Source organism: Arvicanthis niloticus, chromosome 12 (genome assembly GCF_011762505.2).
Source record: "Arvicanthis niloticus isolate mArvNil1 chromosome 12, mArvNil1.pat.X, whole genome shotgun sequence".
Classification (NCBI taxonomy): domain Eukaryota; kingdom Metazoa; phylum Chordata; class Mammalia; order Rodentia; family Muridae; genus Arvicanthis; species Arvicanthis niloticus.
The window spans coordinates 3970965-4087688 of NC_047669.1; the positions used below are offsets into that span (position 1 = coordinate 3970965).

The following is a 116724-nucleotide window of genomic DNA, read 5'->3' on the forward strand; positions in this document are numbered from 1 at the left end:
GCTACACAATCCCTTTATCACCTATGGGGTGGTCAGGAAGAGAAAGGTCTCAGACCAGCTACAGCGGTCAGACATCAAACTTCTGCTTCAGACTGCTGGGCTTTCTGGGGACTTCCTGTGTTGCGGTGTGACATTGGGCCCAGGACTTCTGTAGCTTCAACCCCAGATGTACTGTGAGCCAATAATATCCTTCTCTGGCTACATCTGCCCAGCTGACAGGTGCCATCTCCAAGGCCAAGCATGGCAGTAAGCTGAAAAGAGTGATCGCCAGCCAGGCAATAGCTACAACCTCAGTTTCCCCAGGGATCACCCCAACATGGGCTCAACAAATGGAAGAATCTGTCTCTGCATAGAAGATGGGCAGAAAGGTAGCTGCAGTCAGCTGGTACCAATATGAAGGTGACCATCAGACTGGCTATAAGCATTTGGGTTAGAGGGTCGGCCTACTGCCCGGATGTCCAGAGAGCAAGCTAGGAGGCTGGGCTGCAGGAAAGCAGCAAACGGTGAGCTTGGGTTAGGAAAGGGCAAGGGATGGGGTAGGGCAATCGTGTGCCTCCGGCTGCACCAGTGGGCTCCAGATCCAGAGATGAAGACAGGAGTAACGCTGGGGCCAGCATCAAGACAAGAGTGTGCAGCTGAAGTTTAGGGATGGGCCAGCTGGGCAGTAGGAGCCCAGCCCTGCTCCCTGCCCATGGCTTCTGAGGGTTTTCAGTATTCAGTCCTAGCAGGTGGGGCATTTGGAATCAGCCCTACATGTGGGAGGAGCCCGGCCAGGAAGGCAGAACCTGGAATAGCTCTTGGAGACAGTCAGAGTCTGGGTAGATATCGGCAAGATATCAAAGGAGCTAGAGTGGTCCTAGCTTAGAATCCCATGCAGAACCAACTCCTAGATGGACCTAAAGTTTGAGGGTTGAACCTATGTTCAGAAGCATTTTGGGGGCTCTAACTGTGGTCATTAACTATTATTGTCACAGGTGAAGGTTTCCCAACAACACACATGGTCTTCTGGGCAGCCCCATAGTGGTGCAGTGCAGGCAGGACTCCAAGCTAGTTTCAGTGGCTTGGTACACCTCCTCCATGACCCCTGGAGTCCAGATAGTGGCACCAGGTGTCAGTCAGATCCTTGACTCAGATCCCATGCTTCCAGAGAGCACCCGTGGGTGCTGAAGCAGCTTGAACCTCAGCTAGCTAAAGTTTCCCACCAGCCCTGGCTGCCCTCAGTGCCACTGTCATCTGTGTGTGTACCTGTGTGTGCAGCTATACATGCATTCATGTGTGTATGTGAACACGTTAATGTTTGTTGTGTGTATTGCATATGGGTGTGTATGGAGCATGGTTGTGCACATGCAGTTCTGCCTGTAGGTACGGTTTCCCCAAAAATGATCGTAGAAGGACGTCATGCTTGAAGCGCTTGCATTATCTCATACTGAAGAACATCATGAGACCTGATTGCCAAGTGGGCAAGGCCAAGGCTAACCTTCCACTGAATCTGTGCCCAGAGCAGGTTTCAGGAAGACCAAAGCCAGGTAGTGGCCCAAGCCTCGGCACAAAGGATGTAGCCTTTGTTTCATGAGAGCCAAGGTCCCTTAGGACAGGACCTGGCTTTAGAGCTGCCAGCCCAGCAGGGAAGTGTAGTCAGAGAAGCATGTGTCTACTAAGGATGAAGACAGTGGATAAACCTGGGCCTGAAAAATGGATGGCATCTCCTGCCCCAGCTGGACGCTATACTCCAGTTCACAAGGAGAAACAGGTGCTGGACAAGACTTCAAGAATCTCAGCTTGTCTCTGGCCGATGAACATAGAGGCCACAGTGGGAAAGCTGGCTCTGACTCTCCAGTGAGGGCCTGGAGGACTCTATCCCACAGCAGCGTGTTGGCCATGAAGATGAGGTGGAGACATCGACAGGGGTTTTACAGGAAGCAATTCAAGTGTGGCGTGTGGTACGGCCCTGGCAGGGTCGTGTCTCCCCTTGCCCCTTTCATGTGAGACTTCAGCCACTCTGTGTGGGAGGTCCTGTTATGCTTGTCTCCATCTCTGTCCCTGCCTCTTCACACTCCTCTTGTGAATGAAGAGATGAGTTCCTGTCACGTAGGCCCACGTGGGAAAGGAAAAGCTGCCAGTCCCTTGATCCCTGTCATGTCTCTTGTTCACCTCGTACTGCTGAGGCTCTCTGGGGAAGAAAAATATCCTTCTGAAAGAAGGGTCAGGTGAGTAAGGAGGGGGGGCGGTCCATCCAAAGCAGAAGCCTCACACAGTAATAGAGGTTGCCATTGTGAGGAGCAAGGGTGCCCTGCCACATCTGGGCCCAGGGAGAACAGAAGACAGAGAGGGAACATGCATCAGGTGTATAGGGGCTGTGAGAAGACACAACTTGTGCCAAATTCCCAACATCCTGGTTTCATGAGAGGGTACCACAGCCCATCCAAGGCTCTAGGCCTCCTCTGTGCCTTATGTGTCAGAGTCCACAGGCCCTGCTATGGTCATGTCTACAGTACCCTAACCAGAAAAGACCTTAGGCCATTCACCCAGAGTCTGGGCCCAGGGATAGGTCATGGGAGAGTGTTAGGGCTCAAGTCAGATTATCCTCCATAGCTGAGCCCATAGTCCATGCCTACCCTAGGCACGCTGTGCCTCAGTTTACCTTCTCTTCCTCTTAGAGCCCATGAACAAATGGACAAGAGATGACCTAATCCAGAATTTGCTCCACTTTGCTGGGGCTGGAGGCACCCTTCTCATAAGGCTGTTGCTGTAGCATTGCCGCCCCCAACAGCAGTGCACCCCCTGGTGGCAACCAACAGCAGTGCACCCCTTGGTGGCAATGTGATGAGCCAAGCAGCATCCTGTTTCTTCAAGGTGTTTGATGGCAAGTCAAACTGAGTCTCAGTCTCGTTGCCCAGGCGTTCCTTTTGTGCTCTCTGCAGATCGCTGTGCGTGTTCTTGCCGTCTGTCCTGTTTGTTGAGATCTGGGAGCAGGGCTGCACACGTGCTGGTTTGTGAACCTGTTGGATGCCAAGCTCATGGGCCTGCACTGTACCCTGTATGGTATATCTTCCTTTCCAAGGAAGCCTGGCCCATGCATTCTGCAGACAATTCCTGAGAGCAAAGTTGGGTGACAATGGACACTGCCCTCTTCCCCAACCCTTGGGATGTCATTTGGATGCACTTGGCAGCAGAGTCACCATGAGCATACCCCAAGCCAGTGCAGACTATCTGTCCTCATTCCAGCCCTAGGGACAGGCTACCATTGGTAGACTACACAAGGAAGAGTGCTGGGATTCAGACTTACCTGGGCTAATGCCTGCCCTGTAGTCACAGAGCTGCCCAACTGGGCACCAAAGTGCTGCTTGCGTCTGGGACAGGCTATTAGGAGACACTGACAGAAGTTCTGATTCCCCTGGAGACCCTGCACTTGCCCATCCCAGGCTAGAGGTGGCTCTCTGAGTGACATCAATTAGTGCCATGGCTGGCAACAAGGAGCCTGCACACACACCCCACAAAGCACCTGACATTGCACAGCTCTGAGGGTTTGGGGGAGGGCACTGTGCTGAGGCGCCTGGAATCATCTTCTTTTTGCTGTAAAAATGGAAACATCCCCTATGTGAGACACAAGCTGGCGAGGAGAACGCCACTGTGAAATCACACCCACAGCAGGGCGGGAGGTGGCTGGGGTGCTGGGGCTGCCAGGAAAAGAGGACCTCATGCATGAGGCTAGGAGCCAAGAACCTGGGGAGGGGTGCAGGGGCGAGGTGCGTCCCTCAGCCAGACAACCCCACTAGAACACGGGCTAGGCCCTCCCTGCCTTGATCCCCTCTTTTCCCAAAACAGCAACAGAGCTGGCTGCATCCGGCTTCCCACTCCCACCCAGAGATGCTGGAATAGCTGTGAGGGAGGTGGACTGGGTTGCAGTGCCGGGGGGTATCTAAATCGGAGAGAGATAAGAGTTCTCCTCAATGGAAAGACGGCAGGGCCATGGCTAGGTGGGCCTAGACTTCTGCTGTCAGGGAGGGTAAGGTGTATCTCTAGAAGTTACCATCCTCCCCGCCCTCCATCACCCCCACCCCTGTGTTCTTCGAGGCTGCCATGGGAGATGCCTCAGAACCAAACATCCAAGCCACATGCACAGAGGACCCTGATATGTCATCCACCTCCCTCAACAATCAAACTAGTTCAGGACTGCCCGTGCCCGATGGAGATCATAGCTGCCCTGTTTTCCTGGCTGGGACCCTCCTCCTAAGCACTGCTCAGCCACAGCTCAGCGCATTGGATCTGAAATCTTCATGGAACCGCAAACAGCCCTGCACACCCACGGGTGTGAGGAACACACGCCATGCATGTGAAACCCCAGCATCCTGTGAGCTGTTCTCACCTCCAGGCTCACAAGGACACAGCACAGCACCCACGTGCTGTGGCTAGCAGTGGGCTTTGGCCAGCAGAAGTCAGGGTCTACAGAAGGAGATTGTGGTCGCAAGTTCTGTGGGGTGCGTTTCATAAGCAACATGCAAATTTCACCCTGGTTCCTGTCTCGGTAAAGTTGCAGGCTACCATGAGGTATCTTGTCCTCTACCCCCAGAGCCCCAGTCTAGCGCCTGAGCTAGTAATGACCTTTCTAGGATGTCCAGGATTCCAGTCTGAGGGCCTTGGCTGACTGCCCAGGCTGTGGGAGCAGGCTAGGACTCCTGCCTTAAGACTGCCCTGAATATAGGTGAAGACAGAGAGAGAGAGAGAGAGAGAGAGAGAGAGAGCATGAATTTGAGAAAGGTGGGATACATGGGGAAGCAGAAGGGAGGGGGAAATTATTTAATTATATCATAATTTCAAAACGAAATGCCCCGGGTTCAGCAAGCGTTTCCAGGCCGACCACCACTGAGCTGATGGCAGTGCACACATTACCTTCACAATGTGTACATTCAAATACCTGCACATATATGTGACACCCAGATACATGCACACACATGCGCACAAGCATTTAACACATGCTCATGCAGCTGTGTGATCATAAACACATGTGTGTCCATCGATGTATGTATCTCCTAACACACTCTCATAGACACACCTGTAATTTCACCCTGGGACACTCACAACACACTGACTCCTGCTCACTCATTTGCTCACTCACGGCTACTCATTTGTTCACGTGACTACCCCCACTTTCTCACACACTCACATATGTACCTGCACTAACATTCACACATATGCATACTCGTAATTCTCACACTCACACGTACTTGCATGTTCTGTTTTCTCACTTGCACAGATCCCTCACTGACACTCAGGCCCTTGCCGGTCGCTGCTGCCACATGCCTCCTCCTGCAGGTCAGGCCCTTGCTCTGGACCCTCCCCTGAACCTCATAATACAAATCTGCTTTATCATCTAAAGGATCCTTGAGCTGACCCAGGAACAGGAGGAAAATAACTGACCCGTGTTCTGCTCTGCTGCCTGTTTGTCCAATGCTGCAGAGACTGGGCCCCAGGGAGCTGCGCTTCTCCCGTCCTCCATTACTGAGGCCCCAGGTGGACATGGAGTGGGATCATGGAGGATAGCCACACCGCAATGGGAACCAGATCCTGGGGTCTGGCTTGTCCTGAACCCATTGCCAGTGTAGGAGAATGACAAGACACAAGCTAGAACGATTCCAAGGTGGGGTTCCACTGTGGGAGGAAAGAAATAAATCAGCAGTAGTTGGCAATGTCCCCTCCCACAGGAAACTCATCCCTGAGATTCCACAGGCCTGGAAAGTGTGCAGAGGTGACCTCATTAGGAGTGGCTTCATGGAGCAATCCAGGCCAGGCATTCAGATAGGCAGGGCCTAATACAGATGGAGGATACAGGCTGGGCCCTCTGAAAACTTCTTTCTGGAGATCCCTCTCCCAATCTCTGGCTCCCAGAACTATGACTGGTCCCTGGGACCCCAACACCAGAGCCAGACCAAGGAGCTCATCAGGCAGGCTTCCCTGGTCAACCGATGGAGGGACCTGCTGACTTTCACAGAGCTCAGGTATAATCAGAATGTCCAGTGAGCCCAGGCAGGGGGAGGCTGTCCATCCTCACCCTCTGCCCCATCGGCCTCACAGGCAGCTCAGGAGAATATGATGCATGCACAGGCCAAGAAGGGAAGGGAAGGAAGTTACTTGATCTACAGCCAGTGCACTCACAAGTGCCCACAAGCTTCAGTCACAGAACACTAGATGGTTGGCATTGCTGACTGCCAGCTTCATGCGACCTGGAGGGTTGCTGGACCCAGGCTCTCTCGAGGGAGGCATGAACCTGCTGGCTCTAAGCTGGCTGGTTTGCAGAAGGTCCTGACCAGGAGCAGAGGCCCAGCCTTAAGGTTTTTCTCCTTTGCCAGGGCAGCCCAGCCTCTCCTTGCACCAGGCCAAAGCCTTCTGGGCAGAGAGACCTTTAGTGGGCAGGGACAGGAAGACAGGGATAGATGGTCTGTGGAAAGCAAGCCGTGGAAGAGAGCAGCGGCAAGCCAAGAAGTTCCTAGTCCCTACCTCATCCTAGAACGATCATAGCTACAGCTGTGGGATTCAGCTGGGCCCAGGAACAAAGCATCTGGACAAGCCAGTTGCAGTGCTGGGGTCTCCTCAACCCATCCTCTACTGGATACACCCCTTTCTGGGTTAGCTGACTCTAGACCCAGGCCCAGGTTCTGCTGCTTCCAGGCCTGCAGATCCTTAGCTGGGCAGGAGAGGCCAAGATTGATTAGCAGAGCAAACAGGCATATTTACAAAGTTTATGCTATGTTTGCTCAGCCTCTGGATCTCCCAGCCCAGCCCACCTGCAAACTCAGCCCATCTCCCTGCACAGAACCCACCAGGCATGGCCATGGCCATCTCAGCCCAGAGGTTGTCAGGAAATAGCCAGTGCTGGGGGCCACCCTCCACCTAGACAGAAGCCCAGGGTCACACAAAGTTGAGAAACGCATCTCAGCTTTCAAGAACGGAGGATTTGGGGTTGTAGCACAGCACCCAGATACCACTCTCATCCTTACTCACAGAGCAATGAGGAGGGCAGGGGTGCAGCTCAGTTGGTAGAGTGATTGCACAGTTCATTCACAAAGCCCTGAGCTAAGTCCCCTCCATCACTAGGCATGTCTAGATGCCTAGCAATCAAGAAGTATGAGCATCCTGCGATATATAACAAATGGTAGATGTCATCCTCCAGCATAGGACAGGTTCAAGGCTAGTTTGGGACACATGATCACACACACCAACAGCAGGGGGCAGGAGAGGAGCCCATCTGCCCTGATGTCTAAGCCATGCTGGTTTTGTGGATGAAGATGTAAGAGAAAACAGACCATCAGTTGGCAGGCAGAAAGTGTGTCTCTCTCTCTCTCTCTCTCTCTCTCTCTCTCTCTCTCTCTCTCTCTCTCTTTCACACACACACACACACACACACACACACACACACACACACACACACACCACTGCTCATTCTGACTGCAGACATCAGTGCTCAGAGACCAGGTGGTACAGGAGGCTCATGCAGAGATGGGATATACCTGGACAACCCTCGGTTCCCACCTGACACTGTCTGGCCCTGTCTTGAGGACATGGGAGGTGAGTACTCTTTCCCAGTGCCCAAAGCTACAGCTCATAGCAGCTGCTTCAGGCCCCAGCCCTCTGGTGCCCTTTGCTTCTCCAGCTTAGTGTTTCCATGTCTAATCAAGAATGACTCGAGGCCTCCATGAACCTGAGAAAACCCTGCCACAGTAGAGACCACCACTGAATCAAGCTGAATGCATCTTTTGACAGAGACTAGGCTTGGTACTGGCTTACCTGCTCCTCCTTGCAAATCTCCTGCTAAAGCAAACTGTGACAGAGGCAGGCTAGAAGGTGAGCACAGTAGGACCACACCCTGGCTGCCTAGGAGCCATGTGCACAACGCACAGCCAGGGAACTGCAATGCCTATGGAACCTCTGGGCACATTCATGGACTAAGATGGAGCATGACCTCCCTGCTCCATGTAGCCCACACAAGGTTGGAGTTAGTTATGCCTCTGCAGAGCAGGGAACTGCAATGCCTATGGAACCTCTGGGCACATTCATGGACTAAGATGGAGCATGACCTCCCTGCTCCATGTAGCCCACACAAGGTTGGAGTTAGTTATGCCTCCGCAGAGCAGGGGCCACAATAAGATGGCAGGGCATAGCAGGGCAGACTGAGCAGGTACAGCCCTGCAGAATGGTTATGACTGTACAGGGGTGGATATCCTGCACACACTAACATCAGACCTCCTGTAGGAAGAAACAAGACTACCGCACTGCATATGAGTCTGGATGGCCGCTGTCCCTGCCTGTGCTGGGGCTGGCCGACTGTTACCTCCCTTTATTGCAATGTCTGCCACATGAAGGAAGGAATGGATGCACCACTAGGCTTCCCTTCTTCTAGGACTATATGAAGACTAGTGAGACATAGCAGGAGAAGGGTAGTCTGTTGTCCCACAGCTAGTGGGGATGGGGGGTAAGGGTCAGCCTTTGGCTCCAATCCAGAGAGGACAAAGCTTCTGTAGTCACAGTCCCTCTGCCAAAGGCTAAGAAGCTTTTGATTGTCCCCAACACCACCCAGCTCACCCTACCTTTCTCCATAGCCACCTCCTTGGCCTCAGCATTGTCACATAGCTGTCCTATCATACTCTACTTGTCCCCTCCTCCCTCACTGTGGAGTCCCTCTCCCTGTCTGTGCCACCCTGAGATCTGAAAAAGAACAGCATTTAAGTGTTCATGGGGAAAATCAATTCACCCAGTTCCACCTTAATCCATCAGTTCCATTTCTGATAAATGTCCTGGTCCCTGCTATAGGGTCACCATGTGGTAGCAATGTCCAACAGACGCTAATAGCTAGGCCAGTAAGGCAAATGACTGGCCACTGTCCTCTGGCCAGGGATGGTGCCAGGTCCTCAGCACAGGGTGCATGTCCTCATACCCCTCCCCATCCAGTGTCCTAGCCCACTCCAGGGTCACCCCAAGCCCCAGACCCTGTCTATTAGAGTTGTTGTCAGTCCAGCCTTGACCTGAGAACCAATGTCTAGGCCTTGGAGTCATGAAGACTCCCAAGCAAAGCCTTTAAGGTCAGAGTCAAGGGGTCAGATGAAGAAAGGGAGCCTCCTAAGCAGACGGGACAGAAGGAGCCTGGGACAAAGCACTCCTGCATCTTTCCTGCTGAACGGCTTTGTATCAGCCCCATCCCATCCCGACAACTACACTGAGGCTCACACACAAGCCAGCACCCCAGCCAGGCTGGGCTCTCCAGCTACATGAGCCTGCTGAACCAGTCTGGACACAGGCAAGATTTGGGTGCCACTCGGCTACCAGGCATGGTTGATGCTCAGATGGTAGAGGCACCCACCCCAGCTGGCCCATGGGCTCCTTACACCCCCATTGCCTTCCAATGAGGTCAGTGGCCAATCTGCCCCTTACTCCACGGCTGTAGTAAGCCTCAGTCCCTCACTGGGAATCAGGAACATAGGCTGGATTAAATGGAATGTGCGGCAGCTACACTGGGCCCACAGAGGAGTGAGCTTAGAGGACAAGTGGATTAGACTCAGGGTCAATATTTGTAGAACTGAATTGAATCCGTCAACTGGGAGCTGGGCGGGTTCAGGGCAGCTTTTTGGCTCCTACCTCAGACAGGCAGAACTCGGCACACAAGCCTCTCACAGGTCACAGAGAACAACTCTGGGATAAGCCCACTGGCTCTGTACCCTTGCAAACAAAGCAAGCTAGGCAGGGGGCAGGGCTATGAGTTGGCTATGGTTTTCTGAAATGGACATGAAGGCCCAACCCCTACCCCTGGAACCTGCCTGGTCCTGTAGAAAACAGAGTCCAAAGAGACTCTGTCTGGACCTCCAGAGTCAAATTACACACCATACTGGTTGTCACCCAAAGGTGTGAGATGGGAGGTCAGGGACACAACAGAGCAGATTGGGCTGGATCCAAGGGACAAAATACTCCATGACTGCCGCAGAATTCATCAAGATTCAGAAAGGATCCTGGCCACTCACTGCCTTCCCTCCACAGATGCTCTGGGCAAATAAGGAGGAGACACCATAGTGACATCCATTAGACCAAGTCTGGCTGCCTAGTACGTCAGCCCTTAGCCCCCAGAACCAGAGACATCGTCGCTTCCCCTGCCCAAGGCTGCCCTCCTCCCAGCCCTCAGCACAATTGGATTAGCTGTGTTTAGAGAGCAGCAAATCTGCTTATGTTTGAGCAAGAGCTCAGCAGATGACAGGGCCAAGAGGGGCCCTGCCTGCAAGCAGGGAGATTGGGGAAGAGAAACTTGCTAAACAAGTGTTAATTGAAAACAAACTCTATATGATCTGCCTGGCTACCCTGGCCAAGCAGATGCCTCTCCTCTTAGGGACAGAGGGGAAACAATCAGATCAGCCACCAAGCCCCAAGACTGAGGTCATGATGTGAGTCAGGGAGGACTGTGGGTAATGATCCCCCATGGGAATATGGGCCCAGCAGAACCCCTCCTCTGACTCAGATTCCTCCTGGTGGCCCCCTCAAAAACTCATGGCATGGGCAAGTTTTGTGCCTGAGTATTTTATTGTCTCACCTGTCCGGCAACTGGGGACACCTCAGAGGCTGCTGGCATGCAAGTCGGACCTTGCCCAGCAGTAGGTTAGTCCTGGAAGAGAGACTAAGGCAGGCTGAACTGAAATCTGCTGGGTCTCTTAGGGAAGGGTTGTGTGGTGAGCACTGCTTCCATCAGTGGTTGACAGGAAGGGCTCTATGTCCACTCTTGCCAGTCCTGTCCTGACCTCACCTGGTGATGCTCCCAAAGCCAGTGAGGGAGAATAGCCACATTTTTGTTCATAAAAAAAATGCAAGCAAATGGTGCCCTGTGCCAGAGAGAAACCCACTGGCTTGAGCAGGCCACACGGGCTTGTGAGGCGGACCTCCTCGGGGCATAGGGATTGAGTCCTTCAGGACAGGACAGACTCAGATCATCAAGGGCTCAGGAAGGGACTGCTCCCTCAGTGGAGCGGGCTCACCACCAGCTTTGTCCTAAAGGGCATCTCACTTGCCCCAGCTCATGGCAGCCCACCTTTCCCTGGGAAATCCATGTCCTGGACTGAGAGTGTCCTGCCTGGAGAGGGGAGGGAGAGATAGAGAAGAAAGAGCACAAAGGAAGAGGTCTGATACCCGTGTTGGGATCCTCCCGGGAAAGGGCTGAGGCAGGCAGGACCAGGTGGTGGAGTACCCCATCACTCCCTACCTTTTATTAATCTCTCAGCGCTCAGGAAGCAAAGTACAGAGGCTGCTGAGACTGCAGCAAGGTCCCTGTGATGGTGGGTGGTGGGGTGGATGGCGGGTGACCCTGGCTGACAGAGTTGTGAGGCTGGGAAAGTGGACATACATGCATGTGTGAGGCTGGGAAGGTGGACATACACGTGTGTGTGAGGCTGGGAAGGTGGACATACACGCATGTGTGAGGCTGGGAAGGTGGACATACACGTGTGTGTGAGGCTGGGAAGGTGGACATACACACACATGTGTGAGGCTGGGAGGGTGGACATACAGGAGTGTGTGAGGCTGGGAAGGTGGACATACACACGTGTGTGTGAGGCTGCTGGGAGGGTGGACATAAAGGCGTGTGTGAGGCTGGGAAGGTGGACATACACACATGTGTGTGAGGCTGCTGGGAGGGTGGACATACACCTGTGTGTGAGGCTGGGAATGTGGACATACATGCATGTGTGAGGCTGGGAAGATGGACATACACGCGTGTGTGAGGCTGCTGGGAAGGTGGACATACACGCGTGTGTGAGGCTGCTGGGAAGGTGGACATACACACACGTGTGTGAGGCTGCTGGGAAGGTGGACATACACATGGGTAAAGGGACTGGAGGGAACCAACAGTACAGTCCTTCGGACTCGTGGAATCCACGTGCATGATCCAGGGATCACAGCTTCTGACACTAACTCAAAGCTCTTGTGACCTTGCACCCACGTTTGGTTCACCAGTCCGGCTGTGACCACATCTTTTCTGTCTGGTTTCTGCACGGGTGGGGCCTCCACCTTCTCAATCCAGTCATCCCCCAGCAAGCCAGGACAATCAATTATTCAGCTTCTGATTCTCAGCCTTCTCCCGTTAGTGCCTTGTAAAGCTAGAGAGATAAATCTCTCTGCCTGCATTCTTGGCACCTGACTGGGAGCAAGATACCCCTAGGGCAATGATAGGCCTGCCCCAGACCCCTCCCAGATCCCTGAGCTTGTGAGGAGCATGTCTGGCACCCTGCCGCTCCTCAGCTATTAAACCAATAATTCATCGGAGACACTTTGGAGCAAACTGCACGGATTCCCACCCCGCACGACAGCAAGAGGCTGCCCCATGTGACAGCATGGTCCTGTCACACAGTCTAACCTCCAAAGGGACAGGGAGACACATGGGGACATATAGAGGGGAGCTGTCTGCATGTCTTCAATCGTATCCAACAGCTGCCGATTAAGACCTGGTCACCCTGTTGAAAGGCAGCTTCCAAGTACATCTTTCAAAAAACACTAATGCTATACCTAGGATCCCACATGAAGCCAAGAGAGGCCCCCTGCTTGCAAGGCCACCCTGGCAGGACACATACAAGCCTCCAGCAAGACATTTGCCCCCAGGAAAACTGACTTGATCCAAGGTCCTGGAGAATCTAGACTAGTTTCCCAGACCCACACAACCAGGGAAGCATTTGTTGAGTGACTGACTGACCTCACAACCCCCTTCCAAACTCTACAGACTCTGGCATGGCTCTGGCAAGAAGCGGAACAGAGACAAAAGGGACAAAAGTCACTAGGAAGCAAAATCATAGAGACTGGGGAAGGCAGAGGGAAACTGAGGTCTACTCCCAGAGACCCGTCATCTGAGGAGCAGTGGCCATCCCTGCAGTGTCTCCTGCTTCAACCTTGATGGACACAAGACAAGACCCGGGCTATGCCGGCAGCAGCTCAGCCGGCCCAACCTCCCACTCTGCTAGCCTCTACAGGGCAAGGCCAACATCCTGGTAATTACCATTAAGTTGAGAGGCGTCACCCTGAGTCCAAGTCTAGTGTGAACTGAGGCGGATCCTTTCTCCACTTGTCAACTAATCTGGATGCAGCCACCCTTCCTACAACTTGGTCTTGCTGCCTCCCTGGTTCAAGCACCCATGGCTGCCCCTATTCTGACTGGTCTCATCCCGATCTCAGCCCTGCCGGGAGCCTCTATCTTCCAGACCTCCCTAGGACTTGGACTGTGCCAGCGATGCACACGCTTACCCTGTGGAAATTTCTACTCCAGCTGTGGGCTTCTCCCTATCCAGACTTCCTGTGCACATAGCCCTGTCTTTCCTACCTCTAGGCCTCTGCCTCTATTGTACCATCAAACAGCCATTCGATGCTGGTGTCTGAGCCAGGGTCCAAGCATGTAGGAGAGGCACAGGCCAAGTTGGAATCGTGGGGTTTGTGGCCAAAAAACAAGGCCTGTGCTACGCCACGTTTATGGAAACTTTACTTGGTCCCCATCTGTTCCTGACTTGGAAAAGGTTCAGCAGTCTCCATAAAAATACTGGCTTGCCTGCCCCAGAACGGGAGGTCACCTGACTTTTCCTGGAAAACTGCTTTCTTTGGCCACTGATGAGTATGCCGAAGGGGTCCTTTCTCAGGCCCCTCCACCCTGCCTCCACTCGCCCCCCCTTCCCTATACCCTGCAAGGTTGGCTGAGACGAGAACACTGCCAGTGAGTGTTCATGGCCTGTGAGGCTGTCTGAGGATGAAGTTTCACTGTCCAGAAGCTCACAACAAAAAATACCACTACCTGGGGCACTCCTAGGGGACACAACAGGAAAGGCCTGTGTGAACACAGAGCCAACTCTGGGTAGAGCAGGTGCCCTTTCCATTCCCCAAAGATTTATAAGCTGGGGAGTGGGGGAGGGGAAGGACAGCCTCAGCAGAGAGTTGTGGGAGATCTTAAACACTGAGACCCACTTGGACAGCCCCCATACCCCCAGAGGGCCTGTGAAACTTGCTGAGATGCCATAGATGGAATTAGCCTATGAAAAAAAGGACCAGAAAGTCTTTGGAAGAAGACATTTCTAGAACATTCTAGGGAGACTGTGCTAAGCATTGCTCAAAACATGCCACACATATTATTTCAGTGACTGATCATCCCGTTTTACTGATCACCCCAGATGGGTACACTCAGTCTCTCCCAAATGTGGCAGGCCCAGTGTCCTACTGAGGACTGTCCAAACTGGAATTCAGAGATGCCAATGATTACACAAAAAGGTAGATCAGTGTCAGAGCACATGCGTAAGGACCTGGACTCAATTACAAGCAACACACATGCACATGCACACAGAGATAGGCAGACAGACAGAGACATACACACACATGTACATGCACAAACACACACACATAGAGAAAGTGAGACAGACACAGAGAGACACATGTACATGCACACACACACACATACACACACACATGCACGCATGTATGAATGAATAGTCAAGACCACCTCTCAACAAGTCAGCAGATAGGAGTGTCCTAGGGTGGAGTTATTCAGGGACACAGACAAAACTCTGGGGGTGGGACACTGTCTCTTTGTGTCCTGACATACTCTGCCACCGGAGCCCAGATTATTAAGTCTGGCTCTAGGCCCAATACTCATCCAAATTAAGACAAAACAGTATAACATATCAAGAGAAATGGAAAGATTGATTTACTTAAAGTTTTGGCCAAAAGTAGGGAGACAGAAACTTTAACTCTGTCCCCAACTTATGCATAGCTGCATCACAATATACAGAAGAGTGACACAGAAGCCAGGCGGTCTCTGTCTTTGTTCAGGAGTCAGATCTAGCCCTGGTCCTTCCTTCCTTCCCACACAGTTTCCTCGGAGAATCCTGACGCACGCTACCTGCATTCCTTATGAACATCCCTCACCCACTTTCTCCACCGCCTGAAGTGAAACTACTGAGAGATGGCAGACCTGTCACAATTTTGCTAATATTTGCCTGCGCAACAGGCCCACCCTTCCCTCCTGCCCCCATTCCCTTCTTTCCTTCCTTCCTTCCTTCCTTCCTTCCTTCCTTCCTTCCTTCCTTTCTTCCTTCCTTCTTTCCTATCTTGCTTTCCTTCTGTAGAATCTCATGTATTCCAGGCTGGCCCTGAACTTGCTATGTAATCAAGAATGGCCTTGAACTTCTGACCTTCTGCTTCTGGCTCACAAGTGCTGGAATTACAGATGTCTGCTGCCGTCCCTGTCTTATGCGGCTCTGAGGGTAAACCCAGCCCTCTGTGTGTGCTAGGCAAACACTGCCAAATGAGCTATGGAGCCCTGGGCACACATTTTCTGATGGTGACATAGAGTTGAAGACAGGATGTTGGGAGTGAGAGGAGGAGTGATGAGGGAAGCTGGTGATTCTACAACATCCTCAGAATGGTGGCTGGTGTATGACTGGGGTACCGTGAAGGCTGTTCTGTAGGAAGTACATTTTGGCACTGTGTCCAGTATTCAGGACAATGGAGGTAGGATGCTAGTAGAGGGGGAGCAGTAGAACTGAATGTGGGTTCATAGGGGCCTGGGCATGGGTCTCCTTCACCTACAAGGTGGCCACAGGTCTTGCTCATAACCCTCAGGGAAACAAGGATAAAACCTCTGTAATCACTGAGGAGGGCTGGGGCCACTCTTTGAGACAGAAGCCTAAATAAATGTCCTGAAGCCCCGGAGGCATGGACACACATGGTCAGGTGATGTGGATGCGAGGCAGGGAGCATGGAACCCAGGGCATCCTCTAGAGCAGAGTTTGGGCCTCACTGTGTGGGCTGCAGGTAAAACAGAGACGACAGGAAAAAAAAAAAAAAAAAGAGGAAAATAGATACCAAACCCCAGTGGGAAAGAACTTTCTAAGAAAAAAAGCCAAGATGAGTACACTTTGTGTGAAAGCTAACCTCTCGGGTGACACCAAAGGCGACATCAAGGTAAAGGGTGAGCAGCGTGTTGGGTAAGTGACACTGACACGACAAAAACTAATACCATTACCACAGCATGAGTTATTCTGAAGCAAAAATACTGGGAAAGATGTGCATGCACTGCAGATGAAGCAAAGCATATGGCCTACACACTCACATACCCGTGTGCACTCGCACATGCATGCACATGCACACACACGTGTACACACACATGCACACACACGTGTACACACACGTACACATGCCCATGCGCATCCACACAGGACTTGTGTACACAGAGAGCCAGATCAGGACTCATGGGCTGGAGTAGCTGTCCTCGATGATAGGGAAACCATAGCAGAAAGCAGCACCTAAAAAACATACTTGAACTTGGAAGAGTGTGCACAGGACAAGGCTGGGAAGCAATAAATAAATTACCATTAGCAGTGAGGACTTCCATCCTTTAAAATACACAGTGGGACTGGAGAGATGGCTCAGTGGTTAAGAGCACTGGCTGCTCTTCCAAAGGACCCAGGTTCAATTCCCAGCAATCACATGGCAACTCACAGCTGTCTATTAACTCCAGTTCCAGGAGATCTGACACCCTCACACAGGCACGTGTTCATGCAAAACACCAACGCACATAAAATAAGAATAAATCATTAATACACACACACACACACACACACACACACACACACACACACACACATATATATATATATATATATATATATATATATATATATATATATATATTATACACACATATACATGGAATGTAGACACAAGAATGAGATTCTGGAAAGTACCCTGGTTAAAATCAAACAACAATGCCAGGATCTTCTGGATGGTAGAATAAGATGTGGATTTCCCCGGCTCTGGTCATCTGGGACTGGAAGGACAACTCTGTTTTTGGGTAGGGTGAGAAGTTCTAAACTGGGAGGATGGACAGTCAAACAGGTGAGGCTAGGAGGTGAAGGAGTGGGTGGGCAGACACATGTGTCCACAGGTGGATGGGTAGGTGGATGGGTGGAAGGGTGGATGGACAACTAATAGGTGGATGATAAGTGAATGCGTAGATAGAAAGAGGGACAAATCTCAGATAAGGTGATGGTTAATCAGATGGACAGTATGCACACATGGGTGGATGCATGCACGCATGGATGGTTGGATAGGTTGGCAGGTGAATAGATAGTTGAAAGACAGCTGGATAGATGGAGGGGGGGATGGATGGAGATAGGCGAAGGCCTTGGGTGAGTAAGGGTTAACCACTGACCCCTCCCCAGCCTGTGCCTTCCTTCTCTCCAGGAGCTATGCTGGGCTCATTCTCTCCACTTGCTTTCCTTGCTGCAGGCATCCTTTGACCAGCCTCTCACCCTGGGTCCCAGACAACTCCCCTCCTTTTCCCTGTCCTTGGGTTGTTCAATATGCTGGAGTACCAACCCCACACAGCCGCCATAAATCCTCCCCTTGTCCTACAACCGATCAATCTCCAATCGGCTCCAAAGCCCCTGAATGTCCGTAGTTCAATCTGGCCATGGGAGCAGGGGCCGTAGCTGGTCTGAATGCTGCTGGCTACATATATTGAGCTTGAAGCATCGGATTACATGTTTGTTCAATAGCAATAAACTCCCAAAGTTTTATAGGGTCATAAAGCTGCTGCCTGGGCTCCCACTTAGGTGGTGTGTAATGTACACAGACCGGTTTCCCTGCTAATGGGGCAGTGCAAGTGATTTGGGGCTATTAGCTAGAAACAGTACATCTGCATGCGCCAAATTCTCATAAATAAAGTGGCCCCACCGGAGCAGAACACACAAGACCCAGTCTTGATGTTCAAGGGCAGGAAGTATGGCAGAATGCAACAGAGCAACGAGGAGTGATTATAAACAAGGGTGATGGGGGTGGGGAGAGAACAGAAGTGGGGAGCGGGGTTCAGTACACCCACCATCCATATGGCGTGCCGCAGCGTAGCACACTCATCCACCCCTGAGGAAGTCGGTGGGTGGCATCCTCCCAAGGTCCTGGTCCCCAACCTTGCCCTCTGGGAAGGATAGTTACAGGTGGGAGGGGAACTTGGAAGGGTGAGAAAGGGAGAGGAAACAGGCAGATATGGACTGAGAGATGAAGACAACAGTTCTAGGCAAAGACAGGCGTGTATACAAAAAGCCCCAGGGTAGAGGTTGATGAAGGCAGTGGGTTCCCTACAGATCCCAGCTGAGCTAGATCAGATGAGGAATCTTGAGCAAGGAGATGCAGTTGCCTGTTGGTGTGTGCTTGGGGTACAGGCCTTCTGTGGACCCGGAACCAGAGTGAAAAACTGTTGGATTAGGGGTGAGAGAGTTGTGATCCCAAAGGACCAGGAGCCAAAACAGGGCCCCAAAGGAAGTTGTCCTATTAGGTTGATCTGCACTGGCCAGGACCCAAGGCCACCAGAAGAAAACCTACCCAGGTCTTCATGCCTAGACAGTAGCAAGAGACAGAAATGTAGCTGGGAACCAAGCACGTGTCAAGCCCAGGCAGGCAGAAGAACATGGGCCCAGGTAATGCTCATAAAGCCCAGGGTGCATCTGCCCAGGCCCCTTCTCTGCTAACTCCCTGGCACCATAGATAGTGGCAGATCCCCTTTCGGCCTCTGCCCGGGTCTTCCTTAACACTCGAGCTGAGCACGTGTGTGACTTTGCCCTGATCCTTGTAACTTTGCTATCGACCCAGATCCTTAGAAACACATCGATTTGTCTGAATAAATCAATATTTATTGCGGCTTCAAGGCCTAGGGCCTGAGGAGGGCCTACAGGCTGATAAATGGAGCCAACATGCCACGGTTTCATCCAAAAGCTTCCTGACTACGGTCCGGCCTCAGGGCCTCCAAACTGCAATCCCACCAGAAACAAACTCCTCGGTGATAGCCTGCCAAATACAGACATAGAGCCAAGGTGATGGAGAGAAGGTGATAACCCCTGGGCTGAGTTATCTCCCTGTTTGGCTTTAGACAGCCTGCTGTCCTGCTTGAGAGAAACTGTGGACTTGTTTGGTAATGAGAAGAGGAAGTCTGAGGACAGAAAGTCTTCTGGGTTATTTTCTCCAGCCGCCTCCTCCCTCTCCTTTCTGAATTCCATTCACAATGAAAATACCAAGGGAGTTGGGAGGTGTGAAGAGGACACTTATTAGGTAGGTCCTTGCATTAGGTAGGCCATGTGTCACAAAGGCTCTGTGTTAGATATGCCCATGTGTTGGGTAGGCCTGTGTGGTGTTATGTAGGATCTGTGTTAAGTAGGTTCTGTTTTAGGTAGACTCCTGTGTTAGGTAGGCCTGTGTATTAAGTAGACCCTGTGTTAGGTAGGGCCCCTTTGTTAGGTAGACCCTGTGTTGGGTAGGCCTGTGTGTTAGGTAGACCCTGTGTTGGGTAGGCCTGTGTGTTAGGTAGACCCTGTGTTGGGTAGGCCTGTGTGTTAGGTAGACCCTGTGTTGGGTAGGCCTGTGTGTTAGGTAGACCCTGTGTTGGGGTAGGCCTGTGTGTTAGGTAGACCCTGTGTTGGGTAGGACCCTTGGTTAAGTAGGTCTCTGTGTTAGGGAAGATCATGTACTAGTTACTTTTCTCTTTGCTCTGATAAAATTACCTGACCAAGCCTGGCAGTGGTGGCTTATGCCTTTATTTCCTGCTCTTGGGAGGCAGAAGCAGGTGGATCTTCTAAATAGAGGCCAGCCTGGTCTACAGATGGAGTACCAAAATAGCCAAGACTACCCAGAGAACCCTTTTTCTGGAAAAAAAAAAAAAACAAAACATTACCTGATTAGAGAAACTGTGTGAAAGAAGGGTTTATTTTGGCTCACAGTTTGAGAATATAAGCTATCTTGTTGGAAAGGCATGGTGACTAGACGATGAGGTGACTGGTCATGGGGTTCGGGGTTTGGCAGTCAGAAAGCAGAGAGAAATCGACACTAGTATTCAGTTGTCTCCTCTCTCCCACATCCAGCACCTGCTCCTCATACTCACAGTGAGTCTTCCCTCATTTGTTGCCCAGAAGTTGTTAAGTTGACAATGGCTGTGGTGGTTTGAATATGCTTGGCCCAGGGAAAGCAGCACTATTATGGGGTGAAGCTTTGTTGAAGTAGGTGTGACCTTTGTCTTAGTTTAGGTTTCATTGCTGTGAACAGACACCATGGCCAAGGCAACTCTTATCAGTGACATTTAATTGGGGCTGGCTTACAGGTTCAGAAGTTCAGTCCATTGTCATCGTGGCAGGAAGCATGGCAGCCTCCAGTCAGGTATGGTTCTGGAGAAGGAGCTGAGAGTTCTACATCTTGATCTGGAAGCCACTAGGAGAAGACTGACTTCCAGGCAGACAGGAGGAGGGTCTCAAAGCCCACTCCCACAGTGACACGCTTCCTCCAACAAGGCCACACCTACTCCTACAAGGAGTGTCATTCCCTGGGCCAAGCATACCGAAACCACAACCTTGTTGGAGGAAGTGTGTCACTGTTGGGGGTGGACTTTGAGATCCTATGCTCAAGCTCCACCCAGTGCATAAGAGTCCCCTCCTGGCTGTCTTGAGATAGGATCAAAATGTAGAACTCTCAACTCCTCCAGCACCATGTCATTATGGCAGGAAGCACGGCAAACTGCAGTCAGACATGGTGGAGCTTCCTTAGTTAGGGTTTTACTGCTGTGAACAGACACCATGACCAAGGCAACTCTTATAAGAGATAGCATTTAATTGGGCTGGCTTACTGTTTCAGGGGTTTAGCAAATTCTAAGGTTCTAACTGGAGTCACTGCTCTCAGATGACTTAAGCAATCAGTTCTCACTCACCAGATCTGGCTGCAGCACATGGCAGCCTTCAGGAAAAAGACTCTGTCACTGCTGCCTCCATCTAAAATGACAGAGTCTGGGTCTTGGGCATAAGTCATTTCAGAGCCTTGGAGGAGGCTGAGGATACAGAACACAGGAGTCCAGAGAAGAATTTTCAGGGCCAAGAACCCACTATGACCCTGACCCCGATGACAACATTTTCGGGGCTTCTCTAGAAGATTCAAGAATTACAACTTCTTCTTCTTTTTTTTTTTTTTTTAAGACAGGGTTTCTCTGTGTAGCCCTGGCTGTCCTGGAACTCACTCTGTAGACCAGGTTGGCCTCAAACTCAGAAATCCACCTGCCTCTGCCTCCCAAGTGCTGGGATTAAAGACATGTGCCACCACTGCCCAGCTATTACAATTCCTTCTTAGACAGAGTTCCCAGGTAGAAAAGAGGAGTGTGATTGCTTGGCTAGTGGCATTTCATGAGCTTCTGGAAAGGCCCCTGTCTGATGGGGTGGGAGGCAGATGGGCCTGCATCACAGCCAACCTCGGAGGTTCTGCCACCAACATCAACTTCCATCAGCTGTGCATCCTGAGCTTGGGGTCTCAGACCTGTCCCTGTCATATATATTCATGACAGATCCCATTCCTAGGTTCACACAGCATAGAGTGGAATAGCCAATTACAAGGCCTTGGGCGCCACAGGAAGAAGCAGCAGCCATGGTGCCAACATGGCCTCCTCAGCACCTGTGAACTGAGGAGCAATGGTGACCACTCAAGGCTCTGTGGCTGGGCATCAGCTCCTGTTCTCACTGTTCATGTGAATGGATAGTACTGGACCTGCCTCAGGATGGAGAAGGCAGGCAGGTACATGCTGAGCCTCAGTTCAAGTCCACATATGGCCATGAGTCAGGAAAGGACTTAAAGCCCAGGCTAGACAGGCCGCTGCCATGGTGAGCCTGGTTGTCCAGTACCAGCTTTGGCTGCATTGAAAGATCTTCATCCATCCCCCAACTTCTTCCTTCCCCATGCCCTACCATGGCTGGGCAGAGCCCCATGTTCTGTCCCACCCTGCCTCTGCCCACCCACCCACCTCACTGCTGTTTAGTTGAGGGGTTTCAAATGGATTTTCACTTAAGTGATTATATTTTGAAAGGAAATCTTCCAGCAGCCCTGGAAATGGAAAACAAGCTTCGAGCGTGGCAAATAGAAGGAATCCACACGAATAGAACAAAAACAAAACATGTTACGAAATCCCAGAGGTCCCGGAGGCAGCAGAGTGAAGCCCACACCCAGTAGTCCAGATCCACTTAGGCCAGGAGGAAACTGCAGGCCCCAGTCACACCCCAGTCTCAGACCTTAGTCAGACCCTGGAGTGCTGGGGACACTGGATTCTGACTCCAGTCACACCCCGATTCCAGATGTGACCTGAGTCCCAGACATACCTTGATTCTGGGTTCAGTCACACCTTTAATCCTGGGGTTATAGGTCCTGTTCAAATTTGGTTTCTAGGTCTTGTTCTCACCTTGATTCTGGGTCCAGTCACAGCATTAATCCAAGATGCTACTCAGATCTGGTACCTGAGCCCTGATTATACCTCCATTCCAGATTGACACCTGGCTTTTTGGATCACAGTTACATCTGGTTTCTGGGTCAGGTGGTCATACCTGGTTTCTGGGTCTATCTAGACTCTGGGTGTTTTTCACAGGTTGGTTCTGGGAGCCACTGGACCATGCCTGGATTTTACTTGGCTACGTTTTGGAGGAGGAGAACCTGCCTCAAAGGTTCATTCACCAGGACAGCATCTTACACAATGCTGAAAACATCCTTCCTGTGCTCGGGGCAGCGCTACAGAGGCCTACCTGTGAGTGTTGTTATGTGTGGACATGAAATAATTGAATCTTGACCAGTGTTCAGATGTGTCATGAAATCCTGCAAGACCCAGCTGCTGCAGGCTAAAGCCCATGCCCAGCAGCCCAGATCTACTGAGAGCAGGAGGAAATGCAAGGTCCTGTCACACCTGTCTTAGACCCTAGCTGTCCTGAGTGCTGGGCACACTGGATTCTGAATTCAGTTATGGGGACAGAGATCCCCACTCACACTTTCTACCCTGGACCCAGGGTCCCAGAAAGCCTGATACAGCACAAGGGAAAGAGACAGCCTAGCTGAGCACCACTCACCCAAGCTCCCTGCCTGTCTCTCAGGCTCGCCCAGACCTCCACGCTCCACACACTGAAGGCTTCTTTAGCTCAGGCTTTACCAGTGGTCTCTTCTTCCAGACAGACCTGTAGGGGCCTCATCCATCCATCAGTGAGTAGGCCTCAGTCCCAGCTCCACTTCAATAGCAAGATGACCCCCACCCAAATGGTAGCTGGCAGTTTTCCTGTTGTTCTCAGCAAAGCAAAGGACATCCACCCTACCCACTGGCCTGACTAGGAGAGATAACCCCCACATGACTCAGCCCTTAACCTGTGCAGGCCGTATCAGTGCCTTGGTTGATATCCCTCTATCTCAAGCTCAGCAACCAGGAGAAGGTGCTCAGGATAAAAGGTCAGACTTGGAAAAGGCCTTCCTTAATTAAAAGACAGACTTGCCTCTCCCAAACTGATTCTTAGGCCTGGTAGATGTTGTTCAGGGAGATGCATACATCTCTCAGAGGTCCAGGGGCATGGAAAAACACTAACCACAGCCAGCACTTAGTCATACAAACCTTCAGACATCTCCAACAAGCTATTATCCCCTGGTTCTGGAGCCTGACCTACCCAAGGAGTACTGGGACAGGCCCATGTATTGCAACCATCAAAGCCCAAACCCAGAAACCTCTAGTAAGAACAGCATTTGTATGTGGGGCCCCCTGGATGTGGCAGCTATCTCCAGGCAAGACCTGAGAATGAGGAGGGTCCAAGTGGAAGAAAGATAGGAGAGTCTCAAAACCTGGTCAGCCTGTGGCCAGGATGGGCTCAGACACCCTCCCATCCATGGAGGCACGCCATCCGTGAAGAGGCCTCACCTCCCACCCTGTCCCTGTGACTCTCCATTGTCAGCTTGACTGGATTCAGAATCGCCTTGTGAGTTTTTATAAGAGGGGGTTGGAGAGATGGCTCTGGGGTTAAGATCATAATCCAGATTCAATTACCAGCATCTACATGGCAGCTCACAATCACCTGTAACTCCACTCCCAGGGGATCTGATGGCCTCTGAGGGGACCAGTACACCCATTCATGCAGGCATACACACATATACATAAAATAATAATAAAACTTTCAAAAGCAAAGAGGACATGAAGTCAGGAGGAGGATATGAGGTAGGTTTTAGAAAAAGTTGGAGCAGGGAATAGAAGTGAGTATAATCAAATATAGTATATGCATATATGAAAGTCTCAAAGAGTAAATCTAAAATATATTTTAAAAAATAAAACAATGCAGGAAACAGCATTGTGGGGTCTGTAAGTGCAGCGTCCAGAGAGTTTAGCTGGAGAGGGAAGCCCCGCCTGCCTCCTCCAGTTCCTGTGCCGTCATGTCCCTGCCATGGGGGAGCGCACCCTCAAACTATGAGCCAAAATAAAACATTTCTTCTTTAAGTTGTTCTCCTCAGGTACTATGTCACAGCAACTGGAAAAGTAAAGCAGAAGACACCATGTTTCCAGGAATCCAAATCAATCTTGCCCCATGCACAGGTACCACACAGCCCTCTCTCTGTGTCTCCAACCATGGTGTGTCCCTTGGGCCATACCCCCATCCTCCATTCCCCCATTCCCCCACCCCTTATCCCACTACCCCCAACCCCCAGCCCCACCTCACCCCCAAAGAGAGGAGGAGCCTCCAGGGTCACTGCCGGGTTCCTGCCAAAGTTTGTCCAGTCCCGTGTGGTGACTGGCTCCTGTGAGCACTCCAGAGAGCCTGGACCACAGGAACAGGGGTGGGAAAGACTGTGTGGGGTGGCAACTGGAAGCCCCTTGTCTCTGAACTGGTGCTATAAGGAAATCCAATTCCTCAGCTGGGAGGTGGTTGTCCCCATACACAGAGTCAAGGTGAGACCCAGGCACAGCAGGGTGGTGGTCCTCATAGGAATCAGGGCCCAAAATGTCTGGCTTTCCAGAGCCAAGGAAGCTGACTGTCATGGAGGGTCACAGAGCCCTGTGTCCAGTTGAGTAGACAGGTCAGGAGAGCCAAATCTGGGCTGCAAAGACCAACCCTTGCACAAAGGACAAGAAACAGAGAAGCCGTGCCCCTCACTCTGGGCCAGCATCCAGCACTGATGCTCCACCAGCTCCTAGTTTTCCATGTGCCTGTCACTCAGCTCTGCTCAGGCCCAGGCAGGCCGGAGACAGTGCTCACATCACACCTTCCCCTCCCACACAGTTCTTTGGGATACTGTGGCCACTGCCAGCAAGGACCCCTGGGAAATCAGCTGATGGCAATAAACCTCCCTCAGATACCTTAGGGTCCCCAGTGCACCACTGCTCTCCCACATCCACCAGTCCACCAAGGCTGTGTCACTGAGCTCTCATCCATCAGATGCAGGGCCAGCCAACCGCTGCTTTCCCACAGCCTGTAGCCCACCCAGAGTTCAACCCTCAGCAGTGCCTCTCAGCGCTTGCCTGGCTCCATTGCTGGGGCTGCAGCTCATCCAGCATCATGGTCAGGAGTCGGGTACTGGCTGGGCTTGCCACCGCCAGCCTGACATTTCCAAATAGGCAATGCTTTGTCAGCAGGCAGAACACGCACTGTCAGCAGCTCCCCGGATACCAAATGCCAGTGTGGCTACCCAGGCATGGCAGGATGAGGCTGGGCTGGGCGTGGGTGCAAGAGCTGTGGACGGGAGTCCTGGGGCTACCCTGGGGAGAACGAGCTGATCTTTGCCAGCCAGCCAGCTCCAGTCTTTTCTGGCCAAAAGCCCACAGATGCTCCCTCAAGTCCACTCTTCCCTCTCCCATGACAGGTGTCCACTGCAGCCCTGGGTGGGCCTCACCACCCAACACCTCTCATTGGAGCGTACAGCCCGCTTCTCCCCGGTGCCTGCATTGCCTAAAAATCAAAGCCACAGTTACCCCAAGAGTCCCAGCACGGGCTTCAGAGAGCATTTCCTACTACAATGCTGGGCCTGGCCTGGACAGCCAGCTGGGACTGGGAGAGCAGACAACAGCTACTCCTCAGGCCCAGGCAAGTCTATTGAAAGAAAATGTGGGCGGGACCAAGCCCCGCCCACAGCTCCACAGTTCCCTGGAGGGTCTCACCCACCAGCAGGTTGGCATTCAGGGTGGGGAAGCAAAGACAGTGACTGGAAGATGAAGTGTGAATGATTCACGGGTGTCACAGCCACACAGCTCCTTGACTTTCAAGGAAGTTAGAATAGACTGAAGTCAGTTCTAGACTGTGGTAATTGCTCATAGCAGTGTGGGCCAATTAGCATGTGACTGAGGAAATGAAAACAAGACTTTTTTTCTCCTGTGGAAATACTTCAATACAAAATGTAGGAGGCTCAGCTGCTAAATGGAGGCTGCCTGTGAGGACACTATGCAGACTCACTTGGGTCCCAGGACACGTGTCCCAGGAACATGGCTCTGCCAGTACACGACCCCAGGAGGACATAAGCCTGGGAGGAAGTTCACTTTTACTCCAGCCCACGTGGACAGTGCCATCCAGCCTAGTAATTAACAGCCTTATTGTGCCCAGTGATATTATCAGCTGGGGCAGCTGGGATGGGGAGGTGAGATGGGCAGGGGCAGGTGGGGCAGCTGGGGCAGCTGGGGAGGTGGGGCAGCTGGGGTGGGGAGGTGAGTTGAGCAGGGGCAGGTGGGGCAACTGGGGCAGCTGGGGAGGTGGGGCAGCTGGGGTGGGGAGGTGAGATGGGCAGGTGGGGCAACTGGGGCAGCTGGGGAGGTGGGGCAGCTGGGGTGGGGAGGTGAGTTGAGCAGGGGCAGCTGGTGCAGGTATAGATGGTAGAGCAGGTGCTGCTGGGTAGCAAGCTAATACCTGAGAACATGAACTAGTGGAGAGGAAGCCTGGACCTGCAGAGCAGGTGCTGGGCCCTGTTCCTACTGTGTTTGTTTGGAGTGCAGCAAGGAAGACTGGGGCTTCTTGGTCCTTTACTCAGAGAGTCCCCGCTTCCCCTGTACCTCTCGGGGACCCCAGCGCGTTCAGTAAGCCCTGACTAAGCACAGAACTTCTATCAGAGGCTGTTCTTGACAATGCCCTACTTGTGGATTGTCTCTCCACTTAGTAAGGCCTCATCTGCCTCTGTGCCCATAGAAAGGCACTGGGGCTCTGGTGGTATAGTCCCCACAGCTGGTGACCCTAGCACTCCCTTTGTAATTATCTCTTCCTTGTGACACTCCAGACCTGGCAGAAGACTGACAGAAAGTAGCCAGGGCCCCTCAGCATACAGGGCATGTCACCTCTCCCTCTTTGCAATTCTGCAGCATCTTTGAGCTGGTTACCATCGGCATCCCTGGGATGACAGTCACAACACATATATGAGAGGCTAAGCTACTGATCCCAACAGTTAGAACATAGGAAGGCCACCTTCTTAGAGCTGAGCCCTGACAGACAAGCATACTAGGGCAGGACCCTGCCCAGCCTACCTGTTCTCAAAGTCAGTCCTTCTTGAAGGTCTTCCCAGGGCTGTGGATACCCACACTTGCTAACAGGGCTGCCAGGCCTAACTCAGGCCGATTGGTGGCTGATTGATGGGTAATTGTTTTACCTCTGAACAACCCAAGCCCCATAATTTCGAGGCATAAATCCCAGCCTGTCGGGCTTGGCTGACATGCAATGACACCCAGAATTAAACGGAAGCATAACAATTAACAGCCCATAAAAGTGTTTCTAACAGAGCTGGCACAGGAGTACTACAACAGGCGGCCGCCTCCATCCCCTGGCGGGGCTTCCACAGAGGCCATGTCCAGGAGGGAAGCGCTGCTCACTCCTCTCTCCAACAGCTCCCACTCCTAGGATAAAACCACACCCTGGATCCAGCACTGCCCAGGCCCACATCCTGCCTAGGCTCAGCTCCTGATATGACAGGCACTATGAGAGGACCCTTTACAGCCCCCAACTCTCCCCAGGCTTTTGGAGGTCACTAGTGAGCACGTGCAGCCATATGCAGAACTAGAAGTCAAGAGCCAAACTCTAGCGACCCATGGTGTCCTATCCAGTCATCACCACAGCACCGTCTACCCTACCCTGCCCAGTGTCACCGTGTCCAAACAGGCTCTCGTACTCAGCCTCACGCCAGGGTCATTTTGGAGGAAGCCACAGTGAGAGAGGGCAGCAGGCTGTCCTCATGTCTCTGACTCCCTCGTGCTCCACCATTAGGACCACATGGAGGCCTACAGGGACCAGAGCTCTTTTAGAGGAGGTGCAGCCCACTCCTGGCCCCGCCCTTGACCTCTTGACCTCTCTAGCACCTACCCTCAGGGTTGCTAAACTCAGGAGCCTCAGGCCTGGCCAGCAGTGAGGACAAAGGTTCCTTCTCCCAGATCCCCACAGGGCCTCCAGCTTGGGAGCTGAGCTGGCGAGCAAGGCCTCTGAGAAGTGAGGAAACATGACTGACCCCAGTAGCTCCTGCCTCTGGAAGTCCCCACAGTCGGGGTTCAGCCATTCCTGTGCACTGTGGACAAGGACAGAGCTGGGACCTTCTGAGGGCCAGCTTGAGGTCCTACAAGTCAGTATCTGCTTTCCTCACAGCACTCTTGACCCTGCAGCCAAGTGACCACGGCTGACCAGCCCTCATCCCAATGGGCACCCAGCCTTGCCCACTCAGTGACTCTGCAGTATCTTTAAACAGATCACCCCCAGCTGCCTCAGCTCAGCCTGTGAGGACAAAGCCAGAGGAATCTAGAGGAACCTTGCCCCAGTTCCAAGGGCATCATGGTGGCACACAGGTGTCCACTGTCCCCACCATGCACAAGTCGCAGAGCCTCCCAGGTCCCCTCTCCATCCTGGAGGATCCTGAAAACATAGCAGTGAGCTTCAGACTCGTGGGCACCACACTGCTGACTCTCGCTGCCTTGGCATAGCACCACACTGAGCTCAGCTTAGCAAACACCTCGGCCCAGTGTTGAGCAGTACACAGCAGCCGACTAGCTTTATCAGTACCGACTCTGTTGTGACACTCTGGAATTGTGACTTTTGCTTTTCTACTAACAGTGCTGCTAGAATCCTGCTCCAGAATATTCTGAGTCTTCTCAGGAGGAGAACTGCCGTAGGGTGCAGGGCAGACATAAGACTCCCCAATACCCCTCTCCCGGAGTAATTTCAGGGAATCTCTGAGAGCCAGCCATTGGGAAGAAGCAGGTGGAAGATGCTCTGGGCAAGGAGCCGTGTGAGCAGGGGCAGGACCCCTCCAGCAGGGGCAGGTGCTGAAAGTCATGGAGGAGGAGCAGACATGGAGGCCAGAGCTGGAAGCACAGAACTGCCTCTCAACAGGGGACACATTGCAGATGAGTGGAAGGGATGCCCAGTGGTCATGGGAACCTCTGGGGAGAACCTGCATTCTTGGAGAGGCACCCAGCATGGGTTTCCAGGCTGACTTTGAGGAGAGTACACCTGGGGAGGCCATGTGCCCTGTTCCAGTCTCTGGGCTCAGCCCTCCCCCTAGGCACCCTGACAGAGGCTGAACTGCATTGGGAATTCAGGGCAGGTCCAGCTTGTGCACTGTGTTGGAGAAATGCAACACAATTAATTAGCCCCTAAAAAAAGTGCTTGAAGTGTTTATTGCAGGACGGCGCTCCTGGTTTTATAAGCAGATGGGGAAATAAAGCGGTGGGGATGACAAGCCAGGAACAGCTGCACAGGGACCCGGAACCTAATTCATAATTCAGCAGACTAATCAGAGAACATCTTCTGCAAGCACCGTAATGAAGGGACGTGAGGCTGCAACCGATGAGGTGCTCCCACGGTGCCCACCACACCCTCTTGCCCTCCCCTGCACAGCCAGACCTTAGGCAGCACATACCTTCTGCCCTGGGCCAAAGCAGCCTCTGAGATCCTCTGGACCACAGAGAACTGGGTCTCAGCAGCACGGAAGGGTCCTCGTGCAACACTGCAAACACAAGCCCATTTTTCAGGAGAAAACTAACAAAGAACAAGGCTGAGCCCATGACAGTTCCTGATGGGTACACAGACCCACAGGCGCCCTTATCTGGGGTCCTCTAGGCTAGACCACAGCATCTCCCTTACACCACCTTGTGGACCGAAGCCTCCCTCCCTAGAGGCCGGGAGGGAGGAGGGAAACGAAGTGGTACTGAGGGTCCCTAAGGAGGGTGAGTGGGAGCTTCTCCACTGAGCACAGAGGGGGTCTAAAGAGGCAGAGGCTGGGGACTGGAATGCAGACAGGGCAGCTCTTGCGCCCTGAGTGGGAGACCTAGAATAATTGGACATAAAAATTCACATGCATTTTATGAATCTTCCAGCTCCAACAGGAGCCCAGCACTCTCAGCGGTTGTGGACTGTAAAACGTGTGGGATGAAATATTTGTGACAGCCGTAAAGTCCTTGTTTTCTCCTCGGCTGCTGTTGAAACAATGGGAGACGGAGGGTGGGCCCTGAGCCTCCCTCAGCCTGCCGGTCTGGGCCTGTGTGACTCGGAGAGCCGCCCAACCCCAACTGCTCTCAGGGCATAATGTCTCTCCAAGCTGACAGTCGGGTGAAGCCTGGGCCAACATGTAAGGGACCACTCACATTGTGGGGTGTCCTGAGGAGGATTTCAGGGGCTCTATGGAGTCAGACTTAGCACACTTGTCACCAACCTCTCTGACTCACCGACACTAGAAGGGGTCTGACATGGAAACACAGCTTGAGTCAGACCCTGCCTGGCTTTTGTTGTACCCTCAGAACTGCCCAACAAAGGCCCTTCTCTCAGACACGGAGCCTCAGCACACGGTTGCCTCCTCATAAGCTTTGAGGGTGTAGCCAGGAAGAGAGAAAGTAGTGCTGATGATCAGGTCCACCACTGCCTGAGGGTTGGAGCCCAGGAAGGATGGAGAAGCACTTCTGCTATCCATGCTGTCTGCGAGGTACAAGGGACCCTGTGCGGGCACGCAGGCTGTTTGTGCACAGCCTTGGCCTGAAGGCTACAGAGACCCAGCAGCTCCTTCTCTGCATGGCCTACCTACCTCACGTAGTCACGTGGGCTGAGGATAAGAAGCAGAGGGCAGGATTTATGTTTGGGATACTGAAGGTCACTGCCATCTGCGGCCTTGGGTCCAAGGGGAACGAAGGCTTACGGCACAGATTCACCTTCGGTGGCCCTGTGTCACCTCTCTAGGACAGGCTCAGTACAGATGCTGCAGTGTGGGAGTGAAGAGCAGAGCCATCTCGGGATCAAATAGGAGGACCAGCCAAGTGTCCCAGAGCGACGATGTCTTAGTCGGGGTCGCCCTTCCTAATGTTGATGGGAGTTTAATAAACTTGGGGCTCACTACTTCCTCCCAAGAGGTCAGGGTGTGAGAAAAAAAAAAAAAGACTCTCATGACACATGGTGGCCCCAACTGAGGCAAGCAGAAGAGATTTGATCAGTAAGCAAGCTGACAATGACCCAGCACTTTGTCACCATTTCCAGACACCTTCCCAGTGACCACCCAGCCAGCCCCCTCTCACCTTCACACTGCCCACCAATGCTCCCTTTGCCCCTCCACCCTCTGCTGCAAAGGGAGATCCTCCTGCCCAAGGTCCCCAAGCTTGTGTACTGTGGCATGATGACAGGAAGCCAGTGTCTCAGCTCTGGGGCCACACTCCCAGGGAAGCACCAGGGTAAGTGCACGCTGAGGTCCACGCCTGCCATCTGTACTGGCCCATTGTGAGAAATAACACAGCCAGGCTGTGGCCCAGGAGGCAAGGAGCCTGCACTCCCATCCCCCATTAGGCCGGATCATGTACTATCCATAACTGGACACTCAAGCAGGACAGAGAGTTCCATGTGCCACCTGGGTGTGAGAGGACACATGTGACACATGGCATAGCCCCAGGAAGACAGAGCTTTAGGACAGCTGGAACCTGTCATCTTGGTCCTGATCAAGTTGCACCCATCTGCCTCAGTGGATGGCACTGTGGGCAGAGCCACTCTGGGAGGACCCTTCCTTACACTCAGCCCTCCATGCCATCTGGCCTAAGAAGTCTCAGTGGAGACTTAGTCTTTGTAGCTACAGCTGCAGAACTACAGCATCTCAGAGTGCAGTGGCCTAAGCAGGGCTTTAGGGACGTGGCCTCCTCCAGGGTAGGAGTGCAGCACACTCTTGCCCCCTACAAATGCCAAGCCAAGTTGCATTCTGAAGCACCTAGAGGTTGTGGGATCCATTACCTTCTCCTAAGAAGGTATTAGCTTGTTGTAACTGGACAGGACACTGGGGTACAAAAGGGCCACGGTAAACCAAAGATAGGGACATAAGCAAGCAAGAGAAAACAGGGCCCAATGGCTTAATGTCCACCCCAGCTTTGAGGTTCCAGTACAGACAGGTTTTGCCTGGGCCCACAGCAAGCACCAGCTTGAAATAGTCTCTGAGTAGGATTCCCCTGCCTCCCATTGAGTGGGCAGCTCAGTGTGGAAAGCTAAGACAGGGGTCAAATACCTGCCAGAACAAAGGAAGGGCCTTCGCAGGTGGTCAGCCCTTGCTACTCCAAGGGACTGACTCAGGACTCTGGGTGACCAACCAACTAGAACCACCTCTCGTCTCCTAAGGGCCAGAAGGGGCAACCTAATCTCTGGCTATCATGCATAGCGGGAGATGCTATGCCCCCAACCCCAGTCAGCTCCCTGCACATACCCCAACCAGGAGCTGCTGATTGATGAGGGACCCAGGGTTCTACAGCATGGCTCCTGTGCTTGCTGCCACCCAAGGGTCCTCTCCCAGCCTCTACAGCAAGTGGAGAACTACTTCCAGCCTCATAGTACCCCAAGGCAAGGCACTGGACAGCTCACTTCTAGACTGGAGGGCCTTTCTTGCTTATCTCTAATTTCTGCAATTTCAAACTTTTCTGAAGGTGGTGTGGTTTTCTCATGGAATCAGAATGGTCAGCACCAGCAGGAGCCACCAGGTGGAGACCCAGAAGCCAAAGGAGCCTTGCAGGCTCATAGTCCTTGGCTACTAGTCTACTGAGGGTCCCCGGGGGGCGGGGGGGATCCATGTCCTTATGCAGCCACACTTGAGCTGTGCCATCCCCTGGGTGCATTTGTGTCCCTCCTTGGGGATGTGACAAGCTCCTTCTACTGCCGCTGCGACGGTTGCATTAACTTGTATCTAATGGGACGTTCAGCTATTGGACATGGAGGAACTGCAGTTTAATTAGGCACTGGAAAGCAGTACATTAATTAAAATAGCAAAAGACTCAGCACAACACAGACCTACCTGAAAGGAGAGCTGAGCTTAGGAGCAGAGGGGAGGCCCTCAGCATCACCAGTGTCATCCTGGGGGGTCTATGTGTCTATAGCAGTCAGCACAGTGGTTACCAACACCTTCTGCAACAGGCAGGTAGGACAAAGCCTTCCTCGTTCCCTTCATCTACCCACACAGAGAAAGCTGCCCCCAGGGGCACAAGGGCCCCAGAAGCAGCTGGAGACTGCAGTGAAGGGCAAAGGTCACAGGAGATAAGACAAGAAAGGCCTCAAAGCCAGAGGTGCCACAGCGGGCCTAGCAGGGAAGAAGCCCTGCTCCCATCTGTCCTCTGTACCTGGTTCTCTTTAGACCCACTGAGCTCTTGTCCCTCCATGATAATGAGCAAACAAACCCACCCAAGGATCTAGCATTTGCTGCGCTCAGGAGAAGTTCTTATGTGGCTTTAAGAGCAAATGAGCTGGCCTATGGGTGTGAAGCTCTGCTATTCCTGAACTTCGGCCCTTCCTCCCAGATGGGCCACCTCCGCTGCTGCTGAACTGTAACTGAGGGGACTGACCCAAAGGCTACTTCATACACAGTGGTTACTAACAGTGGCTACCCACTGGGTCCCCAAAGTCTACAGGAACAGAGGGCCACTACCACCCTGAGCTGTTTCCCCCTTCAGGAGCTTCCTCAAGTCTGATGGGGTCCTACAACCCTGGTAAGCCTGGGGCTGGCAGGCATGGTCACCACTGCAGCCTCTACACAGATTCAACCACACAGTGGCAGGGAGATCCGTGGAGCATACGTGACATCAGCCACCCTCAGACTCACATGTCAAGAGCACTGCCAACACCCGGGCAGTGGGACATCCAGCACAAAGGAGGCCGAGGCAGGAAGATCAGCTCAAAGCCATCTTCAGCTGCATAGCAAGTTCAAAGCCAGATGGGGCAGTGAAGAGCTGTCAAAAGCCAGTAAGAATGCCACCAAACTCCCAGCACTTCAGGGGGCTGGGGGTGGGGTTCCAGCCTTTTCTGCAAAGCCCTAGGTCTCAGCTAGGAGGTAGTTGCTCAGGGACACTGGCCAGCCTCGAGGTTTGGCAAATCCCTACACTCCCTATGCTGGGGCAAACATGGATGCTGTGGGATGGGCGCTTCCCAAGAAGATATTTTCTCCACCGGCGGAGGCAATAATCAATGTTGTGTGAGTAATTTGAGATTGATTTTAATTAAGTCTTAGGAGTTTTGCGGCTCTGCCCTGTGGAGATCTCCTCTTGGTCAGCTACAAAGGGATGATGAGAACTGAATTCGTCCCACCAAGGCTTCCTGGGACCGGATCTAGAACTTTCCCACAGTCCCCAGGAAGGTCCATGTCCTCAGGCCCAATGAGACAGGAATCTCTGCACCAGTGGTTGGGTTAGGGTCCGGATTAGCTGCTCCTGAGAGAAATCGCCTGAGGGAGGATTTGCCCCTGAAACAAAGCTGCCCACCAAGACGTTCCTTTGAGGCATCTGGAACATTGCCACATCTGTTCCCTTCTGTCACTCTTGGGGCCACCAGGGACTTGCTGTTCAAATCCCTCCTGCCTGAACCTTGCACTATAGCCTTCTCTGCCCCCCAGCTTCATGCCCCCCAGCACAGCCCTGATTTCAGTTATCACAGCTGAGCATCGATAGGCTGAGGAGGGACTCATGGACTCTTTCCTTCCCAGCTCTCAGCTGTCCTTGGGGTCTAGTATGCAGGCAGTTGCTCTCCCACCTACTCCTATCTTCTTGTGTTGCTCCTAGGAGCCTTGATGGTCCCTGACCCCATATGCGGGCAGCACTGCCTCACGCATGAGTGTCCCTCTCCCCACAGCTGGAGGGCTCAGTTAATGACATGGAGGAGAAGGCTGTTAGCCGAAATGTGTTATTAATGAGGAGGTCTAACTAGGCAGGCCACTAAATCACTTAGCCTCCCCAGATCCCTGGGGAAGAGTGTGGGGGAGGCGTCAGGACTTTGGAGGGAATGCTGGGATGAAGGGTGGGCCTGGGCACAGTCTCATTCAGCAGTAATACGGTGGTTATGAGGGAGCAGCCACCTGACTGGCTGAGTTTAGGACCCTTGGTAACTCAAGCCTCAGTACCTATGATGGTGGCTCCTCCCTTTATAGACAGAAGGCAAAGCACATGGTAGGAGCATCCAAATCCCTTCTGCCTGAACTTTGCACTGGAGACTTCTCTGAACCTCTCCTCCCAGCTTCATACTCCCAGTATAGTCCTGACCTCAATCTAGATGGCGCCAATCTAGAGCAAGAACTAGGACCAGGTCTCTTCCCAGCCTCTGGGTCGGGGATACCCCGGGTCCCCAGCAGACGGCAGAGGCTCATCTGGCCTGTCGGTGTTGTGCAAGGGAAGATGGAGAGTGGAACCACTATGCCACCCACAGGCTCAGAGCCAAGGGCACTGGGAACTCTAGGAGAAGGACATCTGCACATTGGGGTGGGGCCATCAGAAGCTTCATGGGCAGTCAGGCTCCAGGGAGCCAGCATCCCTCCTACCACCTCCTCTGAGCCCCAGACCCTGGAACTGAGCCATTGCTGATGAGGGAATACTGGCTGAAATGATTCCTGCCAAGGATGCCAGGGCCTGAATTTGAGGCAGGAGGATCAGGGAGCAAGTGCTAGAGAGACCTAGGATTCATCCTCTAAACGTTCGGTAGCTCTGCCCCCTCAGGCCTACTTATCCATCCATGTGTGACCTTATATGTGGCAGAGAAAAAGAACTGGTATTTCAACCAAATGGTGAATCTGGGCCAGGCTTATGCCCATACTGTCTTGCTTGTGGAAACTGTCTGTGCTGAAAGACAGTGTCACCACCCCAGGCCCTCTATTTCTCCAGCAGTGTCTTTTCTGATTTGACAAAAAATAAACCCTGAAAAACTAGGCTTGCAGGAGCAGCCTAGCCTCCTCTCCTTCTACCCTGATGTGCCCATCACAGGGTACCAGGGTTGCCCCCACAGCTTCCATTGCTACAGCAGTGGTGGCCTCTGAGCTAGAGAGGAGGTGATTGTAGACCTTTACCACCAGGGGCTGTTTCCTGATGAGTCTTTACAGTAGGAGTGATGGCTGGAACAGGGACCATAAGTGCCCTTCCTGCTGCATGGGGACATGGAGGGCTCCCTTCCCAGGGGACAGTCTCTTCTTTGAAATTGGAATGAGCTTCTACACCTACCTCCTGATTTCTGTCCCGTCTGTGACTCTGCCCAAGTTGTCATTACTACTCTGTTGAGACAGTGCCATGGCTTCTGGGATACCCTGCTCACTCTTTATGTGAATATTGATGGAGCCATCTTGAGTTGGATCCCAGGAGGACTGAAGAGTTGACCCTTTGTGGTCCAGAAGCCATGCACCATTCACCTTCTCCCCTCTGAGGCATCATAGGTAAGTACCCAGTGTCCCTGGAGTATAAAGTCTGGTTCCTTAATCCCCATGTCCAGAGATAGCCAGTCCATTCTGGATCCATAATGACACTGGCTGCAGACAGTGGCTTTCAGTCCTTTTGGAAGTATGGTGGGTGACTAGGGATGGCCCTGCTCAGAGTCTGGTGGGGGAGGGGATTGAGGGGATTGACTTCACAGCAATGTCTGACCAGCCAGGGCGAGAGAGACCCTCCTGCATGAGGGGCTCCATATCCCAGATTCTATCCCTATATGGGCTCCTGGAAGACTCCAAGACATTGTCCAGGACTGGCAGAAGCAGCAGAGACAAAGTACAGGGTGCATGCCCTCTAACCGGAGCTGCCCTCCTCCTCTCCTAGCACGTGAAGGCTTCCAATGGATCAACACACTGGCTACAAGCTCATAGGAGCAGAGCAACACTGGGCAACTGTTGACATGTTAGTGAGAAATGGTGGGTAGAATGGCCCTGGGACAGTTCTCAGAGCATGGCAGGAATTAGAAGGGTTATGCCAGTGGGAGGATCAGGGAGCAGCCATGAATGTCTGAAGATGAACCAGTCTATTAGCCTTGACATTCAAGATGCCCATAAGGATTCATTGAGCCTACCCCATGGCCACATACAGCCAAGAAAGACAAGGAAAGAAAGACACGGGCTTCTCCATGTAGCTCAAAACTAACTTTCTGGGCACAGGTGTGCTATCTCACCCTCCAGGTGTGAATCACAGCTAACCCTGGCTTACGGCCTAGAAGCGAATGTGGTCAGGAAGCTGTCTCACCACACAGCAGCACCAAGGTGCCCGCACTGCTCAGAGTATTAGCAACTCTGATAGGCATTCATTTAACTTTCTCTTTTATAATTACTTAGAAAACTATTAACTGCCATTATTAATCATTGAGTAATTATTACCTGCTCTTGTATTAATTATCTGGCCACCGGGAATGTCACCAAGATTTAAGATTTTTAATTGTTAATAATATTTCCCAAACATAAGAGAAACTTAGTGCAGCTCAGGTATAGTAAGGTAGAGCCACCTGACTGGGTGTCTACATGGCTGAGTCCCCAGTTTTTGGCCCCAGCAGGGTTCTGGGGTACCTGAACCCTAGTGCCAGTCCCTTCCTTGAAACCTCAAGTCCTCCACTCCCCAGAACTGTGTTGTACTCAGGCACCTGGGCCCAGTGCAAGCCAGAGTGAGAGACAGCAAAATACCCATCACTGGAGCGGTGCCATCCACAGCCCTGTGTCCCAGTCCCCAGTGTCCCCCAGCACAGACATGACTTCCAGGGCTGCCCATCTCTGTGTGCCCAGGCCAGCACTGCAAGACTAGGGCACACTGTGCCAGCAGCCTATGGGCTAAGAAGCCCAGTGGGACATTCAGCACCAAGAGGAGACGTTGCTTGGTAGCAGTGGCTTACCACCACAGGAGGTCCAGCCACCTGCTCACTTTCCCCGTCCCCCTTGAGATGACTCAGAAAGGACCCCATGACATCAGCCCACAACACATCTGGTGGCCACCCAAGAGTGTCCTGGCCCTGTGGCACCAGTGGCCTACTACCTATGAGCACTGTCTAACAAAAGAGTAAAGCTCAGGGCCAGCAGTGGGGCTCTGAGTGCCTTCCCGTGTGAGCTCGTGCAGTGAAGGCTCAAGGAACAACTGGGCCCCTCCCCAGGATCCTATCCTTCTGGAGGGGCCATGAAGGTGATAAACCCAGCCAGCGGGTGCAGGGCAGTGAGAGAAATCAGACTGCTTTGGCCCATTCCTCACCCACAACTTCTGCCCCAACCTGGTCAGTAACAGAAGCTCGGTCAGAGTTGTCAGGCATGGTTGCACATGCTCGTAATTCCAGCACTCAGGAGTCTGAGGCAGGAGGATTGCTGCAAGTTTGAGATCAGCCTCAGCTACGTATGAAGGCCTAGGCTAAGCTACAGAGTGATTGATACCTGTCTCAAAGGAAGAAGGAAAAAGAAGAGGGAGGAAGAGAAAGAGGAGAAGATAGAGGAAGAGGAGGAAGGAGGGGGGAGAGGAAGCGCAGAAGCTCATTAGACTGAGGCAGAAGGAACATGGAATGTCTCTCATAGTCAGTTCTTGTCCTGTGTCCTCCTTGCTTTACCTCCTCCCAGGAATGGCTCTGTTACACGCCCGTCAACTGCAGTGTCATGGAAGCTCCTATACAGGAGCGACCGCAAGCCTCAAACTGAGCGTGGACTTGTCAACATGGAGATACGATGGGAAGAGGAGGGGGATGCTGATCACTCTAAGGTGGTGGTGGTAAGGGAAATGGAGGTGGGGATGGTAGGGATGGTGGTGGTGACCGTGATGGCTATGATACAAGTAGAGGTGACTGAAGTGGTAGAGGAAATGGTAGTGACAGAGGTGGGGGTATAATGGTGGTGACGGTAGATGCTGTCGTAGTGGAGGTGGTGGTGACAGCAGTTGATGGTGTGGTGGTGCAGCGGTGCCGATGCTAACAATGGTGGTGGTGATGGAACGGTGATAATCAAGGTGAGCTGAGTGTGGTGGTGAATGAAATTAAGCCTAGAATTTAGGAGGCAGAGGCAGGATGATCTCTGTATGTTCAAGGTCAGCCTGATCTAACATAGTGAGTTCCAGGACAGCCAGGGCTACACATCGACACTGCATCTAACAACAGCAACAGCAAAAAGTGATGGTGGAGGTTGCGGTGGTAGGGATGGTAACAGATGAGGTGGTGATGGTGGTGGTGATGCAGGCAGAGATCGTTGAGATGGATGGTGAGGACCGTGGAGGTCAGGGCAGTGGTGGAAGGGATGAAGGTTTCGTGGTGAGGCAGGGTATGTTCATGGCCACGGCTGTCATGGTAAAGATGGATTCACTAAAGACCCAGCATTCCAGACAAGTGCATCCTCTGCCTCCCAGCATGGCTCAACCGGCCTTCTCCTGTCTTACTGTCTGCTCCTGCAGGGAGGGCGAACAGAGCTCTGACAGATTGTGACAGGGCAGTTAGTATGTCTTGAGCTTTAAAAGAACATTTAATCTTGGTTAAAAGTAAATAAGCACAATTATTGGAAAGTGAAGATAAGCTAGTCCTTACTGCAGTGAACAGAAGGTAATTACCCTGGGAAGGTCCTTTTCGGGACATGGGAGCCATCCCTCCTGTCCCTCTTGTCAGGCTCACTGGAAGCTGGTAGTCAAACTTTGCAGGGAGCCAGTGGTGGTAGACACCTTTAATCCCAGTACCCAGAGAAAGGCAGATCTCTGAGTTGGAGGCCAGCCTGATCTACAGAGCAAGTTCCAGGACAGCCAGGGCTACAGAGAAAAAGTCTGTCTCAAAAAACAAGACAAAATCCATTTGCCTAGCAGCCTTAGAGGACCATTCCCTTACATCCTTGAGTGGCATGGCACACACCCACAATGATGCCCATAGTAACCCACTCTTGTTCATTGCCAGTGTGGCCCCAGATAAAACCTGGGCATCTCTGAGCCTGTGACGTGGATGATGACAGCAGTTACCCCAGGTTGGGGACGGAGGGAGGGTTGGTGGTAATGGCTGTGTCTCTGAGTCTCTATGGATAGGCATGTCTTCCTTCCCCAGACCTGGACCCAAGCCCACATGCCTCTCCCTGATTACCTGGAGGTAGCTTTGTGTCCCCATGCCCCCTGATAGTATGACAACAAAGCCCACGAAAGCAGGCTGGAGGCAGGGTATGTTCCTGTAGAACTGAACCTGCCACTGGATTAAGGGAGCTAGAGCCAGAGCAGCCTGGAGACCAGGCAGGAGGACCCAAAAGAAGTGTACCCAGTCCACCCTCAGCTTAAGACTCCAGATCCTGCTGTAGCATGTCCAGGGCTCCCAGTGAGACCCAGCAGCCCCAGCAGCCTGGAGTCTCAAATGTGTCTTCCCTGGTGTGCTCTGTCAGACTACCCTGTGCATTCCCTCCTCTCTCCTTTCCTGACTACACTGTCCCCTCCTCTAGCCGCAAGGTCATCGAGAGATTTGGACTCCCGCAGATGACTAAGCCCTGACCCCTGGGTGGCACAGGCTCAGCCTCAATGAGTGCCTGCCCACTGAGTGTGATGAGTGGCCTGGAGCGGCTTTGGTAATTAGTGTGAACGTGCCTCATTTGCCAGGGAGGAAAATCCCATCTTGGGAACACACGTCAGATGCAAGTTCAATTTTACCCAAGAGGCCATAAAACCCCTTTTCCAATCACCTGGTACTGTTGGCTGCCAGCAATGGTAATCCTGGAGACATTATTTAGAGCTGAGACGTCACTTGGGGGTGCAGAGATCAGGTCCCAGCCCCTCCCTGAGGAGCCCCTGATTGCTCCTGCAGAGGCCCCAGAAGATAGATGATTGATGTTCTCCAGAGGTGGGCTCACTGGCAGGTGGGGAGACCGAGAACCCAGATGGCTGCAGGGACTGCCATACATGGGGTAGTTTGGCCCCACTGGTCTATAGACATTGTCCTTCTGGTCCTTAATCACCAGCCTGCACCACCCTCCCTCCGAGATTGGCACCATCTTCCAGCCATCATTAAAAATCGTTTCCTTGATTACTGGGGTAACAATGAAAACACGTAATTGAATCTTCAAGAAATTACCATTTTTATAACTCGTGCCTAGTTCCTGAGATAAATTAAACATCTCTCTCATATTGCAAGCCGCTTCTGGCACATGAACGAGGAACTGATAGTGTCCTTTGTCACTGATACAGGCTTCAGTGAGAAGATGCTGCCTCCTGGGAGGCCTGATGGCTTCTCCTGACTACTGAGACAGCCACCAGCCAGCCACGGGGTGGGTGGGTTGTGGGGTAGCTAGCTCCTCAGCTGTCTGGTTGGGTGAGGTTGGGGGGGAGCAGCAGGAGGACCACTGTAGCCCATGCTCCCTCCAAAATACAAGGGCTCTGGCCCAGAAGCTTTCTAGGGAGGATGGCCCAGGGAGCTGGAGGAAGTGAGGTCGGGGATCCAGGCAGAGGTGGGAGCTGCAGGTAGGAGGGCAGTACGTTGAGGAGGACAGTGAGCAAGATGTGTGTGAGCGGTGAGGAACAGGGCCAGAAAGTGGGGGCGGAGAAGGTGGAAGAGGCTCACACACAGCATAACAAGACCAGAATTTACTCTCATACCTTCCCTTTGGTTAAGGGCAGCCAGGCCCAAATGTCTCAAAGTCAGGCAGCTGAGCGACTGCTGAGGGTGCTCCCACCCACTCAGGAGAGGAAAGGTGGACTAGGAAGAGATGAGGCTGCTGAGGGTGCTCCCACCCACTCAGGAGAGGAAAGGTGGACTAGGAAGAGATGAGGCTGCTGAGGGTGCTCCCACCCACTCAGGAGAGGAAAGGTGGACTAGGAAGAGATGAGGCTGCTGAGGGTGCTCCCACCCACTCAGGAGAGGAAAGGTGGACTAGGAAGAGATGAGGCTGCTGAGGGTGCTCCCACCCACTCAGGAGAGGAAAGGTGGACTAGGAAGAGATGAGGCTGCTGAGGGTGCTCCCACTCAGGAGTGGCCAGATGGACTAGGTGGGGTGCTCCCACTCAGATGACGGGAATGTGAACTGGGTGAAGGTGAGGAAGTGGGTGCTTAGCGGATTGTTGAGAGGGTTTGCAGCAGTGGTGGGCACTGTGCTGGAGGGTAAACTTGCACAACTCTTGCTGGCTGAGGGAAGAGAGGCTGTAGGCTCCAGACTCAGGATAAATTTTATCCACTTGACAGCTGTGCTCAACAGAACCAGCTTTAAATTGGGGCAAAGAGAGAACCAGCTTTAAATTGGGGCAAAGAGAGAAGCCCCCCAGAGGCAAGAGAGGAGGCGGGGGCCACGGCATGGACAGATGGTTTGCTATCTAGATGGGAGGAAGAATGGCTTAAAAAGCAGCCTCCCATCTTGGCCATCCAGACAGACTCTCAAAGGCTGGAGTCACCAGGAGCATGGAACTCTCACTGGGAAAGCTGTGCTTCCTCATATGCAGTGGGCAGGGAGGCCTTTAGGTAGTGCCCTCTGGTGGAAAAGGTGGGAAGTGCAACAGGGAGTTACCACATAGGTAGCACTCTTGAGAGGCTGGTTGTGCCACGCGAGCAAATGTGCCTCCCCTCCATCACCCTCTCTTTACTCAGGGCTTCCTCATCTTGACAAAACTCTGTCACCCAAAGGCTCACCTGGAGGCTCTGAAGGAGTCTCATGGTCAGACGACAGCGAGAAGCCTGTCTACTTCCTGTCACTAACACCATGCTGGGATGAGGAGCCATGAGAGCACCACATCATAGGGCACAGATATACTAGAGTCCATGGATGGCAGGGGCATCTTACTCGGAGACAAAGATGGGCTTGCCTTATACTCCCACTCCATCTCAGGAGGACAGAGCCCAGACTTTTGTCCCGGCCCTATGGATTGGGATAAGCCTTGCCCAGAACCTGATGACATCAGCCAAGGCCTGGTCACCTGGGCTGAGAGGGGCAAGGCTGAAAGTCCTGATAAAGGGCAGGAAAACGTCAGGTTGGGCTCTGGGCTCTACACTAAATCTCCTCCACAAAGGCCTGTCCCCAGCCCACAAGGAAACATGTATATGCCTTGTCAGACACAGCTTTGAGCACTGTGCTCACTCCAGGCCCAGCCTCCAGGTTCTCTAAGCCAGACCAAAAGCAGAGTCCCGGCACTGGATGCCACTGGCAGGTGGTCCCCACCCTCCTAGAGGAGAACAGCTTGGAGCCCCTGGGCTACTCTCAGCCAATGTGTCAAAGATCTGGTATTACAGCAAGTTCCATATGCTGGCCAGGACCATCCTGACTGGCCCTGATCACATAGCTCTGGGATTCCTTATCCTAGCTGTGACTGCCCTGTGACAGATGGAATACTGTTGCACAGTGCTGGGAAAGTCTAGGATAATTTGCTTCAAACTAAGTTTTCCTCCCAGAGCTTTAACCTCTGGAATTGAGAATTCTCAGAAGACCTTGGAGACTCAGCCCAACCAGTGCCCTCTTTGCGGGGCTAAGACATGGAGACAGGATCTCACTGTACTAAGCAGTAGAGAAAGAAGCAGCTTCAAGCCAGTGAGAGCTGTGCCCACGTGGCTACCCCTCATGGAAACCACAGATCCAAGTGGGGCTGCATGCTTTGTACCTGCTCTGTTGCTTCCCTGGCACAAGTTTTGGCCTGGTGGACTCTTCAATTTCTTCTTAGCCTGTCTGCCCTGGTGCTGGATCCCAAGCATCTGTGCCTGGTGCAGGGTTGAGGCACCATCTGGTGACAAGTCTAAGAACTGCATTCTACTCCTGCTCTGCCTGCCACCGCATTGGAGCCAGGGGCCCGCTTTTGGCAGCTTAAAGTGACCTCTCATTTGTTCACAGTCCCACTTTAACCTGACAGTCCTTATGTCATCAGGATGCATATAAATAGTGGGCTAGGAAGGAAGAAATTGAAGAGTCCACCAGGCTGAAACTTGTGCCAGGGAAGCAACAGAGCAGGTACAAAGTATCCAGCCCCACTTTGGAGTTTATAGCCTGTCACTGATGCCTGCGCTGACAGGTAGGCGAGTATCTATCAAGAGTAGAGTCAGAAAGAATAGAACAGGAAAAGACAAGAACCCAGGTATTGGCCCCAGTAAGGTGACTTGGTACTGACCACCAGGCAGCCCATTCATGCTGACTTTCTGGACACCATGGTCCAGCTTGAAGTAACAAGAAATCTGACTCAGCAAACTCTTGGCATACAGGAAGCATGGTGGTCAGCATGCCATCTCGCAGTATAAGGCCTCAGAGTCCCCAGCATCCTGGAATGATGGCTATCTATTGGGACTGTGTGTCCTCCACGAGGGTTGTCTTTAGCACTCTTGTTACCTTTTGGTTATTAAAGTTAAAAATGTGAGTAGTGGCGTCCAGAGAGTGACCACAGAAGAGAGGGACAAATGGCCTGTCACTATATACATCCTGGGAGCATAAAGGCCATATCCAGTACTGGGCACCCCAAGATTTACCTTACCTCCCAGAGCTTTAACTTTTGGAATTGGGAATTTCTAGAAGACCTCAAGGACCCAATCCACCTAGTGCCCTCTTTATGGGCTAAGACATGGACACAGGATTTTGCTGGGTATACTAGGTTGGCCTTAAACTCATAGCAATCCTCCTGCATTATCAGTCCTGATATATACAAGCATGACCCAGCATGCCTAGTTCTAAGCCCTTCTTTTGCCCACACCATGGTCCCAGGACCCAGCTCCCAGCTTGTTCTGCACCCTCCACTCCCTTCGGAGTGGCCGAGAAGGTCACACAGCTCACCAAAGCTCATGTCTACTTTGCCAGGAATGGAGGCCTAGCAGCCCCTACCTTCTGGCCCCAGGGTGATGTGATCACACAGACCACTGCATCCCTCATCTGCCCCTCTGGCTATGAGTCTAAGGACAGCTGGAAGGTCCCAGGCCATGACTCAGAGCCAAGTGTCACCTTGCCTCTCAGAGCAAAGGAGAGTTAATGCCTAGGCCACACCCTAGGTCCTGGGAAGGAGATGAGAGGACTGGTCAGAGTCCTGCCCCAGGAATGCCTGCAAAACCCCAGGAACACTCATCCAGTGTCTGCAGGGTCCTCTAGTCCTGTGCAGGGGGCTTTGGGGCTGCAAGTGGAAAAGACTGGGTAGGTAAGGGCCAGAAGCCGAGGTTAAGAGCACAGAAGTGAGAACCTTTCATGGGTGTGGCTGGCTCTGACTCTGAGTTCTACTCAGACCCTGAAATGAGCATGGGTCATTGAGTGTCAAGGCCACAGTGAGTAGAGTAGAATCTGCCCATATGGCCCTGACTTTATCTCAGGCCAGCTGTAGGCAAGACAGCACAGCCTCTCCTCTTTCCTCTCCTCAGCACCCCCTAGGCACCAGCCATGGGTTGGGGGGAGGTGTGGTGTGAGTGTGTCTGGATAGCTAGCCCCTTACCACCACTCCAGGCTCCTCAAGGCCATCTGGGTGTCATGGCAACATGGGCAGAAAGCAGCTGCCATGGCAACTGGTGTCCAGGGACATGTGCTGCCTAGCAACAGGGGCTAGGGCCACTCTAGCTCCTCACAGCACACTCTAGTGTCCCAGACTGTGTGTCTGTGAGTCCCTGCATTATTCCAGGTCCCCACCTAATGCAGACTCAGCCCTTCTTCTGCATGAAGCTGGGGTTCCTCGCAGACCCTCACCCGACCCAACACGCCGATTTGTAGGGCACTTAACACACTAGCGCAGCTCATGATCAAGTCGGAGCCAGCTATGCTGCGGACCCAGGGCTCTGCTCTCCTACCAGACTCCCGCACCTCTCAGGACATTCTGGAGCGCAAGAGCATACAAGGACCATGGAGAAAGAAGAGGCGTTTTCGGGGCGATCTGAGAGAAACCAGCCTTCCAGATAGGGCACAGCCCAAGCAAAGGTAAGATGATCAAAGAACATCGGGTTCCCCGTTAAGGTAAGCAGCTCAGGTCTCAGAGCAGATGAGCACCTGGAGGACCCTCAGTCCTTCCATAGCTGCTCAGCAAGTGTAGCCCAACCTGAGCCCCTGGAGTTGTGACCTGAGGACCCTAGCCTACAGCCTTTGTGTGGTACTAACAGGACAGCATCCTGAGTATATGCTGGGCTCTTACCAAGTGTGAAGATTCAGAATATAGGACGAAGACACCACTACCACCAATGTCAGCTACTCAGAGCCTTTGCTGGGCTGCTCCTTCATACCAGCCACCTCACACCAAATGCCATCCAAGAGCCTTCCTGGGCTCCCACCTCTGAGATCATCATATCCTGGTAACCATGAAACCCCAGAGAAGAACAAACAGGCAGACGGCTTAGAATACACTCCAGGGACCTGAGTAGACAGCCGCTGAATACTTTAGGACATGTTGAGGCAACTCCAGGCCCTTCCTATTGTGTGATTTCCAGCCTCTGTCTGTACTATGAGGGTATAACTGCATCCCATCCTGGAGAAATGCAGAACTCCAGCTTCTGTGCCAGCTGAGTCCCACCTGAGCTCTCACTGTACCACACACCAGCTCCTCTGTCACAGGTTTCAGTGGCCCCTGATGGGCATTCATTCCAGGTCTGCAAGACAACAGGAGAGGGGACATCTATCTGTAAGGGAGTTCAGCAAATTGAAAGCGGAACACAGCCAATTCAGGGATACAGCAGTCTGGGAAGCAGGGACTGGCTGCGGGCAAGCTTGTATTCCATTACTGATTATGGCAGCTGTCAACAAAATTCCTTCGCAAACTCCCTAGGTCACATCATTTCAGATATCAGAGCTGGAGCAGAGAGATGTGTGACAGAGGCCTTCCTTCTTATACCTGGACCATCCCTGTGGTTTAACAGAAAAAAAAAAAAAAAAAAACTACCTGTTAGCTTTCTGAACTCCTTCATAAATGGAGATAGAAAAAAACCCAGACAGGTTTTTATTAGAAGAGTGTCTGTTTGGAAGTCCCAAGATCAAGAATCAAGGAAAACAGAACCAAAGAATCATAAGGAGGAAAGAGAAAAGTCAGCAGCAAATGGTCTTGTTCTTTCCCAAACCACTGCATCTTGAAACAAGAACAGGGTACCCTGAAAAAGAAGAGGCCTCAAGGGACTCACAGTGACCACCAGTGATGAAAAATAAGACCAGTGAGATTCAAAGTTGTCAAAAAAAAGATCTTCATGTGATACATGGCCTTTGGTCAGTTATAGGGAATATGTGGTCCCATAAGAGTGCACAAAGGCGTGGAGATGAGGACGATGGGAAGCTGTGGTTGGGGTGTAATGTAAGTAACTTAATTTTAAAAAATCAGTATTCCTCAAACAAACAGACAGACAGACAGACAGAATATTTAATAGCAAGGACTGGAAGTATAAATCATGGCAGCTGCCTGCTTATCGTGTACAAAGCCCTGGGTAGCCCCACCACTGCCAAGAAAATGTTGGTCATTAGAAACTCACATCAACTAATGCTGTTGGCATCGTGACACAACACATCCCTGCCGCTTGTCCTGGGAATGGCAAGAACACACCACTGCTTGGTCAGCAGAAGACAGTGCAGGGTGTGCAAGGTCCAGAGCCCAGGACTGCGAAAGGACAATAAAGCCTATGCTGACTGCCAACACAGCTATGCTAGGACAGTGTTATTTTAGTGTGCTCTTTGTGTTTGTGTTTTTAAAGGCTTTACTGTAAAGTGCAGCTGAGGGAAGCTGGGACCGTTCTCTGGCAGCTTGCGCATTGTGCCTCTTACAGGCACACTATCTTGTTCTTCCTCAGTCTCACACTGCTCCACTCAGCAACCAAGGAGCAGTGGGTTCTTCACACCCAGGTTCCACATGGCCCAGCTGTGTAGGATACGGCACCATCTAGGTTTACACAAGTATGCCTTAGAATGCCCAATCACCTACTAGCAAATTCTTCAGAGTGTACCCCATCATTAAATGGCACAAGGCTGTGTACAAAGTTAAAAAGAAAGGCTAAGACACCTCAGCCGGCGGCAAAATGCTTGCCAGTGAAACCCAAGGACCCCAGTCCCAATGTCGATCTGGCCAGGGCTGACTGGCCAGCTATCCTGCTTTAATCAGAGTGCCCCAGGTCCCAGTGAGAGACGCTGTCTCAAACAAAACAAGAAAACATATCTGATAGTCTCTTCTAGCTCAATGCAGAAGGCATGTGGTAAACATCCAAGCAGGCAAAACACACATAAACACAGAATAAATTATTTGTTTTAAAGTAAGAGAGAGTTGGGACTTAATGGAATTGACATACAAATATCCAAGCTACATAGAAGAGACCCAGAATCTACCTGGGAGTTCCAGACAAGTGGAAAAAGCATAAAAGATTTCACCAGTAAAATACTGTACCCTGCAAATGAAACATCAGTGGGGGTACAGAGATGGCTTAGCAGTTAAACGTAGTTGCTGCTCTTACATTAGACCAGAGTCTGGTTCCCAGTACCCACAGCACAGCAGGTGGTTCACAACCACTTGTAACTGCAGTTTCAAGTCTTCTAGGTTTTATGTGCATCTGCACACATGTACACACACACACACACAGAGAGAGAGAGAGAGAGAGACAGAGAGAGACAGAGAGAGACAGAGAGAGACAGAGACAGAGAGAGACAGAGAGAGGAGTAAAAATACATTAAATATTAAGAATAGAAAACAAAACAGCCAAGGGGAAGCTCAGGGATGAGATGTTTACCTGTACACAAAGACCCTGATTGCACTGTGAATACATAAAGCATGCAACTTGGCCCCTGAGCATCCAGAACATAGACAGCATGGACCCTGGGGCCAGAGAGAGCGTTCAAGCTCATTGGAGTGGCAGCACAGACAGACTGACGCTCCAGATCAAGTCAGAGTAACGTGTTTGTGTCCCAACACTCAGACAAGAGCATGGCTAGGATTGAACCCTTCTGAGCATGGCTCAGAGGCAGGACATTGGCAACTTGACTGGTCCTGAGGGCATAATCAAAGGGGTGAAGTCTCAGTGATCTCTGCCAGCCACTTTTTCACTGCTAGATCCTGACGGGGACACTTAGCAGAGGGCCTTGAACCTAGAGTCGGGATAGCTGCCATTTTCACCACATGTGATTTCTCCCAGGGCCAACTTTTTCCAGAGCCAGCCTTCTGAGAATGAATGGGCACATGAACATTCCTCCACAGAGAGAGAGAGAAAGACATAGTGGCGGAGGCTTCAGGGCCAGTGAGGACTGGGCGGAGGCAGGAGTAGCCCACTCTCCTCCATTCGGCCCAGCCCATTGTGACCTCCCTGACTGTACCCAGGCCTTTGTGACTGTCACCCTGGGTAGACTTGTGAGCCAGAGTGACATCCAAAGTGCCCTCAAAGAGAGTGGCAGGTTAGCCAGGCCAGAGCCTGGACCTGGGGTCAGGAACGGGTCACAGGGATCAATGGAGGGGCCAAAACCCCTGGGACCCTGTGGACACTCTCACCCCCAGCATCCTCCGGCCCCAGTTTCAAGCAGCCATGGAGGAGGATGCCTGAATCAGCCCTGTCAGGGATTTGTAAGGTGGCCCTGTCTGGTCCCCCTTCAGTCCACTCAGTCATTAGAGTCTTCCAGACCTTTCCCAGCTCCAGGGACAGGGACTGGGGGACCCAGAGTGGGAGGAGAAGCCCCTGGGATGTTTCTGTCAAGTGAAGGGGAGATCCCACGACAGAGAGCTAGAGAACCAGCAGGGGCCAGACAAGAAGGGGAGGCTGAGGTAGAGTGGGGCTGGCCCCTACATCCAGGGCATGAGCAGGGGCTACCTAGGCAGGCAGGATCTCCCACCTCAGGACCCAGGCCCTGCCCATGCCCAACCCTACCTCCCAGAGGAAGGGCCACAGCTTCATCCAGACCAGCTCCCACACAGCTTCAGGGCAGGACGCTGGGGTCTGCGGAGCACTCCTTTCTGCAGCTGGAACAGGAGAACCACAGTCTGGTGAGTGCATTCCATAGGCCAGTGGGCACTAGCTGCTCCTCAAAGCCCCTGCCCTAGCCCACCTGCTTCAGCTTCCTGCCTTCTCAGGCAAGTGACAGAACAGGTGGCCCTCATCTTTCTGCCCCCTCCCCCAGAAAAGGCAGAACCAGGACCTTCGGGAGCAGCTGGGGGCCCTCCTGGGGCCAGGGCAGCAGTTCCTGCCTCTATGTTCTGAACACTCAAGTTGTACAGCCCTGGCCTGGGTAAGCGGGAGTGCGCGGTGCTGGACCCATGCAGCAGCACCTGCAGCTATCCACAGCCTTGGGTATGACCCAGGGCTTTTCCCACAGTCCCCCGAGTCAGCCACCCGGCCCCTGGAAGACAGGGCACCTATGCAGCTGGAGCTCTGCCCAGGGAAAGAGTCCTTTGTGCGGCAGTCCCAGGTGGGCCCTGGGGAGAGGGGCTTGGCCTGGGGAGCAGGGACCAGGTTCCTGTGCCCACACTCCTCTTCTCCACCCAGAGTGAGCTGCAACAGATCCGATTGTCCTTTGAGAGGAAGAAGATGGCCATTACTGAGGTGCCTGCTTAGCCTGTGGTGGGAGGGAGACCATGCTATGTCCTGTGCCTTGGGTGTGATGCAGGCCCAATTCCCTGCCCTCAGGTGTGGGACGGTGTGGCCGAGGTACACATGGCTCTGAACAATCAGGCCACCGGGCTCCTGGTAGGTTGTCAAAGGGCCATGGTAGGGATGCTGGCCACGAGAGCCAGTGGGTATGGCACAGTGATAGGCCAGAGGACTGGCTTCACTTCCTCTGCCTCCTAGAACCTCAAGAAGGACATCCGGGGGGTTTTAGAACAGATGGAAGACATTCAGCTGGAGATTCTGGGGTGATGCGGGGACCCCGGGCTGAGCCAGGTCGGGATGGGGTGGACCCTGCTCTGATCTTCAGTCCCACAGAAGGGATGGTGCTAGGCTGGGGGCAAGGGCTGCACGGTCGGTCGTGACAGTGTGCTTCCTCCAGGGAGAGAGCTCACTGCCGCACGCAGGCCAGGAAGCAACAGCAAATGATGGAGGTAAGTTCCCACCCCATCCCTGCTGATTCCAGAGTCTCCAACCAGGGAAGTGCTAGGGAGGTTCTGAGAAATGGACTTCAGGGACCAGGACTCAGGGCTTGAGCCCAGTGGTTGCAATAGACTATCCCTGGGAAGGGAGTGGAAACAGGCACAGCTGGCTTGACCCCATACAATGGAGTCTGTTTACTGTGGGTACCTCAGGGCTAGGGACCTGCCTTCCCCCAGGGCCCCTAAGGTACTGAGGACAAGCTCTGATCCAGCCCCCTCCCTGACAGAAAGGCAGGCCACAGCTGGGATGTTCCGAGGGCCTAAAGGGCCACCTCTGGTAGGTCACTTTCGGAGCAGAGCCCAGTCCCCCACCATCATCCCCATGGGCGTTCCCTACCCCTTAATTGCCACTGCCTGCAGGCTGCTGGCCTTGAGGCTGCTGCTGGGTGGTCTGCTGGCCTGCACAGCGGCCTACGTGTACGTGGTGGACCCCACACCCTTCGAGGGGCTGGTGCCACCCCTGCTGAGCCGAGCCGCTGTCTGGAAGCTCAGGGCCCTACTGGGTCCCTTCTTGCGCCTGGAGGTGGACGACTTCCTGCCTTTCTAGACCGGAATCCCAGTGGCCCCAGCAAGGAGAAGGCCAGGTGGCTGGCGCTGCCCCAGGGGCCCAGGGACCTTACTGGTCCTTGTCTACAGCACCACTGCACACAGTCCCTACCAGGAGCTGCAGAGAAGGGTGGAGGAGGGGCTAGTCCTGAGGGCTGGGCCTGCAGCTGGATATACAGTCATGACACACTTTGCATGTAAGCTTGTTTCCATGGAAACTGGGGCTTTGCGGGGCAGAGGTTTGGGAACTTTCTGAAGCACTCTGGTGGTAGGGGTTGGTGGTGGGGCCCCTGCCTCAGACCCCACTGTTGGCTTCTATCTGCTCCTACGTGTATTCCTCCACAAAGGCCTCCTGGAGCTTGACGGTGTGGCAGGGTGGTCTTCCCTAGGTAACCTGGGGATCTAGGAGGGTCCTCAGTGCTCTGGACCAGACTCTTCCAGGGACTGTAGAAATCAGAGCCTTTAATCTGCTGGCCCATTCCTACCTTGTCAATTCTGCAGGGGCTCTCAGCCCCTCCTGTCCCTAATCTAACTCAGCCTCCTGGCACTGTCCAAGGCTAAAATCAGGGGACCCACATTGCTGGGCAGTGCCGTGGAGGTAAACACAAAAAAATTTATTAGGGAAGTTGAGGGAAGGAAATCCTATAGAACAGAAAACAGTTTGTGTATCTGTCCCCAGATGGGAGACACAGAACTGTCACCCAGAAGTGGACCCCAGGACACGACCCCTGTGTGAAAAGAGGCGTTGGCAGGGGTTCTGTTCTGACTCCTCCCAGGGGCATCCAGGCAGGCAGGTTTGGGTATTCCCAGAGGTATCACCCTTGGATGCAGAAGACCCAGGCAGGGTCAGAGCAGGCAAGAGGCCGAGATGGGTGGACCAGGTTCATGGTGCACCAGGTTGGCTGGCAGCTCCAGGACTTTAAGGCATCTGTTCAGGGGCTTGGGGTAGAGTGGGGGAGTGCAGTAACCTGCGGTGACCTGAGACCCCCACCCCAGCCCCACCCACAGAGGCCTGGGCTCCCTAGAGGAAGTGGCTTAAAGTGCTTGGAAGGGGTAAGGAGGTTGGGGTGAAGGTCATGCTGGTTCCCAGTAGCTCTGAGGCTACCCCCACTGGGGCACTGGACCCCTGCAGCAGGTGGGGGGACTTCCTGAGGTCACCTGGAGACAGGGTCCTGGGCCCTGGCAGACTGATCAGTCAAGATGTGGCTGGTTGACAGGGAACGGGGCAGGGATCCCCAGGCAACATCCAGCCCGACTCCAAAGCTCTACAGCAGCCTGGTCTTCTGGGTCCCCAGAAGATTGTCCATGGCCCTAGAGCCACCTACTAGTGTCTTGTTAGGGACCTGAGAGGCTGGGGAAAAGGCTGGATGCAGCAGAATGTAGCCGACAAATGGTCCCACGGGGGGCCGTCCCAGCAGCCACGCTCCAGGGGGCCCGCAGCGGCGGGTGATCCTCAGGATGGCCAAGGTGGCACAGGTGCAGGCCAGGAGTCCCCCTAGGCGGACCACGCCACCCCCATCCACGGCTACAGCTGCCAATGCGACCCCTGTTGGCCGATATCCATGAGAGAGAAGCAGAAAGGTGCAAGTCAGCAGGGGGTAGAGCTAAGGGGCCCGTGGCTTTGGACACCCCCCCCTCCCTGAAACTCTGGGCCTAGTGTAGCCCTCTCCAGCCCTGCTCTGAGCCCCAGCTCAGAAAAAACACCTTAGCTTTCTGACACTCCCTAATTCCTCCCGTGACATAGACAGGGAAGAGGGCATTCTAAAGAACAGCAGTTTCAGCAGCTTCTCAACCAGGCGTCATGTGCAGCCTTGTTGTACTGCACTTGCTCCAAGCCCTTTCATGCCTCAGAGTCCCAGGAGGCAGCTGAGGTCCTAGCCTTTCACCAAACACCCTGTGGTCCAACGTGACACAGACTGGGAGTAAGAGACCTTTGCAACTCACCAACAGAAGTCCATTACCAACTAGACCTGACCTGGCATGTCAGCAGAACCGTCCAAGAGGAATGTGCCACCCTGTACCAGCTGGCCAACCCCCTTCCTGAGACCCTCCCCTGCACCCACAGCCTTGCCCAAGGAAAGGATCAAAATGATTTTTCCTTTTTTTAATAAAATTATAGATATATAGATGTAAATATAAAAACATAAAACAGACACAATGCAAGCGGACGCTGCCATGTGCTTACTCAGGTCCCTGACGCCAGGGGAAGAACTGACCCCTCCCTGATGTGCTTTCCAGCTGCGCTGGCCAAACAAGCCAGTGCTGGGACTCGGTATGCTTTGGGGTGAGGACTCTCCAGTTTGGCAGGGAAGGCCTGAGAGAGAGGGAGGGGGCTCTAGGCCCCACTGGTCCCTGGGGCAGCATCTGGCCCCCTCTCTGCTCTGGCCTGGCCCACCCCCCATCACCTCCCACAAGAGCATAAAGCAGAAGTTAAGGCTTTGATGAAAGAACAGTGGCAGCCGAGCACTAACACATCAGACGTGGCACGGCAGCACAGCATACAAACATAGGGACAGGAACCCACCAGCCAGGCAAGACAGGAACAGAGGGATCTGGGACCCCTGCTACAGCTGGATTATCTGTCCATCTGTTCATCCATCCATCCCAACCCAGAGCAGGCCAGGGTTACGCTCCCTGCAAAGCACAGGCCTTGCCAAGCAACAAGCGGCCAGCTTTGTCAGTGAAAGGCCATGAATTAGGAGCAGCTGGAGACCAGGGCTGAGCAATCCATCCAGACAGGAGTGGGTGGACCCTCGGGACGGTAGTAGGGGACTGGCCTTAGGGGGTGAGGGCAATAGGGTGCAGGGCTGGGCTTGGCTGATGGAGGAGGCAGTCCAGGTCCCCATCACAGCCCACAGCCTTGGATCCATCTGCTCTGTGAGTGCTAGGTAAGTAGATGAACAGGCAGAGGCTGGAGCACAAGCTGTGGAGGCAAGGCTTTCTTTCCTGTTGGCGTGTCCACAGCAGGCTTGGGTAGCCTCCTCCCTGGGGCAGAGAACTTGATAGGGTTGGGGAGCTACTGTGGGGGTCCTGGTCCCCGTGGAATCACAGCAGATGAGTGGTGGTCAGTTCTCACACCGAGATTTCGTACGTAGTCCCACCCACGCCGGACACCTTCTTAACCAGCGTGTGCCGGGCAGGGCTGGCGTTGGGCCCCATAGGGCTGGCAGCAGGCCCCAGACGGGCCATGCCTGGGGACTGCCCGTTAAGCTTACTTGGGGGGGTCTTCAGCTGTGGGTGATCCCTGCATCAAAACAAGCACATACACACACATGCACACACAGTGAACACAGGACAGTGGGTGACAGGACACGTGTAGATGTGGACTGGAGCCCTGTGTCCTGGACCCTGCATAGTCCTTGTCCTTAGGATCACACTGTCACAGGACAGACATTTCCAGAACTGCTGTTACCCTCATGGGTACATTGATCTCTCCCAGTTAGACTGCCAAAGAGCAGCTAACCTGAGCTACTGGGCTGTACCTGCTAACTGGGACTGGAGTCGGGAAGCCCAGTAGTGGACATGCAGCTCTTTCACTAGTCTCTCGGGAAAACAAGGGTACCACTCCAATCCCCTGGCCTGGACAGAGCTACTACTGTTCCCCTGAGGGATGACTCATAGAGCCTTTGTAGCCACACAACCCTAAACAGAGCCTCCTTCCAGGCCTCACCTGAGACCAAAACAATGAAGCCAGCACTCGCACCTGGGTCCCACCTGCCCTTCCCCACTTTTAAGCATGGAGGCTCCCTGCTAACTGGGGCTGCATGCTCAGTACATAGGAGTTGTGGTGAAGCAATATCCCCCTGTCTCAGCACGTGAGCATGTATCAAGACCAGGGAGGGGACAGCTTACCTGGGAAAGTAGGAGTCCACACACCCAAGTAAAGCTCTAGAAGGGCTCTGAGCAAAGTCTGTGCTGGCTCAGCATGCAAATGTCTCTTTCCACATGCACACTGTACCCAGGACCGGACCTTCCCAAACAGGGTTAACTAGGGGCCTCGAAGGCAAGGTAAGGCCTTGTACTGTCCCTACAGACAACCTACGGGTCTCCATGATGAGATGGGAGAACCAGGTCATGAGGGGTCCTGTATGGGGAAACCCATCTACACTTATGAGCACCCACCTCTGCATAGCCAGTGAGGGCTGCCGGTCCGGGAGGTCCGTGTGAATGAAGGCGACAGCCTTGGAGCCCGAGTAGGAGGGAGATCGGGGGGTGCCTGGTGGGGAAGGCAGGCCCTGACGGGCAGGTGACCTGTGTGAACCACTGCCAGGCCGGGGTCCTGGGGCGTTGTTGTTGGCCTGGTCAGCCTGTAGGGAGGAGGAAGATGTCCGAGGTGCCCGACTCATGGAGCTGGACAGTGAGGACAATGACGTCTGCAGGGCGGGATTGCGGGCACCACCAAAGCCAGGCCCAGCCACGAGGTCATCCCTGGAGCCATAGCGCAGCACAGAGCCACGGGGACCTTCTGTTAACACACTGGCCTGTTGCAGGCTGTAGGAGCTGGGTGTGTCATAGACACCAGAGTCGCCAAAGAGTGAGTCAGTCTGGGAACGCAACAGCCGTTCACGCTCTTCTCTATCCTTGCGCTCCTGGATAGAGGCCATGATGGTCCGAGACAGGTTGTCATAGCGCACAGGAGAGGGCTCCCTAGGCCGGGGACCCAGCACAGGGCTGAAGCTGCGGGGTGGGGGCCGCGGTGGATCTGATGGCCCAGGGTGCAGGTAGGGTGAATGGTAGCTGGCCATACCAACAGAGGGGTGTGTGGGGCATGCGTGGCCACTGGGTGAGCCAGGGTTAAGTAGGCTGTCATATGACAGGCTGCCATTTCGGTTGGGCAGTGCATGAGGAGCAAAGAGACCATGGTGGGGCGTAGGGGGCCCGCCTTCGGAGCGCAGTGGCTGTAAGGTCATGTGGTCCCCACCCCGCCGACTGGCAGCCTTAAGACTCAGGGAGCGTAAGGCACCTGAGAAGGCATCAGTGGTGTTGAGGGGTGGGGAGGGGGAGTAAGTAGGATGCAGACCACTAGGCCCATGGTCTGGGAGATCCAGGCTGGGCTCGGACACAAAGTCTAGACTGTGGGTGCTGTCATCTGCCAGAGTAAGGGAGTCAGGACCTGGGACCTGTGGAGGACAGGGTCTTCTTACTACTGTACACAGCTAACCTCTTACCTGGTCCTATAGCACCAAGAGCTCTGAGGCTGTGATTCAATACAGCAGCCATGGAACAAGGGCAACTAATCCAATCTACAGAACAGGAGATTCCCTCCCTGTCCCTCATACACCCCTCCCGCGCCTACTATGGATGGAAGCTGGAACGAAAGACTTGGCACCGTGATCCCAGAATTTACCTCCAAAGGGAAGTTGGTGTGGAACCTGTTTCTACCCACAATCACTAATAGGCACATAGACCCTTCCTAAGGTGACCAACAGTGGGGCTTTGTAGTGGAAGGGCAGAGCAGGCTTCTCCAGACACAAGGTCTATGTATGGTCTTGGGCTTCTCCAAGCCAGAGCAGGTGCAGCCGCAGCCGCAGCCGCAGCCGCAGATAGAGGGGCTTCTTTAGTTTCTGTGACTAGACTTCAGCCACAGGCCCCTCAAATCCCAAAGCCTATAAGAATAACTTGCCCTGGTGTACTCAAGCAGCCTTAGGAAATCCTTTGTGGGGTAAAGTCAGTCACAGGAAGGCGGTGGCACAGGGTGTCCAAAACCCATCCTTCTAATCTACACAACTCTCCAGCTGGGCAGTGGGGCTACCACACTGCCACGCGGATGGACCCTTGTCCGTAGGTGCCCAGGCTCACTCTCACTCAGTGGCCTAGATAGTAAGGAGGCCCCCAGCGGAGGGCTGGTCTACATGTGTAGAATGAGTCTCTCAGGCAGCCTCGAGGACCGCAGCTAGGGAACACTTGGGGTTCTGGATCAGTCCACTGGCTGCTCCATGTTGCTGATTGTTCCACAGTGATAGACAAAGAAGTACTTAACTCATGGAAACAAATGTGCTGTCTCAAACAAGCCTCCAATTCTTCTGAGGGCTCCCGTGGGCCTTACAGAATGACTAATGGTGGAATTCCAGACACCCTAACTGCTAGAGGAGGAGGCTGCCCCTCCCGGTCTGTGGGCAATGCCAGTAGAGAAGCCAGGCCAAGATGGTCTCATCTGCTCCCCTCCAAGGGACCCCAGCTCAGCATGGCCACAGGACACATTCCTGCCAGCATGCACATGACAACTCTGTGACAAGTATGGCCTTGTCAGAAGCACAAGCATGGGAACAGGACACCATGACCAAACACGGCTCTCCCCAGGAACAGATGTTTTCCAGGGGGCAGATCCCTTCCAGGGATAGCACCTTCCCAGAGGCAGAGCCTGGACTTACCTGCTCACTAGGTCCACAAAAGGGTGTCTTAGGACCAGTGGAGAAGGCTGGCCGGAACTTATACATGGCAGGTGTTGGGGGGCTGGTCCTCTGTACCGATAGGGAACTCTCTGAGAAGAGGGATCACAGTCATGGAGTGACACAAAAGCCAGCCCATGTCCCTTTCCTCAGCTGCCCTCCACCTCACCAGCACTGCCAGGTCTTGGTGTCTTCAGATCTCTTCCAAAGGTGGCAGCTTCTATCTTGGGGGGCAGTGGAGGTCCCAGGTCCAGAGGTTTCTCATCCAGCTGGTCTAGACTGCCCTTGGACTAAGGTAGAGGGAGCAATGGTAGGTGAAGTTTTGAGACCGGGTTTCTCTGTGTAGTCCTGGCTGTTGTCCTAGAACTCACTTTGTGGACCAGGCTGGCTTTGAACTCATATATCCACCTGCCTCTGCCTTCTAAGTGCTGGGATTAGACATGAGCCATTAATGCCTGTCTTCCTGTGGCTTGGGACACATGCATAAAGCTTGCCCAGTCCCTCTATCTCTTCTTCCTGTCCCCACCCTATACCCCACAGTCCCACTCACACACCCTTACTGTTCCAGTCCAGACCCCTACCTTGCTGCGGCCAGCTTTCAGCCCATTGTCGCTAAGTTTAACCTTGAGGGGCACAGCTCGGTCCAGGAGCTCAGGCCTCAGGAAGGGTGGCTTTAGGCTCACCGAGAGCGGCATCCTGGGGGGTTCCACCACATACCTGTGCCAGGGTAGAGGTCAGTGGCCAGACAAACAGGCAAGAACAAACAAGGGCAGGGCCAGCCCCACCTAGCCAGAGCAGAAAGGAACCAGGCTGAGGGTCCGAGGCTGCCCACCCCACACCCAGAACAGGCCTTTTGTCCCCCTGCCCAGGCCGGGCCTCACCGGGGCGCCAGGGGACTGCATAACACGTGCTCCACGTTCCCATAGCAGCCTCGGGTGAAGGGATTCACACCCCCGCGGAACTTCCCAGTCACCTGTGGACATGGGTCCCCTCAGCCAGCCTGACCACCCAGGACAGGCAGGGAGACAGGCAAAGGTAGGTGGTGTCGATGGCTGCAGTGTCCATGGGTTGCAAGTGTGCAGCAGGGATGGGCAGCCGTGGCCCCACACCCTGAGCCCCTCCTCCCGCAGCTGCATAAGCAACCTCACGGGGGTCCTGAGGCCCAGCCCATAGGTTCCGCACCTGCTCATTGGTAGTGCGCCCCCGAGTGACCAGTACCACGTGGAAACCAGTGAGGCCGATGACAGGAATGAAGAAAAGGCCAGCCACACACATGACAGCCATGCTGGCCTGTTAAGGCCAACAGCTGAGGCAAGAACATGAAGACCCCCCTCCCCCCACTGCAGTGACAGTTTTTGTGGCCTCCTCTCGTCTAAGCACATCGACTCTTCTGGAAGACTCATGTACCCAATGACCCCCCAGGACATGCTGCCAAGGGCTGGACCACATGAAGATAAGGATACGTGATGGTAGTGTGGGCAGCTCCCAGCCCCTCTGAGTGGTTGAGCACGTATAGCAGGCCGAAGGCCACCACCCCCACCATGTGTGCGCTGAGTGACAGCAGGAACAGGAAGAAGTAACGGTAGTTGCGGCGTCCAATGCAGTTGTTAACCCAGGGGCAGTGGTGGTCAAAGTCCTGGCAGGGGCAGTGTGTCAGAACACATGGGGGGTAGGACCTGGGCACAGGGACTGGTGGGGGAAGGGGCAGGGGTGGTCACCTCTACACAGTTGTCACAGACGCTGCAGTGTGAGCAGCGTGGTGGACGGTAGAAGTGGCATGTTGCACACCACTTCATGCGGACCTGGATTCCCCGCACGTCCACATTCTTGTACAGTGGGGCCCGGAAGTCATCCTCCTTGTCCTCGTCCTCGTCCGCTGAACATCAGGAGCCCAGTAGGGTGGCAAGAGTACAGGAAGGTGAGTTTCCTAGCAGGAGAGGACCTCTCTAATCTCTGCCCAGCCCACCTACTGAGAGTCCCAAATCAGCCACTTACACTCCAGTGACAAGAAGCAGATGAACTGCCCCACACAGGGCCCTACCTCGGGGGAAGACTCCAGGGTCCATGAAGGTAGCCATACTGAAGTTGGCCAGGACAAAGAGAAAGAGGATGCCATTGTAGACAGGAATAGCTGGGGACACAGCTCTCGTCAACCATGGGCACCTGCGATGGACAACAGGCAGAGAGCTGGGGCTATGGAGGGACAAGGTCTGAATGCTGAGCTGCAGCTCTATGCGTGCATCTGGGCCCGGCAGGCACACGGCAGACCTCAGCCATCACAACTCCTTGGCTGTGTCCACCACGCTCAGTATAAGCTCCTTGCATTAGCTCCAACCCTGGCAACCCCAGGGCCACTGTCTGGAACACAATGCACAGCTGAGGAAATTCCTCGGAGAGGCCCATCAGCCTAGGGCACAGGACTGGGATGGCCACAGGGCTACCATACCCGTGAGGCAGTGAGCTACCCAGCAGCTCGGGTCAGGCCATGCCAGAGCTGTGCCGATATGGACTCTTCCGCAGGGCGCTTGCTGAGGTATGGAAGTAACAGGCCTGCTTCAACCAGTGATGGGACGTCCTCCTCTGTTCTGGGGTCCCAGCCGTGGTCCTGGCAGACCCTTCTTTTGGGTTCGTTACCTTGTTTGCCAGGTGGCAGCACAGGAGACTTAGAACACTGGGAAAGCACACTCTACCCTTGCCCTCACATGCTCTGCCCTTGCACACGCTCTCTGCCCTTGAACACTCTCTGCCCTCACATGCTCTGCCCTTGAACGCGCTCTGCCCTTGCACACGCTCTGCCCTTGAACGCTCTCTGCCCTTGCACACGCTCTACCCTTGCACACGCTCTGCCCTTGCACACGCTCTGCCCTTGCACACGCTCTGCCCTTGAACGCTCTCTGCCCTTGCACACACTCTGCCCTTGCACACGCTCTGCCCTTGCACATGCTCTGCCCTCGAATGCACTCTACCCTTACACGCGCTCTGCCCTTGCACACACTCTGCCCTTGAATGCTCTCTGCCCTTGCACACGCTCTGCCCTTGCACACGCTCTACCCTTGCACACGCTCTGCCCTTGCACACGCTCTACCCTTGCACACGCTCTGCCCTTGCACATGCTCTGCCCTTGAACGCTCTCTGCCCTTGCACACACTCTGCCCTTGCACATGCTCTGCCCTTGCAGCGCTCTACCCTTACACGCGCTCTACCCTTGCACACGCTCTGCCCTTGCACACTCTACCCTTGCACACGCTCTACCCTTCCACTCACTCTGCTCTCCCACAGCCTGGAGCCAAGGCTTCCCCTCTGACCCCATTTTCCAAGAAGCCTTCCAGAAGATGTATCTCTATAGCTTCAGAGTGAGGGCTTTGCACATCTGTTTCAACCCTCACAGTCCTCACCAGAATCCCCTCCACAGAGACATGCTGGGCCTTGAACCCTCAGTCCTGACCCTGCAGTGACTACTGAAGTCCACCCGCTGTGTTCAAGAAGCTCCTCTGGCTTCAGGAAACAGTGTTTCCTTCTGTGTCACTGGATGCTGAGACAAGTGGTGGGGTACACACACGGGTTTAATTTCCTGCCTGTGGAGCCAGGCCAGTGGGGTTTCCCTCACAGTTGCCCTGACCACAAGATGGAGTGATGGTAGCCGCCTGCAGGGCCTGCAGCTACCCGCCACCCGAGTGCACAGTCCACGCTGCGCGCCCACGCCTGCCTTGGCCAGAAGCCAGGCCCGCCACCCCAGCAACCACCTCCATGGCAGCAGAACTATTTTTAGTGGAAAGCAAGAGGCTATTTAAAGCTCCTGCTTCCCACGGCAGCACCCTCTATGGGGCCACCAGCCATGATACCCATCCTCTTTACCCGGCCAGCATGGACATACAGCATGATAACAAAGGCCACAGCCGTGAGGGTCCAGCAGGAGATCGCACCCAAGCTGCGGGCCTGGAGCGTTCACTCTACATTCCTCATCTCTGACATAAACGACACAGAAAATATGTCTGACCTCCAATCCATGCTGTTCAGCAAAGCTACAGTGGCACCCTACGATGAGATTCATGGCTCATCGTACGAAGAGTTCAGTAGATAGGGGAGAGACACCTCTGAGGGAAGCAGTCAATCCTTCTAGGGATGGGGTGCCCTCCAGGCAGCCTGACTTGGGTAGGACATACCAGCTCCCTGTGGTGTCCAATGAGAGGGCTGGTTCCACACTGGTACCAAGTGAAAATTCAGACCCCATGCTATAAAGTCAAAAGCATAATGTCAAACCCTAGTGCCACCTGCAGAAGTAGTAAGAGGTCGCAGGGATGCTGTAAAGGGAAGACTCAGGTGTGGAGAGAGCAGGCAGGGGTGGACGTAGGAAGACCAAGCTTGGGTCTTCCTACGCCCAGCAGGGCAGCCTGTATTTCTGTATTGCATCTCTAGCTCTTGAGCGGACCACACAAGTCAGACAGCTGTTCTGAGTGAGATGTCTGAGGAGGAAGGAGGCAGTGCTGAGCCATGTTTGGCAGTTTGCACAGGTGGGGCACCTCAAAGGCACTGAGGTGCTGGGTATCCTCTGTACAACATGAGTAAGCACCAGCTGCATAAACATACAGCAAGGTTGTGTGTATGTGTGTGTGTGCGCGCACGCATGTTTGTGTGCTGTGTCAGAGGGCCTGATGCACTTTGAGCTGGAGTCCCACTGTCCTTGTCTCTAAGCCCCTAAAACTTGACCTGGGTCCAGGACCAAGCACCTGTCCTCTCTAGGTGCTGCTGGATGCCTTCTGGCCTCCCCACCAGGCTGGAAAAGGTCCACAATTAAAGCACAATCATTCCACATGTGTGAACAGTGAACAGCTGCAGACACAGGCACGCGCAGGAAGACTTGCATGTAGACACTGTGGGCACACACGGCATGCAGACATACCTGCACATTTGCTCACGCCCAGAGACATGTGGATGTGGACACTTGTGAAGACACCCATGTGGTACCCTCCTCTCAGGTTTGTCTAACCCAGGTCAGCTGCCTACTGCCATGGGCCTCAGGCAAGCTCTCCGGCTCTGTGTGCTTCCCACCGGCCCCAAGCACAGGGCAAACAAGAGCACACACAAGGACTGCTGAAGCTGAAAAGATGTGAGGACACACAGACACAGGACATCTGAGGACATGCTAGCCTTCCCAAGGGATGTTGCAGTCAGGAGCACTAGGTACTTGTGTGCTTAGTCCTCTACTTAGTTTTAGTGCTTGCCTGTAGAGTCCACCCTCTGCAGCCTGGGCCTATGAGACACACCTGGCCAGTCCCACATTGCTTCCAACAGGGCCAGCTGGAGCAGGATGGACTCCGCAGGCATCTGGCCTTCAGTGAGCAAAAAGGCTCCACCTGCTACATTCCTATGGACCCTTTCCTGGTTGGCTCAAGCCCTGCTAAGGACTGGGTATGTGTGCATGTGCATACATGCGTTCCTAGCTCCGGGGTTCCCAGCCCCCAAGGTCTTAAGATGCATCCTGAGCAACAACACAGCCATCACCATGTGCCCCACCCAAGTGGAGGTCTGGAGCCCCACACAGGCCAGCACAGAAACACCACCCAGTAAGAGGGTGACTTCAGGGACAGAATATCTGCCAAAGCCAAATGTGGAATGGAAAGTTTTTACTTAGATATTTTATTTTAATCAAATTCTTCATTACCACTAACGTCACTGGCCTATGGGGCACCCAGGGCCCACCACAGCAGCCACCCACTCTGGACATCCAAGGCACTGTGGAATACTATGCAGCCACACTCACCTGTCCAATCCCTACACATTGACAGAAAGAGTAACATGCTCAGAAGAGCAGTAATTTGTCACAAGCAGGACACCCTAGCAGGAGAATGCATAGTTTTAAACCTGGTCGCCCTCCCATGATGCTCTAGTCATTGCCTTCTACCCAGGTCCCCAAGACTACCATGTCTCAGCACCAGACTATCTACTGCCCCAGACTGGGCTTCTAAGCACACAGAGAGTGCAGGCCCACCTGAGCAGCTCGAGCACTCTAGGGGCCAAATGGTCTACTGCAGCTCTCGGGCTGGCCAGCACGCAGCAAGCAATCCCCAGTCTGCATGCATTACCCATGTCCTTCTGAAAAGTGGATTTCAGGGGCGGCCTGGCCTGGAGGAAGCTTTTGGACACATCCCAACACCAAACCTAGCTTGGCACTGTACCACAGAGAGAGACACAAGACAGCAGAAGCCCAAGAGGGTTCCTGGAAAAGGGGCTCACTCTCCCATCCTACCTCCAGGGAGTTCATCCCAAACCCCACATCCTGCCTACCTTCAGCCTAGTCTAGAAAGAAGCCCCAGTGTCTGCTGGGCCTACTACCCTCTTGGTGAGCTGGAAGGAGTCCCTGCTCCTTTAGTTCTTAGACTCCCTTCTTGGACTGATCTAATTCTCCTTAGCATGTAAATAAACTGCACCTTGAGAGAAACAGTCCAGATTCGCAAAGAGGAGATATAAGGGTCACTTACCCCAAGTAAAGTGTCAGGACCCGATACAGGCCCTGACGGTAGACTGAGGTGTCAGTGGGCTGGGCCAGAAACGGCAGGAAGGAGGCACTGAGAGGTTAGGGATCTTATCTTGAAAAAGACACCTACTCCAGGCTGGCCACCAGACCTGGCTGGATCCTGGCATAGCCCAAATCAGCACAGCTGTCCAGCAGAGCCTCTTCTGAGAACAGAGCCACCTGAGTGGGGCAGTCAGGTCAGCCACACCCACATTTCAGGGACTCACCCAAGGGGCAGATGAGGTGGCACACAGACTGAACAGGGTCCAAGTCATGACAACTGCAGAACCAGTACCAGTCAGAGTGGCTGTCCCTTAAAGAGACCCCAAGGCTCAAGAGCACCGACATGCATGGCCCCAGGATTCTAGTTTCAAGTACACAGAGGAAGCACTGTCCAGGAAAACAGTAGCAACCTTAAAGACCAAAGCTTGAGGCTGGGTCAAGTCCAGGAACCACCACAGAAGGATCCTCTGAAACTACTTAAGTTCTCTGAGAGAAAAGCAGGGGAGCAGACTTTAATTTCTCTTAAAACTTTTACCCCCATATTGCATGCCTTTTAATTTTAGAGTTATGTTAAGAAACATCAATCTGTTCCTGAGATACCCTCAGCACACTCAAACAGAATCCCACTCCAAACCTCTCCAAGACTGAATTTTCCAAGATGTGTCCCCAAGCCCTTCCTTATCCCACAGTCCACAACATCTGAGTGACAAGAACACACAGGCTCTCTGGATCCAGAAATAAGCCCGTCCACACAGGCCTTTTTTAAACTTGCTCTTTGCAGACGGTGGCACCCACCCAGCCCCAGCCTCCAGGTAAGGACTCTCCTCCCACGACAGTCACTGAATTCAGACTCCTACAAAGGCTACTATATGATTCTACAAAGCGGAAAGGGTGGCTCAGGCTCACTTACATCTGAGACTGTCCCACCTGGAAACAAATAGCCATCCCTTTGGTCACCTGAGTTGTGTTAAGGCTTTGAAGTTGTAGAAAGAATGGTCAGAGGTTCTCAACACTGACCACTGACCCATGAGCTAGCCGGTGTCAAGAAATTGAGGCTGGAGCTGCTGAGTGCCAGGCTGGCAAGAGTGCTCCCTCCCCATGACTGATGGCCTAGCCTCTGAGGTCCGTTTGTCCCCCAGGCCTAGAAGTGTAGGTAGTGGAGCCTCTCAGTGCTGTGTTCAGGGAGGGCAGAGGGCCCTGGGCAAGCTGGAGTGGCTAGCCACGGCTGTGGGGCAGGCCACACCTACGCGAGAATCGCAGAAATAAGTTGGTTTTACATGCTGGCTGCGACGAAGGGGCTCATAACTCCTACTCCCAGGCCCCCCGGCCCCCGCCAGGAAGGTTGGTGTCTGTAGGTGACACGCGTCCTCCCCCCCACCCCCGCCCCAAAGCCCCGAGGGAATGAAGGGCTGCAACCACACCCAGGGCCTGCGAGGACGCTCTGAGGCAGGCATTCACCTGTCCGCGTTCCCCGGACGCAGCCCCTCACCGTAACCTGCTGATCCGCCCAGCCCACCGCCGCCCCCGTGGGGCACGTGCGCCTACTCGGCCTCCCTGTCCCCCGCTGCTACCAGGCTCTGGACCCGGCGCCGACTCACGTGAATACGAAGAAGAGGGTGCTGGAGCCAACCAACAGCGCGGCGGCCGTGGCCACCGGGATGTACTTGGCGGGTTTGAGGCGCGTCCCGGGGCTTCGGGGCATCCTGGGCGCCGCGCCGCCGCATCCCTCCCCGGGCCGGGCGGGCGGGGCCGGCCGGGTCGGGCCGGGGTCGGGCGCGCGGGCTGGACTCGGCGCAGGATCCGCGGCAGCGGCAGTGGAGGAAATCCCACCCCACGGGCGGCGGCGGCGCGCTGATGTCAGCGCGCCCCTTAAGGTGGACCCGGCGGCAGGACCGCGGCGGGGGCGGGCCGAGGGCGGAGCGCCGGGCGGACAACTCCTCTTTTGCGAGGTAGCCCGACGCTCCACGCACGCGCAGCGACCATCTGGGCCGGCAGGTCTACGGGAAGCATGTTCTTATTTTCTCTTCTCTCTGTCTCTCTCTTCCTTTTCTTTTAATCCTTACTGCCGCAGGCCCTAACCCGAGAGCTCTCTTGGGCCTACATGCTCCCCAAACACAGTCCGGGGACAGGCTGAAGGTCCCCTGGCAGTCACTGAGGTGTGAGGGAGATTGCTATGACAAGGTAGGGACATATTATCCAAACCTTACCCAACTCGCAGCCCTCCACACACTAAGAGTTAAGTCATCGAGTTCCTCTGCGTCCTGGCTCAGGCCGCAGGTTTGATTGAAGCGTGTGTAAGAGACACCTTTGGAAGGCTGGTGTCCTAGGGTAAGTGCCTGTACCCTGCTCTGGCCTTGACAAGAAAGGCTGCGCATGCTCACCACCTGCGGGAAAGCCCACCTGCCCGCGCCAGGACGCAGCTGCTTAAGGTGGACCGGCCCTCCAAGGATGCTGCAGGCTAGACATCTGCATTGGCTCCCCCTGGCAGATCAGCCTTAGAGTGTTTTAAGAATGTGTTCAAACTCCACTGCTTGCCTTGGCCACTGTACAAGGCCGCAACATCTACTTTGAAGCCTATTTAGGGCTTGGGCAGTGTGCTGGCTGGCGATTCCACAGGGTCGCCCCTAGTCCGGAGCTTCCACCTCTCCCTAGATAGAGATATTGGGGGCCTTCTTCCCTTGGCTGCTGTTATCTCCTATACAGCCAAAACCTGCAGTCCCCCTACAACCTTCTTTCCCCCCTCCAACACTGTTTGTAGGCCTTGGGGCTCCTTAGATGGCCCACAGCTCCGGGGTGGATGCCTTAATGTAGAGACAACTTTTCAATAGCCTAAACAGATTTCTGTTCTGTTGGTCATTCCATGCCAGAAGCCGCAGCTCAGGGTCACCAGAGCTTCCAGTTTTGGTAAGATAAGCAGTGATGTGACTTCACAGTGGAGAGCAGAGTGCACTATAACACCTTTCCGCTCTCAGGTAGTATCCAGCTGGCGCTCTGCACTGGACACACAATTCAGTTAAATCCTCCCAACTTGTAGCCTGGACTTGTCCTACAGCCCATACAGCTGGCAAGGCAGCAGGGAGCTTGGGCACTTCTTTACTGTAGCAGCCAGCCGGGCAGAGGGACTGAGACGGAGATGGAAAGCAGCACTCCCCACAATGGCACTCTCATCTTTTGACTTCTCATACTTTGAGCTATCCACAGTCCAAAATTATTAAATGGGAAATTCCATAAATAATTCAGATTTGTGTACAATTAGCCAGGTGTGGTGACTCATGTAATGCCAGCTCTTCGAAGAATGAGGCAGGTAGACTGCTTCACAGTTCAAGTCTGGCCAGTGAAACTCATCTCAAAAACTAAAAAGCTGCATGTCTATGTCTTTAGTCCCAGCACTGGGGAGGCTGAGGTAAGTGGATCTTAAGTTTGAGGCCAGCCTGGTCTACATAGTGAATTCTAGGCTAGCCAAGCTATGTAACAAACTAAACATGGTCAGGATGGATCTCGGTAGAGTGCTGACCCAGCACCACAGGGCATATATATATATGTACCCCAAAACCAGCATTTATAAGGATCTTAAATTCAAAGTTATCCTCAGCTGCACAGCCAGTTCAGGGTCAGCCTGGGCTGTATGAGACCGTCTCACACTAACCAATTTGATAACTGTACTATTCTGCTCTCATCAGCCTTGGATGTGAATTCCTCAGCTCACTCATTTTCTACTCATTTGACACGTTGTAGCTTTCTTGTACCTCAATATCCCCAAAGTGCAACAGCAGTGATGCCAGAGACCCTGTGAAGCAAACAGAGGTTGCTAAGGCCTACAGTAAGATATTTAAACTATATCTGATTCTAATGCAGTGTATCTGCCTTCATTACTGTGAATCTTCCACTATGTCTACCTAACTTCTAAACTTAGCACAGGTATGTGCAGTAACAAGTGGGGCTTGGCACCCCCTTAAGTTTACAGCATCTACTGGGGGTCTTGGAATGCCCTCCATGGATAAGAGGGTGCTGTATCTGTGTATTTCTTATAGCCCTAAAATCTGTTAAGCCCACTCAAAAGGCTCATTTGCCTGTTACTATTCAAGGTGAGGTTACTGTGCACTATGCCGAAAAGTGAGCCTGGATCCTCAGTCCAGGGCTTCCTTTGAGGAAAACCAAGCCTGTGGACAGTCCTTCCATGAAGTACACTGAAGGCCACCTGTGGCCAATGTCTCAGTTCTACTCTATCAGGCTTTACCACATATACATATCTCTGCTTGGGATGGAGAAAAATCAAATGACAACCTTTAGTTGGCTTCTAAAGACCAGCTTGTCGGGCGGTGGTGGCGCACGCCTTTAATCCCAGCACTTGGGAGGCAGAGGCAGGCAGATATCTAAGTTCGAGGCCAGCCTGGTCTACAGAGTGAGCTCCAGGACAGCCAGGGCTACACAAGAGAAACCCTGTCTCAACCCCCCCCCCCCCAAAAAAAAACCAGCTTGGGGAATGAAAAGTTATTTTTGCAGGGGTGGGCAAGGAGGGGAGGTGTGAATATGGTAAAGTACAGAATGTCTATCTATATGGAAATGCCACAATGAATACTTTGAACACTAGCTTAAAAAAAATGTTAAAAAGTTGGAAGCTGGGCTGCATCGGCACATACCTCTAATCCCAGCAGGCAGTTCAAAGCCTGCTTGGTCTACAGAGGGAGTTCAAGTACAGCCAGGGACATACAGAGAAACCGAGTCTCAACAAAACAATAAGGGAGGGAGGAAGATGGAGGAAGGGAGGAAAAAGGGTAGGGGAGAGGAGAAAGACAGGAAGGCAGGCAGGCATTTATAAGCACACCCTGCAAAGGACAAGGTCAGACATAATGGTTAGTTTAGTAAGACAAACATCAACTAATAAGTATCTAGACTCTAAAACACCCCTAGCAGGTATTATCCTATTAATGCAATCAGACCCCGCCAAGGCTCCTACCCTGTGAAGCTCCTGAGGCCCAGTGTGTCAGATCAGGGCTTTCTTTTGCCTGTATATATGTACATATCATTTGATTTGCCTAGCAAGAAAAGAGTGTGTCTAATTCTCTGGAGCGTCAGTTAATTGTGAGCTTAAAGCTGAACTCAAATCCTCTACAAGAGCAGCAAGTGTTCAGAATTGATGAGCCATTTCTGTAACCCCACACAAGGCAGGCTTTATTCAAGTAGTCCCCAATCCTAAGGGTACTGAGGTTAGAATTCAAGGTCCGAACTCCTAGAGTGCTATTTAGAGATATGTTGGGGCATCTAATGGCTTCCAACAGGAGAGTTGCAGGGCTAGACACAGCTACACTGTGGCACAGTACAAAAATGAATATCCCCCTCCATGGTGGCCTTTCCCTCCACCGAGCTGAGAGCTGCTGTTCACCAGAGCCAACCAAAACCAAAAGCCAGATGTTTAGCTACCTACCACTTCTCTTCACCAAGGTGAAAGCACTTAATAGTCTTCCTTCACCCCCCCCCACATGCACACGCGCACACACACACGTCCTATACAACAGCACAAAGCAATAGTTCCAGTAACAATGAAGCAGCCCACCTTGGCCCCCAATGCCAGTCGCAGTCTCACACACCAGTGGCCTCCAGCACCAATCGATGCCCTCGTGTCTACTGGTCTCTAAGAACCACAGCAGGACACACTACCTTAACAAAATGATTCTCCTAAGAGAAAACCGGGCTGTACACAGATGGCCATGGGGGGCTCCAGGCACAGACACCTTCCCCACCCCTCACATAGCCTTGTCAGCTGGTCTAGGTTTTCAAAGGCATTTTTTATTCACTATTTTTGATGACTATAAATAAGTGTTTCCACTATGGAAAAGAAAGTTAGCACAGTACATTTTCATGACTGGGGAATGGATTTCTGAAGTCATGTTCAATGATGTCAAAACTTGGGAAGAAAAAAAAAGTTAAAAAAAAGAAAAAAAAAAAAAAAAAACAACCTGAAGGTTGGAATTCAGTTCTTTATAAAGTCCCTTGTAAAAACAAAACAGAATAAAAACAAACCTTACAGGGTAGAGCAAATTTTTTAAAAAAAAAAAAAAAAAAGGAAAGGAAAAAGAGTGACTCATTGCTTCTCTTCAGACTTCTCTTCAGCCTCGTCTCTGGCCTCCTTCACAGAAAGGGCTTCCAGCTTCTCAGCCACCTTTTCAGCATTATCATTTTTGCCTGGTCCTACAAAAACAGGCAATCACAGTAAGACAACAGACAAGTCTGGCCATGAGTCTGCACTGATCTTGGCACTCACCTAGTTCAGGCTCGACCTGTTTCCCAAGCATCACCCACCACTCTTCCCAGATGGGCCCAAGAGGGCCCAGCAAGCTGCTGGTAATGAGTAGTCACTTACTAACCCAGGCCCCATCTGCCCCAGAGGAACAGAAAACAGATTTGTTGAGAAAACAAGGAATATATATATATAATCTTAAAAGGCCTTTCACTCCCGGTGGGTTCCAAAGAGCTGTAACTCAGCTCTCTGTACCTGAAACTGACCATAGGCTGATGCAAGGCATCAGACACTGTCCCCAGGTAGCTGCATTGCCTCTGATAGGTAGAGGCAGCCACAGCACCCTGGATTGTTTCTTTGGCAGATGGAAAAAGCACCAGACTGGAGCTGCAGCCAGGTGCAGAGTGAATCTGCAAAGCAGCTCCACAACCCACCCACCCTCATCACCCCCAGGGCACCACATCACCTTTCTTTTCTCTCTCTTCAATTTCTTTCCTGCATTCTTCAAACTTTGTTTTGAACTTTTGTGCATCTGTAAAAAGAGAAGGGACTGTGTCTGAAAGTTCTCAAAAGTAGACGGGCAAGATCCTAAAATTCTGAAGGGCCAACTCATGGTCCTCAACGCCATTTTTTAGACGGGATCCTGCTCCATATCCCTGGCTGTCCCAGAACTCAAGAGAGCCACCTACCTGGGATTAAAGGCATGCGTTACCACGCCCAGCCCCAATGGCAATTTTTGACTATTTAATAACTGCAGTGAGTCCCTCCTGAGGCCATTGACTCTGCTCAGCTAGCTGTCTATCACAATCAGACAACCGGGGGCCAAAGCTCTTCTTACTATAGGCTCTACTCACGTTGGAAGGGCTACCAGATACACATACTCCCAACCAAGGGCAAGGCTCACTTTCACAAGAGCACCAGCCACTAGGGCATTTGCCATGGTACCTGCTGACTCTCCATGATCCCCAGGGCACAGCTTTGTAGCAATTCAGACTAGAAAGATTCCCCCATGGAAGAGAGATCAGCCAGGGCTTGCAGATCTCTGCAGTCTTTGCTGGTACAGGTGCCTAAGCGTCCGTAGGGGACACCAGTGTCCCAGTCTTGAGGAACCAGAACCAAGCAGAAGCAGCAGCAGGAGGAAACTCTAGGGTGTGTCTCTGGTTCCACACACCTGATGGGAGTCAACTGGATGCAACAACTGTTTATACAGACCCCTAGAATTTCAGAGGCTCTGCATGCTCTGGGCTAACATCAGCTGCCCAGCAGGCGACCCAGTTGGGTAAGTTCTGCTTACTCTCAGCATTTAGGAAGCGGATGGCGAGCAGCTCAGGCTTGGGGCACTCGTCAGCAAAGTCGGCGTGGGTATTCCAGACCCAGGCACGGTCACTGCCAGCATTCGGCTTCAGCTCCATCATCGGTGTGACTAGGGGAGAGAAGCTTGTGAGGACAGTGGCCAAACCACCCATCCCTCACCCAGAGCAACCTGCTCACCAAGTGAGGGAACCCACTTCAGTCAGCATGGAGCCTGGAATCTGAGATCCAGGCTTGGTACTTGAGATCAGGTACCTAATTACCCTCTGAGCCAAGCAACCACCATACTGGGGTGTTCAACTATGCCCACTTGTGAATTATCCCAGCTGGGCTTGACTGTTTATATCCCCTCAAGGTCAGAGACCCCGAGTATCCAGCTACTTCCTATCACTAGTTGTACAATTCTGCCCTAATTAATTGCATGTGCTCTCCTCCTGGAGGGGCTAAAGTATTAGGTTGGGAAAGACTAAGGGAGAGGGGCTTTACCTGTGAAGCTATCATCCCTGCTAGGTCAAAGTTTTCCAGGCACAGCCTGATGCAGTGAAGAGCACCAATACCCCTATAAATAACCCCTCACCTTTGCTCTTTAAGAAAGCCCAATAAACTCATTGGTTCCCAAATGATAGTTTGGTGGCATCACACCTTGATTTGTCACTAGAACCTTAAAAAAAGTGTAGATATTCTACCTCCAGGAAGGAATTTCAGGCCTACACAACTCTACACCCTGATGTAAACCACATCTGCTTAAAACCAGAATAACGTTTTAAGGGTAGCTACTCCAGCTCAAACCTTCCTGGTTTTTTCCTTCTTTCTTTTTTTTGGAGACAGGGTTTCTCTGTGTAGCCCTGACTGTCCTAGAACTCACTCTGTAGACCAGGCTGGCCTCAAACTCAGAAATCCACCTGCCTCTGCCTCTTAAGTGCTGGGATTAAAGGCGTGCGCCACCACTGCCCAGCTTGCTCAAACCTTCCTAAGGGTGACCAACATATGGCTACAAACACATACCCACACCAGCATGAACCTGGCTGAAAGGTGAGAACAGAGGCAAAGGAGCCTGAAAGAAGGGCTATCACAGTTATACCATTTAGCCTGCTATAGTCCAAGAAGAACACAAGCAATGGACACCAGAATCCCATGACAAACGCTAGTATATCATAGAAAATAAGTCATGACTCAGACATAATTATTCTGAATTCCTCAGGTCCTATACAGAACCAAGGGAGGGGTAAGCACTGACAGATCACTATCCTCCACTGAATGTGTGCACATCTAGAACCACTCACTGGTATATACACCCAGCCACTGGTCCCTGTACCCTTGGCAGTGTTTCCAGGATTTCAGGCAGGCCATCTGACCACACAATACCTCAAGTTGGAACTCAAGAGATCTGAGCCACACCAGCCCAGCAGTGGTCTTAGAAAGTGCACACTATCCACACTCTTACTTTCCCCATACCCCACCTGATGCCTGTGGTGGTCTGAGTGAGAATGCCCCAGAGGCTCAGATTAGCATATTTGAGTCTCAGTTGAAGTGCTTGAAAGGCTTAAGAGGAGCGGCCTTATTAGAGTAGGTGTGGCTTTATTGATGTTTTGTTTTTGTTTTGTTTTTTCAAGACAGGGTTTCTCTGTGTAGCCCTGGCTGTCCTGGAACTCACTCTGTAGACCAGGCTGGCCTCGAACTCAGAAATCCGCCTGCCTCTGCCTCCCAAGTGCTGGGATTAAAGGCGTGCGCTGCCACCACCGCCCGGCATGTGGCTTTATTGAAAGAAGTGTATCACTGAGGGTGGGCTTTGGATTTCAAATGCTGACGCCAGCAGACCCAGTGTTTCTTTCCAACTGCTGCCCATGGATCTGGATGTAAAGCTCACTCTCACTTTCACGGTGTCTCGTTACAGGCACAGAACAGTGCCTAATAATGCCCAACCTTGACCCACAACCTGTGTGGGATGCATGAAACAAGGAGTTCCACCCAGGTGCCCAAGTGGGGAGGATCCCAGAGACTGCTTGCTACCAAGGCTGTGGGAGCAGCTTGATTTTTCCCTCCCCCCCCAGGGAATGCTCCAAATTAGGATTAAGGGGAGACTGAGGCAACTGTGGGATAGAGAGGACAAAGATCTTTCTCATGCCCCTGCCTCAGCAAACCACCCATTAAGGCCCTATATCCTGATCTTATCTATAGTCTGCCTGTGTGCCTATGTACCCAGGACAAAAGATCCCAAAGGACTACAGAAAGTGTAGCCTGTAGAAAGAGTCTGTAAACTGTCTCAGTGAAGGGGCTTTACAGGCTGATCAGTCCCAGAACACAGGTCAGAGGAGAATCAGCTTCTACACATTGCCCTTCAACTGCCACAGCCATGGCACATGCACACAAGGAAAGAAAAAAATGTGTTCAGTAGATAAAATCACTAGCTACGCAAGCTCAGTGATCCAAGCTTGGTTCCAGAATTCATGTGAAAGTGTTAAGAACAGATTCCACAGAGTTGTCCTGTGGTCTACACATGGATCCCCATCCCCAAAGGGAAAAAAAAAAACCTTTTTTTCAGGTTTAAAAAAAATGTAGAATCTTGCATTAAAAAATCTATCAGGATCAAGAGCAGTCTTGTTGAAGGGTGGTTTTGTGCACTGTGTATTCAGATGCTGATTACTGTGCCCAGAGATCTGGTTTCAGTCTGGACGATGGTACTGTCATGGTTACTAAAGCATCTATCTCAAGGATGTTTAAGAATTAATTCTCCCTCACCTCTGATTGGTTATAAAGAGAGGTGGGATTTCTGATCTCAGTACAGGAGTCCTAGGTGGAGAGTAGATGAGGAATTGCCACGAGAACATAATGGAGCAGAAACAGCCAGGGCAAGACTTTAGACAGCAGGGAACAGAGCATGTGACTGAGTAGGTAGGCAGTATAGTCAGGTTAGCATAGATGTCAACTCTGCCCAGCTATAGTGCAGTATTTCAAGGCAAAGGAAGGTGTAAAAAAATCCATGAACTTTTAGATAGCCCAAGATGGGTCTAAACAGCCTGAGACAAATAGGGAGGGGTGATTTGTTGAGACCTCCTCTTTCTAGGCACACAAGGCCACACCTGGAAAAGACCCCTCATTTACCTTCTTGCCAGCCCTGTTCCCTTCCTAGATCATCCCAGGGAACAGCTCAGAGGGAATAGAACATATCAGAAAGTAAAAAGACAGCAGCTTTGGCACAGGGCAACTCCAACTTGCCCAGGTAACATCCATCACCATCCAAGTCTAGCCTGGAGGTCTACATCCACCCTGGACCTATCTTGCCCACAGCCTGAATTCTAAGTTTTATTGTCACAATTTACTTGTTACAAAAAGACTCTTAAATTCAGTAAGTATCATAAATATATGCCCCCCTCCCCTGGTAACCAGCTCCTAAAAATTCTAGGGTATAAAAGCCTGAAAGACCACCTACTATAGTGGTTAGCACATATCTTCAAGGTTTTGTCCCTCCTCATGAGAAGGCGGATGGTCCCTTTCTCCTTATGCTTTAGAAGCTTGACATCTCCAGTGCCTCGCTCCTTCCATTCTGGGAGGTCATTCTCTGAAGCAAACCGGAACAGCTTTGCGCGCCTGTAAGAAAAGCCAGTAAGGAAACATCTAGACAGAGAGGGAAGTCACACCTGGACCAATTGCCACAAAGGAACACACCAGTTCTTTGGACACTGAACATAAGGTACTGTTGAACAACATGCCCTCCCCAAGAACCTTTTTCTAAGGCCTTTGGGCACCAAAAAACTACTAGGCAAAATACAACCCAGGGGAGCACAATAGTCCAACAAATTCCAGGTTGTTTATACTTCATAGCCAGAAAGACATAGCAAAGGATTTTTCCCCAGAGGCACATCTAAGGATACACACGGCCCACAGTAGGTAAAGAAACTGCAGAGGGCTGGGCAACATACTCACACTACATGAGTGCCCTGTAACTACATAAAGCCTTATGGATATCCACAGGCCCAGCAAGTACTTCCTGTCAGAAGGAACCTTTCCTAGCCTCCAGGGTTCACGAACCATGAGTCCAGCACGCCTGTCCCTTGGGCCAAGTCAGCATTCTTCCTCTGTAGCCTATATTTGCTCTTACAAAGCCTCTGCTCTCCTCCATTGTCTTGTCCAGGGAGACTGTGTCTCCTTAAGAGACAGCTCAAAGACCCTTATATAAAGGCACAAGATGCCGTCTCCAGAGCGGAGGACATTGGGTACTTTCAGCACCAAGTAGACAAAAACTCAAATAGCACCACGTAACTCAGGGAGATGGTACCATCACCCACAACAGAGCTCTGTACCACCAACTTCTAGGTAGTACAAAGGTGTGCTATGGTTCTCCTTGGGGAGCAGATCTCCATCTTAGGCGTACCTGAAAATTTGACATTAGAAAATTCTCTTGATTTTACTACATAATATACTGCCACATTAAGATGAGACAGGTCCATACCACTGCTAGCACTACACTCTCAGATCTCATACTTTCTAACCTGCAAAACCATGAGCTGGAGAGATGGTTTTGCAGTTAAGAGCGCTGGCTGCTTGAGGTCCAAATGGCAACTCATAACTGTCTGTTACTTTAGTCCCAAGTCTGGCCTCCTTTAGCACATTGTATAGAAACAGATATCAATGCAGGCAAAACACCCATATGCACATAAAAATTAACAAGAGCCTCAATCTTTAAGGCTATACAATATTTAAGGAAACACAGTTAAGGCAATAGAAAACAAAGCAGAAAAAAAAGAAAAGCAAAGAAGACTCTCTGCTCAAAAAAGAAAGGGAGCCCCCATCCCGCAAAAAAAGGTCTCACCATGGAACTTGGTTCTAGAACTTGGTTATGCAGACCAGATTGACCTACAATCCACAGAAATCTGCCTGCCTCTGCCTCCCAAGTGCTGATATTAAAGGGGTGTGCCACTACAGCCTGCTGGAAACACCCAGGTGACAGAGATGGAACCCAGAACAGAGATGGAACGAACACCCTTCACATGACTGGCCACAAGGCAGCAGGGTACCAAGCAAAGTTTTTGGCAGACAAGTGGTTGAATTTTCAATGTAAAGTCACCATACAACCCCAGGCACTTTCTTAAAATAGCCTTTATCAAGCTGGGTCCAAACCATGAAATTCACAGAAATCAGTGTGCCCAGCCACCCTAGAATTCTTCTGTGTAGTTCCAGACAGAAATCACAAAGTTATGCCAGAAAGAATCACTAAGGCTCATACCTGGAAGAGAAACAATACAGGGACAGAATTCCTAGCTTGGCTGGCTCCTCTAGAAATTAAAGAGGAAAACAACTATGGTTGTTGGGTATTACAAATTTTGAAGTGCCCTGCAGAGACCTGCTTCCTGACCACTCTCTTCTCTCTGCCTCAGCCATCCCGTCTGAAGACACTTCCCAGACCCTTAGCAGACTCACATCTTAAAAAGCTCCTCCTCATCCTCCTCCAGCGTTTTAATTTCCTGCTCAGGAAGAGAAACTATTGGCTCAAACTGGGGGTCGTGGTTGGACTCATCTGCATTCTCTGTGGAAGTATCATGGTCCTCGTGACTGTCCTGTGTAGAGAGGGTAGAAGTGATGCTGCCGGCTGGTGGACTTGGCCCACAGTGGGCATCATCAGTCACAAACAGCACCTGGAAGATGAAGACAGGACTCCTCCAAATTGGAATTTAAGCTTTCGGTCTTATTTTTCACATAATCTGATTGTATTTACAACCAGCATCACAAAAAACCACAGGATATCAAGAACAAGACAATGGATTTCGATACTCCTACTAAACACTCAAACGTCAATGGGTTACACACACCCAAATCCTTGGCCTAGTAGCTTGGGAGAAACTTCCTCTTCTGTAAAGTAAAATGATACCCTCCATAAAAAGAAGATGATAAACTCAAAAGAGCAACGATAAGTTTTTACTGAGGATTATCCATGCACTTGTTAGTTTACTAAGATAAATTGCAATAGGAGAACTAGCATTGACATGAATTTACAATCCCTCCAGCAATTTTACCAAAGCTTGAAATTTTAAGCTGAAAGCTAAGAAAAGTATGACAAATAAACTCTAAGATTCTGACCCAACGTGGAGGATTACAAGGGCATGCATGTTTAAATCTGACAAATCACGATCTTTGATAATACATAAAAAAAAAAAAAAATCCCAAACTCACTACCTAACTCAACAGGATAGAGAAATGGAAACCTTTCGTTCCGTTTCTCAGCACTGCGGCTAAGCTGCGGCCGACACCGGAGTCACCAACAAAGCCGCCCCCGCCCAGAGTCCGCGCGTCGATTATCTGTACCCTGCTGCTCGAACGCGAGCTTCCCCCACCGAAGGCGGAATGACCTAATGAATGAAGGGGTCTGGGGGCAATCGGAGGAAGGATGGCTGACGCTAATGGAAAGATCTCAAGTGGGCCACGGCGAAGGAGATCGGCCGCCTCCAGGTCCCCAGATAAAGCCAGGAGCCCAGTTTGGCCATGGCTGTTCTTCCGCAGACCACAAGGTCACGCGCCGCCCTGCAGCCCCCGAGACCAATCTCGGCCAGCAGCTCCCACTCCCGGACCCCAAAGCCCTCGAGCACCCCAGGCCCAGGCCCCTCGACAGGCCCGGAACCCGCAAGCCAGCGAGGGTTGGAGGCCGAGGCGCGGGCCGCCCACGTGGCCGCCCATAGCGGCCCTTGCCTCTCGGCCTGCCGGGCCCCACCCGGGCCTCACCATACCTTGGCGGCCGCCATGGGGGCGCGGCGACGGCGGCTCGACTAGCTCGGGCGTCGCTGGCTCGGCGGCCTCTGGGCGGCTAGTCGCAGCTCCTTTCCTCCGCGTCTGGCGCCGGCGTCTCCCGCCCGTCCGCTCTTCCCTCCGCCCCCCGACCCGAACCCTGACCTCTGACCCCAGCGGCGGGAAACGCGCAGTGATTCAAAACCAGTGCAGCTTTATTGGCTCTGACGGCGGACATTCATTGTCCGGCCCGCCCCGCGCTTCCCGCCAAAACGCCCGCGGCGCATGCCCGGCCGCGCCTCGGCCGGGGGGAGGGGGGGGGAGCGCGCTCTCCCGGCGACCCACGCGCGCACTTCCGTCTGCAAGCTGTGAGCGCCTTTGACGCTAGCTTGAGCGGCTGGTGGAAGGATCAGTCAGGACTCGGCGCGTGGCGGTGACGTCATCGGAAGCCAAGCTGCTAGAGAACGAGACGCCGCTCGTGTGCGCTGGCCGACTAAAGGCAGGCGAAGCCTGTGTCCCTCGCCAGCTCTTGGGGAGCGGGCGGTGCATCCTCAAACCAGAGTCCCCGCTCTGAGCACCCGAGTTCTGAGTCCCTGTGTGGAGCTGCGGTATCTGTCACGGCGACGCACCTCGTAGCCGAGCCCTCGTGAGCACCCTGGTCCAGGCAACAGACGAGCCAGGCGATGAGTGAGAAGCTGGACACGGAAGTAAAGCAAAGGGAGCCATGCAGGAGATGTGGACGGGGTGGGCGGAGCCGGGTTTGGGCAGCGGTCATTACTGTTGGATCAAAGATAGGATGGGGGAGAACTGGGTCTCAAGAGGAAAAGCGGGTTTGGCCAGGGCTGCGTGTAGCTGCACTAATGGAGACTTGTCAGCGGTCTGTGGAGCAAGCCTGAGGCGGTAGTCATACTAGTTACAGCCTTCAGCCTGGCCCCTCTGTTCCCTAATAGGTTCCGGAGCACATGGAGGATTGCGGCCCGGATGCCAGTGCAGTACAGAGCTCTGCGGCCCCACTATGTCAAGAAGAAAAGAAGGAGGGGCCTGGGCCAGCCGCAGGGCCTGGAACTCAGCCTGGGCTCTACAGCTACATAAGGGATGACTTGTTCACCTCAGAGATCTTTAAACTGGAGCTTCAAAATGTACCTCGCCACGCCAGCTTCAGTGACGTTCGGCGTTTTTTAGGCCGTTTTGGCTTACAATCCCACAAGATCAAACTCTTTGGACAACCACCATGTGCCTTTGTAACATTTCGCAGCGCTGCTGAACGAGACAAGGCCTTGCGAGTGCTGCACGGTGCTCTCTGGAAAGGCCGTCCACTCGGCGTACGCCTGGCCCGACCCAAGGCTGACCCCATGGCTAGGAAGAGGCGGCAAGAAAGTGATAGTAAGCCACCAGCAACACAAATTGCCGATGTGGTGACGCCTCTTTGGACAGTGCCCTATACTGAGCAGTTGGAGCAGAAGCGACTGGAATGTGAGCGGGTGCTACAGAAACTGGCCAAGTGAGTGTGGCACTGTGTCCCAAGCAGAGCTGGGTTTTGCTCTTGGCCTGGTCCACTAGCCTTGTAAACAATTCAGGATGAACAGGGTTTAAGTCAACAGTTCTTGACCTTTGGGTCACCAGACTCACCTAAGACTATCAGAAAACATGCATTTAACTACAAAGTAACAAAAAAAAAAAAATGTTACGGTTGGGGATCACACCATTACACCGTCCCATGCACCATTAGGAAGGTTGAGAACCACTGGTCTAAAGTGGCCAACTAAGGAACTCATTAGTAAGACCCATGGTAACAGTGGGACAGTGAGGTCGAAGGGGAGCTGACCAATACAGATGAGGAGCAGTGTTGAGTCCAACTAAGATGTATTTCATCCTGCAGGGAGATTGGGAGCACTAACCGTGCCCTACTACCCTGGCTGCTTCTGCAGAGACAACAGCACAATAAAGCTTGTTGCCCACTGGAGGGGGTCAAGCCATCACCCCAGCAGGTCAGAAATCCCATTCTGTGTGGGGAGGGGGAGGCTGGCCTTGTTTTATTATGCATGTGCTCTTTGACATTTTCCTTGCTTTTCATTTCTCCCGTTTGATAAACCATTTGTTCTGTCTGCCACTCCTTGGGCAAATCTGGGTCTCTTGTTCACTATGGCATTTCTTCCCATGCTAGGTAATGAGTCTTTACTACATTCTCTCCTACAGACTGAATATCGTAATAAGTGTGAATTTCTGGTTGGAGTTGGGGTAGATGGAGAGGATAACACTGTTGGCTGCCGGCTTGGCAAGTACAAGGGTGGAACGTGTGCTGTGGCATCTCCCTTTGACACTGTGCACATTCCAGAAGCCACTAAGCAGGTGGTGAAGGCCTTCCAGGAATTCATCCGGTGGGGACCTTGCCTGGGGCTGGGCTTCTAGGATGAAAGGATGTGGGGCGAGGGGACAGGGTGCCAGGACAGACAGGCACATACTGAGTATACTTGTGGTTTCTTCAGTTCCACACCATACTCAGCATATGACCCTGAGACATATACAGGCCACTGGAAGCAACTGACTGTTCGTACCAGCCGCCGAGGCCAGGCCATGGTCATTGCCTACTTCCATCCCCAGGTCTCAGGTGGTGGTCCTGTTGGGTGTGTCTGGTGTAGGCTGGCTTTTGCACAGACTGATGAGCACTTTATATCCTCTGCCACAGAAACTGAGCCCTGAGGACGTGGCAGGACTAAAGGCCTCCTTGGTGTGCCACTTCATGGAGGGGCCAGGCAAGGCCAGTGGGGTGACCTCCCTCTACTTTGTGGAGGAAGGACAGAGGTGAGGAGCCAGGTGGGGGCAGGAGGGGACAGACAAGCCAGTGACCTTTACAGATCTGCTTCTTCTTGTATAGAAAGACTCCCAGCCAGGAAGGCCTGCCCCTGGAGCATATGGCTGGTGACCAGTGCATCCAGGAAGACCTGTTAGGGCTGACCTTCCGCATCTCCCCTCATGCATTCTTCCAGGTAATGTACCCCTTGTGAACATAAAGACGAGAGATTTGTAGAGAACATTCAGATAATGGGGGTCCCAAAATAAGGTAGAGGGTAGGAGAGGGATACTTGCTACTGATGGACCCCTTTGCACTCCAATGATCTGTGTGGCCTTATTGCTTCCATGGAACACAGAACAGGATTGTCCACTTTCACTGTTGCAACAACCCTATGGAGATTGGGGGGCAGGGGTGGTGAGTACAAGTGAAGTCAGGAGGAAAACTTCCCACTGATGGGAGTCTGTTGTAAGGATTTGGTTTTTAAGAGACTGGGTAAGGTCACTGGTATGTAGAAAGAATGGGACCCAAGCAATATGGGATGCTAGCCTACATTGGAGTATACTATGGTTAACTAACCTCCAGGTAAACACACCTGCAGCTGAGGTGCTCTACACAGTCATCCAGGAATGGGCCCAGCTAGACGGGGGCAGCACAGTGCTGGACGTGTGCTGTGGCACTGGTACCATAGGCCTGGCCCTGGCTCCGGTAAGAACATTACCCCACAGTTACCATGAACCTGATAAAATCTAGTTGTGCTGTTTTTCTTTCCCAAGCAACCAGGGCAATGGGGCTTATCCATCTTTCCATTCTAGAAGGTGAAAAGAGTAGTCGGGATTGAACTGTGTCAGGAAGCTGTGGAGGATGCCCGTATGAACGCCCTCACCAATGGTGAGGACCTTTGCATTACATGGCAGACAGTGGTCTGGAACAATAGTAACCTCTGCTGTGTGATTATTGTTCTTACAATGTCTTGAGATATTGAGGGTCTTCTGAGGAATGGGGTGCTGAGGCATAGTCCACTATGATTATCTCCAGAGCTGAGCAACGTTGAGTTCCACTGTGGCAGGGCTGAGGATCTGGTGCCAGGCTTGGTGAGCAGACTGTCTTCCCAGCAACTTGTAGCTGTTCTAGACCCACCACGGGCTGGCCTACGTGAGTGGCTTCCATTTCGGGGGAGGCAGTACCAAAAGTTTAAAAAAGAAAGAAAAAAAAAAAAAAAACACCTATATTGGGTAATCAACCACTAGCTCCTCTCTGACTTGCTAGATTCTAAGGTGATTCTGGCCATCCGGAAAGCTGAGAACATCAAGCGGCTCCTGTATGTTTCCTGCAACCCCAGGGCAGCCATGAGCAACTTTGTGGAGTAAGTGTGTGGGGCAGAGCACCTACCTGCTACCTAGAGGAATTTCTGTGGGGCTAATTTCTGGGTACCTCTCTCCTACCAGTCTCTGCAGGGCCCCATCTAACCGAGTAAAAGGCATCCCATTCTATCCAGTCAAGGCTGTGGCAGTGGACCTGTTTCCACAGACTCCACACTGTGAGATGCTTATCCTGTTTGAGAGGATGCAACAACACCCCAATGGCATAGGAGCCCTGGAGCATCAAGACCTTCAAACCCCAAGAAATCTTTCTGATATCACTACACAGGAAACAGAGACTTCTCTCTCATCCTAGGGGAAGTACAGAATAGTAAGCAGAGGATGACAGAGAAGTGGTGGGGCTTGAGACTTGCCTACCTAGCTGGTTCAAATATTAACCTGTGTCCTAATAATGGGATAGCCAGATTCTAGAATAAACAGTTGCTGAATTTACTGACATTTTTGTGGTGGGGCAGAGCCTTAACTCACTTGCCACCCATTAAGGTACATGCCCTGGACAGTCCTTTTTTGAAGGGTATGACCTTGAACTCAATAGCTTTCATGTCCAATTTTCCCAACATTAGCACCATGTGCTTGTTTTAAGACAGGATCTCTACATAGACCAGGCTAGCCTCACAGATGTGCTTGCTTAACTTCAAGGTTAAAGTGTGCTGAATGCCAGGGCTATGGTTTAGCTATGGTTTAGGACCAAGTATCAACCAAGTATTCCAGGGGGGCACTGAGGATGGCTGAAAACAAATCTAGGCTGAGTTCATTTTTGAGTTACATATGTCCGATAAGGCACTTAAGGGCACAATTGACAGTCCTGGCCAGTTGAAGATCTATAAATATCCAGCACTCCCATCAGAAGAAAGAAACCAGCCATTCCCTTTTGGACAGTTTTATGTGTTCAGACCATCAGGGTACACCCTACAGCCTTGGCCAACTCACAGAAGCAGCATCAGCACAGGCTCTCCACTTTGCAGCATGACTATACATATAAGACACACCCACCTATAAGACAGGGAGGGCATAGGAGACCAGGAATGTGTAGCAGCACCTGTTGTTAACAGTGCCTGGGTTGGTGAGGCTACAGAGATACCACCATTACCATATGCTTTTCAATGTCAAGTCGGTTTTAAGGGCAATGGTTAGTCAAAAGACTGAACACAATTGAATGGGAGGCAGAAAAGAATCAAGTGTCCAAGTCTATCGACTTAATTGAGGGTTCTTTTTGCCAAGATTAACACAAACATTAACTGCTGTCATACACAATTAGGGAGGAGGAAGATGCTGTTGGGAGGCCCACAGTTGCTGTTCTGTCTTTCTGACAGCACATGCCACACACGGATCTTCAGGTACATGTGAGAGAGATACACTGAGACTGTAGAGTGTAGCCCCTCTGATGAACAGGTACTGGGCAAACACTTGACCAAAACTAGGGCTCTGAATACACCTCTACTCAATACCCATCTACAATGAGTGCAGGTAGACAAAAACCACCTGAAATGAGGCCTGACGGCACAGAGCAACTGCCCTTGAGATCAAGAGAAGCCATAGCTACTTATGTACAATGTGTCAGCCAGCTCTTTGTCATTGATGGGTTACACTATTGAAGGCCCGTGTTGCCTATTCATACATGTCCATCTGTTGAAATGCATGATTCTAAATCTTTCATTCTTACTGTAAAAGTTTCTTTCCAAATTTTAAAACATCATAAAAGCTTTAAAAATTGATGAACAGATGGGCTTGATTGTGCAAAAATCTCTGTAAAAAATTGTTGCTGGAGTTTATCGAAGGTGGAAGCTTCAGTATCCAGAAGACAGCTGTTAGGACATTAAGACTTCATAAGAAAAAGGGTCAACCAGACTAACACTCAATATCTTGACGGTTCAGTATCTTCACTGCAATCTCTGAAGAATATTTCTGGTGCTAAAATTTTATTTTAAGCCAAAATAGCCTGAAATACTCCTTTCTGTTATAACTTTTTCAGAAGAAAATGGGAAACACACAAAGCAGGTAATACTACAGGCCAGGATACCTGCACCTTCTGACCAAGTCTCAGTGACTACACCAGAAAGAACCACAGCAAAGGAGCTACCTGGCATCATAGGCCAGCCAAAGCTATAAAACCTGGTCATTTCATCTATCAACGAAGTGTTGCTTCTTGTCAGTGCATATAGTGTACTAAAGTTAATGAAAACTTCATAAAAACAGTCTGCAGCAGATACATACAAGCAGGATCTACAGCTGTCTATCAGCTTCCACTTGTGCAGTTAACTTATAACTGATCCTTAAGTATATCCAGTCACATTGAGAGCAGCTTGTCCAGAACTGCTTCTTTGCATGTGTACTGTGTGGTCACAGCTGTCCCCATGTGCCAGAGCCAGAGCCCAGACAGGGAAGAACTTAGGTTGGAGGTCTGGTGCTGCAGAGTGATGATGTGTGGCTGACGGTGGTCTCCTGGGTAGCACTGCTGGCCCACGCTGCCTACCTCATACATCCACTGTGCACAAGGGCTCACCACCAGGCTGGGCAGATGCTACAATTGACATCTTGGGTTTCTTCCGAGTTTCCTCCTGGAAGAACAGAGGTCAATGATGCTAAAGGTGGGCCAAGCAAAGAGGTTCACAAGGGTGAAAAGGTGGAAGCCCCTGAATTCCAAGAGCACAAATGCTTGTGATACCTGGCTAGGAGGGAAGGTAGAGGGAGCGGGCCAGATTAGGCCAGGCCAGGAGGGTCTCCTCAGAATGCCAGGGTAGACTCCCATGTGCTGCGGCTTCCCTGGCAATCTAGAGATACCCAGAATGGAAGAATTTGCAACAAACTGGGTTCCAGCCCACCAGAGTGTCATCCTAGCCTTGCTTGCGTGTCCAAAAGCCCAGTGAATTTCCCCACAAATAGAGAAGTGTGTGTTTTGGGCTTGATCCCCACAACTAATCTCCTAACAAGAGTTAAGCTAGAAAGTCCTGCTCATTCTAGTAGACAAGCCCCACCCCTACCTGAGAGCAGTAGAAAGGGAACAGGCAATAGACACTTGGTCCTCAGAGTTTGTGTTTATACCTAGGCCAAGCCACCAGAGCTGGAAAGGCTCCCAACTCAGAAGGCCTAAAGGTATGAGTGATTACAAGATACTGCCTGAGGCCAGGAAACAATGTCAATAATACAGCCCACTTGGAATAAGGTACCTATGGCAGTTTTAGGAAGTTTCACCAAGACTAAGTTCTAACAAGGCTTATGATCTTTTGGAAAAGATCCAAATTGGAACCTTTAGCCACTAAAAGGCTGATTTGTCTGTTCTCTAACTCAACTAAAGATGAAGTCATTTTAGAAAAGCACCATCTGCTAGAACTTAAAGAAAAGCCAACCTCATCTGGAAGAAGGGTTAAGCATCTTCAGAGTCAGGGATCAGAAATAGGCTCCTAAGATCCAACTATGAGTAAGGGGCTAACCCAGCAATTCTGATGGGTCCGTAACTATGATATGTTAAGAGACAATACAGGGGTAGATGGTGAGTTTAGAGGGTAGGGAGGCAGGTGGCCTGGGGAAGGGGTGAGGAAGGGAGATAATCACCCGCTCTGCAGCCAGTCTCTTCATCTCTTCTTGTAGCTTGCTCAGGATGTGAAGATTGGGCCTGTTCTTCTTGGCATACTGTTGTAGCTCTATCACACTCTTGTCAGAGGTCTCCTAGGGACCCAAAGCCTGCTCTCAGAACTGCCAAGTAGCAGTATGCTCAAGTAGCAGTATCCACCCAAATCAGGAGTGTAAGGACTTGGTGAGGCACAAGTGCACACCAGTGGCTTACCTGTGATAAAGCATTCGTTGCTGACAAATATAGGGTATAAGCACAGCCCTGAGCTCCCTGGTCTCTCCTGGACACTGTTCCTTCCTCCATAATTACACCTCTGTGTGTTTACTAGCGGAGTATGAAAGTCAAGCACTCACTATGCTAAGAACCCTCTGATGGTGCCAACTGAGACATAACACAGCCAAACAGCTGTTCTCTTTGGTACTCTTCCCTTCTTGGCTTGGAGGCCACAGCCAAGGATGCTCACTGTGTCTTGAATGCCAGAACTCCTCAAACAAGGGCCATTCACTATCCAGTTGAAGAAAACCTCTGTCCATGGTTGCCGCAATATTCCCTCTCTGTCTTAGCCTCAGACTATGTACCGACACTTCAACTCATAAAAAATGCTTCTATTCAGGCTAAAGATGCAACTCAGTGGTAGTCTTTGTTTAGCCTGTACAAAGCCCCAGGTATGATCCCCAGCAGTAGGAGGGAGAAGAATCAGAAAAAAAGAGAAGTAGCCTTATATTATTTGTTTTCCATGTGACTCCTGGACTCCTGGCTTGAGCAAGGACAGGGCCAAGACTGAGTCTTGGGGAACCTGAAGGGGTGCTGAGTTGCTCTAGATTGTTTGCTCAGCTGAAGGCAAGGTAGCTCAAGGGTCCACAGCACAGTCTTCAGAGTCTCCACCTATACTCCTTTAAATGATGGGATCCTGATGATCCAGGTAGTTTTGGCATATATTAGCAGAAAATGTAAAAAATGCTGGTGTTGCAGCTGGGTTCCATTACTACCTAACACCACTTCCCAATCTTCCCATACCCAGTTTGGAGACTGATTTAAATTCTGAGATCTGGGCAAAAACCTCAGAAACAAAACAGACAATTCGCATATTCTTTAAGCCACTGAGAATCAACTAAATAAGGATACAGTCTTGAGGACTGCCAAAGGACTGGTTTGTGAACCTTCACACAATTCAATACCAGATAGTGTTCACTGCCTACATCTACTGTCTGGTTTGTGGCAGGCCTGATAGTCTAGGATTGCCACCTAATGCTTCATACTTAACTGCCTGACAGATTCAAGAGGAAAATGAGGCTTGGGTGCTCCCACCCTTGGCTTGCACAATCACTGGCACAGCATAGCACATAGGCATAATTAAAAGTAGTGCTCCCGAGCCTTGACAGCAAGCTCCAAGCCAAAGCAAGAAACAGGGGAGCAGAGCAGGGAAGCCAGAAGACAGGACAGTCTGGTTACCTGCTTAACCATTTTGCTGCTCTCACGACCATACATGCGCAGTAAGGACCCCCAGTTCTTTACATGTGGGTGCAGCAGCTGAAGAATTTTCTGAGATGCTAATTGTTTCCCAACTCGCTTATTCTTACCTGTGAGGAGGAGAAAATAAAGGTGAGAAGACAGCAGAACCTTTCCTGGGTACCTAGGGAGCCCATGCAGAGGATTCCACAAGAGGGTAGACAGTGTTTTGCTACTGTGCTGGACATCATGACTCAGTCCTGAGTCCAGAGATCTTTGCACAGGTACCAACCACCCTATTGAACAGCTATCAGGAGTTCCAAGTAAGGACTTGTGAGGAAGCTATTGGCTAAGACAACAAAATTTCCTTCCCTCCACCAGCCCACTCTACCTCGCTTTCCTGTAACTCAATGAGCACCAGCTACAAGGCCTTCTAAAGTTTATAGTTCCTGAGGGTAGGTGTCTGGGTGGAGTCTCCATATAAAGGAGACTCTGAGCCAGGAGAGTCCTCCACACTGAGAGATGACTGTACTGTTCAGATTCACTCGGCCTTCTCACCAGTCTACTTCTGTGGGAACTTGAGTTTGTATGGTGCAGCAGTAGCCATAGGTAATAGAAAACATCCAGATCTGAATGTGAGCTTGTAATTTTCCAAGGTCCTCTATGTATTATCTCCACATACATACATACCTATCACTAATCTTTACTTGTAGTGTTTAGTGTTTTATTTTATGGTTTTATTTTTTTATTTCTTCAGAAGTAAGGTCTCACTGTTGTTCAAGCTAGTGTTGTACTCACATCTTTACATGATTCTCCTGCTGGATCTCCACCATGTTTAACTTAATATTGACTTTTACTAAGCAACCATGTCAGATGTAAAAGCAAAGGAAGGTGGTGCCTAGAGACCAAATATAGGTGTGCAGATAGATCATAGCCATCAGGAGGCTCCCCAGTCAGCTCCTCAGGAAAGCAGTCCCCTTATCCCACCAGAGATAGGCTGGTTAGAAGTAACAGTAGCAACAATGGAACAGGAAGGAGAATGCAAGGAGGATGACCACCTATCTAGTTTCAGATAAAGGTGTGATGGCCAACACACAAAATTGATGCTTAGAATGACTGGCAGAGCAGTAGTAGCAGACCAGTCCATACACCCTCATATCAGAAAATGCTAGCCATACCCCAGCAGTCCTCTGAAAACATGCCAGTCTATGAGGGAAGCAGGGGAGGAGACAGATTCTTACACCACCCGCGCACTGTGTGTTTGCCGCATGCCATAACATATTCGCTCTTCTGGTTTTTCCCAGGAACCACTTCAAACTTGATGGATGTATCACCCATTCCATGGTTTCTTTTAGGAGAAAACAAAGATGACAAGACATTACTAGATGATGCTTATACATGGTGACTTCTGGGGAGGGTTACTATACAACCAAGTCCACTAATGGCTTTCCAAAGAAAACCCAAACCCCTCCCCTAGATGTCCAGCGGACAATGGAAGGTTCTCCACACAAATTTCAGTTACCTAGGGCTCACCTATCAGCCAGGGCCAAGGGTCTCTTGTATACCCAGGCAAACAGATAATGATTCTCTCTACCTTGGGACAAACAGCCCAGTAAAGTTTTGGGATGCTCCAGAGGAGCAACCATGACCTGATTCTTAATAGAGGTGCATCTTACTCTACCTTTTAAGGCACTCATGGAGGATCTGATATGGAGACAACAGCCCAGCCTTGCTTGTCAGCTCGTAGACTCGTGAATCCTCAATACTGATGTGGTTAAAATACTAAATAAAACACAAAGCACATGCTTGTGACTCTCAAGCAGGCCCATACCTTTAGAGTCATGCCACAGATAATGAACTTTTTTTGTTACCTCAATAAAGCACGCCATACCCTAGATATCCCTGTTAGTTGATAGAACTACTTGGGAAGTATTAGCAAGTGTAGCGGTGTTGGAGAAGGTATGTTCTGGAGTGGGCTTTAACAGTTTCAAAAGCCCATTCCTAGTTAGATTCCTCCTCTCTCTTCCTTCTCCCTCTCCCTGACTCCTGCTTGTGAATGACATGTGAGCTCTTAGCTACTTTTTGAACACCATGCCTGCCTGCCACCATTCCTCTCATCATGATGGTTGTGGATTAACCTTCTGAAACTGTAAACCCCAATGAACTCTTCTCTAAGTTGCCTTGGTCATAGTGTTTTGTCAGAGCAATAGAAAAGTAACTAAGACATGTAGGCAGAGAAATTCTGCACAGCAAGGCTCAGGCAGGCTGGATAGGAGGAGCAGCCATGAAATGCATGTAACAAAGGATAAAGGCTGAGAACTGAATAGCTAACAGATCCTTGCCTTGATCCCTGACTGATCCTGTACTCAGTCAACAGAGAACTGCCAAACAGCTCAGCTCACTCTATAGCACAGACTATCTCTGGGACGGGCTGCATAAACAGTATAGTCATGCAACTGATAAATCTACCAGTTGATGGTAGATCACATACTCAAAGATAGTACAATGGGATTTTATAGCCTAGCAACAATAGACTCATCCTAGTTTGCATAAGTACATTCTATGTGGATTCCATAAGTAAATCAGCTAGGCAATACACATCTGTACCACAAGCTGGGTGACTTTTAGCAACCATAGTGTATCCTCTCACAACTCTAAAAGGCAAGAAGGAAAAATTCAAGGTAACCAGCAAAGACTACATGGGAAGATCCAGTTTCTGATGGCCTAGCTCCTCTGGCTTATAAGAGCAGCAAGTCAATCTATACTTAGTATGTTTTCTTTGTTTCTCCCCTCTGGAAAACCAGTCACAGTTATTCACATGTCAATAAATTATACCTATAACCTGGTCTCTATAAGTAAGGCCATATTCTGAGGTACTCGTGATTAGCCCTCAATGGATAGCTACAGCTATACAGAAAAATCTTATCTCAATGCCCTGCCTCCCCCCACCTAAAAAACAAAACACCCACCCCCCAAAACCAAAAAACTTTACAATCTAGACACCGAGGAATAACATCTTGAATATCAGACTTCTGAAACAGCCTTCAACAATATCCATTCAAGTCAGCCAAATTTGTGGTTATAAACTATCCCACTAAGAAAACTTGAAGTCCAGATGATTTCATTGATTATGACTACTCCACATTTTAAGGAAGAAAAATATCAATTCTATACAAACTCAAAGAGAATACTTCATAGCTTAGTCTATGATGCTACCTGTACCATATTAACACCAGGAGAGAGTACAAACCCAAACTAATCAAAACCTACACAACAGTAACCCTTGCAAACACAGATGGGAAAATTTTATAATTTTATAAAATTTTTATTTTATAAAATTATAAAATAAAATCATAATGGTGTGTGCCTAACTGCCCATCATTCAGGAGAATCCTGAATTCCATCCCAGCTTGGGCTATGCACCTAGATGCTGTCACAATCAAATAATACACTGATCTTGGCAGAACACACCTTTTATTCCAGCACTCAGAGGGTAGACGTCTATCAGTTCAAGGCCAGCCTGATTTGCATAGCTAGGCTAGTTAGTACTACATAGTGAATCCCCTATCTCTTTTGTTTTTGTTTTTGTTTTGTGTTTGTTTTTCGAGACAGGGTTTCTCTGTGTAGCCCTGGCTGTCCAGGAACTCACTCTGTAGACCAGGCTGGCCTCAAACTCAGAAATCCACCTGCCTCTGCCTCCCAAGTGATGGGATCAAAGGCATGAGCCACCCCCTATCTCAAACAAACAAACAAGGAGCAGGCAAGATGACTTAATGAAGAAAGCGCTTGCTGAGCAAGCCCAGCTATCTGAATCCAATCCCTAGAACCCATAAAAAGGTAGAAGGAAAGAACAAAGTTGTCTTCTGATTTCCATGAGTGTTTTGTAGCACATGTGCTCATACACATACACTAAATAAAAACTATCCCTCATACACACACACACAAGACAGACATAGACACACACACACAGTTGATAAATGGAAACTATCAATACAAAGAAAGGAATATATACCATTCCAAAAAAAAAAAAAAAAGGAATATATACCATGGCAAGTAGGACTATTTCAGGGATGCATGCTTTAGAAAAATCAATATAATTAACTATACAAACAAATTAAATAAAAATATCAAACCATAAATAAGATCATAGTCATGATACAAAAAAAAAAAAAAAAAAAACCCATCTGACAGTCATAAAACAGCATTTCAGGTTAGAAATGAGCAACAAGGTAGAGGAGACCTTTTTCAACCCAATAAAGAATTACTATGAGAACCCCACAGACAATATCACACTCAGTGGTAAGACCTGGATGCTACCTTTTGAGATGAGGAACAAAAATAGCTTTATTATCACCATTAAGACATCCAGACTGGTAAGATAAAAGACCATAATTAACACAATCCTATACACAGATGAATTACTTTTCTGTTGCTGTGTTAAAACACAATGATCAAAAGCAACTTATAGAACAAAGAATTTATTGGGGCTTACAATTCCAGAGGGGTAGAAGTTTATCATGACTGGGGGACATGGTAGTAAGTGGCAAGAATGGTGGCAGGAACAGGAAAGCTAAAAGATTGTATCTCAAACACAAGCATGAAGCAGAGAAAGTAGACTGGAAGTAAGCAAGGCTATGAACTCAAACTCTCTCCAAACCATACTACCAACTGAGGACTAAGTATCTGTGCCTATGGGGGACACTTCTTATTAAACACCACAAAAGATGATCCAAAAAACTTACATAAAAACAATGAGAACTAATACATGAATTCAGTGAAGTGGAAAGATACAAAGTCAATTCACAAATAGTAAGGTGTACTTATATGCTAGCAACAAAATAAAACCAAAGAATTACTCCTTTGACTTTAGCACTGTAGGTAGCCCTCCACCCCCAAACACACAGTATACAATCACATAGACACATAGGCGTAAGTAACTATAATAAAACTAGAGACTGGAGAGAGATAGCTCAGCAGTTAAGAGGGCAGTGGCAAAGTACATGTCTAGCTGGCACAAAGTTATGAGTTCAATCCCTGACATCACAAAATAAACTTAATCAATCAATATGATCAATCAATCAGGCAGGCAGGCAGTTTAAAAGCAGTTGGGGATACTAAACAGGAATAAAGGAGCATTCTGCAACCATCCTCTTTGCAGGCAGCTTCCTGAGGCAAATATGGCAAAGACCAATGGTCAGTAATAAGGTGGTCTTGAAATAGTTCAGTGGGTAAAGGTACTTACTGCCAAGTTTGAAAACCTGAATTCAGTTCTTGGTATCTATATATAACAGTCCTCTGAACTCTACATGTGTGCAGTGGCATGCATGTACCCACACAATACACACACCACATACAAACATGGCTAGAGAGATGACTCAGCAGTTAAGAGTGCTTACAGCTCTTCTAGAGGACCCAAATTTATTTCCCAGCATTCATGTTGGGTGGCTTAGAGCTGCCTGTGAGTCCAGCTCCAGGGGTTCTGGCCTCCCTGGGTTCTTGCACTCACATGGCAGACACACATACAAATAAAATTTATCTTAAAAAAAAAAAAAATAAGCCGGGCGGTGGTGGCGCACGCCTTTAATCCCAGCACTTGGGAGGCAGAGGCAGGCGGATTTCTGAGTTCGAGGCCAGCCTGGTCTACAGAGTGAGTTCCAGGACAGCCAGGGCTACACAGAGAAACCCTGTCTCGAAAAACCAAAAATAAATAAATAAATAAAATAAAATAAAATAAATGAATGTAAAAAATGTGTTTTCCTGTTTTGTTTTACATTTAAAATGAGACTAGTTTTAAGAGACCATCTCCAAGCTGCCAATAAATCATTTTTAAGAGCTGGCCTTCTATTGTTAGAGCATAAATATACCAGCACAGGTGTTTCAGTGACAAAGATCCATAGTTGTTTATAACAAACTGCAGGTTAAAGATAAACCAGTATCAGGATTTTAAACCGGCCCAAAGGAAGTGCTAGCAAGATGCCTTAGTAGTAAAGGTGCTTTGCCACATAAACCTAGTTATCCCTAGAACCAAAGTAAAGTTATGAGGGAACTAACGTCATGAAATTGTCCTCTGGCCTCCACATGTACATCTACACACAACATGAGCATAAGCCTATACGCATGCACACGCATATGTGCACACGCACGGGCACACACACACACACACACTAATAAAAGACTTAGAAAGTAAACTGATAATAACAGATAGTCGTTCATATCCTATCTTTGATAGGCACTAAATTGAGAGAGAGAGAGAGAGAGAGAGAGAGAGAGAGATTGATTGATTGATTGATTGATAGAGATGACAGATAGACAGAGTGAGTTCCAGAACAACTGAGACAGCTACACAGTGAGGCCTTGTCTCTGAAAGAAGAAAAAGAAGGAGTTACGTAGATACCAGTTAGTTGACACTGACGGGCAGCAAGAAACCAACACACAGACTCACAACCTAGAGACAAAGGTCCACAGAACAAAGCTCTCTTTCTTCCTGGCACGCCTTATCCTCACTGTCTGTTCGTTATTCTCCTCCTACTGGTAGCAGGTAAGATCTCTAGCTTGCCTGCCCAATCCTACTCTTTGTAATACCAATATATTGTCCTTGAGTTTCCTTCTGAGTTTAATATTCTTTCTCAAAAAAATTTATTTGTATGTATGGGTGCTTTAACCTCATGTATGTCTGTGTACATATGTACAGTGACCACGAAGGGGTCCAGAAAAGGGCATCAGATCTAGAAGGAGGGATGGGGGGGGGGGACGACGGCAGGGGGACAGGACCAAATTCAGGTCCTCAAGCATTCAACAATCTCTCCGGCTTCTACTTTTATTAGTTTTTATTATTTTATGTTTGTATATGAGTGAATGTGCCCAGTAAAGCCAAAAGTATTGAATCCCCTGGAACTGGAAGTGCCAGTGGTTGTAACCCACCCAACGTTTAGGTCTAAACTTGGGTCCTTTGCAAGAATAGTTAAGTGTTCTTAACCACTGATGGTATATGCCTTTAATCCCAGCCCTGGAAGGCAGAAGAAGGTGGATCTCTAGGAGGTAGAGGTCAACCGGATCTACATAAAGAGTTCCAGGACAGCAGGGCTACATTGTGAGACACTGTCTCAAAACAAAACAAACACACTCACAAGGGTAGAGTGAGGCTGGATTTATGACTCAGGGACAAAGTTCTCATCTCGAATGTCTAAACCCTAGATCCTAACACAAGAAGGGCGAAGAGGGGATTATAAAACATTCACTAGAAGTGTTTCCTAGTAGACTCAAACAGGCAGAAGAAATATCACCAAACATGAAAGTAGGTCTATTGAGATTATCTAGTCTAAAGAACAAAAATAAAAATAAGGCAAAGTTGCAGAAACCTTTAGGACAAATTAAAATCACCAGTAACTGTAAAAATTTATAGCCAGAAGGTAGTGGCCTTTAATTTGGTGCTCAGATGTCTGTGTGTTCAAGGACAGCCTGGTCTACAGATCAAGTTCCAAGACAGCCAAGGCTGCACAGCAAAACCTGGTCTCAGGGGGAAAAAAAATTACACTAGCCCATGTGGTGGTTCATGCTTTTAATCCTAGCACTCAGGAAGCAAAACCAGGTGGATTTCTCTGAGTTCAAGGCCAATCCTGTCTATATAGTTGAGTTCTAGGACTGCCAGTGACAGACTCTGTCTCAAAACAAAAACCAAAAAGCAGCAAGCTAAATAAATCCTAAGTGGAATAACCTCGCGCATCTGTTTGTAGACTCATCCACTGAAGGGCAAACAGAGCTTCTTGAAAGCAGAAGATACACAGAGAAACCCTGTCTCGAAAAACAAAACAAAACAAACAAACAAACAAACAAAAAAAGCAGAAGATAATCTATTCAGTGGACACAGAAAACTCAGGTTAACAAGCAATGTTTGTTTTTCTTTTTCCTCCCCTCCAATGCTGGAAATCAAACCTAGGGCCTTATATATAGCTTAGCAAAGTGCTCTGCCATCAAACTATAACCGCACTCTTTGGTGTTCTATTTTTTGAAGCAGGTCTGACTGCCTAGCCCAGGATGAGCTTAAATTTGTGATTTAAAAACAGTTTCTTACCAAAAACCAGAAGGGTAAAAGGCAGTATGGACTAGGAAGCTAATCAACCAATTCTATATCTAGGGCTATCAAGATGGCTAAGTAGGTAAAAGCACTTGCCACCAAGCCAACAATCTACATTCAATTTCTAGAACCAATACAGTAGAGAGAACCAACTCTCATAAGCCATCCTCAGATTTCCATGCACATACACAAATACATTTAAGGAATATTAGGGAAAAAAATTCACATAATGGGGGTAGGGGTGGGGGTGGTGCAGCATCAAAGAGATTGGAGAGAAGGGAAATAATGTATTAATCTTTTAATTAAAGGGAAAGAAAAAAAAAAAAAGAATGCATGTGAACCAGGGAAACTGTATGTGAATCAGGTTCAGACATATATACTTGGATGGAACATGGCAACTATATTAGACTGAAGCCCAGAGCAAGCAGATAAGGAAACTGCAAACCAAATGCTAATAAGAGGGAACTAGCTAGGTGTGAATACAAGTGGAATGCAGGACAGAACTGAGGCCAGTGCAGTTAAGATGAACCCTTTGGCTAGACAGTGCAGACTACTTTGGCCTCACTACTTTGGATATTCTCAGAGGGTGGAGTAAATTAACTGCTGCTGGGCAGAATTTTCCACCCAAGAGGCTGAGATGACAGCTCAAGTAGTTGGCAAAGTGTTTTCTGCATAAGCATGAAATCTGGGGTTCAATCCCCAGAACCAATACTAATTCCAAGCATGGTGGTGAAAAGACAAGCAAGGCATGAAAAGACAAGACTTACCTTAGTACTTGCCAAGCAACCCAATCTACTGGGTATTCCAGGCCAGACAAATACTCCCCAAAAATGTGGCTAGCACCTAAGGTACACCTGAGGTTATTCTCTGTTTATATGTACATGCACACATACACAAAAAAATTTCCCACCCACCACAAATCCACCAGGCAGAAGGTCTCTGGTGCTCAGAGGGAGAGGATGTCCTTTAGCTAGGCTAACAGAAGCATTTTGAGGGAGGCTATTCCACTTTCCAGCATAACCAGGCCTACATAACAAGACTTTCAACCCAACAATAAAAATACAGCTCGAGAAAAGCTTTTTTTTCTGATTTGTTTTGGACTTCACTCACCTATAAAATAAGCCTGGAGAAAAAGGACTCATCCTTTCTCTTGTCATCAGCAAGAAAAAACGAAGATCTCCTGTTAGCTCCCTTCCCTTTTCTTTCCTTTTGTATTGTGTTCTTGTGTGATCACTTGCGTTTTCTTTCTAGTTTTATTTTTGGTTTAGCTCAAGCTGACTTTGAGCACCCACACTTGTTCTTGTTTTAGTCCTCTTGCCTCTACTTCCCAAGCATTAGGTCTACAGGCATCCACTACCATGACATACAAGCCAGGACTTTTTCTTATACCTTCACCGCATACAACTCTTCTTTTCCTTAGTTTACTACTGTTCTCCTTTCCTCATGGTTAAATGTAGTTAAAGATCACAGAATGGCTGGCTCAATGGCAAAAGCACTGTCACATAAGCTTGAGGGCCAGGGTTTCAGTCCCAGAATGCAGATGGGAGAAGGAAAGAACCTACTCCCCTCAGGTTGTTCATCTACCATCACTCTTGTATCACAGCATGCATGCAACCACACACATACATAATCACCAAAGTAAATAACAAATCAATGTAATGAAAAATAATTATTTTTAGAGAGACTGCTATCTTTCTTAGTGGAAATAGGGAATATACCCTAAGAACCCAGTAAGACTCCACTAAGACCCCCATAAAACTTAAAAATCTAAATATAAATTTAAAAAAAAATTTTTTTTGGCTTTTTTGAACAACAGGGTCTCACCATGTAGCCATTGGCTGGCCAGGAACTAATTATGTAGACTAGCCTGACCTCATAGAGATCTGCCTGTCTTTGTCTCCCAAAGACAAAGAATAAATAAATAAATTTAATAACTTGAAGAGATACCTATTCCAAAAAATATGCAAGACACAGTGTAGAATCACAAGATCTCTGAAAAGACAAAGCAACACAATTCCTAAAAATGTTCAAGACTCCTTTATAACTGAATCTAAAGATAGCAAAAGAGTTCAAAGGCCAAAGAACTCAAAAGTCTGGTTTTAAAATGACCACTGCCCACAAGAAACTTAGAACAGACAAGAAATCAATTTAAAACCAAGATTAAACTCTTTTGGTACGAATAGCTGTAAAACCACATTTATCCTAAAAGGTTTCTACGGGATTTTAGATAGTTGTAACAACAATCTCAATCTCTGCCAGATTCATTTCTATCATAGATCTACGTGTGTAACATACACAACTAAAGTGTAAAGTCGTCTTCACAAAGGTAACCGAGTTCCTCTTACAGGCTGATGATGATGCCCTTCACACGGTGGAGGCAATGGGTCAGTGGCTGTATGGTAGGTCCCAGGAGAACAAGATCACCACACTCACCTCCAGTTCCTCGCTGTCTTTAGGCTTCTCCTCAGAGGTCTGTTTAACAAAGTCGGGAATGAGAATTTCCAGCGTGGCTCGGGCTACAAAAAGAAAAAGTCTAAGGTGAGGTGAGGGGGAGCCCCTCCCTTCCCCCCCCAAAAAAAACCATGTATGTTGCCAGCAAGCAGTGAGCCTACATGCTGGCTCCCACACTCATAGCCAAAAGCAGCAACAGCACGTTAAAAGGTAGAATTATGAGGGGATAAAGAACGAGTGAAACCTGAAAAGGGACATTGAGATGATACAAGTTTACATGCCAATTTTACCAAGGGAGGAATGTAGTGTAAGAAGAAGATGGCTTGGTAAAGCCTGCACCCAAGGAGGACTGACAACAGGTGCTATGGACTACAACACATGGACAACAACTGCTAAGAGGTAGACAGATGGGCATATCTGAGGAACTCTGAAAGAACCATGTGTAAGGACCATGAACAGGTCACTTACTACCTGTCACAATGGGGAAAGAATGCATGCAATACCTAGGAACTATATGCTGTCTGGTCCAGCACAGCACTGTTGGTCAGACATCCCAGCAAAATAAGTTTGTAATAAAGACCAAATAGTGCAGATATCTAGAGTGAGTAGCCGAAATACGGGTGGAGGACACAAAATCCAAAACACAGACTGGTAATCTTGTAAAGAATAGTTTAGGATAGGCCTGAGGGGGTTTCCATTCATCTGCCAGGTCCTATCTCAAAAGCTGTCTGTTGAAAGTCTCGACAATTTGTTGACCTGAAAAGTCTTTTTAGACTGAATTCTTCTAAAATGTACAGCAGAAGCTAGAGATTAGCTCAGCGGTAACACACCTTGCATGTGAGGACCTGGCTCAATTCCTAACTCTGCATGAGTAAGTTAGCAAAATAGATATCAGGGCATCTTAGAGACTAAGTCAGAATATGTAAGCTAAAGGCAACTGAACAGAGGACAGCCAGTAACATGATATAGAAAGCCACTGTCCTCAGTAATGGCCACAAAAAAAAAAAAAAAAAAAAAAAAAAGGCAGAGAAACTGATTCTTAGAAGTAGAAAGTCCTCCCCCTGACCCCAAGACCTAGTGAGACTAAGAAAACTGGCATATCTCTTGTTCTATACAGAGACCAGTTCTAGAAGACAACAATCCCATAGGATAAAGTTCAAGAATGGCCCTGTATGTACCAGGACCAGAAGTATACCTAACACTAATAATCTACAATATACTCCACTGCTCAGAAGAACCCAAATACTCCAATGCTGGTCAAAACAGCTTGGTGCAAAAATGCTATCTATGCATAGAGGCAGAAGGCAGAGACATGGGACAGTGGGTCTAAAACAAAACACCAGTTCTTGGGATGAAAACTGTGCACAATGACTCTCTAATCCCCAGTGTAAAGTCAGAAGGACTCAGAAAATAATCTATACAAATATCAAAACCCCTCAAGATGATCATAGCATACAATCTGTCTTTTCTTTTAGCATGCCCATATTTTGCTGTTTAAAAACAAATTTGACGAGGCCAGCCTGGTCTACAGAGTGAGTACCAGGACAGCCAGGGTTACATAGAGAAACCCTGTCTGAGGGGTAGGGGGGGACTTGAATGCCAGGTATAGTAGTACATGCTTTAGTCCCAGCATTCAGAGACTCATCTCAAAATACCAAAACCAACAAAATAAAAAAATAACAGGGAGATGGAGAGATGATGCCTCAGCGGCTAAGAGCACTGACTGCTCTTCCAGAGGTCCTGAGTTCAATTCCCAGCAACCACAAGGTGGCTCACAACCATCTGTAACGGGATCTGACGCCCTCTTCTGGTGTGTCTGAAGACAGTGATGGTGTACTTATATGTAAATATAAAATAAGTAGTCTTTTAAAAAAAGTATTAAAAAATAATAAATGAATAAGTAAATAAATATAACAAAGCACACTCACATGTGCCCATCTGACCCAGCTAGCTCTAAGCATACCCAAATCTGCATTTGGCTGGAGCAAGAACAGAAAATACTGACTCTGCTGTTATTCAGAAAGAGGCCCTCTAATATATAGTTACTTTTAAAAAAATAAAAATCTGATTGTTTTTGAGACATAGCCCTAGCTGTCCTGGAACTTTCTCTGTGGACCAGGCTGGCTTCAAACTCAAAGAGATCTGTCTGTCTCTGCCTCCCAAATGGTGGGATTAAATGTGTGCTACCACATATACACCAGCTAGAATCTTAATTATGTGTATATGTATGTGCAGAAGCCAGAGGCATTAGATCGCCCTGGAGCTAGAGTTAAAAGTTCTTTGTAAGTTGCCCCATGTGGGTTCTGAGAATTATGGAGAATTGAATGAGAATGCCCCCCTTGCTCCCTACCCCTACCCCATGTCTCCAGATTTTGAATGCTTAGTCCCTAGGGGGTAGAATATTTGGAAAAGGATTCTGAGGGATGGCCTTGTGGTCTGGAGCTTCCAAAGCCCACACCATGCCATGGTCATGGACTCACCCTCTGAAACCACAAGCCCCAGTTAAATGCTTTATTCTAAAGCTGGCTTGGGGTCACAGTGCTTTGTCACAGCAGGACAAACTTGGTTCCGGTAAAAGAATGCTACATGGTCTTTACTACTGAACCATCTTTCTAACTCATCAGTCTTTTACTCTCTTAGTTTAAATCATTTACAATAAGCACATAATTATTATATCTTGTCCTTGACCTACTCTAAAGCTTAATTATATCTCCAGCCCTTAGTTTTAAGACAGCATTGCTCTGTAGCCAAGGCTAGCCTGAAATTCACAATGGTCCAGTAGCAGCTTCTCAGTACTATGATTACAGTCATTTACTATAAACTACTCTTATGTTTTAAAAATCAAAGGGCAGGGCAGAAGAGATGACCCAATAAGGGTTAAAAGCACTTGAGGCTCTGGGTTTGATTCTCAGCACTCATATCAAGTGACTCACAACTTTCTTTAATTCCAAATCCAAAGAATCCAATGCCCTCTTCTGGCCTCTGAGGGCACCACCACACAAGTAGTACACACGTACGTATATGTACATGTGCATACACACACACACACCAAAATTAAATCTTTTTAAAAAGCACCTTTAAAAATAAAATAGGTAGCCGGGCGGTGGTGGCGCACGCCTTTAATCCTAGCACTTGGGGGGCAGAGGCAGGCGGATTTCTGAGTTCGAGGCCAGCCTGGTCTACAGAGTGAGATCCAGGATAGCCAGGGCTACACAGAGAAACCCTGTCTCGAAAAACCAAAAAAAAAAAAAAAAAAAAAAATAGGTAACACAAATAAATGTCTTACCTATACCCATAAAAACCTACAGGCATTACTCAGCTGCTTGCTAATCAGAGATGAAGACCCAGCATGCGGCATGTTTCTGGGATACCAAATATGATGTTTAATTCTGATTACCAACTTCTGGGGCATGCCTGTGATAAATATCTAAATCAAGTTAGGCTCTGGGGCATACTTATAGAAGAATATCTAGATATGGTAAACTAGGGTGGGAAAACCCACCTTAATGGTAAGTGGCACCATCCCATGGGCTGAGGTCCTGGGCTGAACAAAAAGGGGAAAGGAAGCTGTAAGCGCCTGACTGCAGATGCCATTTTAGCAGCACCGGCAAGCTCCTGCACCATGCCTGTCCCACCAAGATAAACTGACGAGCCAAAACAGGCCCTTCCTTTCTTAAGCTGCTTCTTTAAGACCATCTTATCCCAGCAACAGGAAAAGTGCCAAGCAAACCACATTACCAGCTTTATTCTTCGCAAGTTTTTTGCTGCTTGCAGTTCCAGATCCATAAGTCACACCATCAATGGTCACGGAGGCACCAAAAGGCTCGCTTGGATTCTCTTAAAATTAAAATTACTGGTTTTAAAACACTTGCAAAAACACTAAAAGCATGCTAACACAAAGTCGGCCAGCCCTGACAAGATACCCCTGAATAAATCATGTCTACGCTTGTCTAAGATGCTGAGACAGGTTTGGAAAACACAGACAGCAAAGGGCACGATGGGGAAGTTGAAGAGTAAGGGGCACTATGGGAAATTATCCAAAGGGGAAGAGAAGCTGGAGACAGAGCTGCCCAGTACAGGGACAAGGTAGGGATGAGGTTTCTGAAAGACAAACAGGACTGTCAAAAATAGCAAACATCTGAGAAACAGCCACCCCACCCTCCAAAATAAGTGATCCCAAGTCTCAGCTCCCAAGGGCAACCACACTGGCATTCATAAGCTGTGAGGGAGAAACAGAAGGCAGAGCTGGCAAGAAGTGTGGTAAGATCAAGGCTTCTTCCTCATTGGAGGATGGGGAGTGGTAGACACAGGACAAGAAAATCAGAAAAGAACTCAAGCACAGCAGAATGGTCTTTATTACAGACTGTTTTTTAGTAACAGTCAGAAGCCACCAAGAAAGACCAAAGACAAGAAAAGGGGAAGGGGGAAATTGGGACAAACTCAAAGGGAAAAGCTGAGCAATCTCCCCTCTTAAGGGTCATTGACGTAAAAATAAGATCCCACCTGTACCACATTTCTCTTTCTCCTTGCCTTGCATGTCTACCCAACCCAGCAGGCCCAATGTACTCACTCCCACCTCCAGCCATGACCAAAATGATGTATGAGACTCTTCAGGACTAAAATGGGTTTGAACTTACCACATTCAAAGAAATTATAAACAGGGCGGACCTTGAGGACACGCTGCATGTATTCGTGCAGGATGCAAACCTCAGACTTCCCATTGGGATTGATGACAAACTCTGTGACAAAAAGAACTATCTCAGGTAAACTCAGGAACCCGGATAATCTACCTCACTGGGTCATTCATTAGGGGCTTACCACTATGACCACAGCAGTCTCTGCATTACAAAAAACACACCTTTGGGGTAAATGCAACTCAAACACAGACTAAGCACATTAAAATGACAATAACATGTTCCATCTGTTGATGCTGACAGTACAAGCCTGGCCCACCTTTCTTTGTGGGTGCATCTTGCACAGACAGAGTGATCAGCTTCTGGTTGGCTGGCAGGATGGGCCTCTCTGACTCGGCCTGCTTCCGCTTCATCTCACGGTTGAACTGACGCCGCTCAGCCCAAGTCCTGAATTTTTTCACAGTTACTTGCTCAAAGTCAAAACGCTTCTCCAGGTAATTACGAAATTCCTCCAGATCTGTCCAAGATATACCAGAAAACCATATTATCAGATTTCCAAAGCTAAGAATCATGTTTTCCCTCAACCCTGTGTAGAATCGCAATGCTGTTAAACAAGTTTAGGATGCACAATATAGACTTCCCTTCCCTTTCCCCAACCTTTTCAAAAGCAAGGAAAGAAAAAAATTAGGTCCTTTCACAGCTACTTCAAATCATTCTGGCAAGCCTCTTATGGAAAGAATCCTGGGTATATATCATTACTTTATCTGGACTAAGAAAAACAATAAAAAAAATGACATGGGAAATTAAAATAAACAATGTAAACAAACAAAAACCCACTAATCTTCAGCTTTCCCTTAATGCAAAATGAGTACTGGGGCTGGAAGAAACTAAATATACACATAAAAAACCAGCAAGTACCTGACTGCCAAGAAAGAGCAAGTGTCTACCACCTTCTCTGACCATCTCACTTTTGCCTCTGGCCCTTTAAAGAAACGATACCTAGTTGGCTTTCCACCTCCTCAGATATTCTGCACTTATGTGCCTCTTCCCAAACCACTTCACATACAACCACTCAATAACAGCTTCCTCTCTCTCTGCATCCCTCCCTGGACACCTCACACCAACAGCATACAATGTCTAATCCTGAAAGCTGCATGTCCTCTTTAGAAGTGATTCAGCAGGTGGGCTGAAAGAGCTCTGACAACAACAGGGAACTAAGGGACAGAACTAAGCTAAAGAAACAAGAAAGAGTGAGAAATACAAGCATATAACCAGACAAATGCAAAACTCAAGAGCACTGCCCAGTACTTAAAAGGCAAAAAAGCAGAAACAGAAGAGGAGGGAACTGGCCACAGAAGAAAGGCAGTTTCTTGGTGCTGAATTTATGACTGCAGGCTCATTCTAAGCTCATCGGATTAATTTAAACAACGCTACGTGAGCACATTGTACTGAAAGAGCAAGACTTCAGAGGTCATATCAAAACCAGAAAGGCTAGTTGGCACTGACATGTCATCTCTACTGAAGCTTTTGGCAGTCAGATCCTACAGAGTCAGGAGGTGGGAGGAGAGTGGGGGCTCCACTCAAGCCTTCTCTTCAAAGTGGAGGAAGGGCTTGTCTGGCCTATGAGCTGTATAGGCAAAAGTCTCCTTTCAGATACCAACCAGGAACTAGGATGCACAGCATACAGTAGGAGTGAAAACTCAGGTAGTAAGGAGGAAAGAAAGCTCTTCAGTATACTTACCAACTGATTCATCTTTGCACACCTCAACTTTAGCCTTCACTTGTCCCAGGGCTCCAGCAGCTGCCTCAGCCCCCAGTGGATCCTTCTCATCCAGGGATCCTGAGTCTCCACCCATGGAGTCAGGCTCTTCCAGAGGGAAATCCAACTCTGCAGATCTACCCAAGGGCTTGACAGGTGACACCTCTCCACTGGGGACAAGATCACAGTTTTGCTCTCGTTCCTCATTGTCCTTCATTTTCTTATAATGTAGACAGGGGATACTGCTTAGAGGAGGATCATGTTTCTGTAGACATAGAAACGGGTTATCAGGACTACTTTGAGTCTGTCTGACTGCACTTTAGCACAAGCAGACAAGCACTGAAAACTGACAAGCCTAAATATATGACAGATGACTCCCCTACCCGTATGCTTCCTGTTCCCAAGAAGTAGGGTCTGGACCACGTGACCACTCGAGACTCTCTGTGCAGGTATACAGGGACTCCAGAGTTATGAAAAGTCATGATCCATCCATCGGGCAATGGCTCTGTAGGTGGACGGCCACGACCTGCACAGAACACACAAACATCCTGCAATCCCTTTACATGCAAAAGATTGCAGACAAAGCCTCTTGAACATGTTTTTATAATTGTGTGGGTTTTGCCAAGTTTCTATCTGCCTGATGAACCCTAATTGCATCCATAGGATAGTATGTAGAACATCCTAAGGACATGGAGAACCAATGCCCAAGAAGCCCTAAATAGTGTTGTTCAACGCAAGCCCCTACTCTAGCTTTTACCCCTACACTTGATAAAACACAGGACACTGGAATTCTCCTATCTGCCAGTCATAATGACAGGTACTGGACTTTGCTAATAAACTGCAAATGAATTGCCCACTGTTCCTGGTGACCAGGAGCATGTCACTAAATAACACTACCATATGTCAAACTCTGGGTTTAATTCCAGAAACAAAGCAAGTTGGAGAGATGGCTCAGCAGTTAAGAACACTTTGCTGGGGGCTGGAGATGGCTCAGAGGTTAAGAGCACTGACTGCTCTTCCAGGGGTCCTGAGTTCAATTCCCAGCAACCACATGGTGGCTCACAACCATCTGTAATGGAATATGATGCCCTCTTCTGGTGTATCTGAAAATAGCAACAGTGTACTCACATACATAAAATAAATACATCTTTTCAAAAAAAAAAAAGAACACTTTGCTGCTTTTTTTTTCCCTTTAGGGAGTGGGTGTTTGTTTATTTTTCTGAGGCAGGGTTTCTCTGTGTAGCCCTGGCTGTCCTGGAACTCACTCTGTAGACCAGGCTAGCCTTAAACTCACAGAGACCAGCCTATTTTAAGTGCTGGGATTAAAGGCATAGGCTACCATCACCTGGCATTCTACATAGCTTTTAAGATACTGCTTCCAACCCTTTCTTTGCTTTACTGGCAGTTTTAAGTTCCAGACTTGTTTTCATCTTGCCTCTCTTCAATGATAAAACTAATAGCAGGGGGCAAAAAGAAAAAAAAAAAAAATCAAAGACTTAACAAAACACCTTAACTAATACCTGTTCTTATAGGTAGTAGGAGCATTTTAAGATCAAGAAACTAAAGAAAAAATATATAAATGAAACCTAAACACTAGGCATCACTTAAAAGGGCAGAAGCAACAGTGTGCTGACCAAGCCCTGACCCCAGTTCTCAACACTAGTCACCCTCAGAGTGTGGACCTAAAGGGAATCCTGCAGGTCAGAAGTATGTCATGGGTATGCCTTCCAGAAACTTGACCGAAGGTGAGCTGCTTCACACAGAACACTGGAATAATTCAGAAGCAGCAGCAAACAGAATGTAGGCCCCATTACAATGTAAGGCAGGTTTCTCCCAGCCACATATCTGACAGCAGGCAGTCAAACACACCAAACAGTCAAACAGACAGTCTGAAGAGCTGTCTGCTCCTGCCTTGACTCCTCCTAGGTAAGTGAACAAGCCAGGGCTACTGCTGCCCTGTGGGAAGCTCAAAGGAGAGTCCTGGAACCATGAGAAAAGCATAAAGCCAAACTTCTAGGAATACCAAGGTAAAGACCACCTAATTTATCCTTCCCAGGAACTGTAACCAAGGGTCACTGGGTCTGAAATTGCCTATCACGACATCTCCACTGCTCAGCTACCACCAGAATATGCGGTAATATCTGGTATCTAGCCTTGCAGACCCTCCCATCTCCTCAGCAGTTTAAGGAAAGCAACATCTCTACTTTCTCTTCAGGCTCTTAGCCTACTACCCTACAGTCTCTTATGTGCCTGAGTCCCATGTACCTTTTAACACCCCGCAACTGATCCTGAGATCCTTACCGGAGTAATAGGTGCTACTAAGATAAGTCCACATAAAAGCCTGTGTGACTTGTCCTACACTTTCCCTGCACTGGCAACAGAGCCTGATAATCCAACCGTGGGTGGGTGTTCACCAGATGCAGGTGTGCCACACTGCACATCTCTAAACACTTCTACTTCTATTCACAGCTTCCACCCCGCCACAGTGCATGTGCATGCTGCAGCCCAGAATCCAGCATCAGTCTGCTTCTGGTGCTTTTCCGATTCACTTGCAACAAAACCAAAACTTAGATGTTAACTATTTCCTGCAAAACCATCAAAAACTTACGTTTGGCTTACTGGTCTCTTATCCTGGCACACACTGATGCACTCCATGCAAGGACCCGCCCGCCCATCTATAACTCTCTGTGGCTTCCATGGAATTTGTCAAGATCTGAATCTGGGCTGTGTCCGATTTTTTTTTATTTTCACCCATGACATGACTATTTTTTTGTTTTTGTTTTTGGTTTTGGTTTTTGTTTTGGTTTTTTTTTTGAGACAGGGTTTCTCTGTATAGCCTTGGCTGTCCTGGAACTCACTCGGTAGACCAGGCTGGCCTCGAACTCAGAAATCTGTCTGCCTCTGCCTCCCAAGTGCTGGGATTAAAGGCGTGTGCCACCACTGCCCGGCGACTATTCTATACTTAAACCTGTGTCTCTACCCAGACTGATGCCTGGCACCAAAGAACTCCCAAAATATTCTTGGGAAGGAAACAGTTCTGAGGCCATGAAACACTCAGGATTTGTGATGGACTCACTTACTTTTGAGTACTGTCTTAATCTTGGTCATCATTGGCTGCACACTTGTCTCTCCATCAGATGGATGATCACTGTCTCCTCCGTATTTTTCCTCCATTCGCCTTTTCTTGGGAGCACAGAGACCTTCTTCTAGTAAAGCATCCACATCATTGTCAAAGTCATCCTGCAAAATAAAGTGTTCAGACCCTACAGCCCTCCATGCTTCTGTAGCAAGGACAAGTTTCACATGTATGAGGAAACACACAGAGGAGCCCCTCAGTGGGGACTGAGCATGCCCTGATGGCATTTGATCATCTGAAAAACAAACAGGTTGAAATGACAAGTGAAATCAACAGGCCTACTCCAGGAGCACACCCAGCCAAAGAGGCTTTTTTTCAGCAGCATTTGCCGACTCGGGTTGGAAAGAGATAAGGCTCAGTGTGAGCCAAACTTTCTACTGAGGAACTTTAGAAATGTAAACTCTACATCTTTCTCTTCTCCACATTAAGATTTAACCTCACACAGGGTTTGGCTTTGATTTCCCTGCTTTTAAAAAATAAAGCCACTTCCAAACCTCTCTCTGGGTTTTGCTCAGAGCCCTCCAGGGAACCGGTCACCAACATACCTCATAGGAGAAATTCAAGGCCTCTTCATCCACTCTGTCTCTTTGAACGATTGCTTTAGCCGTGAACCCGCCTGCTCCTTCTTCATCTAGCTCCAAATTGTCAGTAAAATCTTCTAACTCATCGAGCACTGCATACTCCACTCTCTTTTCCTGATCCAGCTCATTTTCCTCATCCTTCTTATCTGCACTCTCACCCCCTAGGCCTACCCCGTTACCAACACTCCCGCCAAAGGGACAAGCATGCACGTCCCCGCTGACAGGACTAAGGAGGCTAAATTCAGGCCGAGTGCTGCGTTCTACTCCTGTGTACAGCACCTTCCTGTCCTTACTCCTGCAGCTCTCAGTAAAGCTCACGCTAATCTTTACATCCTTAAGCAACTTAAGGTCAGGGGAGAACTTCCGGACCGCAGGTGCGTGCCGGGCAGTGCGCGGGCTGTGGCCACTACAGTTCGGGTCTATGAGGAGGCGGCCCTTAGAGAAGGATCCTTTGGAGAGAAGAGAAGCTCCGTAGAAGTTGAATGGGTCGTCAGCAGGAGGTTCGGACTGTCCATCACCACCAGAGCCAACGTCCATTACCTCTGCATCACTGGACGTTTGCAGGGGAGGTGGTGGAGACTGTTCATGGGGCAGCACTTGGAAGGGGCAAGCTCGGTTCTCCATCATTGCTTCTCCTGCGGGCTCACGCGGGAGAGGAGAGGGACTCTCATATGTCTCCATATTATGAGCAATTAAGACTACTTTAAAAGACCAGAGTTTTAAACCACCTTACATAAATCTATACTGCTAACATGCACAAGTCCGTCGAGACCCGGTGCCGTCCTGCCCGCGCTGTACACACTGGCGGCTTAGTCAAGCTGGCCACATTGCTCTTTTCATTAATGTAGACAGCTTTTAGAACCACTGCCTCAATTATTGGAAATCACAATGCACTCAGCTTAAAAGATTGGCGTCTAAGTGAGTCTATCTTCATGCCAAAGTGGCACCTTTCTTCTTCCACCTGCAAAGAAATTTAAAAATATCATCACAAATGACAGAAACCTTTTACTTCTCTGGTACCAAGTTAAAAGTCAAATGTTATCAATGGTGTAGTAAAGGGCCAAGATAACACTGCCTTTAAGGAAGCCTTTTAGACATCAGAAAAAACTAACTTGAAATTTTAAGTCCTAAATTAAGTATTCTATCAACTATTCATTTTAATCTTTATTTCAGAAGCACAAAAAATACAGTCTTAGAGCTCAAAAAGAATTAAGACTAAAATAAAAAGCTAAGTTTTCCCACAGCACTCCCATAACCTGGTCTAGTGCATAAGCAAGCATGCATCGGGAGGTCACCATTTCAGGAACACAAATAGAGTGCATGGCCTCCTTCAGGCCATAAGAGGGACATCAATCCACTCACCTGCAAGGGCTGGGTCAGTCAGAGGGTGAGTGAGACCCTCAGCTCAACTCTGTGGCACTAGAGACCTCAGAGATATAGCCAGGCACTCTGCTACCCAGGGACCCCCTCTCCTGGGCCCACAACGTGGCACGTGGACAGGACAGTGATGCAGCGTGCTGAGGTCACCAGGAGTGGCAGCATAGATCCATTCCCAGTAGAGGGAGGATGTCTGTTGGGAAGGGAGCCTGCTAGTATTGGGGGGTAGGTGGAACAACACAGGAGAAAGCTAGAGCCAAGGTAGAAAGGATTCTGGGTGCCATCTATAGCTTAACTCCAGGCTGAGGACAGTGAGCTATCAACAGGAAAGTGACTCTCCTTATAAAGAAGACTCACAGCTATACCAGGTATAGGACTGCACCAGATGTTGGGACAGTTCTCCAAAACAAAGATGTGGAAGCAGCTCTGAAGACAATAAGAAAGTGTCACGGAATTGTCTATGCTTGCAGACCCTATGGGGATGGAAAGCAGAAAAAAAAAAAAAAAAAAAGGAGGTGAAGAAAAAAGCTTAAGCCTGGAGAGAATAGAGGGGTGCTGTAAGCATCCCTGTCTCACAAGTGCTCAGGCAGGCCACATTAACTCTAGATCCCTGAAGAGGTCTAGGGGAGGAGACCACATGAACTGGTAGTAAAGCACCAAAACCACAAGAGGGAAATAGCAGAAAGGGAAGTATATAATCCTAGGAAGCTCTACTACAGAGGATGCTTGCAAAGAGGGATGACACAACAGGGAAGACAGATCAGCAGATGGCTGGCCACAAAACCAAAGATCCACAGAAAAAAGGTTATTGGCAGAAACACATGCACACGCGCACATGCACACTCCCACATCATGCACAGAAACATGCACATGCCATGCACACTGTTACAGGTGCAGATATACACACATACAACCATGCCCATGGGTGACATCTTGGTTGAACCTACATTAATTCATATTCTTATGACCCCAGAGAGGACAAGAGAACAGAAAACATCAACTATATAAGCAGCTTATAGTAAAAGGATTAAATAGGGGTGGTTATGCCTTGCTGAAAGTATAACATAAAAGCCAGAGGCTTGTTTAGGTTAAATTAAACCATTTAAAAACTCACAGTCTACTTACTGAGACTTGCTACCACAAGAGATAATGACCCCATGACATAGATGCAGCTGGAAGGTCAAACTATACTATGACACTATTTCCTATAACCGACAGTGGCCTAACAGTTTTTAATTCAATGGAAATTTAACTAAATACCTCTCCAAATATGGTCCCATCAAGGGTGCTTATGAATGACGGAGAAGAGCAGCAATGAAACTAAGGAACCAGGAGGGAGACCAAAGTTTGTGACAACCAAGGACCATTGCAGAGGACAGACTGGTCAGCATGCTTAATCCTAACAGACCAGGACAATGCCTGTTAGGTGTGCAAAGACCACAGCAGTCAAATCTATGGTTTCTGAGGTAGAATGTGTGAATGGTAAGAACACTCAAGTAAGCAGGGGTTGGAGACAGATCAGTAGAGGATAGGAAAGCATACTACATGTTAAAAGCAGTAGGTCAGTGAAGAACTACAGGATGAAGACAATAAATGAAGACATTACTACGTGTTAAAGCAAGGAAAGCTTTAAAGAAATATACACCATAGGTGGGGACCCTGAGGGCCTGGAAAAGGAGTATACATCTTTCAGAAGCAGGCAAATTATCTTAGCTCTTGAGCTCAGCAGCAGGCTTGGTAAGTTTCTTACCTTCCCTCTGAAAGCTTACTCAATTCATTAACCAACTATTTGCTGAATGCCTTTCATAAGGCACACACATCATTTATATGTGTTAAGCACAAAGCAGACAAAACACTTGCCCCACAGAGCAATTACACTTCCTCCACAGAGCATTAGTGTGAGAGATGGATAATAACAAGATAAGTATCTATGATGTCACATGCTGACAAATATTCTGCTATAACAAATCAAGGAGAAAAGCTAGGAAGCAGCTTCCAAAAGATTACACAGACTACTGCAAGGGCCTACCTAAAGATGAAATAGATGAAGCCAGGTGGTTAACAAGGGTAAAAGGGTCACTGTAGAAGACACTGAAAGGAAAAGTAAAGACCCTGGGGCAGAGCCATGGTGTGGCCAAGCTAGCAGAGTATGGTGAGTGAAACTGACAGCGGGCCTGGGTAACAAGTATTCGGTTTTTTACATTTTTATCTTGAGTAACAGGATACTGCACAGAAGGGGTCAAAACAGTGGTACCACTGAGCCATGGGTAACAATGGCAGCCAACCCTCACACAGGCCCTGCTCTAAGGATTTTATGCAACTCACTCAGCACTGTGACAGAAAGGTTAAACAACTTGCTCAAGGTTACAAAACTAGGAAGTGGTACAGCTGCTCTGCCACCCAAATAAGCAGGCCTGGTCTGCACTACCTCAGTGTTATAACATCTTACAATCTAATGAATCACTGTGTCCAGAAAAACTAAGAGGGTAAGGGTGGGGATCAAGTTAGAGGAAGAATTAAAAAGCTCACTAGGTAGCTTGGACAGGGACTTTAGGTTGCAGTTTCTGGGAAATGATCTGCCGTTGGAAACAGGTGGCAAGGCTTCCTAAGAGATGTATGCAGGCCTAAGAGAGGCACCAAGGTGACTTTAGACAGACATAAGGATTGATCTGGCACAGACTATGGCTGTATCTTGGCTTGGGTAAAACTATTTGGTATCAAAGTGAAATGGACAACCAGAAACAGGAGGTTGGAGATCAGAAAGGGCATTGAAAATGGAATGGAAGCTATCAAAGGAAACTGATGTGAAAACTACATGAGATCACATGGGAGGGGAATGTCAAGAGAAGGCCAAACTGGGCAAACCAGTCAAAATCGTGTTTCTCACAAGGTAAAATCCAGACAGCCACTGAACTGCCTGCTCCACAACATGCCTGGCAATGCAGCTCAAAGGGTAGTCCTCCTGCCCATCAACCTCACTATTCAGCTGACTGGACCTATGGATACAGATCTTGATTTGCCAATTAGACTTGAGCGAGTCAGACCCACAGCTGGCTGCCCTGGACCCTGACACAGGGCTTACCCAACACATCTGATCAACTCCTACTTGACGAACTGATGGCCAGTGCTACAGCTGCAGCCTCATGCTCAAGCCAAAGGCAGTATGACCTCATCAATTCCTTTGTCACCCTGCAAATCCAATTCTAAACTGACAGGCCGCACTCACTTGACCAACCTTTCACTCCCTTCGGTTAGTGATGGATTGTAGTGGGAACTGAGCCACTTCCAAGACTGGGAGTCTAGTTTGAGCGATACTGGGCACCCTAGTACTGATTGGCATACAAGAGTCAACGACCCTACATAGGACATCTTTGCATCCGGCAATGAGGTACATGCAAGCATGCAAGATGGCAAATCAAATTCCTACCATGAGCAACCCAAATCCACTGGATGAATACTACTTGACAGGTATCGCTGTCAACAGGTTGCCACTTCCCATTTATTTCTACAATGTTCATTGTTACTGTAAAGCCACATTCTGATAAGCTACATGATACTTCATCCACGGGTAATTTGGAGACTTGGGAGGTTTCTCGGCTTTTCCAAACAGACAAAACAGGCAGAGTTCAGGCCGTTGAGGTGTCCCTGCCCACACCTCTCCCGCCAGAAGGCGAGGCGATGGCTTCGGGCCCACTGCCCAAGGGGCTTCGTTATCAGGCCGACAGCACCCTACGTCCATGATGCCTGAGCTCCGGGCCCGGCCCCCACTGCACAAAGGCCGCGACTCCGCGTGGCCCAGCCCGCCTAGCGCGCCGCGCCCCGCCCCGAGCCCCGGCCTGTGGCCTCGCCCGGGAGGGGGGGTGGAAGGAGGGAAGGAAAGGGCGCAGCCTCTCCAGGCCGCAGCGCCCGCCGCCCGCGGGGCGCCCGTCGCGCCCCGCACCTACCTGTGGCGCCCGCGACCTGCCCGAGCCGCCCGCAGCCCGACCACTGTCGGCCGACCCTCACCGCCCCAGCGCCGCCGCAACCCGCGAAGGCCCTTGCAAGCACTCGGCTCTTGAGACCCGCTGCCGCGCGGGCGAGCGGAAGGCGGGCCTTGGTGGAGCGCGACCAATCCCGGAGCACGGCCGCAGCGCATTGGGGGAACCGGGAGCGGGCTGAAGAGGCCGCCAATCGGCGGCGCGAGGCGCGCGCGGCCCAATTGCGAGGCGCTATGGAGGCCGCGTGGGCGGGACCAGCCGCAAGCCCAGAACAGCTAACGGCCGTCGCTCCGGGTGGGGCTGAGCTGCGGCCGCGGGGTGCGCCGGGAAAGAGGCGCGTAGAGGCTGCTGGGAGCCGGGGAGCGCGGGAGTGCGAGGAACGCTGGGAGCTGATCTGTGAGCCCGCCTCTGTTGAGCTCAGTAGTCACTTTTGAGTTTGAGAATGACAATGGAGCTCGGACTCTGGGTCGTCCCAAGGACTAAGCTGGAGATACACCCATCCTAGAAAGTCAACGAACGAACAAGATGCGCGATGCTGAGGACAGGAAAGGAGTTTTACTCGCAGTGTCACCACACCAGGAAGGACAAAGGTCTAACGACTAGAAATCTGTTCTATGTGCTTACAGCGTCCTCTGTCAAAAAAGGGAAGAGAAGCAGAGCCAGTTGAGGATCTTTTTGGTCTGGGATGGACTTTAGATCGGCTTTGCAGACCTGTGTCAGTGCCAAAGACTTACGCTGTTCAAGACTGATCTGACACCCGAGGTAGCAGTATGTAAGATTTAGGAAAATTCTTTAGGACGGAAGTGACTCAAAACCAAAATGGAGTTAGCCGGGACTGTTCCTGAGCCCTCCAAATCCCTACCCACAAACCATTACTTCATTGCATTACTTATGGACCCGGAACTAAGGTGGAGCTAAGTTATAGTAATACTAACCAGAACATCGAAAAGTTTAGCTTTTCTTTATGTTCTCATTCAAGTCAATAAATGTAATAAAAAACTATAGAAAACTGTCTTCTGTTGGCCAAACACTTTAGTAATTGCTGCTGGACATGAAAAATCATGGATGCTAAAAACAGGACTAAAAGGTGAAACGTTGAGGTTTCAAGTACACTTGAGTTAATGTTAAAAACACTGAGCTGTATCCCTACTGTTTGGGAGATTGCGTCTATTTTAACAAAGAAAAGTTTCTCCCCAAAATTCTTAGTAATTGCAAATAGCAAACAGTAGCTTTACCGTTAGGGAAAAACCCTAAAAGACTCCACTTTAAGAAAGGCCACCAGCTGTAGGAGGCAGAGGTCTGTGTGCTTAAAAATAGCACTAAAGGATCCTGGAATGTTAGCATACGGTGTTGTTCCTTTAAGGGAGGGAATGCCAAGAGAGGAGAGGGCAAAGAGAATCCATGGCAGAAATGGCAGGTTTTTATAGGAATCAGAAGCTAGGGGAAGGGAAGCCATGAGCTGGAGAGATTTAGGTTAGGGGATGGGGTGAAAAGAGCTGAGAGAAGCTACAGGTACTGAGTGAGCCTGGAGGCCTGTGGGTGCTTTGGAATGCTAGGAACCACAGACATTTGTCCTGAGCTGCTTTTGGACCAAAAACACTAGAACTTTTGACTGGAGTCCTGAGTACATTCAAACCTTTAAGGAAATGTGCACACTGGGAAGAACTAACATGGGAATGATGCTGAAGTCAGAACCTAACTGATGGAGACACAGCTTCCCAGCAAGCACAGAGAGACTTTAGACTTCAAGGAGTGGGAAATGGATCCAAGAAAGGAGAGAAAGTATGGAAAAAAGCTACTGTTTGGTACTCCAGTCAGTCTGACTGTTTTTAGGTTTCAGATATATGTGTATGAGTGTTTGCCTATAAATATGTATGTGTGCTGGATGCCCACAGAGGTCAAAAGAGGAAATTGAATCCCCAGGACTGGAATTACAGTGATTACAAACCACCACGTGGGTACTGGGACCAGAACCTGGGCCCTCTGTAGGAGGATCGAAGCCATCTCCCTAGCCCCCACAGCTGATTTTCTGTTTGACAATTAAGATAGTACAAATTGCAAGCATTTGTAAATAGAACTCTGGAGATACCTTGGCTTTATATTTCCCTCAGTAAGGATCATTCAGTATTGCTGATTTTATTCCTGCATGGTAATCTAGAAGTCCAAATAATAAAACTAAAGATAATTAAAGTGAGCAGTCAGCTTTAAGTGGAATTTAAATGCATTTAAGAGAAGAAATAAACCAAGCATGTGGCAGACATATCTCTGTGAGTCTGAGGCCAGCCAAGGCTACATAGTGAGACCCTGTCTCAAGAAAATAAATAAATCAGAATAAATAAAAAGGAAAGAGAAAAATGAACTGGGCAGTGGTGGCACACACCTTTATTCAGGAGACAGAGGCAGTATCTGGAGGCCAGCCTGGTCTACAGAGAGAGTTCCAGGACAGCCAGGGCTACACAGAGAAACCCTGTCTCAAAGACAACAAAAAGTTAATATGAGAGTTTTTTAAACTCTCAGAATCAAGATAATCAAGGTCAGGATGTTAACAAAATTTAGAGATGGTGTCAAAAGATAAATTCTAAAACTCTTTGTTAGCCCTCTGCTCCATCTGTCCTCTAGAAGAAAAGCAACAGCCTCCTCCTCCTCCATCACTCTCTGGGACTTGCTAACCATCGTGGATCTTCCACAAAACAGTTTTCTACCTTTAAACCCAGCACTTGGAAGGCAAAAGCAGGCAATATCAGTAAGTTTGAGGTCAGCCTGGTACAAAATTCCAGGACAACCAGAGCTACATAATGAGACCTTGTCTTGAAACTCCACCTCCCAAGAAATGAAATGAAAAGTTTCTGCCAGATGCAACATGATGAAATATCAAGCTGC

At 50.2% G+C, this 116724-nt stretch overlaps 5 protein-coding genes, 1 long non-coding RNA gene and 1 other non-coding gene across 15 annotated transcripts; 2 read left to right on the forward strand and 5 right to left on the reverse strand.

Moving 5' to 3' along the window:
* Window positions 1–24106: 24106 nt before the first annotated feature.
* On the reverse strand, window positions 24107–26475 carry LOC143443997 (uncharacterized). The gene is made up of 2 exons (XR_013113452.1): window positions 24525–26475; window positions 24107–24335 (listed from the first exon to the last, which is right to left on the reverse strand). It is a non-coding gene; the product is annotated as an uncharacterized LOC143443997 (long non-coding RNA).
* A 22561-nt stretch (window positions 26476–49036) lies between these two features.
* On the forward strand, window positions 49037–51957 carry Ccdc188 (coiled-coil domain containing 188). 5 transcript variants are annotated; one of them, XM_034515809.2, is made up of 9 exons: window positions 49037–49843; window positions 49978–50085; window positions 50173–50265; window positions 50343–50399; window positions 50484–50543; window positions 50646–50710; window positions 50845–50896; window positions 51172–51221; window positions 51305–51957. In XM_034515809.2, exons 1-9 carry the CDS (start codon window positions 49037–49039, stop codon window positions 51489–51491), a joined length of 1479 nt encoding a protein of 492 aa, XP_034371700.2. In that variant the 3' UTR covers window positions 51492–51957. The 5 variants fall into 5 exon arrangements, with proteins under 5 accessions (XP_034371700.2, XP_076798716.1, XP_076798718.1 ...); XM_076942601.1 differs by having other exon boundaries at window positions 49978–50265; XM_076942603.1 differs by having other exon boundaries at window positions 49978–50265; window positions 51492–51957.
* Window positions 51958–52067: 110 nt separating this feature from the next.
* Zdhhc8 (zDHHC palmitoyltransferase 8) lies at window positions 52068–66373 on the reverse strand. Of its 3 annotated transcripts, none has more exons than XM_034515301.2 (11): window positions 65995–66373; window positions 59921–60042; window positions 59598–59755; window positions 59343–59515; window positions 59062–59164; window positions 58761–58852; window positions 58461–58596; window positions 58049–58169; window positions 57862–57971; window positions 55613–56610; window positions 52068–53036 (listed from the first exon to the last, which is right to left on the reverse strand). In XM_034515301.2, exons 1-11 carry the CDS (start codon window positions 66096–66098, stop codon window positions 52826–52828), a joined length of 2328 nt encoding a protein of 775 aa, XP_034371192.1. In that variant the 5' UTR covers window positions 66099–66373; the 3' UTR covers window positions 52068–52825. The 3 variants fall into 3 exon arrangements, with proteins under 3 accessions (XP_034371192.1, XP_076798715.1, XP_034371193.1); XM_034515302.2 differs by lacking the exon at window positions 52068–53036 and adding an exon at window positions 53580–54734 and having other exon boundaries at window positions 65995–66361; XM_076942600.1 differs by lacking the exon at window positions 65995–66373 and having other exon boundaries at window positions 59598–59806.
* Window positions 66374–70445: 4072 nt separating this feature from the next.
* Window positions 70446–78810, reverse strand: Ranbp1 (RAN binding protein 1). Of its 2 annotated transcripts, none has more exons than XM_034515488.2 (6): window positions 78665–78810; window positions 77364–77500; window positions 75376–75533; window positions 71929–72057; window positions 71101–71166; window positions 70446–70585 (listed from the first exon to the last, which is right to left on the reverse strand). In XM_034515488.2, the coding sequence occupies exons 1-6, from the start codon at window positions 78677–78679 to the stop codon at window positions 70479–70481; spliced, it is 612 nt and encodes a 203-aa protein (XP_034371379.1). In that variant the 5' UTR covers window positions 78680–78810; the 3' UTR covers window positions 70446–70478. The 2 variants fall into 2 exon arrangements, with proteins under 2 accessions (XP_034371379.1, XP_076798720.1); XM_076942605.1 differs by having other exon boundaries at window positions 77364–77578; window positions 78665–78807.
* LOC117718348 (small nucleolar RNA SNORA77) lies at window positions 70923–71048 on the reverse strand. Its single transcript, XR_004608036.1, has one exon. It is a non-coding gene; the product is annotated as a small nucleolar RNA SNORA77 (small nucleolar RNA).
* Window positions 78803–84550, forward strand: Trmt2a (tRNA methyltransferase 2A). 2 transcript variants are annotated; one of them, XM_034515485.2, is made up of 12 exons: window positions 78803–79369; window positions 79613–80163; window positions 80542–80650; window positions 80859–81040; window positions 81149–81263; window positions 81349–81464; window positions 81538–81649; window positions 82039–82161; window positions 82269–82344; window positions 82492–82608; window positions 82723–82819; window positions 82902–84550. In XM_034515485.2, the coding sequence occupies exons 1-12, from the start codon at window positions 79346–79348 to the stop codon at window positions 83128–83130; spliced, it is 1851 nt and encodes a 616-aa protein (XP_034371376.1). In that variant the 5' UTR covers window positions 78803–79345; the 3' UTR covers window positions 83131–84550. The 2 variants fall into 2 exon arrangements, with proteins under 2 accessions (XP_034371376.1, XP_034371378.1); XM_034515487.2 differs by having other exon boundaries at window positions 79233–79374; window positions 82902–83273.
* On the reverse strand, window positions 83700–113960 carry Dgcr8 (DGCR8 microprocessor complex subunit). Its single transcript, XM_034515482.2, has 14 exons — window positions 113812–113960; window positions 108455–109451; window positions 107854–108013; window positions 105157–105299; window positions 104756–105038; window positions 103334–103531; window positions 103018–103119; window positions 102119–102217; window positions 98363–98445; window positions 89537–89637; window positions 89097–89203; window positions 87859–87986; window positions 86388–86501; window positions 83700–85393 (listed from the first exon to the last, which is right to left on the reverse strand). The coding sequence occupies exons 2-14, from the start codon at window positions 109169–109171 to the stop codon at window positions 85310–85312; spliced, it is 2319 nt and encodes a 772-aa protein (XP_034371373.1). The 5' UTR covers window positions 109172–109451; window positions 113812–113960; the 3' UTR covers window positions 83700–85309.
* Window positions 113961–116724: the final 2764 nt, after the last annotated feature.

Coding starts and splice junctions, on each gene's coding strand:
- Dgcr8 (XM_034515482.2), bottom strand. CDS start 109,171: ATGGAGACATATGAGAGTCCCTCTCCTCTCCCGCGTGAGCCCGCAGGA. Junction 89,638..98,362: donor AAGACAGCGAGGAACTGGAG/GTGAGTGTGGTG, acceptor TGTTTTATTTAG/TATTTTAACCACATCAGTAT. Junction 89,204..89,536: donor CTCCATGAGTGCCTTAAAAG/GTAGAGTAAGAT, acceptor TTCTCCTAAAAG/AAACCATGGAATGGGTGATA.
- Zdhhc8 (XM_034515301.2), bottom strand. CDS start 66,098: ATGCCCCGAAGCCCCGGGACGCGCCTCAAACCCGCCAAGTACATCCCG. Junction 59,165..59,342: donor GCTGCCCACACTACCATCAC/GTATCCTTATCT, acceptor TTAACAGGCCAG/CATGGCTGTCATGTGTGTGG. Junction 56,611..57,861: donor TTTGTGGACCTAGTGAGCAG/GTAAGTCCAGGC, acceptor TGTCCTCCACAG/GTCCCAGGTCCTGACTCCCT.
- Trmt2a (XM_034515485.2), top strand. CDS start 79,346: ATGAGTGAGAAGCTGGACACGGAA. Junction 79,370..79,612: donor GTGAGAAGCTGGACACGGAA/GTAAAGCAAAGG, acceptor GTTCCCTAATAG/GTTCCGGAGCACATGGAGGA. Junction 82,820..82,901: donor GCCATGAGCAACTTTGTGGA/GTAAGTGTGTGG, acceptor CTCTCCTACCAG/TCTCTGCAGGGCCCCATCTA.
- Ranbp1 (XM_076942605.1), bottom strand. Junction 72,058..75,375: donor GATATGTGCTAACCACTATA/GTAGGTGGTCTT, acceptor TCTCTCCCCTAG/TCACACCGATGATGGAGCTG. Junction 71,167..71,928: donor CCGCTTCCTAAATGCTGAGA/GTAAGCAGAACT, acceptor CTCTTTTTACAG/ATGCACAAAAGTTCAAAACA.
- Ccdc188 (XM_076942601.1), top strand. CDS start 49,037: ATGAATGGGCACATGAACATTCCTCCACAGAGAGAGAGAGAAAGACAT. Junction 49,844..49,977: donor AACAGGAGAACCACAGTCTG/GTGAGTGCATTC, acceptor CCCCTCCCCCAG/AAAAGGCAGAACCAGGACCT. Junction 50,544..50,645: donor ATCAGGCCACCGGGCTCCTG/GTAGGTTGTCAA, acceptor TCTGCCTCCTAG/AACCTCAAGAAGGACATCCG.